The sequence below is a fragment of the Mobula birostris genome, chromosome 1, assembly GCF_030028105.1.
Source record: "Mobula birostris isolate sMobBir1 chromosome 1, sMobBir1.hap1, whole genome shotgun sequence".
Classification (NCBI taxonomy): Eukaryota; Metazoa; Chordata; class Chondrichthyes; order Myliobatiformes; family Myliobatidae; genus Mobula; species Mobula birostris.
The window spans coordinates 39,288,819-39,410,714 of NC_092370.1; the positions used below are offsets into that span (position 1 = coordinate 39,288,819).

At 43.1% G+C, this 121,896-nt stretch overlaps 3 protein-coding genes across 10 annotated transcripts in view; 2 read left to right on the forward strand and 1 right to left on the reverse strand.

Moving 5' to 3' along the window:
* Positions 1 to 387, forward strand: part of LOC140196043 (corticoliberin-like) — a 9,290-nt gene extending 8,903 nt beyond the window's left edge. For all 3 annotated transcript variants that reach the window (XM_072254929.1, XM_072254785.1, XM_072254859.1), the window contains exon 2: positions 1 to 387. This exon is cut by the window's left edge and continues 331 nt beyond it. In XM_072254929.1, coding sequence (XP_072111030.1) covers positions 1 to 179 — 179 coding nt within the window. In that variant the 3' untranslated portion in view covers positions 180 to 387.
* Positions 388 to 29,955: 29,568 nt separating this feature from the next.
* crha (corticotropin releasing hormone a) lies at positions 29,956 to 30,453 on the forward strand. The gene has a single exon (XM_072255060.1). It carries the CDS (start codon positions 29,956 to 29,958, stop codon positions 30,451 to 30,453), a length of 498 nt encoding a protein of 165 aa, XP_072111161.1.
* Positions 30,454 to 31,007: 554 nt separating this feature from the next.
* On the reverse strand, positions 31,008 to 114,687 carry trim55a (tripartite motif containing 55a). Of its 6 annotated transcripts, none has more exons than XM_072255288.1 (11): positions 114,390 to 114,687; positions 92,362 to 92,534; positions 63,160 to 63,325; positions 58,020 to 58,115; positions 56,422 to 56,655; positions 53,373 to 53,395; positions 53,152 to 53,276; positions 48,656 to 48,873; positions 44,194 to 44,478; positions 40,898 to 41,034; positions 31,008 to 31,482 (listed from the first exon to the last, which is right to left on the reverse strand). In XM_072255288.1, the coding sequence occupies exons 1-11, from the start codon at positions 114,555 to 114,557 to the stop codon at positions 31,380 to 31,382; spliced, it is 1,728 nt and encodes a 575-aa protein (XP_072111389.1). In that variant the 5' UTR covers positions 114,558 to 114,687; the 3' UTR covers positions 31,008 to 31,379. The 6 variants fall into 6 exon arrangements, with proteins under 6 accessions (XP_072111389.1, XP_072111298.1, XP_072111568.1 ...); XM_072255197.1 differs by having other exon boundaries at positions 63,160 to 63,337; XM_072255552.1 differs by lacking the exon at positions 40,898 to 41,034 and adding an exon at positions 43,197 to 43,287 and having other exon boundaries at positions 31,390 to 31,482; positions 63,160 to 63,337.
* Between the last annotated feature and the right edge of the window lie 7,209 nt (positions 114,688 to 121,896).

Consider the following 121,896-nt stretch of genomic DNA (forward strand, 5'->3'; position numbering starts at 1 on the left):
GACACCAAGATTTAGCGGATGAGGTGCTAGAACGAGCTAAAAGGCAGGGCACGCATCTCCTTTCCTCCCTTGATGTTCCTTTGCATGTTCTCAGCAAAATAATCGCGATAGCTAGAGTGGAGGAACTGGCCAGGCAAGCAGAGGAAAACAGGGAGATAATGGACGCAGTCGGGAAATAGAATCGCACTGGCCAGAATCCGCTATCTGTCACACAAATATGGCGCTGTTCCTATCGTTCACGTTTAGTTTTTGGGCGTTAAAGTAAAAATGTTGCACACTTTCACTGAATTAACGTGCATTTGACTGTCATTGTAGAATTGTAGATAATAAAACGCATATATACCCAATTATTTATCCTGTGCGAGAGAATGCCTAACTTTTATATTTTTATTAAAGCTGTACCGTGATGGTCTACTTGCTTTATTCCGGAGACAGAATTTATTTAATAAAAATCCAGTTTATATTTTGAGGTATCTGAGGGGATTGTCTATGAAAGCACAATGCACGTAAAGAACTGATTAAAATTCCGCTCCATTGATACTCTGTATTCTTCCGACGAGGGGGAACGCAATATGTGAATGAACTGAGAACGCGAAAGCCCAGCAACCCGCCTGCTGGCCAGATCGTAGTCAGAAAGAAGTCTCGCGGAATTTGAAGCATCAGAGCATACAGAACACTTTTAATTGAAAATACAAGGCAGCACTCACACCTCACGCCTGAACTGAAACCTTTTCCCTCCAGCCACTTCTCCCCATCACCTCACCAAATGCGGGTCCGAGATAAGAGTTAACATGGAAAAGAGTTACCTGCGCCGGCCACAGTGTTGGTTCTCCTGTTACTGGAGCGGGTGGGGCCGGGTTGGGCGAGGAAGCCCCTCAATTATTATGGTAGTGACCCACCCGAGCGGGCTACATTTGTGTCAACAGTCCTATTGGTTTTAAGGAATGCAATTCAACAGTACGGAAAGAATTGGCTATTTATTTATTTATTGAGATTTAGCGCGGAATAGGCCCTTCGAGCCACGCCGCGCAGCAATCCCTGATGTAATCCGAGTTTAATCACGGGACAATTTACAAAGATCAATTAACCTACCAACCGGTACGTCTTTGGACTGTGGGAGGAAACCGGGGTACCCGGAGGAAACCCACGCGGTCACGGGAGAACGTACAGACAGCGGTGGGAAATGAACGGGAATCACTGGTACTGTAAAGCGTTGTGCTAAGCACTGCACTAACGTGTAAGAATGAGATTTCACGGTTGTTTCTTGAAAGTGAATTTAATTATGAATAAAGTTTATTTTGATATAAATAAAACAGTCCCGGCCCCCACAGTACCTCCGGCAACGTTACCGGAAACTCTCTTCAGTCCATCAAACTGTTTCATGTCCTCGAGACCCAGCTCAATAGTCGATAGTGAAATTAGCTCAGTGTGGTTCATGAACAGGCGACTGTAAACAACAAGCATAAACCCAAATTAACTCCCTTAAACAGTGAATGAGTTAATCTAATTGTACAATGACTGCTATTGCTCTGGGTTTGATTTTTCCCTTTTTGCTATTTAGCCAGCGTGATTAACATGGAGAAGGCGAAGACAAGGCGGATGAAGCGTTACCCTTTGCTTCGCCTCCGCCGCCCTCTTCACTTCCAACTGAAACCGAGTTTTCAGAACCGTTCTGAGAGAAGAGGGATAGACAAGCGTTCAGTTTTAAACATGCTAACTAACAGCTTTCCTGGAGCATTGACCTGTTAGGAACTTCCGGCAAATCCACACAGGTGCAGGTTCATTTGACACGAAGCACAGTTTGTATTCCCGATTTCGGATGGCACGAAAAAAAAACAAGACACATCATGCACAGGGTGCTTTTGCATTTTTGACTCCTACCTGCAGGTATCTGCCCGTCAATGAAGAAATACATTGATTACTCTTTCTAAATCAAACTTACTATCGAAATACACATGTCCAATTGTATCTAAAGCAGACATTTCAGCTCCATCAAACCTTACCTGACAGGCTTCGTTAGAAAAAGCTGTAAATATTCCTTATCACGATTTTCACCCTATATCCCAAATGAGCCCAAGTTAGTACTTATAAAGCTTTAGCCTAACTTTCTGACAGTTTTACTCTTATATTCCTTCTTCTAAAATCCACAATCCCCTACGTGCTTTGGTAATCTGCTCTGCCATTTTGAAAAATAATCTGGGCGAACACGCCAATGTTTCACCTTTATTACTGTTTTGCAACACTTGTACCATTTAGCGTCATTATAATGTCACCACCTCACAGCCCTTTTGTAGAATTTCAGGTGCTAATTCCAACAGGCAGTTTTGAAATGTATAACTGCCGCAGTTAAAGTTTTTGTTATCTAAAGGTCTTTGTGGCTGGACTACCCAAGGAAAAGTTATGTTAGCATATGGACATCAGGTGCTATGGTACTGAATCGTGGAAATCTACACTCGCGTCCTACCAAAAAAAAATTCCACTGCGATTGTTCCTACTAGTTGCGTTTACTCTCAATGTTGCTGCTATACTTTTCACCCCCTGGTTTTCAATAACCAACGTCTCTATATAACTATATGAAGCGCATTGTCTTCATCTAACGTATCCGTTTCTGCATTAGAAAACTCCTGCAAGTTTATTAGTGATACTTAACTTTTTTGTCCGTTATGTATTCGTCATTCGCCCAACCCCATCATTGTACCCTGGATTATTAATTCCAAGAACATCCCCTTCACTGGCATTAAACTGCGTAAATACTTCAGCGATTGTGGATTGGAATTAGCAGGATAAGAGTTTATATTCTGATGGTGATTTAAATGGAGAAAATACGCCTCCCTTAAATTATAATTTTAGTTTAACTGAACATTGTTCCAGGTGTTTATTGCACTCTTTAATAAATTCACTTGACCAATATTTACACATTATCTAAATTTCTTCGACACGCAAAACTTTCCCAAGCAAAGTACAACTATTTATTATAGTAATATAATTCCGTTCATTGCAAAACACACAGAATGCTGGAGGAACTCAGCTGGCCAGGCAGCATCTATGATGATGAATAAGGAGTTGATGTTTCTAGCCAAGACCCTTCTTCAGGACTGGAAAGGAAAGGGGAAGACACCAGAGGACAAACGGGGGTGGGGGGAGGAGAAGACAGAAAGCTGGAAAGCGATCGATGAAGCCAGTGGGATGCGAAAGGTAAAGGGCTGGAGAGAAGGAATCAGATAGGACAGGAGAGCGGCAAGGGAAGGGGAGGAGACCCGAGGGAAGTGCTGGGCAGGTGCGGAGAGGTAAGAGTTCAGAGTGCGGAATAGAAGGAGAGGGGAAGGGAAGGGAGTTTTTTTTTACCGGAAGGAGATATCGATATTAACGCCAGCAGGTTGGAGGCTACCTAGATGGAATATAAGCTGTTACTCTTGCATCCCGAGGGTGGCCTCATCATGGCACAAGAGGAGGCTATGGACCGACATGTCAGAACAGGAATGGGAATGGGAATGGGAATTAAAACGTCTGACCACTGGGAAGTTCCGCTTTTGGCGATCGGAGCGCTGGTGCTCGAGGAAGCCGCCCCTGGTGTACGGTGGCTCTCACCAATGTACAGGAGCCCGCATCGGGATCACCTGACGCACTAAACGACCCCAGCATTTTCGCAGGCCAAGTGTTGCCTCAGCTGGAAGGACTATTTGGGTCCCTGCGTGGAGCTGAAGGAGGAAGGGGTAGGTGTAGCATTTAGGCCGCTTGCAGGGAGATTAGTGGGGAGGGACGAATGGACACGGGGCTCGCGGAGGGAACGATCCCTGCGGAAAGTTGGGGGGGGGGGAAGGCAAGTAAAGATATGTTCAGAAGTAGGATCTGTTTGGAGGTGGCGGGAGTATTAAATTAGGATGCGGAGGCTCATGGTGTGGTAGGTAAGGATAAGGGGACTATCACTGTTCAGGCGGCAGGAAGAGGCGGTAGCGCGGATGTTCTGGAAATTGAGATGCGGATGAGGGCAGCATCAATAGTGGAGGAAGGGAAAGCGGTTTCCCGAAGAAGGAGGCATCTCTGATGTCCTGCAAAAGAAAGCCGTATCCTGGGAACAGATGCGACGGGGGCCAAGGAACTGGGAACATGGAATGGCATTTTTACAGGAGACGGGTTGTGAAGAAGTATCGTCATGATAACCGTGAGAATCAGTCGTTTATAAACGATGCCGGTTGACAGTTTGTCTCCAGAGATGGAGGAAAGGAAGGAGGTGTCAGAAATGGACCAAGTGAATTTAAGGGCAGGGTGGAAGTTAGAGACAAATTTGATGAAATTGGCGAGTTCAGCATACGTGCATGAAACGGCACGAATTCAGTCGTCAATGTAACGCAGGAAGAATTGAGTATTACCGGGTAAGGCTTCGAACATGGACGATTCTACGTAAACGAAGCGGCAGGCGTAACCGGGACCCATATGGATGCCCATGGTTACCCCTCGAGTCTGGAGAAAGCGGGAGGGGCCGAAGGAATATTTGTTGAGGGTGAGGACCAGTTCTGGCAGACGGCAAAGGGTGGTGGTGGAGGGGAATTGGTTAGTTCCCGAATATGAGAAAATCAGCGGATGCTGGAAATCCAAAGCAACACACGCAAAATGCTGGAGGAACTCAGCAGGCCAGGCAGCATATATGGAAAAAAGTACACCTTTGAGGTTCGGGACCGAAACCTATCTTCAGAACTGTGAAGAAATTTGAGAAATCCTCTCCTCTTCACTTTTCTCCTTTTCTCCTCTTCCTCTGAAGTCCTGAAGAAGGGTCTCAGCCCGAAACGTCGACTGTCTACTCTTTTCCATAGATGCTGCCTGGCCTACTGCGTTCCTCCAGCATCTTGTGTGTGTTGAATTGGTTGGTTCTTCTGTGAAGAAAGAAGCAGAAAGCTTTGTGGCCTTCTTGATGGGGAATAAAATCTATGGGGAAAATGAGGCGGTTGGAGCCAGGGAATATGATAGTCATTGAGGGGATCGAGAGGATGAGAACTGTTGCGGATGTAGGTGGGAAGGGACTGGACCAATGGGGATAGAATAGAATCGAGGTATGAGAACACAAGTTCAGTGGGGCAGGAGCAGGTGGAGACATTGGACCTACCCGGGCAGACGGGCTTCTGGGTCTTGGGTAGGAGGTAGAAGCAAGCAGTTCGGGATAAGGGTACTATGCGTTCTCCAGAGCTGATGATGTTAGTGATGCTGTTGGAAATAATTTTCTGATAGTCCACAGCGGAGATCTCTTCAAGGGGTAGATATGAGGAGGTGTCTGAGATTTATCGCCAGGCCTCAGCAAGGTGGAGCTCAGCCCACCACACCACACCAACGCCTCCTTTGTCTGCGGGTTTGATGGTAAAGTTGGAATTGATGGCAGTGCGTTCAAAGGGAGTAAGGTTCGAGCAGGAGAGAGGAGTGCTGATGTCTCGTCGGCAACTCGAGATGAAATGATCCAGAGCAGGCAGAGGACCAGACAGGGCTGTTCAAAAAGGAGGGGGGGGGGGTTGAAGGCGGGAAAAGGTATAGTAGTAGTGTAGGGTGTGGATTTTTTTGCCGGAGACAGAGGCGACGGGCTAAGAGCTCGACGTGGTGGCGAGCGCGGATCTCACTGAGGTGCCGGCGAAGGGTACAGAACCTTCTGCCTCAGAGGGGGAAAGGTCGGAGGGAAAGGTGAAGACCCGGCAAGGATTAGAGATGGGATCAAACGAGGGAAGAGAGCTGGTGGTTTCAGAGGGAAGAGGATGGTTGGGAATGTGGGTTGGGGAGATGGAGGCTCTGCGGACCCAGGAGGTGACGGTGGAGCCTGTGAGATACAAGCTTGGAGAGTTGGGGAGGGGGGAGCTTGGGGCCCCAGCGGCAGCGAGTAAATTCTCGGACTGACGGTCAAGTTCCAGTTTGAGCCGGGGCTAAAGGCTCCGTTCATTGTTTCCAGACTTCATCGGCAATGATTTATTTTCTACCTGTGACTCAGTTTTTTTTCTGGGAGTCGCGATCAGGCTTATGATTGTGCTGCCTATTCTGCTTTCAAGCAATGGAGGCAATGAACCACTGGCCGCCGAGGCCTTGAGTTAGAGAAAAATAAAAACCATTTTAAATATTCCCTGGCTCTGTTCGTCTCATTTTCACTGTGAATATCCAGTCCCATACACCTCCATCCCCCATCAGATGTGTCTTAAAGCTCTCCGCTTCTTTCTGGACAACAGACCCAACCAGTTCTCCTGTACCTCCACTTTCTTCCGTCCGGCGGAACTGGTTCTCACGCTCAATAATTTCTCCTTCGGCTCCGCCCACTTTCTTCAAACCAAAGGAACAGCCATGGGCACTCGCATGGGTCCGAGGTATGCCCGCCTTTTTGTCGGCTACATGGAACAGTCGATGTTCCAAGCCTACACTGGTATCGCTCCCAACGCTTCCTGCGCTACATCGACAACTGAATTGGTGCTGCTTCTTGTACCTATGCTGAGCTCGCCACCTTCATCAACTTTGCCTCCAACTTCCACCTTGCCCTCAAATTTACCTGGTCCATTTCCGACACCTCCCTCCCCTTTCTCGATTTCTTAGTCTCCATCTCTGGAGACAGTTTACCTAGTGATATCTTTCATAAACCCACTGATTCTCTCAAGCACCAGGAGTATACCTCTTTCCACCCCGCCTCTTGTAAAAATGCCATCCCTTTCTCTCCGCCGCACCTGCTCTCGGGATGGGACGTTTCATTCCAGAACTACTGAGGTGACCTCCTCCTTCAAAGAAAGGGGCTTGTCTTCACTCACTATCAACGCAGCCTGAACCCGCATCTCTTCCATTTCCCGCAAATCTGCCTTTACCCTATCTTCCCGCCGCCACACTACGGATAGGATTCCACTTGTCCTCTCCTAGCGTCCCATTAGCCTCCGCGTCCATCACATAATTCTCCGTTACTTCCGCCATCTCCGAATGGATCCCACCACCAAGCACGTCTTTCCCTTCTCATTTTCCGCTTTCTGCGGGGATTGTTCCCCACGCCACTCCTTTGTCCTCCCTACTGATCTCTCTCTTGGTACTTATCCTTGCAAGCGGAATAAGTGCCACACCTGCCCCTACACTTCCTCCCTCACTACCATTCAGGGCCCCAAAATATCCTTCCAGCTGAGACGACACTTCACCTGAGAGTCTTTTGGGGTCATAGACGGTGCCCGGTGCTCCCGGTGTGGCCTCCTGTATATATTGGTGAGACCCGGTATGGATTGGAGAACGATTCGTCAAGCACCTACGTTTCGACTGTCAGAAAAAGCTGAATCTCCCCGTAGGAACCTATTTTAATTCTACTTCCCAGTCACATTCCGGCATGTCAGTCCATGGCCTCCTCTACTGTCGCGATGCGGCCACATTGAGGTTGGTGGAGCAACATCTTATATTCCGTCTGGGTAGCCTCCAACCTGATGGCATGAACATGGATTTCTCGAACTCCCGGTAAGGGGGCTTCACCATTCCCCATTTCTGTTTCCCTCTCTCACCTTATCTCCATGCCTGTTCATCACCGCTCTCTGGTGCTCCTCCCCTTCCCTTTCTTTTATAGTCTTCTATCCTTTCCTATCAGATTCTCCCTTTCCACCCTTTTTCACCAGTAACTTCCCAGCTCTTTACTTCACCGCTCCCCTCTCCTGGTTTCGGCTATTACCTACCACCTGGTACTTCCTCTCTTCCTTCTTATATTCAGCTGTCCTCTTTCTTTCCCGTCCTGTTGAAGGGTCTTGGTGCAAAACACCGACTGTTTACTCTTTACCGTAGGTGTTGCTGGCCTGCTGAATTCCTCCAGCATTGTCTGTGTGTTGCTCTAAATAAAATGATTATGTATTTACAACTACATATGTTAGCCAAGGAAGGATAGGCAATAAATGGAATTTTTTTGACACTCCTGGCAACATTTTCAGACGATATGGATAATTTGCCTAAAGTAGCATAATTGAATAAGGTACCTAAACTCAAGTCAAGTCAAGTTATATTGTTATTTAATTATATACAGTGCCTATAAAAAGTATTCACACCCCTTGGAAGTTTACATGGTTTATTGTTTTACAACATTGAATCACAGTAGATTTAATTTGATTTTTTTTAACTCTCATCAACAGAAAAAGACTCTTTCATGTCAAAGTGGAAACAGATCTCTATAAAATTATCCAAATTAATTACAGATATAAAACACAAAATAATTGTTTGCATAAGCATTCACTCTCTTCAAGTCAGTATTTAGTAGACGCACCTTTGGCGGCAATTACAGCCTTGAGTCTGTGTGGATAGGTCTCTATCAGCTTTGGACACCTGCACACAATTTTTCTCCAGTCTTCTTTACAAAACTGCTCAAATCTGTCAGATTGCATGGGGATTGTGAGTGAACAGCCCTTTTCAAGTCCAGCCACAAATTTTCAGTTGGATTGAGGTCTGGACTCTGTCTTGGTCACTCCAGGACATTGACTTTGTTGTTTTTAAGCCATTCCTGCATAGATTTGGCTTTATGCTTGGTGTTATTGTCTTGCTGGAAAACAAATCTTCCAAGTCGCAGTTCTCTTGCAGACTGCATCAGGTTTTCCTCCATATTTTGCTGCATTCATTTTACCCTCTACCTCCACAAGCCTTCCAGGGTTTGCTGCAGTGAAGCATCCCCACAGCATGATGCAGTCACCACCATGCTTTACGGTAGGGATGTTGTGTTTTTGACGATGTGTGGTGTTTAGTCTGATGGACATAAAGCTCAATTTTGGTTTCATCAGTCCATAGAACCTTGTTTCAAATGATTTCAGAGTCTCCCACGTGCCTGCTAGCAAAGTCAGCCGAGATTCCATGTAAGTTTTTCAACAGTGGCTTTCTCTCTGCCACTTTCCCATAAAACTGTGACTGGTGAAGCACCCAGGCAACAGTTGTTGTATGCGCAGTCTCTCCCATCTCAGCCACTGAAGCTTGTAACTCCTCCAGAGTTGTCACAGTTCTCTTGGTGGCTTCTCTCACTAGTCCCCTTCTTGCACGGTCACTCAGTTTTTGAGGACGGCCTGCCCTAGGCACATTTACAGCTGTGCCACATTCTTTCCATTTCTTGATGATTGACTTAACTGTACTCCGAGGGATATTCAGTGACCTGGAACTGTTCTTGTATCCACCTCCTGCCCTGTGCTTTTCAATAGCCTTTTCGCAGAGTTGCTTGGAGTGTTTTTGTGTCTTCATGGTGTAGTTTTTGCCGGGATACTGACTCACCAGCAGTCCGATATTCCAGATTAAAGGGTATTTTTACTGCAATCAATTGAAACACCTTGACTGCACACGGCGATCTCCATTATGAGACTTCTAAAACCAATTGTCGGCACCAGTGATGCTTTATGTGTCATATTAAAGGATGTGAATACTTAGTAAATCAATTATTCTGTGTTTTGTATTTGTAATTAATTTAGATTACTTTGTAGAGCTCTATTTTCATGTTGACAGTGTCAGAAAAGCTAAACTAAACGCACTGTGATTCAATGGTGTAAAACATGAACATTTCCAATGGGGGTGAGGGTGAATACTTTTTATAGGCACTGTAGATGAATATAATGTACATAGGCATATAATGTATATAGAAACGAAACGACGTTTCTCCGAAACAGGGTGTAAAGCACAGTAGTACACATAACACACCGTAACCTATGAAGCTAAGGATAAAATCTACAGATGAATCGCGCTTAAATAGCAAACTAAAGTGCATGAATATTAAATATTGTAAGGTATGGAACAGATTAACCAGCGACAATTCGATTACGATGCGGCCGGGAGTTCAGAAGCCTAATGGCCTGGGGGAAGAAACTGTTTCTCATCCTGACCGTTCCTGTTTTTATGCATCGGAGTCTCCTATCTGATGGTAAAAAGTCAAACAGGATGCTGGATGGACGGTGGGATCTTTAATAATACTAAGGGCCCTACATACACAGCGCTCCTGATAAATGTCCCCGATGGATGGTAGCGAGACCCGTTTGATCACCTCAGCCATTCTCACAGTCCTTTGTCGGGACTTCTGGTCCGATGCTCGACTGCTCCCGTACCAGATGGAGACGTAACTTGTCAGGACGCTCTCAACTGGGCTCCTGATATTGAGAGACCAGGTGAGGTCATCCATGATGTGAACTCCCAGGAACTTGGTTCACTTAAATTTCTCTACGGAGGAGCCATGTATTCGCAGAGGAGGATGGTTTGTCTGCGCCTTCCTGAAGCCCACACTGATTTCCTTGGTTTTCTCCCCGTTCAGAGTTAGGTTCTTCTCACACCAATCCACCAGTGGTCTCACTTCCTCTCTATACTCCGTCTTGATCCGCAAACTTGATGGAACGGTTTGAGCTGGATCCTACGAGACAGCGTGTAGACTATGCGGCTGCTCTCAGAACACTAGCGATCAGTTCACACCGACATCTTGAGCTTTCAGTTGTAGACGAAAGTTGAAGGGGTTTCTACTACACTCGCCATTACCCCACCCACCTGCCCGTCCTCCGCCCTTACCCTTTGCCAGTGTATCACCTTACGCACATGTAACAAACAGTAGCCTGGTATTTGAAATATCACGGAGCCCTTGAAATTAAATGTACTGTGCAGCTCACGCCGACTTGAGTAGTTTATAGTCCAAAGGTGTGATGACTGAACTCCATGGTTAAATGTACCCATTCCCACCAGTGCCTTTAACCATAGAAATTTGTAGTTTTGTTTATCTTCTCCATGCTACCCACCCACCTTTGTCTCTTCATCGTTCCCTTTCTGTTTCCATCTGCCCATCGCCCCCATGCTTGTCTGCATGGATTTCTTCTTTCTTGGCTTTCTTTCCATCCCCATGCCCACTGGGCTCCATCTGCTCATTGTCCTTCTTTCCTCGGGTCCCACCTATCACCACCCTGCCTCTGACCCTCTCCCCATCTGCTTCCATGTGCCGATCACTGCCTCTCACTGGTTCCATTCTCCATCTTAATTCTAAATGCCGGATACATTGGCCATTTCCCTTTGCACTCTACATAAAACTCACACACATAACACATAAAGTAATATTATCACAAATAAATTAACAAACAATAATGTGTATATAAGATACAAATGAAAAAGAAGCCGTATAACGCCAATGGCGCGTCATAGAAACATAGAAACATAGAAAATAGGTGCAGGAGTAGGCCATTCGGCCCTTCGAGCCTGCACCGCCATTTATTATGATCATGGCTGATCATCCAACTCCGAACCCTGCAGCAGCCTTCCCTCCATACCCCCTGATTCCCGTAGCCACAAGGGCTATATCTGACTCCCTCTTAAAAATAGCCAATGAACTGGCCTCAACTGTTTCCTGTGGCAGAGAATTCCACAGATTCACCACTCTCTGTGTGAAGAAGTTTGTCCTAATCTCAGTCCTAAAAGGCTTCTCCCTTATCCTCAAACTGTGACCCCTCGTTCTGGACTTCCCCAACATCGGGAACAATCTTCCTGCATCTAGCCTGTCCAATCCCTTTAGGATTTTATACGTTTCAATCAGATACCCCCTCAATCTTCTAAATTCCAACAAGTACAAGCCTAATTCATCCAGTCTTTCTTCATATGAAAGTCCTGATATCCCAGGAATCAATCTGATGAACCTTCTTTGTACTCCCTCTATGGCAAGGATGTCTTTCCTCAGATTAGGGGACCAAAACTGCACACAATACTCCAGGTGTGGTCTCAGCAAGGCCTTGTACAACTGCAGTAGTACCTCCCTGCTCCTGTACTCGAATCCTCTCGCTATAAATGCCAGCATACCATTCGCCTTTTTCACCGCCTGCTGTACCTGCATGCCCACTTTCAATGACTGGTGTATAATGACACCCAGGTCTCGTTGCACCTCCCCTTTTCCTAATCAGCCACCATTCAGATAATAATCTGTTTTCCTATTTTTGCCACCAAAGTGGATAACTTCACATTTATCCACATTAAATTGCATCTGCCATGAATTTGCCCACTCACCCAACCTATCCAAGTCACCCTGCATCCTCTTAGCATCCTCCTCACAGCTAACACTGCCGCCCAGCTTCGTGTCATCCGCAAACTTGGAGATGCTGCATTTAATTCCCTCATCCAAGTCATTAATATATATTGTAAACAACCTGGGTCCCAACACTGAGCCTTGAGGTACCCCACTAGTCACTGCCTGCCATTCTGAATAGGTCCCGTTTATTCCCACTCTTTGCTTCCTGTCTGCTAACCAATTCTCTATCCACATCAATACCTTACCCCCAATACCGTGTGCTTTAAGTTTGCACACTAATCTCCTGTGTGGGACCTTGTCAAAAGCCTTTTGAAAATCCAAATATACCACATCCACTGGTTCTCCCCTATTCACTCTACTAGTTACATCCTCAAAAAATTCTATGAGATTCGTCAGACATGATTTTCCTTTCACAAATCCATGCTGACTTTGTCCGATGATTTCACCGCTTTCCAAATGTGCTGTTATCACATCTTTGATAACTGACTCCAGCAGTTTCCCCACCACCGACGTTAGGCTAACCGGTCTATAATTCCCCGGTTTCTCTCTCCCTCCTTTTTTAAAAAGAGGGGTTACATTAGCCACCCTCCAATCCTCAGGAACTAGTCCAGAATCTAACGATGACACCTGGGAGGCGGCAGGGAATTCAGTAGCATGGGGGTAGAAGCTGTTCCCGATCCTAACGGCTATTGTCCTAATCCTGCAGTACCTCCTTCCTGATGGTCGAGGGTCAAAGAAATTATTGGACGGATGAGAGGATGCATTGACAACTCCAAGGACCCTGCGTACTCAGCATTCTTGATAAATATCACTAGTGGGTTGAAGAGAGTCCCCAATGCAGTCCTCGCTATCAATTGTAAGGATTTGAGATCATATGCCTTGCAATTTCGGCACCAGACGGTAATACAGCTAGTCAGGGCAATCTTGATGGTGCTTCTGTAAAAATTGTTTACAAATGGAGGTGGGGAGAAGAGGAGTCCCGCTCGCCTCAATCTCCTCAGAAAGTGGAGACGCTGCAATGCTTTCTTAACCGAAAGGATGGTGTTGAGGGATCAGGTGAGATCGTCCGCTCTGTGCTCTACCAGGCCGAGCCGTATATATGCAGTGAGGAGCGGCCAGTTTGCACCTTCCAAAGATCCAGAATCTTCGCTTTGGTGGTCTTGTCCACGCTGAGATTCAAATGGCTGTGCTCCCACAATTCCACCAGCCGCTCAATCTCCTCTCGGTGCTTCGTCTCGTCATCGTTGTTGATGAGGCCTTCTACTGTTGTGTCCTTAGCGAACTTGACTCGGTTTGAACTGCATCTTGCAGCATGAACAGCGGGGAGTTGCGCACACCCCTGCGAAGCGCCGCTTTTAAGCTAATACGGTAGAACGATAGACGGCTAAATTGATACTCCAGGGATTTGCAGGGATACTCCAGCAGGAAGATTCCTGTTGTGGACTACATATATTTTCAAAGAATAAGATACTGAAATGCTTTTTTGTTATCGGATAATGAGTAATGTAACGCTGGAACTTAACTCCTTTGAGTCGGTGGACTGGGCAATACAGGTATTAGGGATTCATCTTCGAATCTGAATGAATACGCCACAGTTGTCACCAACTTCATCAAGGCCTGTGTGGATGAGTGTGTGCCTTCCAGAACATATGCAAATCAAAAGCCGTGGATGAACCAGGAGATTTGTACTCTGTTGAGGATTAGATCTATGACATTCGAGACGGGCGATCTAGAACTATCCTAGAAGTCCAGGTACGACCTACGGAGGGCTATTTTACGGAAGAATGAGGTTAGACAAGGAATCGGATGTACGTCAGCTCTGGCAGGTTTCACAGGCCATTATCTCCTACAAGGCAAAACCTAACTTTATGAATGGCTGTGAAGCTTCGCTCCCGGATGAGCTCAACGCCGTTACGCGTGCTTTGAAAGGGAGAATAAAACTACACCTGTGCGAATCCTTGCTGCATCTAGTGACCCTGTGACCTCTGTCCCGGAGGCCGACGACAGAATATTATTCAAGAGCGCGAACCCTCGCAAGGCGTCAAGCCCTGATGGTATACCTGGTAGGGCTCTGAAAACCTGTGCCAACCAATTGGCGGGAGCACTCCAGGACCTCTTTAAACCCACCTGCTTCAAAAGGGCGACAATCATACCAGTGCCCAACAGCAGAAGGGTTAGTCGCTTTAGCGGCTATCGCTCAGGGTCTCTCACATCTAGAGTGATGAAGTGCTTTGAGAAGTTGGCCATGGCTAGATTCAACTCCTGCCTAGGCAAGGAGCTGGACATGCTGCAATTTGCCTATCGCCATAATAGGTCTATAATGGATGCGATCCTCTTGGCTCCTCACTCGGCCTTGGATCAGCTGGATAGTAGTACATGTAGTATCTACTTCGGTCTGATGTTTATTGATTACAGCTCAGCGTTCAACACAATCATACGCTCAATTCTAATTAACAATCACCAGAACTTGGGCTTTTGGTCCTCTCTCTGCAACGGGAAACAACAGTCTTTGCGGATCGCTAATAACAACTGCTTGCTGACAATCAACACTGGCGCACCTCGAGGATACGCGCTTAGCCCACTGCTCTACTCTCTCCGCACCCACGACTGTGAGGCTCGGCACAGCTCAAACGCCTTCTGAACAATTTGTGACTGCACAACTATTGGTGTCAGAATCTCAGAGGGTGACGACGAGGCGTACAGGAGTGAGATAGATCAGCCGGTCGAGTGGTGTCGCAACAGCCTCGAACTTGACGTCACTAAGATCAAGGAATTGACTGTGGACTTTAGCAAAGGGAAGTCGAGCGAACTCACACCAATCCATATGAAGGGATCAGCAGCGGAAAAGGTGAGCAGTTTCAGGTTCTTCGGTGTCAACATCGCGGAAGATCTATTCTGGACCCAATATATTCATGCCATTACAATGCAGACATGACAGCTGCGATATTTCATTCGGAGTTTGAGGAGAATTGGAATGCCATCAAGGACACCTCGCAATTTTCGGCAGATGTACCATAGCGAGCATCTTATTTGGTTGTGTGACCGTGTGGGGGGGGGGGGGCACTGCACAGGATCGGAAAAAGCTGCAGGAAGTTGTAAACGCAGCCAGCTCCATCATGGTGTGCACTGGCCTCCCCAGCACTGAGATCCCCTTCAAAAGGAGACGCCTCAAAAAGGTGGCTTCCATTATTAAGGATAGCCATCATCTAGGACGCGCACACACACATACAGTATAATGAAAAAGTTTAGTCTTAGGTAAATATGTACTAGGATGTCTAAGAATTTTGCACAGTAGTGAGGCGGAGAGCGAGTTTGTAAATTCGGCGGAAGCAAAGGATTTGGGGAATGGCGAGGGTGGAGCACCGCGGGAGGAGTGTGTGGAACAGGTGGCAGAGAAGGAGCGCCAGAGGCGGGATGTAGCGGTGGTGTAGATACACCCAGCTCTGAGACAACAGACAAGGTCGTTTGGTTCCAAACAATTGGATACACACACACACACACACACACACATATATATATGTATGTATGTATGTGTGTGTGTGTGTGTGTGTGCCCGCGCGCCTAGGTTTTTTGCTCAGTATTACATATATACCTCTTCTTGTAATTTATAGTGTTCTGTTATTAATATGCATTGCGATGTACTTCTGCCGCAAAACAACTAAGTTCACGACGTATGTATGTCATGGTCGCGATTGAAGGCGGCAGGCATTCAAGTTTCGGCGCTCCGGTTCTCTGGAGTGTAGTTAGCTGCCGTCGTCCCTTTAAGACTCAGACTGCCAAGTATTGCCTGCCACATTCCTTCTTGGAAAGTCTGTACTGACAGGTACTCAGTGCTCAGTAGTAAGAGTTCAATTTCTAATACTATTGCTTGTGATTACGTATTTGGATTTCATTTGTGTTGTCTTGTTTATTTCGAGTCTGAATTTGAGTTAATTCTAGGCCTTGCTGTGCAGTTGGATTCACCGCTATCCATAGCTCTCTCTTCACATTGCTAATGATACTAAACCTGATTCTGATTCTGAGCTCGCAGTTCTGAAATATGGTGATCATTGGTGCTTTTCATGATACTGAATCTTCCTAGGCAAAACTTTCTAATTCACAACTTATTGCGTTCACTCCAGCATATCCTCAAGACTGACTATGCCTTATTATCGACATAAGTATGAGTCTTCGCTGTGTGTGTGTGTGTGTGTGTGTGTGTGTGTGTGTGTGTGTGTCTGTGTGTGTGTCTCTGTGTGTGTGTGTGTGTGTGTGTGTGTGTCTCTGTGTGTGTGTCTGTGTGTGTGTGTGTGTGTGTGTGTTGGGGAAGGAAAAGCGGGCTTTGGCCTCCTTCCTCTTACTTTACAGAACACAGCACCAAAGCACATTTCTTTTGAAGTAATATTCAAATAACTTGATTGACACCTTACGTTAATTCTCTTTTAGCGCGTTTGCTGCAGTTTCATTTTTATTTTATAGGTTTTAATTTAATGACATGCCTCATGCGTTTGTTTTACCAAGAAGGAACCTTACCGAACATATACGAGCACTGAGTTATCGATATGGTCGTGTATCTGCAGGCGCGGTGAAATATAGATTGTGTATTTCCAAGTGTAACTGATTAAGATAGATTGTGAAGATGCTACGCTTCAGATGTATAGTCTAACAAATCCCAGTCTATCTGTGTGTATTTGTGTGCGTGCGCGTGTCTGTGTATGTGCGTCCTCTCATGTCTTTTTGTTTTGGTCTCCAGCATATACCTTCAGGCCATCGCCCCTACTGGGGTATTGGCCCCTCGCCAAAGTCCCCTGTCCTGGGCCAGTCTTTCATGTTGTCCCCAGGTGCAGCCCATCTTCAAAGATCCTTCCTCTCCCAGGGATGAGGTCTCTGTCGATAGTTCTGTAGCTCTGGATTTTTACGGGATGAGGTTGTTAGCCCTATGCCCAACCCTCCTCCTTTAGCAGACGGGTTTGGGACCGACCATGGCAGAGTTCAGCATATAACACAACGATGCAGAGTTGTCACTGAAGCGTTAGACTTAAATATGCTTTGATTATCAAATGTTAAACAGCCCAAGAACAACCGACGATGAGTATTTTTCCCCGCTGGGTATCGAAAATTGAAGCGCCGGATTTCATTAACATGCTTCTGATTTACAAACTGTGCCTGTGGGGAGGATGTTTTGCTGGTGTACCTGTTAATTTCTTACGATGCTTTAAAATAACTAAAACACCATTTAATCAGATGTTTTTTATTGATTTTTATTTATAATTTGGCACTGCCATCCTCTTGTAGTGATTCGTACCCGAGGGTGACTGTCGAGCCTTACAGAACTCTGTATCACCTTAACGCGTCAACAATCGGAACTGCAGCTCCAGCACCAATGTGGAAATGTGGTTAATAATTCGCTTAACCATGGGGCAAAGTGTTCAATTATCCTCCTCCACTCGCTTAAAATTTTCTCGAAATGTTTCCCATTGACGGCGCTTTCATAATGCCTCTGACCTAATCGAAGCGCATCCCAAACAATACTCACACAATGTTGTAAAAGCGTCTGCAGAGGAAAATGAGCTGTCTGCATTTCGAGCGGAGACGCTTTATCAGAACTGGCAAGGAAGCGGGCAGAAGCCAGAAAGCAGTTAGCTAGCTGAGGGAGCGGGATCATAAGGTGGCGGGAAATAGGTGTGTCCAGGTGAGGGTGAATGTAGGTGTGTCCAGGTGAGGGTGAATGTAGGTGTGTCCAGGTGAGAGTCTATGTAGGTGTGTCCAGGTGAGGGTGAATGTAGGTGTGTGCAGGTGAGGGTGAATGTAGGTGTGTCCAGGTGAGAGTCTATGTAGGTGTGTCCAGGTGAGGGTGAATATAGGTGTGTTCAGGTGAGGGTGAATGTAGGTGTGTGCAGGTGAGGGTGAATGTAGGTGTGTGGCTGGGGGAGGGGAATGAGAAAGGGAATAACTTGAGAAGCTAGGAGCTAACAGATGGAATAGGAAAAGGGATGAAGACGAAGGAATCGGACAGGAGACGACAATAGAGGAAGCGGGGGGTGGGGGGAGCGCGGTTGTCTCATGACCCTTACTTCACCTCCGCCGTGCTCTTCTATTGGGATTGGCGCCGAGTTTTCGGAACCAGTCAGAGTGAAGGGAAATAAGACATATCCTCCGCTTTCCATAAAACCATAAGATATAGGAGCAGAATTATGCCATTTGGCTCATCGAGTCCGCTCCGCCAATTCATCATGGCTGATTCAAATTTCCTCTCAACCCCAATTTCCTGCATTCTCCTGGAATTTCTTGAAACATTGAATTGTTAGGATGGCTAACGATTCTCCTGTAGCCAATAAAGTGGCCACTGAGTGCATATTCCTAGTTTCTGTTGTTGTAGCAAGGTGCGTTCGGAGATGCTCTTCTGCACACCAGTACTGTACTGGAACATATGCTGCGGGACTGCTTCGATGACGTCGGCTGGAATGTGTCCCTGATGAGGATGTCTCTGAGTTCACGGATGGAGCCCCGTGCTTCGTCCGGAAGTGCATCGACGATGTTGTCCAAAAGTCCGAACCAGAAACCCCGGATCAATAGTTCCGTGCGAGTAGCACTTACCACGCGACGCAGAGCTTCGGCTGCCGGCAATCAGCAGGAATTCAAGAAAAGCAGCTATGATTTGCGCAAAACTATCAAGGCTGCGAAACAACAATACAGGGACAAGATTGAGTCAAGATTCACCAAAAAAATGCACACGTGACCTGGTGAGGGCTGCATACTATCGCAGACCTCAAAGCCAAACGTTGTGGTGCCGTCAACATTGCAGCCTCTCTCCCAGATGAGCTCGATCGCTTTTACGCTCAGTTCGATGTCGCTAATTCTGAGCCTTTGAGGAAAGCCACCGCTACAACCTGCAACCTGGTCATCTCTGAGGCTGAGGTACGCAGATGTTTCCCACAAGTGGACAGTCGCAAGGCTGCGGAACTGGACGGCAATCCAGGGCGAGTACTCAAGATGTGCGCAGCACAACCGGCAGGCGTGCTTACAGAGATTTTAAATCTCTCCCTCTCCCAGTGTAGAGTGCCCTCCTGCTTCAAATTATCCACCATTTGTACCGAAAAAGACCAAGGTAACATACCAGAATGACTGGCGACCTGTCGCACGCACCTCAATCATAAGCAAATGCTTTGAGAGGCTGGTCAGGGATTACATCTGCAGTATGCTACCGCCCAGACTGGACCATTTACAGTTCGCCTACCGACACAACCGAGCGACAGACGACGGAATAGCCACTGCTCTACATACCGTCCTTACATATCTGGAGAAGAAGGATGCTAATGTGAGAACGCTGTTCTTGGAAAGCACTCAACACCATAATTTCATCCAGGTTCGACAGGAACATCAGAACTCGGCCTTGACCCTGCCTTGTGCAGCTGGATCATGGACTTCCTGTCAGATCGCCAGCAGGTGGTAAGAGTGGGCTCCCTCACCTCCAACCCTCTGACTCTCAACACAGGAGCCCCTCAGGGCTGTGCACTGTCCCCTTCTTTACTCCCTGTATACCCATGACTGTGTCTCCACCCACAGCTCCAATCTGCTAATTAAATTTGCTGACGACACTACACTGATTGGCCTTATCTCAAACAATAACGAGGTGGCCTACAGGGAAGAAGTCATCTCTCTGACACGGTGGTGTCAAGAAAACAACCTCTCCCTCAATGTCGCAAAAACAAAGGAGTTGGTTGTGGATTACAGGAGGAATGGAGATGGGCTAACCCCTATTGACCTCAATGGATCTGGGGTTGAGAGGGTAAACAGCTTCAAGTTCCCCGGCATCCACATCACCGAGGATCTCACGTGGTCTGTACACGCCAGTTGTGTGGTGAAAAAGGCACAACAGCGCCTCTTTCACCTCAGACGTTTGAGGAAGTTTGGTATGGGCTCCTAATCCTAAGAACTTTCCACAGGGGCACTACTGAGAGCATCCAGACTGGCTGCATCACTGCCTGGTATGGGAACTGTACCTCTCTTAATCGCAGGACTCTGCAGAGAGTGGTGCGGACAGCCCAGCGCATCTGTAGTTGTGAACATCCCATGATACAGGACATTTACAAAGACAGTTGTGTAACAAGGGCCCGTAGGATCATTGGGGACCCGAGTTATTCCAACCACAACCTATTCCAGCTACTACCATCCAGGAAGCGGTACCACAGCATAAAAGCCAGGACTAACAGGCTCCGGACAGCTTCTTCCATCAGGCCATCGGACTGATTAACTCACGCTGATTTGAGTGTATGTCTGTGTTATATTGACTGTTCTATTTGTTATAAATTACTATAATTGTACATTGCACATTGAGATGAAGACGTAACGTAACGATTTTTACTCCTCATGTATGTGAAGGATGTAAGAAATAAAGTCAATTCAATTCAATATCGTTAGCTGAGATACTATCGCCTTCCTGTAAGCTTGAACCAATCCGTCCATTCTCTTCAGACCTCCGTCATTGACAAGGCATTTCTTTCACAGAATCGCCGCTCGCTGTTTTTTTTTTGTTTGTTTGTGCACCATTCTCTGTAAACCGTTGTGCGTGAAAATCCCAGGAGGACAGCAGTTTCGGAGATAGTCAAACAAATCCTTCTGACAGCAACAATCATTCCGCGGTCAAGGTTATTTAGACCACATTTCATCCCCAATCCGAGCAACCGTGTTTGCATTCTTTTAGGCATTGAGTTGTTGTCGCATGATCAGCTGATTAGATACTTGCATCAACCAGCAATAAAGTATCCAATAAAGTGGCCACTGAGGAGGAGGGTGGGGTGGGGAGAGACCCCGAGCATTCCTCACTATCCGTTGTCGGGACGTTCAGTTTCGACAAACCCAACAAGTGGAAATTTATTCGGGATGAAGCGCAGGTTTTGTATCATAGGGTTCGGGTGCCCGTGCTACAGCAAGGCACATCACATACAGCGTGGTTTTGCATTTTTGACTCATACCTGCATGTGTCCCGCCCGTCAGTGATGATATGAGAAGTACTGTAAAGCGATATGCATACCCAACTGTATCTAAAACAGAGTTTTGCAAATATCCATCCATTTACATCAAACCGTGCCTGGCAGACTTATCCTTCGTTACAAAAAGCCCAAATAATTCCATGCCTCGACATTCAGCATGTGCCCCAAGAGAGCCCTAACTAATGTTTATATACTTTTAACATTTACTATCTGAATTTTTTAATCTTATGCTCCTACTTCTAAAGTTCATGATGGCACGTTTACTTTAGTGTTGCTGTATTAATCTGCCCTGGACCTTGAAGATTAGGAGGCGAAGGTTTCTCCTGTATCACAGAAGAATTGTAACATTAAGCACAGAGTAGCACTCCTCATCCATTCTATTAAAATGATATAGCAATAAGAGCTATAGAACTATATATCTAAGAGAATAACACGCAAAAAGCTGAAGGAACTCAACGGGCCAGGCAGCATCTATGGAAAGCCAACAGTCGAGATGGAGTGTGTACGAATCTGTAAAAAAGAATGTTTTGCAAATGTATTAAAAGTGGAGGAACATGTGGAACTAATGTGCACATTTCTGCGACATCAGAAGAAAGGCACAAGGCTTCTGTTGACATTGGATCTAGTAATAGCGACCAGGTCCCTGGTTGGATCTTGTGCCGTATTAGCTACTTCCATCTCTATACCGGACATCAGGATCAGAATCAGGTTAAATTTTACCGGCATATGTCGTGGCATATGTCTGCAGCAGCAGTACATTGCAATCCATAAAATCCAATAAATTACAATATATGAAAAATTAAATTCGTGTAAAAAGAGAGCAAAATAGAAAAAATGCATTGAGACGGTGTACTGCGGCTCATTGTCCATTCAGAAATCTAATCACTCTAATGAAGGAACTGTTCCTAAAACGTTGAGTCTGCGTCTTCAGGCTTCTGTACCTCTTCTTTAATGGTAGCAATGAGAAGAGGGCATGTCCTTGGTGAGTGAGTGAGTGTGTGTGTGTGTGTGTGTGTGTATGAGAGAGAGAGAGAGAGAGAGAGAGTATGTATGTGTGGGGGGAGGGGGGTCGTTAATGATGGATGCCGCGGTTTTGAGGCATCCCCTTTTGAAGATGCTCTCGATGCTGGGGAGGGTAGAGCTCATGTCAACGCACGCAAAAAAAAAAAATCGATTTTCTTGCTGCTTAGACCATCCAAAGCACGGTTTTGAGGTAATATAAAGATAACAGTGTAAATTGTTTTTCTTTTTTTGCAGTGAATGCACTAAAGTGGGAAGATTCCTGTGGCGGAATAATAATATTTTCGAAGAATGGAACTGCGAAATGTTCTAAACATATCGGAAAGGGGAGAAATTGCAGTTAGATTTTAACTTATTTGCTCGCAATTCTGAAATCAAGTGATTATAGGTGCTTTTCAAGATATAGAAATGTCCTAAACTACTCTTTCTAATTCACACATAGGAGCAGAATTAGGTTGTTGAGCCCATTGACACTGATGAGCCATTCCATCATGGCTGACTTATTATCCCTCTCAAACCATTCTCCTGCCTTTTCATCGTAACTTTTGACGCCCTTACTTATCAAGAACCGAGTAACGTGGCCGCCACAGCAGTCTGTGGTAATGAATTGCACAAATTCTCCTCCCCCCCCCCCCCCCCCGCTGAAGATATTCTCCCTCATCTCTGTTCTAATTGTACGCACCTCTATTCTGGAGGCTGTGTAGGCAGGACTGGCCGAAGGGTCTTGGCCCGAAACGTCAGCTGTATTCTTTTCCATAGATGCTACCTGGCCTGTTGAGTTCCTCCAGCATTTTGTGTGTGTTGCCTGGATTTCCAGCATCTGCAGATTTTCTCTTGTTTTTCATACATTAACCTTTTCATTTCCGGAATCAGTTATGTGAACCTCCTCTGGACTCTCTCCAAAGTCAGAACATCTTAGCTAAGGGGCCCAAAACTGCTCACCGTACCCTTAGTGCATTCTGACCAATGCCTTATAAAGCCCCAGCAGTACAACCTTGCTTTCATGTTCTAGTCTTCTCGAAATGAATCCTAACAATGCACTTGCCTTCCTTACCACTTACTCAACCTGCAAATTGACTTTTAAGGAATCTTGCGCAAGCACAACCAAGTCCTTTTGCACCTCTGATTATTGAATTTTCTCCCCATTTAGAAAATAGGCTACACATTTATTCCTTCTACGAAAGTGCATTACCATACACCACCCTACATCATATTCCATCTGCCACGTCTTGCCCATTCTCCCAATCTGTCTAAGACAAATCCTTCTGCTGACCTCCTTCTTCCTCAACACTCCCTGCCCCTCCACCTCTCTTTGTATTGTCTGCAAACTTGACCGCAAAGCAATCAATTCCATCATCCAAATCTTTGACATATACTGTCCATAGAATCAGTCCCGATACTGACAGCTGCGGAACACCAGGGGTCACTGACAGCCAATCAGAAAGGCTCCCTTTATTCCCACGCTTTGACCACTACCAGTCAGCCAATCTTCTATCCATGCTAGAACCTTGTAATACTATGGGATCTTACCTTGTTAAGCGACCACACGTGTGGCATCTTGCCAGAGGCCTTCTGAACATCCGAGTAAGCAGCATCCATTGACTCTTCATTTTCTATCCTTCCTGTTATTTCCTCAAAGAATTCCAATGGATTTGTCAGGCAGTATTTCTCCCTAAAGAAACCATGCTGACTTTGGCCTACTTTATCAAGTGCTTCCAAGTACCGCAAAACCTCATCCTTAATAATAGACTCCAACATCTTCCCAACCACTGAACTGAGGCTAACTAGCCTATAATTTCCTTTCTTCCACCTTCCTCGCTTCATAAAGAGTGATAATAATCTTACTGTCCATTGGAATCACTCCAGAATCTAGTGATCATTACTAATGCCTCCAGCTAGATATTCAGCTACTTCTATCAGAACCTCGGGTGTGGTCATCTGGTCCGGGTGACCTACCTACCTTCAGACTTTTCAGCTTCCCAAGCACTCTGTCCATAGTAATAGCAACTATGCTCACTTCTGCTCCATGTTACTCTTGAATTTCAGGCATACTGCTAGTATCTTCCACAGTGAAAACTGACATAACATACTTATTAAGTTCATTAGCCATTTCATTCTTCCCCATTACAACCTCGCCAGTGTTATTTTCCAGCTGTCCTCTTGCCTCAACTCTTACCTCTCTTTTAATTCTTCATCTTTGGGATGCATCTATCCTACGCCTCATCACCTGCTCCCAGAAACTTTGTCCGTTACTGTTCTGTCGTCATCCCTGTGTGTGTCCCCTGTCCAACAATTCTGGCCAGCTCCTCTCTCATGCCTCTGCAATTCCCTTTAATTTAGTCTGGCTTTAGCTTCTCCTGAAATAGCAGGATGAATTTTATCATATTATGATCTCTTCTTCTAAGGGTCCCTGTACCTTAAGGTCCATAGACCCATAGAACATTACAGCACAGAAACAGGCCTTTCGGCCCTTCTTGGCTGTACCAAACCATTTTTCTGCCTAGTCCCACTGACCTGCACCTGGACTTTATCCCTCTATACACCTCTCATTCACGTACCTGTCCAAGTTTTTCTTAAATGTTAAAAGTGAGCCCACATTTACCACTTCATATGGCAGCTCATTCCACATCCCACCAATCTCTGTGTGAAGAAGCCCCCCCCCATGTTCCCTTTAAACTTTTCCCTCTTCACCCTTAATCCATGTCCTCTTTTTTTTCTCCCCTTGCCTCAGTAGAAAAAGTCTGCTTGCATTCACTCCATCTATACCCATCATAATTTTATATACCTCTATCAAATCTCCCCTCATTCTTCTACGCTCCAGGGAATAAAGTCCTAACCTATTCAACCTTTCCCTGTAACTCAGTTTCTCAAGTCCCGGCAACATCCTTGTAAACCTTCTCTGCACTCTTTCAACCTTATTTATATCCTTCCTGTAATTTGGTGACCAAAACTGCACACAATACTCCAGATTCGGCCTCACCAATGCCTTATACAACCTTACCATAACGTTCCAACTCTGAAACTCAATACTTTGATTTATAAAGGCCAATGAACCAAAAGGTCTCTTTACGACCCTACCTGTGACACTGCTTTTAGGGAATCTTGTATCTGTATTCCCAGATCCCTCTGTTCTACTGCACTCCTCAGTGCCTTACCATTAACCCTGTATGTTCCACCTTGGTTTGTCCTGCCAACGTGCAATACCTCACACTTGTCTGTATTAAACTCCATCTGCCATTTTTCAGCCCATTTTTCCAGCTGGTCCAAATCCCTCTGCAAGCTTTGAAAACCTTCCTCACTGTCCACTACACCTTCAATCTTTGTATCATCAGCAAATTTGCTGATCCAATTTACCACATTATCATCCAGATCATTGATATAGATGACAAATAACAATGGATCCAGCACTGATCCCTGTGGCACACCACTAGTCACAGACCTCCACTCAGAGAAGCAGTCATCCACTACCATTCTCTGGCTTCTTCCATTGAGCCAATTTACTACCTCTCCATGTATACCTAGTGACTGAAACTTCCTAACTAACCTCCCATGTGGGACTTTGTCAAAGGCCCTACTGAAGTCCATGTAGACCACATCCACTGCCTTCCCTTCATCCACTTTCCTGGTAACCTCCTCGAAAAACTCTAATAGATAGGTTAAACATGACCTACCACACACAAAGCCAGATTAATTCTCCCTAATAAGTCCCTGTCCATCCAAATACTTGTAGATCCTAACTCTTAGTACTCCTTCTAATAATTTACCTACTACCAATGTCAAACTTACCAGCCTATAATTTTCCAGATTACTTTTAGAGCCCTTTTTAAACAAAGGCACAACATGAGCTATTCTCTGATCCTCCGGCACCTCACCCGTAGATACCAACATTTTAAATATATATGCCAGGGCCCCTGCAATTTCAACACTAGTCTCCTTCAAGGTCCAAGGGAATACCCTGTCAGGTCCTGGGGATTTATCTACTCTGATTTGCCACAAGATAGCAAGCACCTCCTCCACTTCAATCTGTATAGGTTCCATGGCCTCACTACTTGTTTGCCTTATCTCCATAGACTCCATGCCAGTTTCCTTAGTAAATACAGATGCAAAAAACCAATTTAAGATCTCCCCCATTTCTTTTGGTTCCATACATAGCCGACCATTCTGATCTTCAAGAGCACCAATTTTATCCCTTACTATCATTTTGCTCTTAATATACCTGTAGAAGCTCTTTGGATTATCCTTCACCTTGACTGCCAAAGCAACCTCATGTCTGCTTTTAGCCCTCCTGATATCTTTCTTAAGTATTTTTTGCACTTTTTATACTCCTAAAGCGCCTTACTTGCTCCCTGTACCCTATACATGTCATACATCTCTCTCTTCTTCTTTATCAGAGTTCCAATATCCCTTGAGAACTAAGGTTCCTTATTCTTATTCACTTTGCCTTTAATCCTGACAGGAACATATAAACTCTGCACTCTCAAAATTTCTCCTTTGAAGGCTTCCCACTTACCGATCACATCCTTGCCAGAGAACAACCTGTCCCAATCCACACTTTTTAGATCCTTTCTCATTTCTTCAAATTTGGCCTTTTTCCAGTTTAGAACCTCAATCCGAGGACCAGATCTATCTTTATCCATGATCAAGTTGAAACTAATGGTGTTATGATTACTGGAACCGAAGTGTTCCCCTATTCTCACATCCGTCACCTGTCCTAAATCATTTCTTAATAGGAGATCTAATATTGCATCCTCTCTAGTTGGTACCTCTACATATTGATCTAGAAAACTTTCCTGAACACATTTTACAAACTCTAACCTGTCTAGACCTTTAACAGTATGGGAGTCCCAATCAATATGTGGAAAATTAAAAACCCCTACTATCACAACTTCATGTTTCTTGTAGTTGTCTGCTATCTCTCTGCAGATTTGCTCCTCCAATTCTTGCTGACTATTGGGTGGTCTAATATACATCCCCATTACTGTGGTCATATATTTCCTGTTTCTCAGCCCACCCATATGGCCTTGGTAGACAAGCCCTCTGCCTGAGCACTGCTGTAACATTTTCCCTGACTAGCAATGCCACCACCCCACCCTTCATTCCTTTGCCTCTATCACATCTGAAACATTGGAACCCTGGAACATTAAGCTGCCAGTCCTGCCCCTCTTGCAGCCAAGTTTCACTAATTTCTATAATGTCGTAATTCCATGTGTCAATCCATGCCCTCAGCTCGTCAGCCTTCCGCACAATACTCCTTGCATTGAAATAGACACACCACAGAAGATTATTACCACCACACACAACCCTTCTATTTGTGACTTTGCATGAACTTTTAACATCATTTATTTTCACTCCCACTCCACTATCTGCTCTGGCACTCTGGTTCCCATCCCACTGCAAATCTAGTTTAAACCCTCCCCAACAGCACTAACAAACCTCCCTGCAAGGATGTTGGTTCCCTTGTAGTTCAAGTGTAACCCGTCTCTCTTGTACAGGTTCCAAATGCCCCAGAAGAGGTCCCAATGATCCTGAAATCTGAAACCCTGCCCCCTACACCAGTTCCTCAGCCACTTGTTCATCTGCCAGAGCAACCTATTCTTACCCTCACTGGCACTAATCACATCTGGTTCATTACAAAACACCTAATCCAGAATTGTTTTTCCCCAAGCCGGCTCAACCACAGACTTCTCTAAAAAGCTATTTGAGGGCATCCTTGGGATTTAGGACTAAGTGATTTTTCCAGTCTACCTGCATATCAAAATCCCCATGACTGTGGTAATATTCATATTTTACATGCCTTTTCTATTTCCTGTTGTAATTCGCATCCCACATCCTAGTTATTGTTCAGAGGTAAGTATATAACTCCCATCAGAGTATTTTTACTTTTGTAGTTTCTTACTTCCACCCTCAAGGATTCTACATCTTCCAGTCTACAGTAATGTTACTTCTTTCTAAGGGTTTGATTTCATTTTTTTTACTGTTCAGGTACATGCATATTTTACCCATCATTTCCCCCCTTCTCCCATATCGTCCTGGTTCTATCTGCTCTTCAACTCTCCCTTATTGGTTTCCACTATTACCTTCCTTACCTCTCTAACACCGTTAGCTTTACGTTCCCCACTGATTAGTCCAGCGGCTGTATCTACCTTCACCCTCCCCGCTCCCTTCGCGGCTCCATCTTTCTCCTTTTCTGTCTGCTTTCATGTATCATGCCTCCCAACTCCACACCTCCCCTTACATGGTCCTATCTGTTCGTCATCCTTCAACTAACCTCTTCCACTAACCCCGCCGCATTTCCTCAGTCCGCCCGTCACCTCAGTCCTCTGTCTCATCATTTGCCTCACCTCTTTATATTGGCTATCCTATTCCCTGCTCTCGGTTTTGAAACAGGGTTTCGACCCGGAGCGTTCCTCCCACTCCCACCCGCCCCCACATACGCTGCTCGGCTCACAGGGTTTCTCCCGCAGATTGACAGCTTGATTGTTGCTCCGGATTCCACCATAGGAGTCGATAAATACGCTGTTAGAGATCTGCTATTGAATTTGAATTAACGTTGACTTCTAATTTTGTGACAAGAAATGTTAAACCTCATAAGCCTCCGTAATGAACTATTCCTGTCATAGGATATATGATTGGTTTTTAATTGACGGATAAAAATTATTGATAGTCTCTGCAAATACTTTCAGGATTTGGCAGTTTGATTACGTTTCTGTGAATCTCTCGGGTATTTTGATGCATTTGGAAAAGTAAGATTGAAAATTTAAAACAACGACATGAATATGCTGTGCTAGAGAATTTACAAAGAACGTCAATGTTGATCGACACTTATGACAAAAACAGTTGTCTCCTGAAATAAGAGCAAAATTCCCTTCCGAGACTTATACCTGAAGTTCTTTATTTCATTATGCTGCTAACATTGTTCTGTACGAGAAAAGACGATGCACTCTTAACAACAACAAAAAAATTCCGTAACAATTGTATTATCCCATTACATCCGCTTTCATTAAACTCTGACAGCATTTTTGTTCATTAATTAAAAACCCTAAATCCCGTTAAATAAGAGACATTCGGACCAGTACAACCTAGGGTTGTTTTAATGCTGTTCGCTAGCCATGAATCAGCCAGTTTATCTTCAAGTTAGTGCTATCATTTTCCATGTATAATTGGCAGGGAAACATCACATTCAACAGAGCTAGGTCCAAATCTTGCGAAGGGACTGGATCAGTGCATTCGTTGCAGAGTAATTCCTCTGAGTCAGGTGGTGTGTGTGTGTGTGTGTGTGTGTGTGTGTGTGTGTGTGTGTGTGTGTGTGTGTGTGTGTGTGTGTGTGTGTGTGTGTGTGTGTCTCCTTCCCCTCACTTTTCATTCATGAATGCTCGGATAATCTTTGCGTCACCAACCAGGACGCAATCGTGACACACGGGTTGCAGATGGAGATATAAAACTGCAAAAGCCAGACTTTACCCCCCAATTAACTCCTCTCCGTCTTGCAATCTCATCCGGACAGAACAAGACCACAGGGTAAATCAGGTCCGTCCGATCTTGTGAAGGTAAATTCATTTTGTTTGACTTATTACGTACAGGTACTGGTAGTTAAAGACATTTTGAAATTGCTCGCGACTGTGAATCTCAACCTCTTTTTATGTTATAATTACCGTAGGAAACAACACCGAAGCACATTTATTACTGAGATAACTTGCTTGACGTCTTATGTTAGTTCTCATTTTAGAGTGTTAGGGGGCAGTTTCTATTTTATTTCAGTTTTCCAATCTGCAGAGAATTTTGATTTAATTCTATGTTCGAGGTGATTGTTTCACCTAAATTGAACCCCATTGACTACCTAATGACTTCTTAAATAATTTTAAAATGAAAGACCTATTCCATAGAATATATTTTATTTATTCTTATTTACAATTCCACACATCGTAGATATGAAGAAGTAACGTATGCTTCTGTCTACTTAAACCCTAGTTCTCTTCCATGAAGATCCCCGTGTGGCTTTGCACCTCTATCCTGCTGGTTGGGTTCGTACCCGATGATGACTGTCGAGCCTTACAGAACTCCGTTTCAGCTAAACTCGGTTCTGGTCAACATTCAGACCTGCAGCACTTAGTTCCACCAGCTGGATTTCGCTTCGACGAGGAATACCTTAAACCACGGGTCAAAGCGTACGATAATCCATCACATCTCGGTCGAAAGCTAATTGAAATCTTTCCTTTCGACGGAGCTTCCAAAATGCCCTTGGCACACTTCCAGCGCATCCTACATGATACAGATGGAGGCTTGGATGACGTTTACGGCAGACACCAAGATTTAGTGGATGAGATGTTAGAGCGAGGAAAAAGACGGGGCACGCCTCTTACTTCCCTTAATGTACCTTTGCATGTTCTAAATAAACTGCTCGCGATAGCTAGAGTGCAGCAAAAGGCCAAGCAAGCAGAGGAAAACAAGAAAGTAATGGATTCAGTCGGGAAATAGACTGGCTTCTGCTGTCTGTCGCACAAATATAGCGCTGCTAACGTTAATATACTGCACATTTCCGTCATATTAGCGTGAATTTGGTGTTTATTGTCGAATTCTAGTTACCTGTAATAAACGTACAGTATATACTTTATCATTTATCCTGCGCGAGAGAATGCCTAATCTTTATATTTCTATTAAAAGCTGAAAGGTGACGACGATCTCCTTGCTTTATGCTTTATCGCGGAGGCGGCATATGTTAGAAAAAAAACATTTCATTTTCCAGGATACCAGAAGGAATTGTCTATGAAAACACAAAACACGCAAAGAAACGAATGAAGTTCATGTTGCTGCGCGAACCCTTTCCTGTGTATTCTACCAAGGCAACGGGAACAGGTTGTGTGAATGAACTGACAACGCGACAAGCCCGCAAACCGCCTAAAGTGAAGGACCGCCCCGCGGTAGTTAAAATGTAAAGGCACACAGAACAGGTTAATTGGAAATACAAGACAGCACTTGTACGTTACGCCTGAACATAACTCCAACCCCCTCCCCCCACCCCACCTCTACCTACTTCTCCCCGTCACCTCGCCAATAGCGGGTCCGAGATAAGGTTAATATGAAACAAGTTACTGTAACAGTTTTGCCCACCACAGTTGCCGTGAAATGATCGGCAACGTTACTAGAAATTCCTTTCAGTCCATCAAACTGTTTCGTGTCTTTGCGGCCCCGCCACCCCTAACTCAGTGGTCAACAGTGAAATTAACCGAGGGGATTTGGTAAAAAGACGATCTGAGGTATCCCATCCTCAAATTCACAAGCATAAATCGAAATCAACAGGCTCAAATGCTGAGTGAACGTTAGGTTATTTTTTTATAATGACTGCTAGGTTAGCGTCTCCGGCTTCATCACGTATGCTTGAGTTTTCTATTTAGCCGGTGAGTTTAACCAAGAGAACGAGAAGACGTGGCGGGGTGTCTCGTCGCCCTTTGCTTCGCTTCCGCCGTGCTCTTCACTTTGGACTGGAGCCGAAATTTCAGAACCAGTCTGAAAGAAGAGGAATAGATAGAAGCTTAGTTTGTTTTATGTACAGACCGTCTTTATGTAAAGGATTTCTTGGAACATTAGGTACTTTCAGGTCCAAAAATTAATTTCAAATATAGACCTTATTCTTGTATATAAATACATGTATATACACACACACACACACACACACACACACACACACACACAATGCAAAACCTGGTCTCAGCCCTCCAAGTGCGGAAGTAATTACACTATACAAGAGGAATTACACTATACAATTGCAGTGTGGTAATCAACGCAACGTTTTACAACGCCGGTGAACACCGACAGGAGTTCAATTTACATCGCTGTCTACAAGGAGTTTGCACGTTCTTGTGTGGCCGCGTGGGTTTCCTCCACCAGTCGAAGGGTTAGTAAATTATGGCCATGCTGTGTTGGCGCCGGAAGCATGAGGATATTTGGGGGCTGACCCCAGCACATCCTCAAACTGTGCCGGTGATTGATGAAAAAGACGCATTTCACTGTGTTTCCATGTACATGTGACAAGTACTTTAAATCTTTAAAATTTTCCCCACAGAGCCTTTTCAGTGGCTGCACCAAGCTTCAGTGCATCTCTCAGCAGGTTCTCCTGCAGTCTGGAATGTGCCAATCGGCATCAAATCTGTTGAAATTCTTTGAAGAAATAACAAGCCAGATAGACAAAAGAGCATCGGTTGATGTTGTGTATTTGTATTTTCAGAAGGCCTTTGACAAAGTGTCACACATGAGGCTGTTAACACATTAAGAGCCTCTGGTATTAAAGAAAAGATTCTAGCATGGATAAAGCAGTGATTGATAGGCAGGAGGCAAAGAGTGGGAATAAAGGGAGCCTTTTCTGGTTGGCTGCTGGTGACGAGTGGTGTTCGGACCACTTAATTTTACTTTATATGTCAACGACTTGGGTGATGGAATTGATGGCTTTGTTGCAAAGTTTGCAGGTGATACGAAGCTAGGTGGAGGGGCAGGTAGTTTTAAGGAAGTAGAGATGCTACAGAAGGACTTTGACAGATTAGGAGAATGGGCAAAGAAGTGGCAGATGGAATACAGTGTCGGGAATTGTATGGTCATGTACTTTGGTAGAAGAAAATAAAGGGTAGCCTGTTTTCTAACTGGAGAGAAAATTCAACATCTGAGGTGCAAAGGGGCCTGGGAGTCCTTGTGCAGGATGCCTTAAAGGTTAATTTGCATGTTGAATCAGTGGTGAAGAGGGCAAATGCAATATTTCTGTTCATTTCAAGGGGACTAGAATATAAAAGCAAGGATGTAATGTAGAGGCTTTATAAATAACTGGCAAAACCTCACATGTAGTACTGTGAGCAGTTTTGGGGCCTTTATGTTAGAGAGGATGTGCTGACACTGGAGAGAGTTCAAAAGAGGTTCACAAAAATGATTCCAGGATGGAACAGCTTGTCATATGAAGACCTTTTGATGGCTCTGTGCCTGTATTCACTAGAATTCAGAAGAACGAGGGGTGACCTAATTGAAACCTACTGAATGTTGAAATGTTTCAGTAGAGTGGATGTAGAGAGAATGTTTCCTATGGTGAGAGGGTCTAGGAACAGAGAACACAGCCTCAGAATAGAGGGGCGTCCTTTTAGAACAGAAATAAGGAGGAATTTCTTTAGGTAGAGAGTGAGGAATTTGTCAAATTCGTTGCCACAGGCAGCAGTGGTGGGCAAGTCTTTACGTATATTTAAGGCAGAGTTTGATAAGTCCTTGATTGGTCAGGGATACAGAGAGAAGGCAGGAGATTGAGGCTGAGAGGAAAATTGGATCAGCCATGATCAAATGGTTGAGCAGACCTGATGGGCCAAATAGCCTAATTCTCAACCTATATTCTATGATCTTATGGTCTTTACATTCCATGTGCTGGAAGACCAATAAGTTCTGGGCAGACCAAAGGGCATCTACATGCAGTTGATTCAGGACTTAATATTGGTCTCTGCATGTGATCCTGGGGCAGCCCATAGATCAGAGTTAAGGAGCTCTGGGAATGAACAAAATCATCCTTGCATCCTCCTCCACCACCTCTGAGAAAATTCACTGTCTTCTAAGAGATGGATGATTGTTCCCTCCTTAACATGTCTACTCTGAGAGTAGATTGCAACTGGGATGAAATCCTATCTGCACAGAAAAGGATTGTGATGGCCCCCTCTCACCACCAGCCAAGTGACGTCCTGGTGCTCCTTGGTGAGTTTTTATAATGAGGCATTCTGCCAAATGAAATTTGTGGATGATACCAAGCTTGGGGCTGTAGTGGACAGGCTATCAAAGGTTGCAGAGGGATCTGGGCCAGCTGGAAAAAAATGAGCTGAAAAATGGCAGATGGAATTTAATGCAAACAAGTGTGAGCTGTTGCACTTTGGGAGGGCAAACCAGGGTGGGATTTACACAATGAACAGGGTGCGGGAGAACTGAGGGACCTAGATATACAGTCCACAATTCCTTGAAAGTGCTGTCATAAATAGATAGTGTTGTAAGAAGTATTTTGACATGTTGGCTTTCATAAATCACAGTACTGAGTACAGAATTTAGGATGTTATGTTGAAGCTTTATAAGACATTGGTGAGGCCTGATTTGGAGTATTGTGCGCAGTTCTGGTCACCTATCTAAGGAAAGATGTAAATAGGATTGAAAGAGTGCAGAGAATATTTAGGAGGATGTTTCTGGGACTTGAAGACCTGAGTTACAGGGAAAGGCTGAGTAGGTGAGGACTTTATTCTCTGGACATAGGAGAATGAGGGGAGATTTGATAGTGGTATACAAAATCATGAAGGGTGTAATTAGGGTAAATGCAAGCCGGCTTTTCCTAATGAGGTTGTGTGAGATTAGAACTGGAGGTCATGGGTTAAGGGTGAAGGGTGAAATGTTTAAGAGGAACATGAGGAGGATCTTCAGTCAGGGCGGTGCAAGTGGGGAACGAGCTGCCAGCGAAAGCGGTGGATACAGGTTCAATTTCAGCTTTTATGAGAAGCTTGGATAAGTACATGGATGGCAGGCTGTGAAGGGCCATGGTCCAGGTGCAGGTCAGTGGGACCTAGGCAGAATAACAGTTCAACATGGACTAGATGGGTCGAATGGCCTGTGTCAGTGCTGTATTGCTCTATGAGTCTATAACTCTATGATTTGGATGGTGTGCTTAGGGTACTACCTCACCGTATCCATAGAGTGCCTCTCCCACAGTCTAGGTAGGATGCTCTGTGCTGACCGCTATCTGATTGATCTGTGGTCGAAGGTGTTTTCTTGGAAGAAAAAGTGATGTCCAGCTGAGAGGAACATTGCATAGCAATGGGGACAGACCTATCCCCTTGAACACCCAAGGACTGGTAGAACCTCAGCACGTAGTGAAAATTGGTGGTTCATTAAGGATGTCATGGCCAGGAGAGGTAGTGGGGATAAGCTCCCACTACCTATTAAATGCTTCCAGTGGTGTGCATCTCAAGTAGCCACTGACAACCAAGTTCAGCTCCTGGCCTTCACGTGTGGCTTAACTACTAAGCCTAGCAGAACAGTTTCTACTGACAGGAGACGGGGCAAAGGCAGGTCCAATCACCTTAGGCATATGGGGTTCATCAGCTGTGGTTGGAAACTCATCTAGGAGAAGGAAAACTCTGATCTCAAATATCTACTGCCTCGTGGCTATACCCTGATGAACTCCCTGATGAAAAATGTGGAGCTGGAGTACCTAAAGCAGTTCAACATTAAGTTCAATGTCGACAGGCAACACCTGCAAAGACACTGATGCCAAACTGTATTGGTCTCCGCTGTTCCTTTCAATTTATCAGCTGCTTGGCAAGGTGGGACCTGCTGCATGGGCAACAGCTTGCTTTCCATATCATAAGACCATGAGACCATAACACATAAGAGCAGAATTAGGCCATTCAGCCCATCGAGTCTGCTCCACCATTCCATCATGGCTAATCCTGGATCCCACTCAACCCCATACACCTGTCTTCTCGCCATATCCTTTGATACCCTGACCGATCAGGAAACTAGCAACTTCCACTTTAAATATACGCAAGGACTTGGCCTCCACCACAGTCTGTGGCAGAGTATTCCACAGATTCACTACTCTCTGGCTAAAAAATATTCCTCCTTAGCTCTGTTCTAAAAGGTTGCCCCTCAATTTTGAGGCCACACTCTCTAGTTCTGAATACCCCCACCATAGGAAACATCCTCTCCACATCCACTCTCTCTAGTCCTTTCAACATTTGGTAGGTTTCAATGGGATCCCCCACATTCTTCTAAATTCCAGTAAGTACAGGCCCAAAGCTGCCAAACGCTCCTCATATGTTAACCCCAGTCATTACCGGAATCATCCTTGTGAACCTCCTCTGGACTCTCTCCAATTTTTTTCAATTTGTCTAAGTCCTACTGCAATCGCATTGCTTCCTCAGAACTACCTACCCCTCCACCTATCTTTGTATCATCTGCAAACTTTGCCACAAGCCATCAATTCCATTATCTAAATGGAATTAGACAAACAACGTGAAAAGCGATGGTCCTAATACTGACCTCTGAGGAACACCACTACTCACTGGCAGCCAATCAGAAAAGGCCCCTTTTATTCCCACTTTTTGCCTCCTGCCTGTCAGCCATTCCACTATCCATGCCAGTATCTTTCCTGTAATGACATGGGATTTTATCGTTTTAAGCAGCCTCATGTGCAATACCTTATCAAATGCCTTCTGCAGGTCCAAGTAAATGACATCCACTGCATTTCCCTTGTCGACCCTGCTTGTAACTTCCTCAAAAGCCTCTAACAGAACTGTCAGGCAAGATTTCCCTTTACAGCAACCATGCAGACTTTGACTTATTTTATCATTAGTCTCCAAGTACTGCTTTGGCTTGTGTACTGGCTTGCATATTACATAGACAGCTAAGATGCTATATCCATGGTCAATCCCAACCAATGGAGGGGTGCCTTGGTGCTTTAGATCCATGCTTAGCCCTGATAAAACCACATACAAAGGTGGTCATCAGGATGTGCTGTACCTGGCAGGAAAATCTCTGATAGCGTTGCTAACACGTTGGACAAAGAGGTGGATACCTGCCTGGTCATCTTGGGCCAGGAGACGGCCTTTGACAGGACCTTACTCATTTACATGATGGCCAAGCTCTCTAGAGTGGACTTTGGGGAGGGATTGATATCCATAGTGCATTCCAGATCAATGGGTGGGAGACAAATCTCTTTCCTATCACATCTGGAGCCTGTCAGTGTTGTCCACTCTCTTGTCTTTTTTGTGTATTGCATAGAACCCATTGCCAAATAGATTAGGAAGGTTGAGAGCATAAGAGTGGTAACATTTTCAGGCAGTGGAGTCACTGACTTCAAAACTTTACTGTACACAGATGATGACACCAGCTTCTTCTCAGATCCATGGCCAGTCTGCAGATTGATCAGCATCTGTGACCATTCTGAGTTGGCAGTGGGAGGCAGGGTCAATCAGAGGAAGAGCGAGGCCATGCTTTCTCAGACACTGGCCCAACAGTTCCAGTATCTGCTACACTGCCATGTCTGGCTACCTTGCTGTGCTGGGAATCTGATTCAGAGGAGCTGAGGCATGTCATGTAACAAGAATTTGCTGGGGCAGATTGACAAGGTCACACCAAAACTGACTGTGTGAAAACAACAGTCTCTGTCATTAGCTGGCAAGAACTTGGTCATCAGTGTGATGTGCTCTCAGGGCTGCTGTACTTGGAGTTCGTGTGGCCTGTTTCCCACTCTTTCTGGTCTGATAAACCCCCAAATGCAAATTTATTCAACGCAAAACATAGTCAATATGGTAGGATTTCACCCTCACAAAACCCTGCTGACTATCTTTACACAGTCTATCTTCCAAATGTACATTGATTTTGTCTTGACAATTATCTTTAATAATTTCCCTACTACAAATGTGAGCTCACTAGCAAGTAGTTACCCGATTATCACTTTTCTTAAATAAAAGAATGTTAGGTATCATTCAGCGTTCTAGTACCTTACTTGCAATTAATGAATTGGCAGAAATCTTGGTTAGGGCTTCAGTAATTTCCCGTTTTGTTTCCCATACCATTTTATATAACCATATAACAATTACAGCGCGGAAGCAGGCCATCTCGGCCCTTCTAGTCCATGCCGAATGCTTACTCTCACCTAGTCCTGCTGACCTGCACTCAGCCCATAACCCTCCATTCCTTTCCTGTCCATATAGTTGTCCAATTTTACTTTAAATGACAATATCGACCCTGCCTCTACCATTTCTACTGGAAACTCGTTCCACCCAACTACCACTCTCTGAGTAAAGAAGTTCCCCCTCGTGTTACCCTTAAACTTTTGCCCCCCTAAGAGTGCAGAGATTTACTAGGATGTTGCCGGGTCTTCAGGAATTGAGCCACAGGGAAAGACCGAACAGGCCAGGACCCCACCCCCCAGAGCATAGAAGAATGAGGGGAGACCGACAGAGATCCACAAAACCATTTTCTGACATGTTCTATTCCCTTGCCGCTTGGAAAATCAGGCGCAGGATTTTAAGACAATATTCAGATAAAAAAAATGAAATTATTTTCTCCCCTAGCAGGGGCTTCTCAGTTCTGGGTACTTTCATAGAAAGAGAAACTGAAACGTTTTCAAGATATTACAAGATATTATGTAAGATGTAACTTGCAAGTGGAAATTAATTTTGATATTTGCTCACAATTCTGAAATCGGATGATCATGGTTTTTCATAATAATACAGACCCTTCCTAGACAAAACTTCCTCAGCCATCTTTTGCTTTCTCTCTAGCATATCCTTATGACTATATCTTAGCAATGGACACGTATATGCAAAATAGTTAATTTATCCAAAAGTCTGATTATTTGTGAGCAGAATCTACGTACTTACAAATGAAACAAATGTTTGGCAGAAACAAAAAGAAGCAATGTAAGGACAAATAATTGGATTAGACCATTAAAGTGGACACAAACGCACAAAGAGAAATTTAAGCTCGTTATGATGAAAGTAGATTTTTTTTTACAGTAATGGGTATTGACCTGGATGTAATACCATTAAATAGGATGAAAAGTCATATATCATAGAATTATGTATTCATGCTAAAGACAGTTAGTGAGCTGTCATTCAATTTGGATTAATGTTGCATTCTATTTTTGTGACTATGCATGCTGTTATCAAATCACACATTCCTGCTGTAATTAACATAATCTCTGTCAAAATATATCTCAGAACAAAGGTTATTATTTCATTGATAGATAATTATTTTGGACAGTCTTTGAAAAATGTTATAGATTTATCAACTTGAAAATGTTGCTGTGAATTTCTCATTATTTTGATACATTTGGAAATGCCAAAATGAAATTTTCACCTTCATCCTGGTTATATTCCCTATGATAGGCAATTGACACAAAATGTCAATATACTTTTGTATATTGATATTCAATATACAAAAGAATGTTAATATACTTTGACAAAAACATTATTATACAAAATAAGGATAAAATGCACCTTCCAACAATTTTGCCAAAGTTTTTCTTTCACGATGTTGTTATAATTGCATGGCAGAAAGCAAAGCACAACAACTTATGAAGCAATCAGTCAGAAACATTGTTATCATAGCTGTATGTCCAAAAATTCCAAAGTCCTAAAGGCTTTATGGATAAGGAAAATGGTTTTCTTTATTAGTATGTTCTCTATTGAAACTAACAACTAAATCTAAAAATTGAAGTAATGGTGTAAGTCACGTATTTGTGACAGGTAGAGTGGCAGGTAGGGTAGAGAAAGAAGGAAGTCTGCAGAAGGACTTGTCTTCGACGGATTAGGAGAATAGGCTGGGTTTAAAGCGGCAGATGGAATATAGTGTAGGGAAGTGTATGGTAATGCACTTTCTTAGAAGGAATAAAGATGTAGACCATTTTCTAAATGAGGTGAACATTCAAAAATCAGAGTTGCAAAGGGACTTGGGAGTCCTTGTGCAGGATTTCCTAAAGGTTAACTTGCAGGTTGAGATGGTTGTAAGGAAGGCAAATGCAATGTTAACATTCATTTTGAGAGAACGAGAACATAAGAGCAAGGGTGTGATGCTGAGGCTTTAAATGGCAAAGGTCAGACCATATTACAGTATTAAAAAGAAAAGACATGCTAACATTGGAGAAAATTCAGAGGAATTTCACGAGAACTATTTTGGAAATGAAAAAGTTAGCTTATGAGGAGTGTTTGATGGCTCTGGGCTTGTACTCACTGGAGTCTGGAGTTTAGAAGGATTGGGGGAATCAGACTGAAACCTATCGAATATTGAAGGGCGTAGATAAAGTGGACGTGGAGAGGATGTTTCCAATAGTGGACATGTCTAAGGCCAGAGGGCACAGAGAGATGTCCATTTAGAACAGAGATGAGGAGGAATTTCTTTAGTCAGAGGGTAGTGAATCTGTGGAATTCACTGCAGCAGATGGCTGTGGAGGCCAAGTTATTGAGTATATTTAAAGTGGAGGCTAATATATTCTTGGTTAATCAGGGCTTTGAAATATACGGAGAGAAGGCAGGAGAATGAGGTTAAGAGGAATAATAAATCAGATGTAAGGGAATGGCAAAGCAGCCTTAATGGGCCGAGTGGCTTAATTCTGTTCCTTGGTCTTTATCTTATGCCAAAATGGTTTGGAAGTAGATATCAGCTTATCTGTGATGTGCATTTCACCAATTTACCCTGCCTTTACCTATAATAATGTGAGGGACTGATCTGGATTGCAATTGGAAATTGGTGCTGGGTTTACAGTGTCGATTAACCTAATTCTGTTCTAGTTGGGCAGGAATTCATTCTGAATGCAGACTAATTTGATTCTTTAACATAGCATCATAGCATCGAGTGTCAGAAGTAGCTCTCACCATTTTGGGTTAGCCAGCTTATACACCTTGAAATGGTGATCTCTGCGCCATAAGGAAAATGGAGGGCAAGGCTAGATTGATAGTAGAGTATGTTAAAAGGTCAGCACATCACTGTGGGCTGAAGGGCCTGTATTGTACTGAACTGTTCTATGTTCTACTGCATCACTCACTTATCTGCATCTGTCACTCAGGATGTGAAGCTCATATTCTATGCTGCATTATACTGTCATTTATTTGCTACTATTCCAGGTACAATTCGTCTAGTCGACTCATTCCAGATGTCTTTGTAGTCTGCTGAAACTAACTGTCAGTGAGAGCAGGCATCCTTACATCCTGCAACAGCACCGCAAGCCATAGGGAGTAGGGAGAGAGGTTCATTGACTATAGGGGACAATGCCAATGTAAGTTAGGGAGGAGAGAACAGTCGAGAAAAAAGGTAGCAGTGCAACCTGAGACATGGATGCAGAATTGCAGGATGTTCAATAATCCAATTTACTATTGCTGCTGCCACACAGCTCCAGTGACCCATTTACAATGCTGACCTCCAATCGTGTCCGAGTGGAGCTTGCCAAGTCCCTTCATGACCCTGCAGAGTTTGCCAAGTCCCTTCACGACTCTGCGGGTTTCTCCCAGGTGCTTTTGTTTCCTCCCATGTCTGAAAGTTGTGCTGGTAGGTTAACTGGCAAATGTAGACAATCTTGGTTTCAGTGAATCAGAGATTGTGACTGAGATGAAGTTAGTGTTATGGGGAATAAGAGAGGGAATGAGATTAATGGGATTGCTCTGCTGGGAATCTGAATGGATCCAATGTGATAGCTTCCTTTTGCGTCATCCAAGGTAAATGATTAAGTTCAGTGTATGGCCCTTCTTTATCAACTGTCCCAATAGCCTCATACATTGCTCAATATACACTCTGCCTATCACTCACCTATCTGTGTCCATTAGAGTAAGTTGCTAATATTCTATGCTTCACTGTACCATCATATATTCCAACTATATCTCTGCTATCCAGTTTAGAGCTTTATTCCCTTGTTATCCCATCACAATGTTTATCTATATTAAAATTAATTTGTAACTAACTCTCCATTTTACATTTATTTATAATCTCTTGTAATTTGAAGCATTTATTTCCCAGTGTTAACTATTATTTCATTTTGTTATCTGTAAACTTTTAAATTGCAATTTAAAATTCTGAGTTTAAATTAATAATGTAGATGTGAGCAACAACAATTCCTGTATCAATTTTCATTAAGCGTCACATCTTTGTTTGCCAGTATGAATGGTTATCATTCATACTATATCCAGCTTTTCGTTTTGTATTGTTGCTGTCTACTTTTTTAAGTGACATAAGTCAGTTATGTGATGCCCTGTCAAAGGCTATTAGAAAATTCAACCACTATACATTTGCTGTTTCAATAAATCACTTAAATTTGGTCAAACATGTTCTTCCTTATAGAAATCTGTGTTTACAATTCTACGTTATATAGTTGATGTCTACATGGTTTCAATTATATTATATTATGTATGGATTTGATTATATTTCATATCACTAACATTACAGCGGCCAAACATGTTCGACCTCTCTGTCTAAACTAACTGGTTGTCAGTCCTCTCTTTTTATTCATTTTTCCAATGTATAATAGTGTCTCTGTTACTCCCGACTACTTTTAAAGTTATTTAAAATAAAAATGGGTCACACTTGTTCTAAACCTGTGATATAAAGCAACACTAAGTAATATTTAGTTTTAAGAGAATTTGGATCAGCTTAAGCAAATAAAATGGGACCCTTATTTCCTTACTCTCTTTGACTCCAGTGAAAAATAGGCAGCAGAGATTAAAGATGGGGAATAAAATAAAGGAAAGGATATTCTAAAATAGTTGCAAAGTGGTTATCTACAGAAAGATTTTAAATTGTAAGGAGCAAGAACGTAGAACCACAGTTAACCTTCACCCTTCTGTGCCCAGTGTGTTTTCCTGATGACCAGCTTATAATTAAGTATGTAACTTTTTAAAAATTGGCATTTATCAACATTAAGACAAATTAACGACTCATACTCATGTGAGAAAATTCCAAAGCCAAGTGAAGTTCACATGACACACTCATTGTAAAAGGATTCATTCCTGAGAAAGAAAACATTTTTCATCCAGGGAAGATCTTTAGGGCGTCAATCCACCACTCACTCAATAATTTCTGGGATTGCTTTTTATGCCACATGAAAGTAGTTTCTCACTCTCTCAAATGCAAATTGATATGATCACTGTGGTATAAAGACAGTAGCAAAATCTGGTTAATTCGCGAGGAAACTAAATTGTCTAAACGTTACCAATTATTCATCAGGATGCACTTTTAAAAGTTTCAAAATGTGTCATAGATTGGCAAATATGGAAATGAAACTGTTTAGCATGAAATTAAAATGCAACAGCTGTCGGCTAATGGTAACATAGACATCATTTTTTTGAAATTACTGTTGCTGTTCATCAATCTTGAAGTGTAAGTGTTGGAGAATTGGGTTTGTAATCCAAACAGGTGCAAATTATTTCTCATCTCATAACTTCAAGAATAAGAAGGAGGAGCTGTTCGGAGCCTATGGTACAAATATACTGTCAGTCTATGGTCAGCCAACATTGAACAATGTTAACATGAACATAACAAAATAGTAGCCAGGATAACCTAATCTCAAAGGCGGAACAAGTGTGCCTCAGGCTGGGTGGTGAAGGAAACTATTTCACTCTAAATATTTATATTAAAGAGCAATTGACATACTTTTCCTTAAGCAGGAGGAGAGTGTGAGTAACTACTTTGTGTTTTAAAGACACCATATTTAAAAATATTCTTCCTACCCAGAAAAGAAAAAATCATGTACTGAATCTGATTCCAAAGGTGGCGAAGTGCGATCATCAGAACCAAAACTGAAATGAAGAACGCTAGACCCTATGGGAAATAAGATACACTGTGTCTGCTCTTTTGTCGATAACTAATTCTTCAAAAACTTTAGTAAATGCAAAACTCTGCAGGGTGGTGAGAAGGCATTCACTAAACAATGCAGTCACTGTTATTCATGGAGAAGCATTTTATTCGGGTACATTAGATTTCATGTAGTAGAGTGCAGTTGTTCTCTTGAGGGGAACAGAATTTCTCCTTACTGATTTATTTTGTTGATATCCTTTTGGGTCGCATTAAGGGAGGATTAGCAAGGGGATTTCACTTTCTGTCTGTGTCCCATCAATTCTTTTCCCTCTTAGCAGTGATTCTTGTTGCTAAGAGGACATCTGAAGCCCTCCAGTTCCCAAGTGTATTTTTCCCTTTGGGAGTTTAGAGGAAATCATCTGGATTTTATCTTAGTTCCTGGCCGGCATTATTTTAATATCTATGTTCATTGCACTTATCAACGCTTGAGACAAAAAAGGGCAGGGCTTCATTTTCAAAAGCTTATTTATCCATGAGGTCTGTCAAAGCCCAATCTGGCCTTGGCCCCCACTGGGCATGTTTTAGACCGAGTCAGTAGGTGGGTTCCAGGACCAGCAACAGCAGCTGGCCTCTAGACTTCCCAGTACTGCAACCTGAATGACATGAGCTAATTCAGGACAAAACAGAAGGTCAACCAGAGGACTTCCTTTTTTGGATTGCTCAGTGCCACACTGTGTTGAGGTTGTCCTTTGAGCCTTTGGGAAACACTAACGAATTCCCTCTTGTTAAAAAGACACAACTGCAGTCTACTTCTTGATGCACGAATCTTATTTAGATACATGAATGAGTATGACAGTAAGGTACATTATGTTAAAACTGCCCCACAACATGTGCAGAACTTATTGTGCAAACAATTAACCCCTCACTGACCTGTGATTGAGCAGCAGCTGAACTAGCTTCATTAGTGTCCTTTTCCTGTGCAGATGAACTGCGATTTACTTCCAGCTTCTTTACATCTTTCTCAACTGGAATTCTTGACCCAATTTGACTGCTATTATCCCCTGAACTCTTGTTCACTGGATTCAAATTAGGGCTGATCTTGTCCAATGAACGAGCTTTATGCCAAGCAGGGTAAAACAAAGGTTCTGCTGTTACTGCTGCGGCTGCTGTTGGCAACTGAGTTCCAGACTCCAATGCAGTCATCTCAGTGACGGCCTTCATTAAACAGGACAATGAAACAAATAGACACTAACTATTATTTTATCTCTGTACACTGATAAAACAAACATTAAAACAATACTGTGTTGTTTTAAAGATATATCAGTGTTAAGTTCTTGCTCCTTGGCGAGATCTGTTTTAACAAGAAAACCTAATATTTCCCATGGGTGAAGTGGATAGTGAGCTGGTCTTCCAAAATTCTGATAGTGTATTAGGATGAGGACTCTCCAAAGTTAACAGAAACAAAATAACAAAAAAGTAATGGCTTGATAACATTAACAACCATCATTATTCACTAGAGTCCCATCATCTTCAAAGTAGCAGGTCAGAACAGTACAGCTATTCTAACCATAACTTTCCAAAGCTCTTTTGATTTGAGTACTGAGGGGAACTTATTTTCATTTGAATCCAGGGTATGTGCTAATGACAGATTGGTATCTTTGAATGTAATGATGACAAAATGGGTCCCTTTCCTCTCCATCCCATCACCAGCACAGACTGTAGTAACAATTCAGTTCTCACACATTGCTGATCTCAGGCTCCACAAGACCACCACCCTTCTGTCTAATGCTGAAGGTGAAAACATCAAGTGTGTTTCGATTGGCTAAAAGGAGGCGTTTGGAGCTGTGTCGCAGCTGAGTTGCCCGTGTCATTTTCCATAGAGTTTATTGTGCAGTAATAGTCCTTACCACTTAAAATCTGAAGCTACATAAAAAGAAATATATATTTGACATGTGTTAATCAAAAAAAAATGTTCCCTGAAGGTTGAACAGATTTATCATCATCCATCCAATTTTGAATGATAGTGGTGGAGTAAAAAGGCACAGGTAACTTATATGGAAATACTCATACAAACTCACTTCTGAATGCTAACTCAACTATTATGTGTCTCCCTCAAAGTTCAAAGTACATTTATTATTGAAGTATGTATACACTATACAACCTTTAGGTTCATCTTCTTGCAGGCAGCCACAAAACAAAGACATAGCACGTAGACATGGGCACATAGTTAAGCCATTCAGCCCATTGATCTGCTCTGCCATCCCATCACAGCTGATTTATTATCCCCCTCAACCCTGTTCTCCTGCCTTCTCCTACTAACCTTTGACACCCTTACTAATCAAGAACCTATCAACCTCCACCTTAAATATTCCCAATGACTTTATTCTACACAGCCATCTGAGACAATGAATTCCACAGATTCATCACCTTCTGGCCTGGTACTCCAATATTCTTCTGAAGTTGGTGAAAAGTTAGAGATTGTGGTCACAATCCATGATTTATTTTTCCCTGAAGCCATGGGCTATGTCCTCTTTAGAGAGCATACGCTATGCTGCCAGTGCATTTGGTAGCAGTTGCTAGGGTGATGGACTGTGGTAATAGGTAAAAGAAACAAGTATTATCTATTAAATGAGGCTTTTGATCATTTCAATTCATAGATGTTTGTGAGAGGACTGCAATATGACCCACATATTAATACCAAGCTGACAGTAGGCAGTAGACTGTTCAGGAGAAGTTCCATTTACCATGGCCTGTTGAAGTAGTCAGGCTCCTTTCTGTTTATATTGACCAAGGTATAAGCAATGTCCTAATTAGTCCCACACTAGGCTCTAAGTCAGATGGTTGTGGGTTCAAGCAAAGAGACTTTTCAAAGATCTATGCTGACACTCCAATGCTGAATCAGTTTCACACAGTCAAGGTGTTGCCTTTTAGATAAAGTTAATTTCAGGACTTTGCTGTTGTCTTAAGTAGATCCCAAGGCAGTATATGTAGGGTGAAGGGTTAGATTGATTTCAGAGTAGGTTAAAAGGTCAGCATATAGGTCAGGGTTCCCAACATTTTTTTTATGTCATGGACCCCTCCCATTAACTGAGGAACTTCAGCATTAGGCAGAGCAATGGAAGTATCCCTGGTATCACAGTCAGCTAGGTCATTATCACATTGCTTTATATGGGTGTTTGCATGCTGCAAAGTGGCTGCATTTCTCACATTATAAAATTAACTACACTTCAAAGCTATTTAATTTGCTCTCAAACACTTTGAGACATCCAGAGTCTAGTAAAATCTGTTCATTAATTTTAAAGCTATTTTTATTTTTCTGCATGGTATAGTGGTTTGATACTTATATTTCCAGAACTATTGAAATTGGGGCATGGGACTTAGCTGGAGCTCTGGATGTTTGATACAACATCGGACTCTACAGCACAGTACAGGTCCCTCAGCCGAATGCTGAAGTTCCTCAGTTATTGGTAGGGGTCCATGACATTAAAAAAGTTGGGAACCGTGACCTGTAGTGTTATGCTGATCTTTTAACCTACTCTAAGAACAATCTAACCCTTCACCCTACATAATCCATGTGCCTATCTACAAGTTTCTTAAATTTCCCTAATTTATTTGCCTCCACCACTAACTCTGGCAGTGTGTTCCATGCATGCACCACTCTCTGGGTTAGCCGCCTCCACCTGGGAAAACGCCTCTGGCTATCCACTCAATCTATGCCTCTTATCATCTTGTACACCTCAATCAAGTTGCATCTCATCCTCTGCTCTAGAGAAAAAAGTCCAAGCTTGCTCAACCTGTCTTCCCTCATAAGACATGATCTCTAATCCAGGCAGTATCCTCTGCACCCTCTCTAAAGCTTTCCCCCCTCCACTCCCAGACTGGGCCTCACCATTCAGCATTATTTGGGTCTAATACACTTCTATAGTCAACCGTGAAAAGCTGAGGGTCAGTGCCTTATCGTAAGTCTCTGATGCACCATGCCAAAGTTTCTTTCACACAAGAAACAATTCTAGTTTTAAGCAGCTGCTGGCATTGAAAAACTGCAGCAACTTCTTTTCTATTCCTGTAATGTTGAGCTCCCAAACAGAACTGATAGAACTAATGGTAACACAGAGACACAATACTTAAATGGTACCAGCAAAGTATCGCCATTGCAGCAGGTAAAAATTCATATCCATCATATTTTCAGCAGTAATTTCATCAGAGAGGCAAATCCAGATTTGTTAAGTGTAATCTGAAACAGGTGGAATAATAGCTTTGGCGATGTTTCAACCAGACCTCAGGCACACTCTCCTTCCAGGCAAGACCTATGTGAGTTAGTGAGTTAATTTGGTACTCTCATCCCCGGGATACTGAGGCCATGTATGATCCCTAACATATGGCTCTGTTGATCTGAGTGGGATTAGCACAGATATGGGATTGGAGAGGCCGGAATTTGAAGCAACAAAATAATCTGCTGGAGGAACGCAAGTGGGTTGAGCAACATCTGTGGGGATAAGGGAACTGGTGGTATTCCAGATTGACGCCCTGCATCAGGGCTGAAAGTGGAGAGGGAAGATAACAATAATAATGAGGAGAAGGAGTGCGAGACAGGGGCCAGTAGGTGATAGGTGGAGTGAGGAGGGTTAAAGAGCCAGGTGAGGGGAGGGGAGGGGAGGGTAGAAGTGAACACATGGACTGCAGGTGTTGGAATCTGCCCCATCCTCCACTTACCCACCATCCCTCAACATTTCTCAATTCACCTATCACCTACCAGTCCACGTATTACCTCCCCACTCCTCCACTCCTCCTTTTCTTGGCTATCTTCCCTTTCCCTTCCAAATGGGCTCGATTTGGCTTGTATGAACTTCTAACAGTTTATGCGCTGAGACGCAAGGAATGGAGAGACTTTTTGATCTTGATGGAATACAAAAGTAGGCAAAGTAATGGATAGAAGCTGAGGGTCACTGGCCTGAAATTCACAGTTTCTGTTTGAAAATTTAAAACTAAAAGCTGTTACATTTATATTAAAATTTGACATGATTGTTAATGAACCAATTAAAAACACAGACACATAATTGAAATACAATATATAGATCCACCTGGGCAAGTGATACAAGTAGGGAAGGAATTTTGAGAAGAAGCCTGATATTATATGCAATTTCACTTTTCAATCATGAATGACTGGGGGCAAGACTTTGAGGTGATCCAGAACATTAGCCTTTTCAGACTGTGTCTCTTGAGAGAATAAAACCAGGACTTTCCACTCCTGATGGCAATTCTGTGACTTTTAACATAATTCTCTTAGAAGGATCTAAAAAAAATCTTTCCCAGCAAAATGAGGCTGCATTTTCTGGAAGTTCTGAAATGCTGCCACTAATTGTTAGCATCAAAGCTTGAACGTCTGGGTTACCTGCTGAACAGCATCTGCTGGCAATGAATCATTCTCCACTTCTGCCGCCAATGCAGCTGTGCTTGTGGGTACTGGCTCTGCTGGAGACGTGGGCAATGGCATAGCTTCAGCAGGTTCTTCCTGTTGCTGGGACTGCTCCACTTCAGTGTGAATCTCCCCAGCTTCTGCTGCTGCTGCCTCTTCCCCTTCTCCTTCCAGTTCCTCAGTTTCCTCTTCAACTGTGGGTTTAAAGTGTACATGTATGAGTGTTCCTTTGGTGCTGTCAGCTTCTGATATATGAGTGTCCAGTAAATGGCGGTAGTATCATCACAAAGTTGTTGCACGTTTGGGAGACGGGTGTGGGCAGAGGGGAGGGAGGAGGGTACGAGCTCAATGAGATCATTGATTTGCGTTGGCCAGGTGCAGGAACACTAATATCACCAGCAACATCAGCACTTAAGAAATAAGTAAAAAATCAACCAAAAGACAAAGATGCTGGAAACTGGAACAAAACCAGAACACTGGAAGAGTTCAGTAGGCTAAGCAGCATCAACGGACGCAAAGAAAGCTTACCAACATCTCTACTTCCTCAGGATGCTAAAGAGATTCGTCATGTCCCCATCTGCCCCCATCAATTTTTATCAATGTGCCATAGAGCACATCCTCTCTGGATAACTGACAACTGGACAACTGACAACTGGCACCTGCTTTGCCCATGACCTCAAGAAAGCATAGATACTGTTGCTGTGGACACAGCTCAGCATGTCATGGAAAATGGCCTCCCCTCCTTCGACTATGTCCATTCTTTTCACTGCCTCAGTGAAGCAGCCAGCATAGTCAAAGACCCCAGCCGCCCCAGGCACTCTCTTTTCACCCCCCTTCCATTAGGCAGAAGATACAAAACCTGAAAGCACATACCTCCAAGCTGAAAGACAGTTTGTACCCTGCTGTTTTAAAATTATTAAATGGTTCCACAGTACATTAAGGTGGATTCATGACATCACAATACAGCTTACCATGACAATGTGCCTTATTGCCTAACTGCACTTGCACTTCCTCTGCAGTTGTTATACTTTGTTTTGCATTACCTTGGCAACCGCACTGCACTGTGTAATGATTTGATCTGTATGAGCAGCAATGTAGACAAGTTGTTCACTGTGCTTTGGTACATGTGACAATGGTAAACCAATTCCAATCCCAGAAGGTACAGATTAGTAAAGGGTCTCTGATGCTTTGTGCCTGTGATAATGCTGCATGTAAATTTTTAAGTGTCAGCTGAGATCCATACATTTGAAGCAGTTCCTTTTTTAACATTTTAGATTTAGACAATAGGCAATAGACAATAGATGCAGGAGTAGGCCATTCAGCCCTTTGAGCCAGCACCACCATTCACTGTGATCATGGCTGATCATCCACAATCAGTACCCTTTTCCTGCCTTCTCCCCATATCCCTTCACTCCGCTATCTTTAAGAGCTCTATCTAACTCTTCTTGAAAGAATCCAGAGAATTGGCCTGCACTGCCTTCTGAGGCAGAGCATTCCACAGAACCACAACCCTCTGTGTGAAAAAGTTTTTCCTCAACTCTGTTCTAAATTCTCTACTCCTTATTCTTAAACTGTGGCCTCTGGTTCTGGACTCCCCCAACATCGGGAACATGTTTCCTGCCTCTAGCTTGTCCAATCCCTTAATAATCTTATATCTTTCAATCAGATCCCCTCTCATCCTTCTAAATTTCAGCATATACAACCCAGTCGCTCCAATCTTTCAACATATGACAGCCTGGCCATCCCGGGAATTAACCTCGTGAACCTGTGCTGCACTCCCTCAATAGCTAGAATGTCTTTCCTCAAATTTGGAGACCAAAACTGCACACAATACTCCATGCCTGGTCTCAGCAGGGCTCTGTACGACTGCAGAACGACCTCTTCGCTCCTATACTCAACTCCCCTGTTATGAAGGCCAACATGCCATTAGCTTCCTTCACAGCCTGCTGTACCTGCATGCTTACTTTCAGTGACTGATGAACAAGGACACCTAGATCTCTAGTTCCTTTTTTAACTTTTTGGATTTCTACCTCTTATTGTTATCTTATTTCTGACAAGTTTCTTTTGGTGACTTCTCTCACTGTATTTATTATTAAAAGAATACGGGGAATATTGGCGACGATTTTTGGTGCCCTCACTGGCCACAGGAGTAGTACCAGAAGATTGGAGGGTGGCAAATGTTATTCCTGTGTTCAATAAAGGTAGTAAGGATAATCCTGCAAATTGTAGAGCAGTAAATATGACATCAGTGCTGAGCAAAACATTGGAGAGGGTTCTTAGAGACAGGATTTACGAGCATTTGGAGACTCACAGGCTGATTAGGGATAGTCCACATGACTTTGTGAGGGGCAGGTTGTCATGCCTCATGAGCCTGATCAAATTCTTCAAGGAAGTTACAAAATAAAGTAATGAAGGTAGAATAGTAGATGTGGTGTACATGGATCTCAGTAGGGTGCTTGATAAGGTTCTCTTTAACAGGCTTATTCAGCAAGTCAGGAGGTAAGTGATCCCTGGAAGCTTGGCTGCGTGGATTCAGAATTTGCTTGCCCACAGAAGTCAGAGGGTGGTAGTCGATGGAGCGTATTCTGCCTGAAGGTCAGTGAACGGTGATGTTCCACAGGGAGAATGGTTTTGGGACCCCTGCTTTTTGTGATTTTTATAAATGACTTGGATGAGGAAATAGAAGGATGGTTTAGTAGGTTTGCAGATGATGTGGGGGCTGGTGGAGGAGCTGTGGATAGTGTGGAGGGTTGTTGTAGGTTGCAAAGGGACACTGACAAAATGTAGGACTGAGCTGCAAAATGGCAGATAGAATTCAACCTAGACAAATGTGAAGTCATACCGTTTGGAAGGTCAAAGCTGAAGGTAGAGTACAGGTTTAATGGCAGAGTTCTTAGCGGAGAGGAGGATCATGGTGATCTTGGGGTCCATGGTCATAGATCCCTCATAATTTCCATGCAAGTTGATAAGGTGGTGAAGAAGGCACATAGTGCGTTGGTCTTCATTAGTCGGGGGATTGAGTTCAAGATTCACAAGGTAATTTTGTACCTCCACAACTCTCTGGTTAGACCATAAATGGAATATTGTGTTCAGTTTTGGTTGTCTCATTATAGGAAGAATGTGGAAGCTTTAGAAAGAGGACAGAAGATATTTACCAGGATGCTGCCTGGATTGGGGAGCATGTCTTTTGAGGACTGCTTGAGCAAGCTGGGGCTTTTCTCTTCGGAGTGAAGGTGAACAAGTGGTGACTTGATCGAGGTGTATAAAATGATAAAAGGCATAGACAGAGTGGACAACTAAAATTCTTCCCTGGGATTGGCACGGCATGTACAAGAGGGCATAATTTTAAGGTGATTGGAGGAAAGAATAGGAGGAGATGTCAGAGGAATGGTGAGTGGTAAGTGCTAGTGGTGGTGGTAAAGGCAGATACAATAGGAAGATTTAAGGCTGGCTCAGATAGGCACCTTGATGATGAAAGAAAGATGGAGGGCTATGTGGAGAAAAGGGTTAGTTTGATCTTGCGGTGGGGTAAAATGCCGACATAACATCACGGCTGAAGGGCCTGTACTGAGCTGTACTGCTGTATGTTCTGTGAAAGATAATGGAGACACAAGAGGCTGCAGATCCTGGAATCTCGTGCAATGAACAATTTTCTGCAGGAACTGAGTGAGCTGCCCAGTGTCCGTGGGAGGAAAGTGGTAGTTGCTGCTCAAGGCTGAGAATCTGACGCAGGACACTTTGCCTCCAGACCCACTGAATCCCTCCAGCATCTCATTGCTTGCATAAGTAACTTAACTTTCCTCATTAAATTTGAGACAATATCACCATTAATTCGCCTCACCCATCAAAAAATATAAAGGGATCAGCATGAGAAATTGAAAATGTGGTTGCATTTTAGCTGGCTGTGTTGGATTTGAAAATCAATTTTAAAATTCACTGTGCCTAAAAAGAGCCCTCTCTGGAAAAGCCATGCCATAAAATTAAAAGAAAATATGTAATTGTAACTAAGAGTTCAGCTGATCTCAACACATAGCTGAAGGTGGGGAATCGAGACCTTATTATCTTTGTGATTGGCTCATCATGTTTGATATGTTTGGCAATTATTTTGAATGAATGAATAAATCAGCATCTGAAAGAAGAGTGAAAATTATTGTATTTGCCTGATATCACTCTAATAACTTCACTAAAGAAGGCATCTGTTTTGCCAGACTAGTGCCATGTGGTGATATAAATATCGTGGGTGCTGCTAAATATTTTGTGACCTGATCAGCCATGCATTTTCTAATTTTATTTCACAGGTGAAATTCTCTAGTTTTAATTTTCCTTCTTGATATTCATAAGTTTCTTGATTATTTCAGGTAGCCACTTTGTAATGAGCACAAAATCCACTTTGGAATTGCTTTCTAACCTTTAGTTTGCTCTTTATTACAAAATGTAAATGATAAAAAAATACTAGTGGAAAATCTGCTTACATTTCTGGAAGTCAATCTCTCTGAGCACCATTTCTTCCTTTGTAAGTACAGCTGAAAAATGATCCATATTCTCAAAGCCACGTTCTATCTTTTCCAGGTGTGATATCTTTGATGCTTCTGAAATCCTAAGAAGTTTTACAATATTTATAAATGGATTGTACGGTGGCACATCATATCCTATGAAATACTAATGAAATAAATCTGTTCTGCTTGGTACTTACTTTTTAATGAGAGGTTTTGTATTCTGTAAGAGAAATACACATCTTTATTAAACATTCAAAACAATCACTGCAATAAATACTGTATTTGATAGATTATTTAAAAGAATGCTACTGAAATTATGTGATTGGTAATTGAATAACATCTGTCTGAAACTCCATCTCTGCTCTTATATTGATTAACATTAACCACTGCCAAAATAATGAAATTAATGGATCCATGCACATCTATTAGAATGCCTAAGGTTCAAGTTCAATATGAATTGCCATTTGTATGTTTTTAAAGAATGATTTATTGGGTGGATCAGATATGTTTGGTTCAAACCATGATATATCATTTGGAGGCCAGATACAGAGAAAAATGTGGATCTTCTCTGTGAATCCATTACTTTCTTTCTCTCCCACAATGTTGTGCAACAAAAGTTAATCCACAACCTATGACTAACTTTCAAGGATTCTCAAACTAATATTCTCCGGGTTATTTGTTATTAATATTATTCTTATTTTTATTGTAGTTATATTTTTTTCTCTGCTCAAACTGGTAAGACCTAAGGTATGGACATAGCCAAGCACACTCATTACTCAATTGCTAGGAGCTTTCAGACTATTCTAGTGATGCTTAGTATTGTGGCTTTCTGAAGATTTACATAGTTATTGCTGTATAGCCCCAACTGTTTAATGTTATTGTGTGGTGATCTGGGATGATATCAGTTGTAGATATTACTCTTGGGACAATATACACACTATTCATGCTCCATAGTCTTTCAATTTCCTCTTTTAGTTCAGTATATTTATTATTATTATTATTATTATTATTCTATTTGCACAGTTTGTCCTCCTTTGCACATTGGTTGCTTGTCAGACTTTGTAGTTTTTGATTGACTGTTATATTTTCTTGGTGCTACTAGTAATGCCTGCAAGAAAATGAATCTCGAGGTAGTATATGGTGACACATATGTAATTTGATAATAAATTTACTTAGAGCTTGCAATGTTTTCTCCCACCCATCATGGAGAGCAGGAAACATTGTCTTCCTCTCTCTACTGTCATTCACCAGGGCTCTCTAATTACTCATTCATTCTCTATTTCATTTGATGGTGTTTCTGTTTCTCACATTTTTTTAAATCTCTCTAGACCTGGTTCAAGGTTAGACACTCATTAACAACATTTAGCACAACCAGTACTGATCTGGGATAGCAAGATATAGCATAAAGCTCAATCTACCCTGTTCAACATCAAGCTTCAGGAGAGTATTCTTTCTTGTGCCATCTGCTTTCCACATGAGCTATCTTTGGCATCTTTATATCAGATTCCCAATTCGTGTTAAGTTAGCAACAGTGATGTAACTTGGAGAATACTAGTAACTGAGCATAGACTTCCCAAGATCAAGTATTACTTACAAGACATTGTATACCACACCCACCAGAGACTTTAATAATTCAGTAAACCGCATCTCAGTTAGATTGCCTTGTGTGCTTAATCTTGCATGCTTCTGTAACAGGTTTCAATTACTTCCTTAATGCTTCTGCATATAAAAACTTTGATCATGAAAACGAATCATGTCATTATTCCAATGATCGTAAGAAGGGTGTTGACGAGGCTGATGTTCCATAGACAATGGTTGCATCTGGACTAAGACCAGGGGAATATTACTTGAAGAGAGGGGGCAGCAGAAGAAATGATTAAGTGAAAAAACAGTGTATTTACTTCTTTTTCAATGCTGAAGGAGTAAATTCTGAGAACGCTAGCCTCGTATGTAGAAGTAGATATGGAATATTTAATAAAGAATGAAAGATTGTTTCACACAACAGTTCAAAATATTGGTGTATACATAATGTGCTAAATTTTACTTGAGGGCCATTTAGTGATTTGAATGTGCAAATGAAACAAGCACTATTAAGGAAGTGAGTTTGGTTATTTCTGTGAAAGAGATCTACTTTCAGATACCATTTGATTGAGGTTTTGGAATAAAATCCATTGAGAGGTCAGGGATATTAAATTCTCCACAGCAACTTGTTCAATGGACTCCACAGAGAGAATCCTACAGGAATGGAGCATTTTGATAAGGTTCCCCACAGCAGGTTCATTCAGAAAGTCTGCTGGTATAGGATCTGGGGAAACTTGGCTGTATGGGTACAAAATTGGCTTGCCCATAGAAGGCAAGAAGGTGGTAGGTGGATGGCCTGGAGGTCAGTGACCACTGATGTTCCATAGGGACCTCTGCTCTTTGTAATTTTTATACATGACTTGGATGTGAAGTGTGGGTTAATAAATTTGCAGATGACACAGAAGCTGGTAGAGTTGTGGATAGTGCGGAGGGTTGTTGCAGTTTGCAATGGGACATTGGCAGGATGCAGAGCTGGGCTGAAGAGTGGTAGGTGGAATTCAACCTGGAGAGCTGTGAATTGATTCATTTCAGAAAGACAACGTTGAAGGCAGAATACAGGGTTAATGGCAACATTCTTGGAAATGTGGAGGAACTGAGGGATTTTGGGGTTCATGTCCTCAGAACATCAAATATGCTGCGCAAGTTGATAGGATGGCTAAAAGGCATATGATGTCTTGGTCTTCATTAGTTGGGGAATTAAGATCAAGAGCTGCGCTGTAATGTTACAGCTCTGTAAGACCCTCATTAGACCACATTGTGAATATTTGAAATATAGAGTTATTACTTACAGATCCCATTCTCCAATCTAATAGTTAAAACCTGACAATGTTTCACAGAAAGCAAGTTTTAGAATCACGTTAAACAACATACAAGGTTGCAAGTGCATCATCACTTTTGCCTGATTATGCTTCATAAATTACATTTTTATATCAGAATCCACTTTTATACTGATATGATTGTCCAAAATATCCACCAAAAGGATGCACAGACATCTTAAGATTGCAATATTTTTGTCAGTAAATAACAACCACAAATCTCACAAACAATAATAAAAAAAAGACACTGAATACGTTTCAGTAAACAGATGAACAGTATTGAATACATTGGACCAAAATCTTGTATTGTAATCCAGAAACTGTTAGCCACAAAAGACCAAGTGAGTACCTGTAGAAAGACCGCTATTTCAGGCTCCTCCATACACTGTAATCCAGTCTCGATAACCTTGGATACTCCCTCCAGATGTTCTCCATATTTCCTCATCAAGGAGCGAACATGCTGTGTTTTTTCTTCCTGTTCTACAGTAATGATTTGCAACATGTCTTTTTTCTTTTCCTCCAACATTGCATACAGACCATCAAATTTTTCACATATCAGTTCCTTTTGACAGGAACCGTTACTCTGTAAAAATTAGGAAATGGTTATTTTCATATAAACTAAATCTCAAATATTTGAATATCAACATTGGCGACTTTAGGGACTAGATTATTTTTTACTATATTAATATACTACATCTGCCACAAAGGGAGTAAAATCATGTACAGAAGTTAATTTCGTGTGACACATAAGATATCTGTTGGTAACTGGATCACTTATACACCTGCCACATTGTGATAGGTGCCAACTTGCTTGCTTGAACACACAAACTTCTTGACATCTTTTGGTCAAATTCTAGGGACTTAGCAAGTTCAGAGCAACATTATCAGAGACCTGGTAGCAGTTGTCAGAGTGAGGTCAAGGCATATTTGAGACGGAATTGGACCGAGCAGGCCTGGCTGGTGGCGCAATGACATCAGCGCCGGACTCTGGAACGGAGGTTCCCGGGTTTGAACCCAGTCGGGTCCGCTCCCGAGTACGCTTTCCATCCGTGCCGGGTTGAGTGTCGAGATCGCAACTCGACCTCGTAAAATAAAGGAAAAAATACTGCAAAATGTCTGTGTGAGGAGTGTCACGCCACACAGTCTCTCTCTCTCTCGCTCCGCGCCTTGTAAAGGCATGAAAAAGACATCGTCCCGCCAACATCGCACATTCACGGACGCATGCACACACCAAAAAAAAGAGTTGGACTGAGCAGAGCGGAGGAGTTTTGGGCCCTGTCCACCTAAACCGAGAGGGAGGTTTGATCAATCTAAGCACCGGGCCAATTTGGAAAACTCGGGTATACACCTGAACATGGAGGAGGGGTCCAGGCCCAGAGCATATTAATGTGACTGGGCCCAGTTTTAGAGCAAGGAATGACCTGATGTTTGGACGATTTAAACGCCAGGCCAGAGAGATTGAAATGGCAGTACGTCAGGACCAAAGGTGAGGATTAGGTCAGTTCTGGTCGCTGTTCTGAGACGTATGCTCCTCTCTCCACTGCACTGAGTCTGAGGCGGGGGGCCGGCTCAGGCTGCTTCTGGCTTCCTGTCTGTGGATCCACTTTAGTTCTGAATGCTCTTGCTTGTTTTTATTGTTTGTATGATTTGTTTTCTCTCTCTCTGCGCATTGGGTGTTTGTAGGATTTTTTAAATTGGTTTCCTGTTTAGGTTTCTTATTTGTGACTACCTATAAGGAGGCGAATTTCAAGGTTGTATAATGTATACATACTTTGATAATAAATGTACTTTGAACTTTGAACAGTTTTTGAGAATGGCTACATTTTAGTCAAGGGTACTGGGACAAAAATAAAATATAAAATTAAATGAATGCAAATTGAAAATACTCCTTCGTAATACTTCTGCAGCAGAGTGAAGGGGGACACTGACACCAAGAATGCAAATTACCTCAATATTTCTGCATGTCTCTTCCATCTGAGTAATTACTGACTGAATTCGGTCATTGCTTGCTACCAGCATTGAAATCCCATCACTGAGTTCAGACTGCATACAAAAGCAAACAAAACATTCTAAATAATCCAAGCAATGATTAGAAGGAACTCTGTTTCATATTATAGAGATTAGAATGAAATTCTTAAGTTCAACACGATCATTCCTCACAAGTTGGTGGGTAAGCTATCTTCGTTGGGGCTCACCACCTCCCTCTGTAACTGGATCTTGGATTTCTTGATGGAGAGACCTCAAGCAGTCCACGTGGGCAGCAACATCTCTAGCTCCATCACGGTGAGCACTGGTGTCCCCCCAGGGCTATGTGCTCAGCCCACTGCTGCTCACATTGGTGATGCACCACTCTACTGCTACATCCATCTCAAACCACAACATTCAGTTCACTGACAACACGACTGTGGTTGGCCTCATCAACAACATAGATGAAGTCAGAGAGGAGGCAGAATGATTTGTGGACTCTTGCGAACGCAGCAACTTGATGCTCAACCTGGGCAAGATTAAAGAGTTGACTGTGGAATTCAGGAAGGCTTGTGCTGACCACTCCCTGCCGCGCATCAATGCCTCCTCCATGGAGAGTCAGGAGCTCCAAGTTTCCTGGAGTGCACATCATGGATGATATCACCTGACCCCTCAACACTTTAGTCCAGAAAGCACAGCAACACCACCACTTCCCAAGGAGATTGGGGTGAGGGGGCTCCCCACCCCCATTCTAAACACATTCTACAGGAGCAACATCGAGAGTGTCCTGATTGGGTGCATCACCAACTGTTTTGAGAATTGAGAGGCATCTGACCGGAAGACCCTGCCACGTATTGTGAAGACTGCTGAGAGAATCACTGGGGTCTCTCTGACAACCCCCCTCACACCCGTCCAGAACATATACCAGACGTGCAGCATTCGCAGAGCCCTCACTACTGCCATCCATCTCACAGTCACATTGATCTCCCACCATCAGGCAGAAGATACCGCAGTGTAAAAACAAGAACTGTTAGGCTTGGAAACAGCTTCTTTCTCCAGGCAGAGAGACTTCTGAATACTCTGCTGCCACATTATTCACAGTAGGATGGCAGCAGTAGCAGCATACTGTTGTATATTAAACCATATGCCTTACATGCATTTTAGGGCAACTTGTACATCTACAGAATATATATTTCATCCATGAATATTATTGTATTAATATTATTTTATGTACTGAGATATCAGAGATGTCATCATTCTTCTAAGAATGGGGTTTCCCTTCCTTCACCATTGATGCTGCTCTCACCTGCATCTCCTCCATTTCCCTGACATCCACCCTTGTCCCATCTTCCCACCACTTTAACAGGGATGGAGTTCCTCTCGTCCTCACCTACCACCCAATGAGCTTCTGCATCCAGTACATCATTCTCGGCAAAGTCCGCCATCTTCAGTGGGGTCCACCACCAAACATGTCTTTACCTTCCTGCCACTCTGCTTTCTGCAGGGATTTCTCCCTCTGTGATTCCCTTGTCCATTTGTCCCTTTCCACTGATCTCACCTCCATTCAGGGCCTTGACAGTCCTTCCAGGTGAGGAACCACTTCGCCTGTGAATCTGTTGGGGATGTCTACTGTATACGGTGCTCCCTACTCAGCCTCCTCTACACTGGCGAGACTGAACGTAGACTGCTTTGGCAAGCACCTTCACTCTATCTGCAAAATGCAGTATTTCCCAGCGGGCAACCATGTTAATTCCAATCCCCATTCCCATTCTGACATGTTGTTTGATAGGTCTCAGATTAGAGGAGCAACACCTCATATTCCATCTGGGCAGCCTCCAACGTGATGGCATGACCATCGATTTCTCCAAATTCTAGTAAATTTTCCTCCTCCCCCTTCCCTCTTTTTCCATTCTCTACTCTGGATCCCTCTTACCTCTTCTCACCTCACCTGACCATCTCTTACCCCTGGTGCCCCTCCTCCTCTCCTTATTCCCTTCAGCCACTCTCCTGTCTTATCAGATTCCTTCCCTATACCTTTTCCACCTATCACCTCCCAGCTTCTTACTTCAACCCCTCCCCCACCTACCTGCCTTTACCTATTACCTTATAGCTTGTACCCCCTCCTCCATCTTCTTTATTCCGGCTTCTTTGCCCTCCATTTCCAGTCCTGAAGAAGGGTCACGGCCCAAATTGTTGACTGTTTATTAATTTCCATAGATGCTGCCTGACTTGCTTCAATCCTCCAGCATTATGTTTGCTTTGTCCTTGATTACCAGTAACTGCAAAATTTCTTGTATTAATATTTTACGTGCTGTATGTGTTATATGGACTGTGATTTGCTCTTTGATCCCTGAGGAATGTTGTTTCATTTAGCTGTATACAAGCGTACAGTTGGATGACAGTAAAGTTGAACTTGATCTTGAAAATTGGTTGGTGCCTTGGCTGAAGTTACCAAACTGAGACGATATCAGCTCAGGATTGACAATATGGTTTGTTTCACACTGCCTCAGGACATTTGGAACGTTAAAGAATAAACTTGTCTTATTTTATTATTTCTACAAATACTGACAATTAAGTTGCCATATAAATAATTATAGGCTGATACCAGAAAATACATTTTAGGGATATAGCCAGTATACATATATAGATATATAAAATATTTAATAGCGATACTAAGGTTCAGAGTTAATGACCAAGAAAAATTTTATTAAGCAAGAGTCTTAATAACAATTATTGTTTAAATTTATCCATTCTGTGCATGAGCGTAACTTATGCATCAAAGTGATGGAAGGGTTTTGGAGTTCCACCTGTCAAATAGGTAGCACATACGTAAGTCTGCACATCGTGCTCACTGGAAGCTGTTCTGTTGGCATAAACACTAAACAAGCTGAATACTTCAGCAGTTTCAAAATTCATTAATCCAGTGATTCATTCATGCAAGCACAAGAAAAAAAATACTGCAGAGTTTATAACTTCTGACCAACTGCTTCCAGTTCGTCACTACACAGAACAAACAAGTGAACCTTCAATGAGTGGATGCTTTGATCCTTTCATTAGCTTAATCTGTTCTGCCCTTTTAATAAAAGCTTACACTATAAGATAAATAGCTCATCATATCCATATTCAACTGTGGAGGAACACAACTTGAGAAATAGGACTGCTGAAAGAAGACTGCATGCCTTAATTTTATAATTAATGTGGCAGCAGCAGCAAATAACAAAGGTAACAAAGTGCATCTTAATCTTTGTTAGTTACAATATTTGATTCTGTTAATTTTTGAAGCTTTTTTTCTGATGATTTGGAAACTTTTTATATATTATTGTCAGATCATATAGAGTAGAGGACCTAATCACTGTTAAAAACCCATTGGTGTTGAAATTAGATATGCACGTTTGTATCTAATCAGTAACTTTGAGCAGAACAGAGCAAAACAGAGCAGGTTGACTCTGTGGTTAAGAAGGCCACAGGTTGACTCTGTGGTTTAGAAGACATATGATGCATTGGCCTTCATCTATCGTGGGATTGAGTTTAAGAGCAGAGAGATAATGTTGCAGCTATATAGGATCCTGGTCAGACCCCACTTGGAGTACTGTGCTCAATTCTGGTCGCCTCACTATAGGAAGGATGTGGAAACCATAGAAAGGGTGCAGTGGAGATTTACAAGGATGTTGCCTGGATTGGGGAGCATGCCTTATGAGAATAGGTTGAGTGAACTTGGCCTTTTCTCCTTGGAGCAACGGAGGATGAGAGGTGACCTGATAGGGGTGTATAAGATGATGAGAGGCATTGATTGTGTGGATAGTCAGAGGCTTTTCCCCAGGGCTGAATTGGCTAGCATGAGAGGGCATAGTTTTAAGGTGCTTGGAAGCAGGTACAGAGGAGATGTCAGGGGTAAGTTTTTTACACACAGAGTGGTGAGTGCGTGGAATGGGCTGCCGGTGGCGGTGGAAGAGGTGGAAACGATAGGGTCTTTTAAGAGACTCCTGATGGCTACAGAGAGCTCAGAAAAATAGAGTGTTATGGGTAAAGCCTAGGTAGTTCCAAGGTAGGGACATGTTCAGCACAGCTTTGTGGGCCGAAGGGCCTGTATTGTGCTGTATATTTTCTATGTTTCCATGGTTCTAAAACAGTGCTTTTAGTAAAGTTGTCGTTGGTCAAGCAAACAATAACTTGCTTGAGGCATTAGTACAGATACATTTCAGTGGCCTGTTCTCAAGTTTTGTATATTTGTTTGTTTCTTGGGTTTCAGGTGAAGCTACTAAATAGGTGAGTAACTACAACTGATTGTGCAGTGGCAATAGAAAATGAGAATCTCAATCCTATCCAGTACTTAATGAAAAGCCTAATATTTAAGAGTGAGTGGGTTATGCCCTTAATATATTAAATGAAAACATTCAAACATTCATCTCATATTGATTATTTCCTTTAAAAAGAATCCAGAAAGTACCAGAGATATCAAGTTCAATTTCAAGTTTATTGTCATTCAACCGTACTCATGTAGACAGCTAAGTGAAACAATGTTCTTCAGGGACCAGGGTGCAAATCGCAATACATATTATCTCATACAGCACATAAAATAATATTAACAGTTATATTGATAGATAATAAATAAGAAGAATTCTATAGATGGACAATTTGACATAAAGTGCAGATACGACATATAGTTAAATATGCAACAGCATAATGCTACTGGCATATTCGTAAATAATTTGTACAGGGCTGTAGCAGGGTGTTCAGAAGCATCACAGCCTGTGTGAAGAAGTTGTTAACCAGCCTAATAATTCTTGTCCTTAAACAGCAGTACCTTCTGCCTAATAGTAGGAGGCAAAAGTAATTGTGGGGTGGAAGGGAAGGTTCCTTGACAATCCTGAGGGCTCTGCAAATAACTTATTATTGACCAAAAGTACAAAGCATGGTCTTGCGACCATCCTTTGAAATACAAGCTTTTGAAAATTTCATGTACGTACAAGGAACGTCAGGCTGCCTTCATACTAATACAAGTATCAATAAAAGAGTCCGGGAACAAATCAGTTTTTTGCCCTTTGAAATGAAATGGTTTTGTGCTGCTCAAATAGGAGGAAGGATAAGCCTTACGATAATTTCGGTGAAAAATAAGACCCACCTTTTGTCTTTTGTAAATATTATTGAGTGGAGCCACCTCGCAGTCTTTATGAGCACCAAATACTTTACACATAGAGCATGTTGGTACTTCACACGTCATGCAATAAATGTTGATTCGCTCATCATCGTGTTCTTCACACATGGGCTGTTCAGTCTTCTTTTCAGGTCTGCGAACAAAACTGAATGAATGCAAATTCATGATACATCATGATATCTGATCAATACAAGGGAATTCCAAGATGACATGAACAGACATTTCATTCCACTTCTAACCTTGTCCTTGCTTTTTTAGGGAACTGCCCCACTTTTCCAATCACAGAAACATAGAGAGAGCATAGCACAGAAACAGAGGAGAAAATAGAATATATCAAAAAAAGTATCTAGCCAACATTTATTAATACGTAACTTTACAAATCCACACTGCAGGAAATCCCCGGGTACACATTGAAGTCAAAAGGTAAAAAATCCCAAGTGATTTACCAATGGCACTCAGCCATAACATAATATCATTTGAAGGATTGAAATGTACTTAATGACACAGTTCCCAGTTTTTTTTTTGGGAGTGCAAGGTGTTAGAGTATATTCTAGAATTAGGGCATATAGTAAATATTAACCAGCAACTGACTTCAGCAATCTTTAGACCTGAATGTGGATTGTAGATTAAATTTAAAATACAACCCTGGGCAATAGATTCCTGAAATTGTGGACAGCATTTAATTGAAAAAAAAACAGACAATGCTGATTAACTGACAATGCTGAGTTCCTCCAGCATTTTGTCTGTGGAAATGCTGATTAACGTTCATTTTGGGTGTCTGAAGTGTGGGTGCGAAGAAGGAGGTGTGAAAATTATACGTAATTGAAAGGAAGTATTGTAGATGCATTGTAAATATACTGCAGAATCTTTCTTGATCTTCAGCATATAAATACCATGAAATATTGTGTTGAGCCAGCTTCTTCTACTGAAAGGATCTCAGTATGATGCCTGTTGCTCGTTTTTGTTGAATAAACACTTCTATATCCACTAGCTTCAGTGTCCCTCCAGTGACTTTGTTCATGTTAAAACAAGGCACAATTTCTAAGTTGGCAGATGAGATGAAACTTGTCATTATTGTGAACTGTGATAAACTGTAGCAGGTGGTAGAATGAGTAGATATGTAGTAAACGATTTTTCCTCATCTCCTTCTACCTTAGGCCACAAACTTATCAATCACCCATCTGTGGACACTTTCTGGAGGTCCAAGATCCGTATGCTTCACGACCGCTGGACTAAGTGTGCAAATGTAGGAGGGGAATATGTTGAAAAATAAATGTGCTCGGTTTTCTAAAATTGACTCCTTCTACCTTAGGCAACTGACTTATCAATCACCCCTCGTAGAACAAAGACTGCTGTTCTAAAAGGAACACTGGGACCTGTGGATACTAATCTACCAAGGCCTGTACTCACTGGAATTTAGAAGAATGCACGGGGATCTCATTGAAACCTACCAAATGTTTAAAGGACTAGATAAGGTGGCTGAGGAGAGGATGTTTCTTCTGGTGGGGGTATCCAGAACAAGAGGGCACAGCCTCAAAATTGAGGGGCAACCTTTTAGAACAGAGGTAACGAGGAATTTTCTTAGCCAAAGAGTGGTGAATCTGTGGAATGCTCTGCCACAGACTGTGGGTACATTCAAAGTGGAAGTTGGTAGATTCCTGATTGGTCGGGGCATCAAGGGATATGATGAGAGGGTCGGTGTATAGGGTTGAATGGGGTCTGGGATCAGCCATGATGAAACGGTGGAGCAGACTCAATGGGCTGAATGGCCTAATTCTGCTCCTGTGTCTTATGGTCTTAATCATAGAAAGTGCCAGGGTAGGTTGAGGTAATGCAATCTCAGTTTTGTACTTTATAAATAAAGGCATAGGCATAAAAACAGTGAATTCAAGCTGAACTTTATAAATCTCTAGCCTAGCTTCAACTGGAGTAGAGCTCATTTCTGATCACCGCATTGAACAAAGTTGCAATGGCATGAGAGAGGATCAAGAAAAGTTTTAATAGAATGATTCCTGAGATGAGAGACTATTGTAATATGTAGATTAGAGAAGCTGGGTCTGTTTACATTAAAGAAAAGACTGAACATAGAACATAGAATAGTACAGCACAGTACAGGCCCTTCGGCCCACAATGTTGTGCCGACCTTCAAACCCTGCCTCCCATATAAGCCCCCACCTTAAATTCCTCCATATACCTGTCTAGTAGCCTCTTAAACTTCACTAGTGTATCTGCCTCCACCACTGACTCAGGCAGTGCATTCCATGCACCAACCACTCTCTGAGTAAAAAACCTTCCTCTAATATCCCCCTTGAACTTCCCACCCCTTACCTTAAAGCCATGAGCAGTGGTGCCCTGGGGAAGAGGCACTGGCTATCCACTCTATCTATTCCTCTTATTATCTTGTACACCTCTATCATGTCTCCTCTCATCCTCCTTCGCTCCAAAGAGTAAAGCCCTAGCTCCCTTAATCTCTGATCATAATGCATACTCTCTAAACCAGGCAGCATCCTGGTAAATCTCCTCTGTACCCTTTCTAATGCTTCCACATCCTTCCTATAGTGAGGCGACCAGAACCGGACACAGTACTCCAAGTATATAAATATACTCTTCAAATATATAAGATAATGAAGGGTCTCAACAGAGTCGATATTAGGAGGCTGCTTCCTTTGCTGAAAGGGTCACGGACTATGTCACGGGTATAAAATAAAGGGAAGGAGGATTAAGAATGAAATAAGGAAACACCTTAACACAGTGTGTGGTTGGAATCTAAAGAGCACTACACGCAGATGTAATGTGGGCAGATTCCCTTGCAGCCTTCTTATCAGATCTGCCCCCTCCATTGACTCTTTTAAGTCCAGGCTCAAAACTTGCCTTTATTCACTAGTGTTTGAGTCTTCCTGATGTGACTGCTTGTGCCTAGGCTCATGTGCTGTTTATTTTGTGCCTATAAGCTGTGTGCCTTGTTGCTTATATCTGTGTTTCTTGTAGTTGTGATTTTAGCTACCTGTTATGGATTGTACAGCACTTTGGTCAACGTGGGTTGCTCTTAAATGTGCTTTATAAATAGATTTGACTTGACTTGACTTGACTTTAAGAAGGAATGGGTAAACATATGGTGAAGGAGCCAGTGGAGAAAGGGCCAGCTAGTAGAGAACAGACAAATAATCTCCTTTTATTCAGTAACCATTCAATCACTGTTAAAGGAGAATATGGTGCTAAACCGGGACTGATAGCAGTATTCTCTCACAGCCATGATATCCTTTCCTCCAGCGGAGAAAATGTTGGCCACAGACAAGGACCAGTGCTTAAACTGTGCTCTGTGAAGATGTGAACTGAAATTGGTGTATGTTTTCACTTGTAATTCCCTCTCTCCCTTCGGCTGATACTCACATCAACCTTTCCTTATTGACAGACATTTCACAGAAAACCTGGGCATATGTGCAGCATTTTAAATGTCGATGTAGTCAAAAGTGAAATGCATGACTATAGACAGTATCAGGAAATCATCCACCACAGAATTTGGGCCTGACGTTCTCTTAAGGAAATCTGACACCAGGGTTATCTCCTGCTGCAAGTTGGGCATGTGTAATGAAATGCTTGGTGTAATAGCAGCCTTGCTGGTATGACTGCAGAGCCAAGAAGTGTGAGGAGTCTAAAACAGGGCTTTGCACAGAACTTGGAGCCTGAACACTTCCAGTATAGAAGTGGTAGCTACAAAATTCTGCTGGAGGAACTCAATGTGTCATGTGGGGGAGGGGGTCGTGGGGAGTAATTATGGATGCTTTGGTGGTTAGCTTCATTTCCGTTAGACTAGGGGTCACCAACCCATCGATCGCGATCGACCGGTCTATCTTTGAGACTTTCCCAGTAGATCCCGAAGAAAAATCAAAAATAAGTACACAAATACTATTGTAATGTGAGCATTATAAAAGTAAGTTATACTAATTAGGCTAATGGTAATATAGCAATATTTTCACTAAAGAGCTGTTTGTAAAGAGGGATTGTCTCTGGGTTGCGGGGGTTTAGTTCCGTTCTTTCTGCCCAGTGCGCATGTGTGTAGTTCCCCCGCCATGCACCGCGTTTTCAGCATAGCCTGTGCTGCATCAAAGTGACCAATCAGATTAGGTAAGAGTACAGACTGTCGCAAACATCAATATACGGTAGTGTCCCCAACCTCCGGGCCGCGAAGCATGCAGGGATGCAGTGGTAGTCGGGATGCACACAGCACATTTTTAAGAAAAAGCCGAAATAAACTAGCTAATTAATTAGGTGCAACCTGGCACGTGAATGTCGGCTCAGATCAGAGGCGACGCAATCGGCAATCGCTCGTGATATCCTGATAGCATAGCGGAGGCTCCATGAAAGAAGGCGAAAACGTACAAATTCCATCCAGAATGGGAAGAGGAATTTCTATTTACCTTGGTGAAAGACAAGTGTGTATGTATGTTGTGCCACCAAACACAAGCACTGACTAAAAGAGGGAATCTGGAGCGGCACCGCAACACCAGCCACCAGGAATTTAAAGACTCCTACCCCCCAAAGAGCGCAATTCGTGCCTGGAAAGTTGAGCTGAAATCGGGGTTGAAGGCCCAGCAATCGTTTTTCACAAAACATGCTGCTCAAAATAAGGCTGCTATTGAAGCATCATTTCGTGTAAGTCACCTTTTCGCTAAACACAAGAAGCCTTTTACAGATGGCGATTTATTCAAGGAAGCAATGGTCATTACTGCAGAGACTTTTTAATGACTTTAAAAACAAAAACGGCATCACAACCGCAATGCATAATATACCGCTTGGCCCTGCAACAGTGACAAGGAGGGTAGAGTCATCATCAGAGGACATGAATATTTTTCACTACAGTTCGATGAATTCCTGGATGTAATGCAAACAGCTCAGCTTATTGTAGTTGTCAGAATGGCTTTCCAGGATTTTACAACAAAGGAGGACTTCCTCACTCTTTTGCAATTAAAGGAAAGAACGAGAGGTGAGGATACTTACAATAAGTTTAAAAAATACGTCCGTGAAAATGACACCCCCATTCATAAACTGGTGGCAATTACTACTAATGGGGCCGAGCAATGCGCGGTGTGTGCATTAGTTTTATAGCACTAAAAGTCAGTGCCTACTTCGGGTCAACTTATCTATGTGAAATTGCATTCTCACAGATGAAAATTATTAAATCTAAGTACAGGAGCTGACATACTGACAGACACCTCACTAGGGTTGCCAACTTTCTCACTCCCAAATAAGGGACAAAAGTAGCAGTCAAATCCCGGGACATTTGCGTTTACCCCGAGAAAAACTACCATGACCATGAAGCCTTGCGCGGGCACCTGTGTGCGCATGCGTGATGTGCTGATTTTTTTTTATCTTACGAATCGGTTTTGGCTTAATCTTCATTATTTCTACTTTACATAGGCTGTGTATCTATCATATCATTCCTGCTTTTACTATACGTTAGTATTATTTTAGGTTTTATGTGTTATTTGGTAGGTTATTTTTTTGGGTCTGGGAACACTCATTTTTTTTTCCATATAAATTAATGGTAAACAACAGGAATTCTGCAGATGCTGGAAATTCAAGCAACACACATCAAAGTTGCTGGTGAACGCAGCAGGCCAGGCAGCATCTGTAGGAAGAGGTGCAGTCGACCTTTCAGGCCGAGACCCTTCGTCAGGACTAACTGAAGGAAGAGTGAGTAAGGGATTTGAAAGTTGGAGGGGGAGGGGGAGATCCAAAATGATAGGAGAAGACAGGAGGGGGAGGGATGGAGCCAAGAGCTGGACAGGTGATAGGCAAAAGGGATACAAGAGGATCATGGGACAGGAGGTCCGGGAAGAAAGACAAGGGGGGGGACCCAGAAGATGGGCAAGAGGTATATTCAGAGGAACAGAGGGAGAAAAAGGAGAGTGAGAGAAAGAATGTGTGCATAAAAATGAGTAACAGATGGGATACGAGGTATGAGATGGGATAATGGTAGTTGCTTCTTCGGCGTAAAACATTTCCGTACGAAAGGTTTCATAGGAACACTCTACCTTAGCGGGGGAAATACGGGACAGTTGGCAACCCTACACCTCACAGACTGTCTCAGACTGGCTATCTGTAGTTATGAGCCAAATTTCAGGGAACTAGCAGAAAGTATTCAGCCCCAGTCATCACACTGAGTGCAACAATCAATTTTTATTCATTTATTTTTTGTGTTGAAATAAAATTAAATAATGAAACTTAGAATTAAAGGTGTGAAGTATGTAATATTCTTAAAGAAAGACAGCTATGGCCTGTTTGATATGCTAGTTACAGTGTTTCCTTGTTTGAATTAATTTGCAAGTTTGACAAAAGTATTTTGTGTAATTCAAATACAATTAGCCCAAATAAAAGGCTTCAAATTGGAAGTACAATCTGAGCTGTTTTTTCTCTAAATGATTTAGTAGGTAAATCTTGCCTTTCACTGACGTTGAGGTAGGGGATCTTGGGCTTAAAAAGGTTGGTGACCATTACATTAGACCATAAGATATAGGAGCAGAATGGGGCTATTTGGCCCATTGAGTGTGCTCTGCCATTTCATCATGGCCAATCCAATTTTCCTCTCAGTCACAATCTCTTGCCTTCTCCCCATATCCATTCATACCCTGACCAATCACCAATCTATCAACTTCTGCTTTAAATATACATAAAGACTTGGCCTCTACAGCTGTCCGTGGCATAGAATTCCACAGATTCACCACCCTCTGGCTAAAGAAATTCCTCCTCATCTCCGTTCTATAGGGACGTCTCTCTATTCTGAGGCTGTGTCCTCTGGACTTAGACTCTCCCACCATAGGAAACATCCTCTCCACACTCACTCTATCAAGGCCTTTCACCATTCGATAGGTTTCAATGAGGTCACCCCTTATTCTTCTGAATTCCAGTGAATACAGGCCCAGAGCCATCTAACACTCTTCAATTGACAAGCTGTTCAATCCTGGAATAATTTTCATGAGCTCTTTTGACCCCTCTCCAATTTCTGCACATCCTTTCTAAAATAAGAGGCCCAAACCTGCTCACAATACTCCAGTGAGGCATCAATAGTGCTTTATAAACTCTCAACATCCTTGCTTTTATATTCTAATCCTCTTGAAATGAATTGTATTTGCCTTCCTCACCACTGACTCAGCCTGCAAATTAATCTTTAGGGAATCCTGCATAAGGACTCCCAAGCCCCTTTGGGCCTCAGTTTTTTGTATTTTCTCTCCATTTAGATAATAGTCAACCCATTCATTTCTTCTACCAAAGTGCATGACCATACACTTCCTGACACTGTATTCCAACTGCCATTTCTTTGCCTATTCCCCTTATCTGCCCAAGTCCTTCTGTAGCCTCTCTACTTCCTCAAAACTAACTGCCCCTCCACCTATCTTCATATTGTTGCAAACTTTGAACAAAGATGTCAATTCCATCATCTGAATCATCGACATATAATGTAAATAGAATTGGTCCCAACACAGACCCCTGTGGAACACCACTATTCACCAGCAGCCAGCCAAAAATCAGCTCCCTTTATTCCCACTCTTTGTCCCCTGCCAACCAGCCACTGCTTTATCCACGCTAGAACCTTTGCTGTAATACTATGGGCTCATAGCTTGTTAAGGTGGTAGTATTCAAGGACATTTTCAACCTCTCACCCCTATGGGTGGAAGTTCCCACTTCCTTCAAAAAGGCAACAATTATACCAGTGCCTAAGAAGAATAATTTGAGTTGCCTTAATGACTATTGCCCGGCAGCACTCACATCAACAGTGATGAGGTGCATTGAGAGGTTGGTTATGACGAGATTGAACTCCTGCCTCAGCAAAGACCTGGACCCATTGCAATTTACCTATCGCCGCAATAGGTCAATGGCAGACACAATCTCAATGGTTCTTCACGTGGCCTTAGACCACCTGGACAATATGAACATTTATGTCAGGATGCTGTTCATCGACCATAGCTCAGCATTTAACACCATAATTCCCACATTCCTGATTGAGAAGTTACAGAACCTGGGCCTCTGTACCTCCCTCTGCAATTGGATCTTTGACTTCCTAACCGGAAGACCACAATCTGTGTGGATTGGTGATAATCCTCGGCTTTGCTTGTTTCAGCGGCCGGGGCGAGGTCAAAGGCTCTCAGCAGAGGATGACGCTTGGGAGGCTGTGTCGGAGAGGCCGGTCGGAGGCTCGAAGTTTTCAGACGGATGGACTCAGTGTCGGCTGCATCGGCAAGTTGACGGTGCCTGGAGGTTTATGGCCGGGAGTTTCTCCCATTTGCCGCCGCTATCGTGGACTCGGGAGTCAATCGACTCGGGGACTTTTAAGACTTTTTTTACAGGGCCCATGGTTTGTTCTTCATAAAATTATGGTATTGCTTTGCACTGCTGTAACTATATGTTATAATGATGTGGTTCTGTCATTGTTAGTTTTAGGTTTGTCCTGTTTTTTGTGATATCACTCTGGAGAAACATTGTATCATTTCTTAATGCATGTATGCATTTCTAAATGACAATAAAAGAGGACTGAGTGTTCTCATAATCTGAAAAAAATCTAATATCACTGGTGCCCCTCAGGAGTGTGTACTTAGCCCACTGCTCTACTCTCTGTATACACATGACTGTGTGGCTAGACATAGCTCAAATACCATCTATAAATTTGCTGATGATACAATCACTGTTGGTAGAATCTCAGATGGAGTAAGAGGGCGTACAGGAGTGAGATATGCCAACTAGTGGAATGGTGCCGCAGCAACAACCTGGCACTCAATGTCAGTAAGACGGAAGAGCTGATTGTGAACTTCAGGAAGGGTAAGATGAAAGAACACATACTAATCCTCACAGAGGGATCAGAACTGGAGAGAGTGAGCAGTTTCAGGTTCTTGGATGTCAAGATCTCTGAGGACCTAACCTGGTCCCAACATATTGATGCAGTTATAAAGAAGGCAAGACAGTGACTATACTTCATTAGGAGTTTGAGGAGATTTGGGATGTCAACAAATACACTCAAAAACTTCTATAGATGTACCATAGAGAACATTTTGACAGGCTGCATCACTGTCTGGTAAGGGGTGGGGGGGGGGAGGGACTACTGCACAGGACCAGAAGAAGCTGCAGAGGGTTATAAACTTAGTTGGCTCCATCTTGGGTACTAGCCTACAAAGTAGCCAGGACATCTTCAAGGAGTGGTGTCTCAGAAAGGTAGCATCCATTATTAAAGACCTCCAGCACCCAGGGCATGCCCTTTTCTCACTTTTACCATCAGGTAGGAGGTACAGAAGCCTGAAGGCACACACTCAGTGATTCAGGAACAGCTTCTTCCCCTCTGCCACCCAATTCCTAAATGGACATTGAATCTGTGAACATTACCTCACTTTTTAAATATATATTATTTCTGTTTTTGCATGAGTTTTAACCTATTTAATATATGTATACCATAATTGATTGATTGATTATTATTTTTTCTCCTTCTTCTTCTATATTGGGTATAGCATTGAACTGCTGGCAGTGATAATAAAACTGATACTGCTTCTGAAGCAGCCTCATGTGTTGCACCTTGTCAAAGGCCTTCTGAAAATCCAAGTAGACAACATCAAGTGATTCTCCTTTGTCTATCCTGCTTGTTTTTTCTTCAAAGAATTCCAACAGATTTGTCAGGCAAGATTTTCCCCTGAGGAAACCATGCTGACTACGGCCCATTTTATCATTTGCCTCCATGTACCCTGAGACCTCATCATCAATAATCGATTCCAGTATCTTCCCAACCACTGAGATCATACTAACTGGCCTATAGTTTCTTTTTTTCTGCCTCTCTCCTTTCTTTAAGCATTTGCAATTTTCCAGTGTTCCGGAACCATTCCAGAATCTAGTGATTCTTGAAGAATCATATTCCATATTCCATATTTCGTATTCCATCTTCACCTTCTTATTGATATTTTAGTTGCCTTCTGGTGGTATTTAAAACCTTCCCAGTCCTCAAACTTCCCACTAATTTTTACTCTGTTATATGCCCTCTCTTTGGCTTTTATGTTGGCTTTGTCAGCCATGGTTGTGTCATTTTCCCTTTAGAATACTTTTTCTTCTTTGGGGTGTATATATCCTGTGCCTTCTGAATTGCTTTCAGAAATTCCTGCCATTGGTGCTCTGCTGTCATCCCTGCCAGTGTTCTTTTCCAATCAATTCTGGCTAACTCCTCTCTCATGCCTCTGTAATTCTATTTCCTCCACTGTAATATTTATACGTCTGACTTTAGGTTCTCAACATTTCAACAATTTTTGACCAAAATTTAAAAAAATATTCGCTGATGCCATCTTCTGATGGAAGCGCCATCTCTAAATTTGCCAACTACACAACTATTGCTGGAAGAATTTCAGATGGTCACAAGAAGGTGTACATGAGTGAGATACTGTAGATTATCTGTTTGAGGGGCGTCATAACAACAACCTTGCAATCAAGACCAAGGAATTGATTGTGAATTTCAGGAAGGGGAAGCAAAGGGAGCACACACGAGTCCTCCTCGAGGGATCAGTAGTGGAAAGGATGAGCAGTTTCAAGTTCCTGGGTGTCAACATCTCAAGAAGATCTGTCCCGTGCCCAACATTGATGCAGTTACAGAGAAGGCACAGCAGCGGGTATATTTCATCAGGAGTTTGAGGGGACACCAAATACTCTCGCAGATGTCTACAGATGTACCATGGACAGCAGTCTAACTGGTTACATCACAGTCTGGTATGGGGGTGGGGTGGGTCACTGCACATGATCAGAAAAAGCTGCAGAAAGTTATAAACCTAGTCAGCTCCACCATGGGCATTAACTGCCCCAGCATCAACGACATTTTCAAAAGGCAATGCCTCAAAAAGGCAGCATCCATCGTTAAGGACCCCTGTCTTCCAGGACATGCCCTCTTCACATTGCTACTATCAAGGAGGAGGGAAGGAGCCTGAAGACCTCATACTCAGTGTTTATGGAACAGCTTCTTCCCCTCCACCATAATTTTGTTATTGTGTATTGCAATGTACTGGTGCAGAAAGACAACAAATTTCACAGCACATGCCAGTGATATTAAACCTGATTGTGATTCAGATTCATCGCAAAACCTCTCAGTGCCAACATTCTATTGAAGTAATCATTTAACAAGAATATAACTGGATTATAAATACACAGTATTTATGGTAGTGTAGTGGTTAGTGTAATGCTTACAGATTGGGGTTTATTTTCGCCACTATGAGGAATTTGTACATTCAACCTATGACTATCTGGGCTTACTTTGAATGCTCTGGTTTCCTCCCGCATTTTATTTAAGATGTATGAGTTAGGGTCAGTAAATTGTGGGCGTACTATGATACTTCTGGAAGGATGACGATAGGACATCTTTCATGTGTCCTGTCCGAGGACATCTCAAACCGCGGTGGACATTGCCACAAAACAACACATTTCACTGCATTTTGCGATGTACGTGTGACAAATAGATCTAGTATTTTGAAAATCTTTACTATTGTTGCAGGAGACAATTAGAGGCAGGGAATCCTGTAATGAGTGAGTGTCCTGCTTAACGTCATTCCATCATGCACAAGGTGTTTGCATGTCTGAACATTGCTCCAAAAGCACTCAAGGCCAACATTATATAGAACAGAACGGTCCAATAACCACCCCTTATCTGGTGCCCTCTTAGTTTCACTGATAGATTGGGGCTGCAGTTTGCACTATCTACAACACAGGCCACTGCAACTATTTTTCAAGGCTTCTTCAGCACCCATGATCACTGTCATCTCGAATCTAAAGTAAACTCTGCAGGTACACAGGAACATCGCGACCTGCAGGTTCCCCTTCAAGTTTCTGCTGAATTTAAATGTGGAAAAATCCTGCGAGAGTTTCTTCATCAAAAGACCGCAGCAGTTCAGAAAGGTTACAGCACCTCTGGCAAGGCAAATAGAGATGGGCTATGAATGTTCTCAACAGTGATATTTAAAACTTCCTGTAACTTGGAACCATTCATACATTAAGAATGGAAAATCTTCCCCCAGCATGCAGCTCATGAGCTCCTTGTTGACAGGCTATTCATAGCTTGCTATTAAAGATGCGCAGGCCCAGAATTTTGTCTGTACATCACTCCAAGCAACTGGCGTTGGAAACCACATTAATATGATGTCAAACAAACTTACATGTTACAGAATGAGTTGGCACCAATTATAAACATAATATCAACAGTTCTATGTGTTACAGCGTCTGGAGTCTCTTGTCTGTCTCCAAGTTACTCCCGACATAAGGAGCAGTCACAGGCCAAGTACTGCACAACTCTGTGCAAAACATAGGCTAACCCAAAATGGAATCACAGTCACCACACTCACAGGCAGTCATAGAATCATAGGTTCACAGACAAATAGAGGAATACAGCACAGAAACAGGCCCTTCAACCCATCTAGTTCATGGTAAAACTGTTTGAATTGCCTGCTCCCATTGACCTGCACGAGGACCATAGCTCTCCATGTTCCTACTATCCATGTATCTATCCAAACTTCTCCTAAACATTGAAGTCGGGTTCGCATACACCACTTGTGCTGACAGCTCATTCCACATACTCACGACCCTCTGAATGAAGAAGTTTCCCCTCATGTTCCCCTTAAACGTCTCACCTTTCACCCTTAACCCATGACCTCTTGATATAGTTCGCCCAACCTCAGTGGAAAAAGCCTGCTTGCATTTACCCTATCTATACCACTCATAATTTTGTATACTTCTATCAAGTCTCACCTCAATATTCTACGTTCCAAGGAATAAAGTGCTAACCTATTCATTCCTTTCTTATAACTCAGGTCCTTCAGACCCAGTAACATCCTTGTGAATTTTCTCTGTACTCGTTCAACCTTGCTTACATCTTTCCTGTAGGTGGGTGACCAAAACTGCACACAATACTCCAAATTAGGCCTCACCAATGTCTTATATAACTTCAAAATAACATCCCATCTCCTGTACTCAAAACATTGATTTATGAAGGCCAACGTACCAAAAGCTTTCTTTATGATGCTATCTACCTATAACACCACTTTCAATGAACGATGGACTGGTATTCCCAGATCCCTTTGTTCTACCACACTCCTCAGTGCCCTACAGATCACTGTGTAAGACATAGGACCTGGATGGTCCTACCGAAGTGAAAAACTTTGCATTTTTCTGCATTATATTCCAACTGCCATTTTTCAGCCCATTTTTCCAACTGATGCAGATCCCTCTGCAAACCATGATGGCTTTCCCCACTGTCCACTATACCCTCAATGTCAGTGTCATCTGCAAACTTACTGATTCAGTTAACCACATTATCATCCAGATCATTGATATAAATGACAAACAATAAAACTCCAACAGAGTCCTCTTCAACAGTAGCTGGCCAGAGGAAACCTTGCAGGGACAACTTTGAAAATACTGTTGTACTTTCCAAGATACCAACATCTGCCCAGTCACTCAGTCTTCTGTGCATCATTGAACAAAACATTTTACTTTCAATAGATTGAGATACTTGGTGAATTGGAAAAATACACCCAACAAAAGGACTCACAGCAGATATTAGACAGAGGGGTAGCCTTTACAAATATCTGCAATGCAGAAAAATGCCCCTTCAGTTGTGAATGCAAAAGCTGAATTGATCAAAAATGGACGGCCCCTCATTTGGCTGATGCATTCTCTTAAATCACGTTAGCAGTGAGCACCACAGTAGAAAGATTCAACAGGGTTTCTGGGATTGAGAACAGTGCAGATACTTGGGTTTGCTTGCTATAGAGGTTGATGCATATATCAGGATCTGTTCATTGACTATAGCTGTACATTCAACAGTATTATTCCCTCAAAACTATTCAATAAGCTCCAAGACCTAGGCCTCCTTGTGCAACTGGATTCTTGATTTCCTCACTTGCAGACCTCTGTCAGTTTGCATTGGCGACGACATTTCCTCCTCAATCTCCATCAGTAATGGTGCACCGCAAGGCTGTGTGCGTAGCCCCCTGCTCTACGCACTTTACACTTATGACCAGGAGGCTAAGCACAGCTCCAATGGCACATTTAAGTTTGCTGACGACACCGTCAGGGAGAGATACAGGAGCTCAAGTCCCACACAATCAGCTTCAGCAATAGTTATTACCCCTTGACCAGGCTTTTGAACCAGAGGGGACAATTTCAATCACTGCAAAATTGAATTAATTCCACAACCCATGGACTCACTTTTAAGGACTCTGCATCTCATTTTCCTAATATTTATTGCTTATTTATTATTATCAATATTATTATTATTTCTTTTTGATTTGCACCATTTGTTGTCTATTGCACATTGGTTGTTTATTCATTTTTATTGTCTGCAGTTTTTCATTGATTCTGTTGTGTTTCTTTTTATTTACTGTGAATGCCTGCAAGAAAATGAATCTCAGGGTAGTATACAGTGGCATTTATGTACCTTGATAATGAATTTACTTTGAACTTTTCTAGCAACTCAACAAAACCGTCTTTAAACTTACTCCCTAAGGTCAGAGTTATGACAAAAATGGTTTCCACTGGTAGGTGAATTTAGAACTAAGGAACATAGCCTTAAGATTTGGGGGAGTAGATTTAGGACAGAGATGAGGAGGAATTGCTCTTCCCAAAGAGTGGTGAATCTGTGGAATACTCTGCCCAATGAAGCAGTGGAGGCTACCTCAGTAAATATATTTAAGACAAAATTGGATAGATTTTTGCATAGTAGGGGAATTAAGAGTTATGGGGAAAGGCAGGTGGGTGGAAATGAGTCCATGACCTTATTGAATGGTGGAGCAGGCTCGACAGGCCAGATGGCCTACTCCTGCTCCTATTTCTTATGCTCTTAAATGGTGCTAGTAATAGAGATTTTATGCAAAGAAGCCTACTAATGCTATCTTGGTGTTGGTGCAAATGAATTTCACCATTTTTTGTGTGTGTTGCTTGAATTTCCAGCATCTGCAGATTTCCTTGTGTCACCATTTATTTAGAGCTTATTGAAGCAGTGATTGCTAATGCTGTTTAAATGTGAAAAAATTACACGGATGAATTTCTGGTCCATGGTGTTTCAGTGAAATCTGCCTAATGGGAAAAATCATCTGCCTTACCCTTCCAAAATACATGAAATGTAAGTGCTTGTTCTGGCAAACTCATCTCTAATACAGGCTGACTGACTGGCAAGTGTTCGTGTCTTGGAAAGTACAGTGGAATAAAACCTCAGTGATAGAGTTACCTTTCCAAATAGATGTGAGGTTGTGCCAGAGACAGATGTAATTAAGAAAATAGGGCCGGGGTAGGGCATCCAGCTACTTAAGGCTGTCCCACCATTCAATATGATGATAGCAGATCCATATTTCCCCAGCCCTCAGCTTCAACTCCTCTTCAGGGCGAAGTAATGGGACTTCACTGAGGCAACAGTGTTTAGCTGAATCATCTGAATGAACTGAACTGAAGAAGGAAGACTTAACATGTCCTGGTAGGTTTATCTTGCATTGAACAACTGAGGACTGGTCAAGGATGAGTGGGTGCTAATAGGCTCAGGTGCAGTCACACCTATTCACCTCCTCTTCACTGAACACTTGCTAACCCACGTGTACCATGGCTCAATCTAAATGAATTCAAACTGTACAGTTTGATTGCTGAATGAAATGGTAATGTTGAGTTAAATTGGTATTAGAATAGTTTGAGGATCAGTGACTTAGCAATTATAAAGCAGATACAGTTAAAACTGTTATATGAATCAGAACAAAATAAGGGGAAGATAACTTCGTAACCATTTCATTTAATTTTGTTATTTATTATCTATACTTCTGTGTGTTTTTGATAAGCAAAAGTTAGTATATTTTTAAAAGCTATATATTTTATAATATCTAGTTACTTCGATAGATTTCAAAATTTCTAAAATAGTCAGAGACATGTTAAAAACTTGTAGAATCAGTGCCAAATTTTACAGCTGCCCTTGGATTTTCTGACTATCATAGGCTACCAGAGGAGTTTTGGAGGTTGGGTTTCCTCATGGCCAGTTGTCACCTGGTACACACCATTGGATCCAGGGTGGTGCGAGCCAACTATCTGGGTCCTGCAGAGATTCAGCAGCCTGTTGCCTGGGGTGGAGTAAGTAATTCAGTTAGATAAGGTGAATGGCAGGAAACTAACACCCATAACAGAGGTAGATAAAACTAGAGGCCATAGATTATGGTAAGGGAAAGAGATTCAGAGGGAATAAAAGGGGACCTTCTTTACCAGAGAGTGGTAAATACTTGAATGCACTGCCCGAGAGAATGGTTGAAGCTGGGTTGCAGTCAGCAGTACGACATGTCCAGGTGAACACTTAAAATTTTAGGCATAGAGAGCTATGGATGAAATGCTGGGAGATGGGGTCATTATGAAAGGTGCCCACTGGTTTGTGTGGATGATTTGGGTTGAATAAACTGATTTCATGCTATACAAATTCTTTGGCTCTAAATCTGACAGTGGGTAGCAAGATGGCCTGTGTTAGGGTGATCTGGCCACTCTGCCCCACATGGCTAACGCTGTCCCATTCAGTTCTGGTCTCTCTCCAGGGTTGTATTTAAGGTTATTCTTCATCCTATCCACCTCCCAACCACATGCATCCTTTCGTTGCTAGGAAGCTCATAGGAACAACGTTCAAGCATTGGAAGTCTCTTTAACAGCTATGGAATCCTGCACAACTTTGCGAATATTTAATAAATTCTGGATTTTGCTGATGTAACAGAAAACATTGATGAGGGCAATTTAGATGATATGGTGTATTGAGCCTCCAACAGGCACTCGAGAAAGTCGTCTTCCATCATGAACTGGATCAGCTGAAGGGAGTAAAATAAAATGAGTGGCCACTGAAACAGAGTGGAGCTAACTTTATTGATTTAATAAAAACTTGGAATAACCGGTTCTTTTCTGTTAACATTCATGTCCAAAAGTGGGCATTTGTGCAGATGTGATAATGCATGTTTGTATGTCTGTGTGTGCATATGTGTCTGTCTGTTGTGTGTGACAATGTATGTGGGTGTGGGCATGTGCTGTGTATATGTGTGGGTGTGTGGTATGTGTGGTATGTGTGAGTGGTGTGTGGTGTTTGAATGTGTGTGTGTGTGTGTGTGTGAGAACCCAGAGGTATAATTATTTGTCCTTCATATCTTTTTTTATGATTGCAAGACACTGCTGTATGTTAAGAACATCAGGTACTACAGGTTTGCCCTGTTAGCTGCTCGATAGCGATGGGGCTGGACCTATTGTGCACCGCTGCTCTGTCGTTGCCTGGACATGTTGTGTACTGTTGTCATGTCGCAGAGGCCCGAGTGATTATCTTGGACTTCTTTTTTTGTGATTGTAAGATCCTGTTGGACATTGGTAATGTAGAATACTGCAAGTTTGGTTCACTGGTTCACTGGTGAGACTGACGGTGGGGGAGCTGTGTTGCCTCGGTTGTTGGTAGACAAGGCCTTCATGCCTCCTTGTCACCTGTTGCAGCTGTCCAGGAAAAGAGAGACCAAGGTGGTGTGGGACAGAGTAGAGGTCTGTTTAGGTCTGCTGGAATCCGTACTGGGTTGGGGGCTAGCCCCTCCTCCCAGAGTTGCTCTCCAGTGTTTGCTTGGTGCTGTCCTCTGGTGTTCACTTGGCAAAAGATCAAGCTGGACCAGGACAACATCCCATGAGCCATCAATCTACAAGCCATTCTGAATGGGGAATTGAAGTATAATTTCTTTCGTGACTGTATTTTTCTGCTATTATAACCATATGTGCTGTTGGGATTGGTTTGAACTAATATGGCAGGGGGATGGGAATCAGTATAATAGAGCTAAGGAAGAGCCAGCAGGGATGTAAGGAAGGACAAGCCAGTGATTGGGTACAACTGCAGACAGAGCAACGAGTTAAGTTGTACCACAGAAGCAAAATTCAAAAGGGTGAAGAATGCAGGACTGGAGATGTTGTATTTAAATGTGCTTAGCATTCAGAATAAGCTGGATGAACTCGTGGCGCAATTAGAGATTGGTTGGTATGATGTTGTGGGCCTCACAGAGTCATGGCAGAAAGAAGGTCATAATTGGGAGCTTAATATCAAAGGATGTTCTTTGTATCAATAGGACGGGCAGGAAGGCATAGGCGGTGGTGTGGCTCTGTGGATAAGAAATGGAATTATATCTTTAGAAAGAGGTGACATGGGGTCAGAGAATGTCAAATCTTTGCGGGTGGAGTTAGGAAACTGCAAGGGTAAAAAAACCATTATGGGAATCATATATAGACCTCCAAATAGTAGCCAAGATGTGGGGTTGAGATTGCAAAGGGAGCTGGAAAGGACAGGTAATAAGGGTCACGTCACAATTGTAATGGGGGACTTTAATGTGCAAGGGGATTGGTAAAATCAGGTCGGTGGCAGTGATAGTAGCATGATTGAATTCATACTGCAATTTGAGAGGGAGAAGCATAAGTCACATGTATCAGTATCGCAATGGAATAAAGGGATTTACAGAGACATGAGAGGGGAGCTTGCCCAGGTGGATTGGAGGGGGATACTGGCGAGGATGACGGCAGAGCAGAGGTGGTTGAAGTCTCAGGGAATAGTACACAAGAAGCAGAGCAGATATGCCCCACAGACAAAGAAGTTCCCAAATAGCGTGGCTGACAAGGGAAGTTAAGGACTGCATAAAAGCCAAGGAAAGGGAATATAATGTAGCAAAAGTGAGTGGGAAGTTGAATGATTGGGAAGTTTTTAAAATCCAACAAAAGGCAACTAAAAAAGTCATAAGAAGGGAAAAGGTGAAATATGAGGGCAAACAAACCAATAATATAAAGCAGAATAGTATAAGCTTTTTCAGTTATATAAAGAGTAAAAAGGTGAGAGTTGATATTGGACCACTGGAAAATGATGCTGGTGCGGTATTAATGGGGGACAGAGAAATGGTGGATGAAGTTATTAAGTTCTTTGCATCAACCTTCACTGTGGAAGACACTAATCAGTGTGCCATATGTCCTTGAGTGTCAGGGTGGAGTGAGTGCCATTGCTATTACAAAGGAAAAAGTGCTTGGCAAACCCAAAGGACTTAAGGTGGATAGGTCACTTGGACCAGATGGACTACATCCCAGAGTCCTGAGAGAGGTTGCTGAAGAGGTAGCACATGCATTGGGCATGATCTTTCAAGTATCACTTGATTCTGGCATGTTTCCAGAAGACTGGGAGGAAGGCAAAAGAAAGGAAATTATAGGCCAGTTAGCCTAACCTCAGTGGTTGGAAAAGTTTTGGAGTCCATTGTTAAGGACAACGCTTCAGGGTACTTGGAGACTGATTATAAAATAACATGGTTTCTGTAAAGGGAAATCTTACCTGACAAATCTGTTGGGGTTTTTCGAGGAAGTAATGAGCAGGGTGGACAAAGGAGAGGCAGTGGATGTCATTTACTTGGATTTTCAGAAGGCACGTGATAAGGTGCCACACATGGGGCTACTTTACAAGATAAAATCCCATGGGATTACAGGGAAGATACTGGCATGGATCGAGGAATAGTTGACAGGCAGGAAGCAGTGAGATGGAATAAAGACGGCCTTTTCTGGTTGGCTGCCAGTGACTGGTGGTGTTCCTTTGGGGTCAGTATTGGGACCACACATTGTTTGTCAATGATTTAGATGGAACTGATGGCTTTGTGGCAAAGTTTGCAGATGATATGAAGATAGTGCTGAGGAAGCAATTGTTTTGAAGAAGGACTTAGACAAATTGGAAGAATAGGCAGATGGAATATAGTGTTGGGAAATGTATGATAATGCATTTTGGTAAAAGGAACAAAAGTGCAGACTATTATCTAAATGAGGAGAAAATTCAAACTTCAGAGGTGCAAAGGGACTTGGGAGTCCTCATGCAAGACTTCCAAAAGTTTAATTCATAGGTTGAGTCTGTGGTAAAGAAGGCAAATGTAATGTTGGCATTTATTTCAAGGGAATAGAATATACAGTAAAAGCAAGGAGATATTGCTGATGCTTCATAAGATACTAGGCTGGCCACACTTGGAGTATTGTCAATAGTTTTGGGCCGTATATCTCAGAAAGGATGTGTTGTCATTGGAGAGAGTCCAGAAGAGGTTCATGAGGATGATTCCGGGAATGAAGGAGTTAACATATGAGGAGTGTTTGGCAGCTTTGGGCTGTACCCACTGGAATTTAGAAGAATGTGTGGGGATCTAATTAAAACCTACCGAATGTTGAAAGGACTAGATAGGGTGGATGTAGAGAGGACGTTTCCTATGGTGGGGAGTCCAGAACTGGAAAGCACAGCCTCAAAATTGAGAGGTGATCCTTTAGAACAGAGGTAAGGAGAAATTTTTTTAGACCGGGAGTAGTGAATCTGTGGAATGCTGTGCCGCAGATAGCTGTGGAAGCTAAGGCAATGAGTATATTTAAAACGAAAATTGATGTTTCCTGATTGGTCAGGGTATCAAAGGATATGGCAAGAAGGCAGGCGTATGGGGTTGAGTGGGATTTAGAATCAGCCATGATGGAATGGTGGAGCAGACTCGATGGGCTGAATGGCCTAATTCTGCTCCTATGAATTATGGTCTTCTATATGCTACGTGATGTTCTGTATGTCGTTGGTAGTGTGTTTTACACCTTGGCCCTGGAGGAATGCTGTTTCATTTGGCTATATTCATGTATGGTTGAATGATAATTAAATATGAACTTGTGTGGCTGTGGGTGCTTGTGTGAGGGTGTGCATGCATTCATTCTGCAATGTGTGGCCTGGCATCACGGCTATATAAACCTAGTTGAAATGAGACAGTGTGTTCAGGGAGCAATGGAAGTTTGAAACACAAGGCTTGAAGGTTTGGAGAGGGTGCCTCAGTAGGACTGAAGCAAAAAGATTGAGAGTGCTCATCCTACACGAGTTAGAAGTAGTGCTATATTTACTGGAACTTCAATGTATATGTAATCAACTCTGGGGTACTCCCTTTATACTCAAAAATATGCCATTCAAACTTAGCTGTGACCATCGTTATATATTACCAAAACTGTTTTAAAAATTATTAAACTTCCTCTATCTGGTCCTTATAAGAGGAAATGGTGATTCTGATATGATGTGCAATGGCTACCGAATGTTGAAAGGACTGGATAGGGTGGAAGAGGAGAGGGTGTTTACTGTGGTGGGGGTATCCAGAACTAGAGGGCATGGCCTCAAAACAGAGGGGCGACCTTTAGAACAGAGTTAAGGAGGAATTTTTTTTTGCCAGAGGATAGTGAATCTGTGGAACGCTCTGCCACAGACTGCGGTGGAGGCCAAGTCTGTGCGTATATTTAAGGCGGAAGTTGATGGTTTCCTGATCGATCAGGTCATCAAAGATGGTGAGAAGGCAGGTGTAGGGTTGAGTGGGATCTGGATCAGCCATGATGGAATAGCAGAGCAGACTCGATGGGCTGAATGGCCTAATTTTACTCCTATGTCTTATGGTCTTCTGGCTGAATTAAGCAGTCTGACAGATTCACAAATAAAAATTTTGATTTACATGTATTTGAATGTCATACACATCCTGCTGATGAAAATGCTAGCTGTAACATATAAAAACAGATCCTAATAGCAAGACAATTATTTTTAGTATATTTCTCACATGATTGATTTGTCAATGTCATAAGCTGAGCTCATGCTAATTTGTGGCATTCATTTCTGAGGTAAGTTAGTTTTAAATAAACTCTGCTTATAATTCTGAAACCATTAGTCAAAGGAATTTGCCTGTGCGGTGCTGGACTCTACTGGAAGTGGAGGAGGAAGAGAAAATCTGTTGTTTTACCTTCTTCTCAAGCAGTTCAATTCAAGAACTTTAAACCAACCAGTCAGATGATGTGATCTGAGAATGATTTTTGTGCTACAGGACCCTATTCACAATCAATATTAAAGCTTCTTTTAAATTTAGAGCTCCAACTGTGATGTCTGAAATTACATTCAAAATGGGCTTGAGTAAAAAAAAATGTAATTGCTGGACATGTGAAATAAAAGCAGAAAATGCTAGAAGCGCACAGCAAATCAGACCACACTTGGATTATTGTGTTCATTTCTGGTTGTCTCGTTATATGAAGGATGTGGAAGCTTTAGAGACGGTGCCAAGGAGAGTTACCAGGATGCTGCCTGGATTAGAGAACATGCCTTATGAGGAAAAGTTGAGCGAGTTAGGATTTTTCTCTTTGGAGCAAAGGGGGATGAGAGGCGACTTGATAGAGGTGTATAAGACTATGAGAGTGCACAGTCATTGCCTTTTATCCAGGGCAGCAATGGCCAATATCATAGGACATGCATTTAAGGTTAAGGAGAGATGTAGGGTTTTTTTTTACAAAGAGAATGGTAGGTGCCTGGAACACAGAGCCTGAGGTGGTGGTAGAGTTGATATAATAGGTATATTTAAGGACGTAAGAAAACTGGAGGGTTATGCACTGTGTAGGAGAGAAGGGTTAGTCTGATTATGGAGCATTCTATTTTTTACGTTCTATGTTCTTTCACATCCTGGACCCTTTGTGAGAACTGGGAGAAAAAAACTTAGTAGGGTATATTTCAGTGCTACCTCTCTTTGAGGAAAAATTTAGCTAATTCACAAATGGTTGTACGGGCAGAAATAAAGCCATAAGACTATAAGAGATGGGAATTAGTTATTCCTCACTGCACTCTGTGGCGCATTGGGCAGCAACTTTACTGTGTCATTAGCTTTCTCAACGCTCAACCTAGTAAAGAGTGCAAGGAGCCAGCCAGATTCGAACCCAGGAGCAGTTGTCTCAAAGTCTGGTGCTGATGCCACTACACCACCAGGCAACCCAGTCATGGGAGCAGAATTAGGCTATTCTGCTCTTCCATTTGATCATGCCCAGTTTATTTTCCTTTTCTACCCCATTCTTCTGCCTTCTCCCCATAACCTTTGACTCCCTTACTAATTAAGTAGCTAAACACAAGAAAGTCTGCAGATGCTGAAATCCAAAGCAATGCACACAAAATGCTGGAGGAACTCAGCAGGTTAGACAGCAACTATGGAAATGAATAAACAGTCGAAGCTTCAGGCTGATACCCTTCTTCAGGACTGAGAAGGAAGGGGGAAGATGTCAGAATAAAAAGGCAGGGGGAGGAGAAAGAGGCTAGTTGTAAGGTGATGTGAAGCTAGGTGGGTAGGAAAGGTCAAGGGCTGGAGAAGAAAGAATCTGATAGGAGAGGAGAGTGGACCATAGGAGAAAGGGAAGGAGGAGGGGACCCAGGGAGAAGTGATAGGCAGATGAGAAGAGGTAAGAGGTCAGTGTGGGGAATAAGGGAAGTGGGGTGGAATTTGTTTACCAGAAGGAGAAATCCATAGGAAGGCAAAGAACTGATGGTTGAAGCCATGGATCTGGCAGAGAATAAAATATCGGAGAGGTCCATGACAGGCAGAGGAGAGAGAGAGGACCAGAGCTGTGGCAGCGACTGAGACAGGGCTCTGCATGGTGGAAAGGGTGGTGTGTCGAATGCGGAGGGAGAAGCAGTTAATTGAACAAGAGTACCTGGGATCCTTGGTGGGTCCAAACCGAGAGACCTGAGAACAGAGCTGGAAGTCATGTGGCATGGGATGGCAGCAAAGACAAGCTCCCAGGAAGAATACGTGGTTCCGGTAGCGGGTCTCAGCGAGCACATGGTCAAAGAGTTGGAGGGCAGCAGATATCACAGAGGGCGAGCAAAGAGAGAGGGCTTCACTGAACTCCCATTGAAGAGACGATTTAAACTTCTTCAGGGTATCTATCAACCTCTGCTTTAAATATACCTAATAATTTGGCCTCCACAGCCACCTGTGGTAATGAATTCCACAGATTCATCACCCTCTGGCTAAAGAAATGCCTCCTCATCTCTGTTCTAAATAGATGCCTTCACTTCCGAGGCTGTGTCGCCTGGTCCTAGACTCTCACACTAGTTGAAGCATTCTCTGCATGCCCACTCCATCTAGCCCTTTCAATATTCAGTAGATTTCAGTAAGATCCCCATTCATTCTTCTAAACTTCAGTATGTAGCGATCCAGAGCAACTTATAGGTTAACCCTTTTATTTCCGGGATAATTTTAGCCAGTTCTTACACAGACAGAAAGGAATAAGACCATAAGACCATAAGACATGGGAGCAGAATTAGGTAATTCGGCCCATTGAGTCTGCTCTGCCACTCCATCATGCGTGATTTATTATCCCTCTCCACCCCATTCTCCCGCCTTCTCCCCATAACCTTTGATGCCCTGATTAATCAAGAACCTATCAAATTCCACCTTAAACATACCCAATCATGTGACCCGCACAGCTGTCTATGGCAATGAATTCCATAGATTCACCACCTTCAGGCTAAAGAATTTTTTTTCCTCATCTCTGTTCTGAACAAATGTTCCTCTCTTCTGAGACTGTGCCCTCTGGTCCTAGACTCCCACATCCTCACATACTTCCATTTTATCTAGGAGTTTTAGTATGTTTTAATGAGATCCCCTCTCATTCTTCTAAATTCCAGTGGTTACAGGTCCACAGCCATCAAATGCTCCTCAGTTGTTATCCGATTCATTCCTGAGATCATTCTTGTGAACCTCCTCTGCACCCTCTCCAATGCCAGCACATCCTTTTAGATAAGGAGCACAAAAAGGCTCATGATACTCCAAGTGTGGTCGAACCAGTACCTTATGAAACCTCAGGATTTCATTCTTGCTTTTGTACTCTAGTTCTCTTAAAATGAATGCTAACATTGCATTTACATTCCTTACCACTGACTCAACCTCAAAGTTCAAAGTTCAAAGTACATATATATCACCATGTACAACCCTGAGATTCATTTTCCTGCGGGTATACTCTGCAAATCTATAGATTAGTAACTATAAACAGGATCAATGGAAGATCAACTCACTGAAGACAACAAACTGTGCAAATGCAAATATAAATAAAGAGAAATGAATAACAAGAACATGAAATAAAAAGATAAAGAGTCCTTAAAGTGAGATCATTGGGTGTGGGAGCATCTCAATGATGGGGTAAGTGAGTGTAGTTATCCAGTTTGTTCAAGAGCCTAACAAGGTAACTTTTGAGGTGGACTCCCAAATCCCTTTGTGTCTCTGATTTTTGAAGTTTCTCCCCCTTTAGAAAAAAGGCCATACCTTTATACCATCTACCAAAGTGCATGACCCTGCATCTAATTGTAGGGACTATTAGATTCTCTCCAAACTAATAGTCAGAGATTCAAAGCTGAAGTCTGGAAGGCTTCTATGTGTCCAGATGGAAGATGAGGTATTGTTCCTCAAACATGCACTGGTGGTATCTGGCTGCATGTGGTGGAAATTCTGAAGGATGATCCATTGTAGAGGTTCCCGAGCATCTTATCTTTGGAGCAAATGGAATGGAGATGGAGGAACTGGGAGAATGAGAAAAAATCTTTACAGGAGGCTGGATGGGAGGAAGTATAGATGAGATAGCCAGGGGAGACAGTGGGCATATAATGAGTAGTTGTTCAATAGACAATAGGTGCAGGAGTAGGCCATTCGGCCCTTTGAGCCAGCACCACCATTTACTGTGATCATGGCTGATCGTCCACTATCAGTATCCAGTTCCTGCCTTATCCCCATAACCTTTGATTCCACTATCTTTAAAAGCTCTATCTATCTCTTTCTTGAAATCATCCAGAGACTTGGACTCCACTGCCTTCTGGGGCAGAGCATTCCACATATCCACCACTCTCTGAGTGAAAAAGTTTTTGCTCAACTCCGTTCTAAATGGCCTACCCTTTATTCTTAAACTGTGGCCTCTGGTTCTGGACTCACCCATCAGCGGGAACATGCTTCCTGCCTCCAGCGTGTCCAATCCCTTAATAATCTTATATGTTTCAATCAAATCCCCTCTCATCCTTCTAAATTCCAGTATATACAAGCCCAGTCGCTCCAATCTTTCAACATATGACAGTCCCACCATCCCAGGAATTAATCTTGTGAACATTTGCTGCACTCCCTCAATAGTAAGAATGTCCTTCCTCAAATTTGGAGACCAAAACTGCACACAATACACCAGGTATGGTCTCACCAGGGCCCTGTACAGCTGCAGAAGGACCTCTTTGCTCCTATACTTAATTCCCCTTGTTATGAAGGCCAACATGCCATTAGCTTTCTTCACTGTCTGCTGTACCTGCATGCTTGCTTTCAGTGACTGATGTACAAGAACACCTAGATCTCGTTGTACTTCCCCTTTTCCTAACTGGACTCCATCTAGATGATAATATGCCTTCCTGTTCTTACCACCAAAGTGGATAACCTCACATTTATCCACATTAAACTGCATCTGCCATGAATCTGCCCACTCACCCAGCCTGTCCAAGTCACCCTGCATTCTCATAACATCCTCCTCACATTTTACACTGCCGCCCAGCTTTGTGTCATCTGCAAATTTGCTAATGTTACTTTTAATCACTTCATCTAAATCATTAATGTATATTGTAAACAGCTGCGGTCCCAGCACTGAACCCTGCGGCACGCCACTGGTCACCGCCTGCCATTCCGAAAGGGACCCGTTAATCGCTACTCTTTGTTTCCTGTCAGCCAGCCAATTTTCAAAGTTCCTCAAAGTGGTATTCATAACTTGAAAGTTTCATCTCTTTTTCTGACATGGAAGGCCAAAGACATTGATAATTAAGATTGTGAGTAAACACCAAAGGAACTAATTAATAGCAGTTCACACACACAAAATGCTGGTGGAATGCAGCAGGCCAGACAGCATCCATAGGAAGAAGCACATTTGACATTTCGGGCCGAGACCCTTCGTCAGGACTAACTAAAAGAAGAGATAGTAAGAGATTTGAAAGTGGGAGGGGGAGGGGGAGATCTGAAATGATAGGAGAAGACAGGAGGGGGAGGGATGGAGATAAGAGCTGGAAAGTTGATTGGCAAAAGGGATACAAGGCTGGAGAAGGGAGAGGATCATGGGACGGGAGGCCTAGGGAGAAAGAAAGGGGGAGGGGAGCACCAGAGGAAGATGCGGGGGGCAGGCAAGGAGTTACTGTGAGAGAGGCAGAGAGAGAAAAAGGAAAAAAAATAAAAAATAAAAAATAATAATAAATAATGGATGGGGTAAGAATGGGAGGAGGGGCATTAACAGAAGTTAAATAACTCAATATTCATACCATCAGGTTGGAGGCTACCTAGACGGAATATAAGGTGTTGTTCCTCCAATCTGAGTGTGGCTTCATCTTGACAGTAGAGGAGGCCGTGGATAGACATATCAGAATGGGAATGGGACATGGAATTAAAATGTGTGGCCACTGAGAGATCCTGTTTTCTCTGGCGGACAGAGCGTAGGTGTTCAGCGAAATGGTCTCCCAGTCTGTGTCTGGTCTCGCCAGTATATAGAAGGCCGCACCGGGAGCACCGGACGCAGTATATGACATCAGCCGACTCACAGGTGAAGTGTTGCCTCACCTGGAAGGACTGACTGGGGCCCTGAATGGTGGTAAGGGAGGAAGTGTAAAGGCATGTGTAGCACTTGTTCTGCTTACAAGGATAAGTGCTGGGAGGGAGATTGGTGGGAAGGGATGGGGGGGACAAATGGACAAGGGAGTCGTGTAGGGAGCGATCCCTGCGGAAAGCAGAAAGGGGGAGGGAGGGAAAGATGTGCTTGGTGGTGGGATCACATTGGAGGTGGCGGAAGTTACGGAGAATTATATGTTGGACCCGGAGGCTGGTGGGGTGGTAGGTGAGGACAAGGGGAACCCTACCCCTAGTGGGGTGGCGGGAGGATGGGGTGAGAGCAGATATGCGTGAAATGGGAGAGATGCATTTGACAGCAGAGTTGATGGTGGAGGAAGGGAAGCCCCTTTCTTTAAAACAGGAAGACATCTCTTTCTTCCTGGAATGAAAGGCCTCATCCTGACAGCAGTTGCGGCAGAGACGGAGGAATTGCGAGAAGGGGATGGCATTTTTGCAAGAGACAGGGTGGGAAGAGGAATAGTCCAGGTAGCTGTGAGAGTCCATAGGTTTATAGTAGAAATCCGTAGATCAAGAAAGGGGAGGGAGGTGTTGGAAATGGACCAGGTAAACTTGAGGGCAGGGTGAAAGTTGGAGGCAAAGTTAATGAAGTCAATGAGCTCAGCATGCGTGCATGAAGCAGTGCCAATGCAGTCGTCGATGTAGCAAAGGAAAAGTGGGGGATGGATTCCAGTATAGGCTTGGAACTTGGATTGTTCCACAAAGCCAACAAAAAGGCAGGCATAGCCGGGACCCATTCAGGTGCCCATGGCTACACCTTTAGTTTGGAAGAAGTGGGAGGAGCCAAAGGAGAAATTATTGAGAATAAGGACTAATTCCACTAGACGGAGCACAGTGGTGGTAGAGGGGAACTGGTTAGGTCTGGAATCCAAAAAGAAACGGAGAGCTTTGAGACCTTCCTGGTGGGGGATAGAGGCATATAGGGACTGGACATCCATGGTGAAAATAAGGCGGTGGGGGCCAGGGAACTTAAAATCATTGAAAAAATCCAGAGCGTGAGAAGTGCCACGAACATAGGTGGAAAGGGATTGAACAAGGGGGGATAAAACAGTGTCGAGGTATGCAGAAATAAGTTCAGTGGGGCAGGAGCAAGCTGAGACAATGGGTCTACCTGGACAGGCAGGTTTGTGGATCTTGGGTAGGAGGTGGAAACGGGAAGTGCGGGATGTGCCAGCTACAAGATAGCAGATGCTTTAGATCCTATGGTAATGAACCAGCTAAGGTTAGTTTCCTTTTAACTCATGCCAAAACAGACTTCAATTCTCCAGTAAAAGTCTGTAGCAGTGAATGACCACAGCTTCGAATGAGCAAAACAAACAATGCTATTATACTGAAATGTGCACTGCATATTGCTTTATGCTACTTCATGTATTCAAAGATTTTAGCGCATATTCATAGTGAACTATTGCAACTATTCATGGGAGCATCATCAACAACATTTTACATTGAATCCTGTAAAATGATTGGATCATAAACCTGATTCAAGGTTGAGAAAGGGAGACGGAGGGGAATGGAGGAAAGAGGGAGGGGAAAAGAATACAGATGGAAAGGGAAAGGGGAAAGAAGGATAGAGAAAGGTAAAAGAGTGTCTAATAACAATGTTGCCTTGTTCAAAGGGCATTAAACCAATTTCCAAATTCAAATATTAAATCTTTATGCTGATTACTAGAGGTACCTGATTGACTCTTGCTTGTATAAGTCAATAATGTTTTCAACAAGTAGGTTTCTTTGAAGACCATAAACTCCATGTCTGTCCAGAACCACTTCATGTCGACAGGAAGGACAACGAAATCGACCCCCTGATCCTACTGTGGAACTACCACGGGTTGACCAGTATGGATTGGATGCCTGATTATAATTGAAAATACATAATTAGTTAATTATATATAGCTTTATAAATATTTTTATTTCATGTTTTTGAATTTGTATTTCACTTTTAATAGATTACTAAAGTAAGAATACCAAACCAAAAGTATTTTGTCTGTCCATTTTTATTAGTAGCTTTAATACTGCAATATGTTCACCTTGACTCTAGTATGTAACCAGAAATGTTCTGTTGTTGCAGAGGCTGCAGTTTTATTGCAAGAATATCACATTTCTTGGTTTTTTTAAACGATCTTTCCCTGCTATATCTGTGCACTTCCAATGCTCTCCTTTTCATCAGACCGGCACTTAATCATCATAACAATAGTAGCTCTGAAATTTCCTCTTTAAGTCTTCTGCTTCACTACGTGTTTTTCTTTCTTAAAGCCCCTCTTGAAAGTCCATCTTTTTAGGCAAGTTTATGTTATCCTCTCAGCTCACGTGGCTGTGATCAAATTTGTCAAAAGTGTGGAACACTTCTGGTTATTTTGAAGTGCCACTTTTCAACATGCCACTTAATACCAAGTCATATGTGCCAAAGCAAAACTGCAGTCAGCTCAAGTGTTTAAAAGCGTGTGTATTATTCTTTATTCAGCCACCTGCCCCTCCCCCGCCATTCAGTCTGTTATAAGGTGGAGAAACGGAGCTGCTGAAAGACACAAGTGATGGTACCAGCCGAAGGATGGGTATGAGGGAATGAAATGTAAACTCTACAGGAGAGGAGAGAGGAAAGAAATAAATGCCTGACAAGGTAAGATACAAGTCTGGAATGACGGGGCTTCTGAAATCAAACTCATTTTTGAGTCTGCAAAGCTGTCAGAATATGAGGTACCGTTCTTTGAGCTTTGTCTAAATGAACACAGGGATTGTCCAGGTATGGTAGGCCACAGACTCTGTGCTGGAAGGTGCGACTAATACAGATGTGTGCTCACCAGTCAGCGTGAATGCCACCTTGGTCAATGTCTCCCATCCACTACATAATGTACTGGGTGGGCACAGGAGTACATTCAGCCAGAGACTCATTCCACCGAGATGCAGCACAGAGCGTCATAGGAAGTCATTCCTGCCTGTGGCCATCAAACTTTACAACTCCTCTCTTGGAGGGTCAGACACCCTGAGCCAATAGGACTTATTTCATAATTCACTGGCATAATTTACAATATACTATTTAACTATTTATGCTTCTATTACTATTTATTATTTATGGTGCAACTGTAACGAAAACCAATTTCCCCCAGGATCAATAAAATATGACTATGATTATGACTATGATACTGGACTGAAAGCCTTGTTTCTATGTTGTAGGAATCTATTATTCAATGATGGTGAAATCAGAGTGGGAGTGGAATGGAGAATGAATCTGTTAGTAAAGTTCTAAAGTTAGAGATAAGTTGTAAGATGGTGATGCTCTCAGAGACAGTGGCCACTCTGGTTCCAATCAAAGGTGTATTTGTTCATTTAGTAAGTCTTTTTTTATGAACAGAGGTCACTGCTGGATATTAAGAACATCAAGAACTGTGGGACTATCCCATCAGCGAGTTACTCATTAGCGATGGAGTTGGACTTACTACGTACCGTTGTGTTGCCTGGACTTGCAGTTTACCATCAGATAGGGCACAGTGTGAGTGATTGTCTTGGATGTTTTTATTATGATTGTTGGACATTGGTTACGTAGAATACTGTAGGTCCAATTCACTGGTTCATTGAAAAGACTGACGGCAGGGAAGCTGCATTGCCCTGGTTGTGGCAAGGCCTAGGCCCAAGTTGTTTCTGTTGAATAGAGGAGGAGTTGCCAAGGTGGTGAGGGACAGTCTCTGTGGGGTGTGCTGGAATCCGTACTTGGGTTACAGTCTATCCCCTCTCGTCAGTGCTGCTCTCCAGAGTTCGATCAGTGAAGAATTCCAGTGCTCGTCTGGTGGAAGAACGAGCTGGATCAGTACAAATTACCATCAGTTCTACAGTCATGCTACCTAGGGATTTGGGCTTATATTCTACTTCTTTGTGACTGTGTGTTTTTATGAAATCATAACCATAAGTGCTATTTGTGCCGTATGCTGTGTGCTGCTGGTAATATGTTTTGCACCTTGGCCCTGGAGGAACAGTTTCATTTGGCTATATTCATGTATGGTTGATTGATAGTTAAAGTTGACCTTGAACTTAACACTGGGTCTGGTGACTTCCATTTGCAGAAGGCTCACATTTCCAGTGTTCAGAGGTCAGGAAAGCACTTTGCTCTTCAGTGATAACAGTCTGTCCTAATCATCCACAAGCGAGGAGCTGGGTTATGGCAAGATGAGAGAGAGAAAAGTTTCAGTGTTCAGAGTTGGTTGTCTCAGGCGAAAGATTATTAGCAGCAAACTACTGTAAAAAACAAAGTTGCTAACATTTATTATCCAACAGGAGGAACTCATCCACCACAGCCAAGTCAAATGATCTCGTTTGCAGAGTTTGACATTAACCCTCACTGAAGTAGCTTTTCCATGAAACTGAAAATTAGGATATAGACAACAGACACCTAACCTTGCGCAAATGAAAGTATTAGGGAATTAAACATTGAAACACAAGGGCTAAAGGAGAGTGATTGCCCCTTGTTTTAAATTCCTTTTTGATCACAGATCTCCTGCATTCTCCATTGGAGTGAAGACAGGAGGTTTGTGCCAACATGTTGCTATGGGGAATGGAGAGGTTATGGTAACACAGTAAGGATGCCTTTAATTAAATGCTTGGTCAATCAATCCTAATCATACCAATAATCCACTAAGTCAGGTATGGTGTTTTGTTTGTTGTCTTTTTCTCTGGAGAAATTAACAAATGGCATGTTAATCTCCTTTTGGATCACATACTAAAAATATGAAAGCTGTTATTTTTATCCATGTCTTTGCTCCTATGGAGATCTAAATGCTTGTGGGTAATAGATGAAAGGACCTCTCCAATTCCTATATTCAATGCCTAGACCAATGAAGACCAGCATGGTAAAAACATTTTTCTCCATCCTGTCTACCTGTGACACCATTTTCAATGAACTATGCACTTCTTATCCATTGCTATCTCTATGCCCTACCATAAATAGTTTGTCCTACGTTGGTTTGACTTTGAAAAATGTATCACCTCACACTTACTTATATTGAAATCCATTTGCCCACTTCCATAACTGTTCAATATCCTCCCTGAAATCTGTAATAACCTTCTTCAGTTTCAACAACACCTCCTAATTTCCTCACTTCTGCAAACTTGCCGATCAAGCCTTGAGCATTCCCATCAAAATTATTTATAAAATAATGAAAAACAAGGGTCCCAACACTGACCTGTGGCACATGACTAATCACTGGTCTCCATTTCAAGAAACAACTTTCAACCACCTACCTCTGAGGCAATTTTCAGTCCATCTAACCAGCTCACTCTAGATTCCATGGAACATAACCTTCCAGACAAACCTGCAATATAGGAATTGTCAAAAGCCTTGCTAAAGTCCAGATGAACAACGTACACTGCCTTACCTTCATCTACCCTTTTGGTTAGGTTTTCAAACAACTCTAAAAGATTCATCATACATATCCTCCCATGCATAATGTCTCTGCAAAGACACAAAGTCATTACAAATTACAAAATAAATAGCTCAAAACAAAGGAATAAGATGGTGTTTTCAGTTTAATGGACCATTCAGAAAACTGAATGTGCAGGGGAAGAAACTGTTTCTGAATTGTTGAGTGTGTGCCAGGAATTGTAGAGGAGGTTTGATACAACCACAGAATAGCAGTAGTTAATAATAATGATTTATCGGTGAGCAATAACTTTAAAAGTAAACTGCAAAATAACAAGACAATAAGGGCCAGAAAACAAGAGGGAACAGATACTAACCACAACAAAGTAACCCCATAAATGAGAGTTAGGAGCAATTGGTTGATGTTGGCTGGTTTGATGGGTGAACAATGACTGTGGATGAGAGCTGGGTTTAAATAGGCTGCAGGTGATGAGTTGGAAATGAGTGGCAGGTGACTCCTATTAGCTGGGTAGAGACTGGGAGGTGCCTGCCTTTGCAGGCCTGTATGGAACTGCCTCCTATGGCTGGAACCCAATGACCCAGGACAATCCAGATGGGTCCAGTAGAACTCCTCCATGAGCGACAGATCCAAGATGAAATTGAACGACACCCAATAACTTTCTTCCGGACGTAATCTTCCCAGCCAACCATGTACTTCACACCCTGTCCACAATGACATGAATCCATCAACTGAAGAACCATGTACGTTAGACTACTTCCCACCATCCTAGGTTCCAGCGGGGCAGACTCAGGTGGGTTGAGTGGTAAATAGAAAATGGGCATGAGGCAGGACACGTGGGAGATAGATGCGATCCTGGGGGACTATGACAGCTGGAGGTGGTAAGTGGCTGGATTGATGTGATGGATAATCTTGAAGGGACCAATGAAGCAGGGCAAAAACTTTCGGGAGTTGGTTTTCAGGGGCAGATTTAGCTGAATAGCCAGACACAGACCCCAAGCGGGAGTTGTCGGGCTGGGTGCTGTTGGTAGTTGGCCTGGCATCAGTAGGTGCAGTTGGCATGCCCTTCTCCAAGCATTCTGGCAGTGGCAAACCAGGGCTCTGGGATTTGGGACCTTTACCATTGGCTCCTCCATGGGGAACAATGGGGGTTGGTAGCCATGAAGCACTTCAAACCGTGGCGTAGCCATAGCAGAAAAGGTGTGTAGATTATGAAAATGTAATTGTGCCCATGTGGAAGAGTCAGAGGCAGTAAAGCATTCCAGAACCTTCTCACCTTCTAGTTGGCTCTTTCTGACTGACCTTTGGTCAGTGGATGATAGCCGGGGGCAAACTCACTGAGGAGTGGAGGATGGAGCAGAAGGTCCACTAGAAGCGGGAGATGGATTGTCTGACACAATATCCTGAGGAAAACCATGGAGGTGAACTACATGTTGGAGAACCAGGTCCACCATCTCAGCAGCTGATGGATGTCTGAGGAGGGCGATGAAGTGGGCCGCCTTGGAGAACCGATCCACCTCTGACATGAGCACCTATAGGAAGGTGGCAAGCCGGTGACGAAATCCATGTCGATGTGGGACGACAGGAGTCAGGGAACCGGTAGAGGCCGCAGGAGCTCAGAGGCCAATGGTTGGAGGAATTGGACTGGACGCATTGAGGGCAAGCAGTGATGAACTGAAATACATCTGTGATCACGGTGAGCCACCAGAACCGGTGCTGCAGAAAATCCAGAGTCTGTCGTGCACCTGGATGGCCAGGGAAGGGTGAGGAGCTTGTACCCTAGGGCCCGGCAGATCTAGTTCTCAAGATACCAGGTGACTGGAGCGAGGATCTGCGGGGATGGAATGTTAAACTGAGGGTTGATCTCCATTTCAGCTGGATCAAACTGTTGTGGCAGGGCATCCTCCTTTATGTTCTCAGAGCTGGGTCGGTAGGAGACGGTGAAGCTGAACTGCTCAAAGAATAGAGCTCAGCGACCCTGAAATGGGTTGAGTTTGTGAGTCAATTGTATGGATATGTGGTTCTGGTGATCAGTCCAGATCTGGAAGGGCTCGGTGTTTCGCCTCAGCCAATGTCTCCATTCCCCCATTTAATGGCAAGTAGCTCCCTGTCTCGAACTCCACAGTGGTGCTGTGTAGAACTTGCGTGAGAAGAAGACGCAAGGGTCCCTGCTGTGAGAGGATGGCACTGGCACCACGTCAGACGTATCCACCTCTACCACAGAAGGTCTGGAGGGGTTTGGATGGCAAAGAATGGGAGCAGTGGTGAAACATCTCTTGAGCTCCCTGAAAGCATGGTCCATATCAGCAGACCAGTTTATCTGTGAGGTAGGTGATTTGGTGAGGGAGGTGAGAGGCGCAGCGATTTGGCTGTAGTTCCTGATGAAATGGTGGTAGAAGTTGGAGAGCCCAAGAAGCACTGAAGCTGCTTGAGAGAATGCAGTCAGGGCCATTTAATGATGGTAAGCATTTTCTCCGGGTCCATGGTTTTGTCCTGGGGGCAAAAGGACGCAACCCAGGAAAGAAACAACTGGGATGTGGCACTGGCATTTCTCTAACTTGCAGTACAGCTGGTTTTCAAGGAGAAGCTGAAAGACTGAATGGACATCACAGACATGGTCTTAGGGGTTCTTGGAGAAGATGAGAATGTTGTCAAGATAGACGAAACATACCTACCTGTGTAGCATGTCTTAGAGGATCTCATGAATGAAGGCTTGGAAAATGGCTGGACTGTTGGAAAGACCAAAAGGCTGCACACACAAAGTATAGTCTAGAAAGCTGCCAGAATCCACCAGAGCGTCCTGTGTGCAAAGCCATTGGGAAGTGGAGGTGTACAGAGAGAGTGGGTCATGCTATGTTGCTGGAATGAGAGGCCAGGTGATGCTTACCAGATAGAGGACCCTCGTCTTTACCTGCTGGTGTCAATTTCCTGGACACAATGGATATCTGATGGGTTGGTGGTCACAAGTTGTTTCTCCATGGACGCTCAAATTCGGGGGGGGGGGGGTGGTATGTGGTTCAGAGAACTCACCCTAACTGCACGGTTCTCAAGGCATTGGTGATGAGATTCTGCAGTCTGAAATGATTCTGTGATTTAAATTGGCTGATGATCTGGGTTGTTTGATAAGATGCTTGTCAATTTGGAGGGTCAGAGTGATGAAGCTTTTGAGGTCAGTGGGCATCTTCCGAGTAGACAACTTGTTTTCCAGCACTCCGAGAGGCATAATGGTAATGGCCCAGCAGTGCTTTTGCATTCCTGCTGCACTCTGCCATGACAGTCCTGACTTCCATGGTATAATCCAGCACCAAGCGTGAGCCTTGACACAGGTGACATATCTGATCTGCTGCCCCCCCCCCCCCGCCACTTCCACTTCCCAGGTGGTTGAAAACCTGGCACTTCTCAGTGGTGGATTCCTCATATTTAATGCAGGTGGTGGTTTCATTGTCCCAGTTAGCAGCAGACCAGCTCAAAGCTCGCTCAGTCAAGGGAGAGATGCTGAAGGCAATCTTGGCTCAGTCCACAAAGTACAGAAATGCCTGGAACTCAAAATGTAAGACACACTGGGAGAGGAATTTGTGGCATCATATGGTTTGGCACTGGATTACCAAGTTCTGAGGGTGGAGGCTGACTGGCGCTGGGTTGCTGTATCGAGATGGAGAGTTGGTTGAGGGTGGCGAGCTGATGGTCAATGGTTTCCTGCTGCTTCTGGATAATGTGTTCATGTCAATAGACAACTTCCTTTCAATCAATCGCTGGTTCACGCATCCTGTCAGGAATTGTAGAGAAGGCATGAGCCAAACCCAGACTAGCGGAGACGACTTAGCGGTGAGTGATAACTTTAACAATAAAGTGCAAAATAACAATCTATGAGGGGCCACAACAAAAGAGAGAACAGATACTAATCACAACAAGGCAACATGGTTACTGAAGGCTAGGAGCAACTGATTGAAGCTTGATAGGTAAACACAGTCGGTGGATGAGAACTGGGTTTAAATAGGCTGTCGGTGATGGGTTGGGAACAAGTGCCAGGTGACTCCTGTTAGCTGGGTGGAGACTGGGAGTTGCCTGCCTGACAGTGTGGGTCTTCAGGCTTCTGTATCTCTTGATGGTATAAATGAGAAGAAGGTATGTCCCAAATTATGAGGGTCCTTGCTGATGGTTGCCATCTTCTGGAGGCACTGGCTCTTGAAGATGTCCTCGATGGTGGGGAGGGTTGTGCCTGTAAACGAGTTGGCTGAGACTGCAACTCTCTGCAGCTTCTTATGATCCTGTGCACTGGATACCCCATCCCAGCTGTGATGCACTGGATATTCCACCCCAGCTGTGATGCACTGGATACTCCATCCCAGCTGCGATGCACTGGATACTCCACCCCAGCTGTGATGCACTGAACACTCCACCCCAGCTGTGATGCACTGGATACGCCACCCCAGCTGTGATGCACTGGACACTCCACCCCAGCTGTGATGCACTGGACACTCCACCCCAGCTGTGATGCACTGGATACTCCACCCCAGCTGTGATGCACTGGATACTCCACCCCAGCTGTGATGCACTGGACACTCCACCCCAGCTGTGATGCACTGGACACTCCACCTCAGCTGTGATGCACTGGATACGCCACCCCAGCTGTGATGCACTGGATACTCCACCCCAGCTGTGATGCACTGGATACTCCACCCCAGCTGTGATGCACTGGACACTCCACCTCAGCTGTGATGCACTGGATACGCCACCCCAGCTGTGATGCACTGGATACTCACTTCCAGCTGCGATGCACTGGATACTCCACCCTAGCTGTGATGCACTGGCTACTCCACCCCAGCTGTGATGCACTGGATACTCCATTCCAGCTGTGATGTAACCAGTCAGAGCACTCTCTACTGTATTTTAAATCCCACATAAAAGAAGTAACTTGAGCAGCATTTCTACACTTAAAAAGTATCGCAAAGGTATGGCCATTTCTGTCATGTAATGATGCTGAAAAATTAGTTCACGCCTTTATTTGGAATAGACTATATTACTGCAATACACTTTCTACTGACCTTCCAAAGCGACCTACTGATGAACTTCAACTGATTCAGAACACTGCTGCTGGACCAAAACCAGGATGAGGGAGCATGCCCCTCCCATACTCGCTACTCTTCATTGTCTTCCTGTATCTTTTAGAATCGGCTTTAAAGTTCTCTTACTTGTTTTTAAGGCTCCTAATGGTCTGGGACCAGAGTACACAGAATCATTTTCATTCTATAACCCAGCTCGAGCTCTCAGGTTTTCTTTTTCCAGTCTCTTCAATTTAAACAATCTCCCTCAAAACATAATTGGCAAATCATCTCTTTTGAACTATGCTCATAAACAGTGGAATTCAATACCTAAATCTATAAGGGATGCAGACTCAGTTGACACTTAGAACTGCCATTTATTTATTTAACTTTGCTTTTAACTAATATCTTAATGTCTTTTATTTTCATATTTATTTTTATTTTTTATTTTATTTTCATGGTTTTACTTTTATCCCATTGTAAAGCACATGAAATTACATCATCTGTATGAAAAGTGCTCTACAAATAGTTATTATGTCTACAGAAAATCTCCTCAAACTCCTAATGAAGAAGAGTCACTGGCCTGCCTTCTTCGTGACTGCATCGATGTGTTAGGCCCTATGCTGACAGATCCAGTCCTTCAGAATACATTCCAGTAACTTTCCTAGCACTGATGTCCAGCTGACTTGTCTGTAGCTCCCAGACTAATACTTTCTACCTTTCTTAAACAGCAGAACAATTTTAACCACGTTCCAGTCTTCAAAAACTTCACCAGTGGTTTACAATGAAGCAAATGCCTCTGCAAGGTCCCCTGTATTTTCTTCTTCAGCCTGACATAGAATGTGAGGATGTACTTGGTCATGCGTTGGGAATTTATCCACCTTAATGCACTGCAAAGCTGCAAACCTCCCTGGTCATATGAATGTTCTCCAAAACATCTGCACTTATTTCCCTTATCACTTGAGCAACCATTATTTCCTCCTCAGTAAACACAGAGAAGAAATATTCATTAAAGATCCCACCCAATTCCTGCAGCTTGAGACATAAGCAGGACTACTGAGCTCTCAGGGGAACCTACCTTCTCCCTCGCCATCCATTTACTCTTAATATAAAACATCTTGGGGTTTTCCTTAACCTTATTTGCTACTTCATCTCATACCCTCTCTTTGCCTGATTTCCCTCTCAATGTATTTTTAATCTTTCTATAGTCATCAAGAAATTCACCTCCCCCCAACCTCGTAAAACCCAATGCATGCTTCCTTCTTTTTCTTGATCACAGCCTCAATATCTCTTGTCATCCAGGTTTCCCTAAACTTATCAAGTTTACTATTTGCCATAACAGGAATATGCTGCCTTGAGGATCTTGATATCTCACTATTAAAAGCCTCCCACTTGCCAGTCATTTCTTTTCCTTCAAGCTGCCTCTTCTAATTGATCACTGCCAGATTCTGCCTAATTCCCTCAAAATTATCCCTGCTCCACTTTAGGAACTTAATTTTGTTCTTTTCCATTACCATCTCAAAACCTATAGAATTATGGTCACTAGAACCAAAGCCTTTCCTGACAGTCACTTCAATAACCTGCCTTAACGCCGCGCCGGTGAACGCCTCGCCATCCCAGCCCGACGATCGCGCCGGTAAGGTCTGCACCTTCACCGCCTAGGTATGCGCGTGGGTGTACCTGCCTTCTCGGGATGGTCGACGGTCGTTCGACCGGCCCCCGTCATTTATGTGCACAGCAGTCCCATCCGCCGGCGGGAGACTCTGTCAATCGGTCATGGTGCAAACGTGTGAATGCCCAACGTCAACTCCGCCCAAAGCATGAAGCCCTCAGTCGGTAATCGGGCCGCCCCGCGGCAGACCCATCTACCTACCTCTGGAGATAGTAACGAGCCGAGCAGTTTGGCGCACGTGTCCAGACCGTCGCTTCACTCGGCCTCTCCCAAAGGTAGGACCGACCAAGCCGGATCGATCAGGAAACAGAGGTTTACGCGGGTGACACTCGCGAGGGCACCCGTGGCAGGCTCGCCCCCTCTCTGTCTTGGTGCACACAATGCCTCTTTACTTCTTGGATCGATATAAAGCTTTTGCCACTGTCGGTCTGCCGGCCGCCGCCCGCGGTCGGCGCTCAGACCCTGTCCGCAACCCCCGGTGCATTCTCGGACTTTGTCATTTTATTTCGGAAATAGGGAAAAAAACAATTTAACCAATTTACCCCCGGGATCAATAAATTATGACTATGACCTGCCTCATTTCCCAAGAGAAGGTCCAGTGGTCCCTCAGGAAATTTCCTGGAAATATTTCACAAATTCCACTTTGTTTAGGCCCTTAACACTCTGTGTGGCCCAATCAATACTGCAGCATTTAAAGTCTCCCACTAATACTAAGAGTAAGTTCTAAGAATAACTATGAGCAATTCCTCTACACATCTGCTCGTCAAGTTTCCACTGGCTATTGGAGATTCAATGATACAGCCCTACCAGAAGTGGTGCTTCCCTTCTTGTCCCAGGTGGTGAGGGTCTTTCGCAATGGATACTGCCTTCTTGAGACATTGCCTCTTGAAGATGGCCTCGAAGATGAGGAAGGTTGTGTCAGCTGATCTATCTCACTCCTGTATGTCTTCTGTATCACCATCTTCAGTTGGTTCTTTAATGACCTTCTCTTTATGATAATCTCACCACTGGGAAAACTTGGCAATGGTTGCACACTGTTTAGTTCTGCTATTCAGGTAATGAAACAGTTTTTGCCCATCTGCAGCAAGACCTGGATGACATTCAACATGCAACCATTTTAGCTGGTGTAGTCAGCCTGCACAGTCGTCAGACAGAGTGAGACACATGGGACTGTATCTCTGCCAACTATCCCCATGGCATGAGCTGTCAGGGAAATACAGGTCAAGCTGCAGGGAGTAGAAATGTGCAGCTGCAGCTTCCTGTGCTGGCTCATGTTAAAAAAAAACTTCTTGTCCTGGTGCAGACTTTGAAGCACATTTCCCAGTTATGGGTACATCTAAACTATAAACTTCTTTTAAAAAAGAAGGTAAAGAGCTTAATTTTCTGTTCATACTATTGACAGGAGAATGAGTATGATACTACTGGAAACAACTACTTTAGGTAGCTTAGTTTCTATGGAGGTTGTACAGAATAAATACAAATCTATCAGATACATTAACAAAAATAGACTATGCACAAAAATGGCTTCAAACAACTTACTTACATAAATACATTTAAAGTCCCCTCCTCTGTAATTTCATCCCTACTTTCTTCTATTTATTTTCGATAATTTGATCCTTCCAGTAAAATAGTGGGAATGAAGCTGTTACAGGAACTTTGGACATTCATTTGACAACATTGTCAACATTAAAGATTGTTACAAGGATTTCAGAGATGATTGGTGGCCCACCATGCTGTTTATTGCCTTATGGCTTCATGGGGCCTGCTTCACGCCTGGCTAGCACTGTCAAGTTGGGTGTGCTAATGGAGTGTTAAGGGCTGAAGTAAAATGCATCCTATCAATCCTTACATTGTGGGAAGTGCTATCAAAACGCAGGTTACTGCAAGCACCTAGATTTGCAAACACAACACAAGGTAGGGAGTCGGGCAGAGGTCCTTTATCTACTGGGTAGATAATAGACATCCATGTATTGGCTCCTCAAAAGGCAACGTTGCGCATGGGCTCTGTTGTTGGAAATTACATACATTTTTGATGTGCCTGTCAAAGCTGATGGACATACATAAGAAACACTTGGTTTATTAACATGTCTGCTGAAAAGGAGCAGAGAGAAATCATAGCCACTTCCATTTATATTTTTGCCAATTGTATCCTCGTGCAGTATCTAATTCTCAACGTATCAGCTTGTTTGGCAAAGCAATCTATTAGAGTCTGAGTGTTGTGGTTTCTACTCAGTTGGTGCATGCAGTCTGCCATACAAGCTCAAATTACTCTTATGGAGGTTAATTGTGAACCATACAAGATCCGACTACTGCCGTAATGGCTGTGGTAACAGAGCCTGAAGGGGCTTTGTGGGTGCATAGAACACCAGCTACCCATCCTTTAAGAGATTACCGGGGGCTGTGAAGTGCAAACCTGGGCTCAGAATGGCTTGGCAAAATGTAAGTACTGACATTCCTTAGGCTGGTCTCTGCACTGTCATTTTTAAGTACTTTTGTGTGTCAGTCATTTGGAGTCACAGGACACAATCCAAAGCCAGGGCAGCACTCCTCGAGGTCATCCTCCAAAGTCATTAACAGTCAGCAACCTGCTACTATCTATGTAGCAGCCATTGACAAACAGCAAAAAGTCCATAAAGGAAGTACACATTGCAAGGAATGCATTATAAAAGCAAAAGCAACAGGAGCAGAGTGGAGCAATTAGCCCACTGAGTCTGTTCATTGATTCATATGTGGCCTGAATACCACTTCCCCATTCCCTCCCCATGTCCCTGTCAACCTCTGCAACTCTCTGGAGTGGAGAATCCAAAGAATCACAAACATTTAGAAGAAATTCCTCCTCACCTCTTCCTTAAATGGGTGATCCCTTATTCTAAAAATTATTCCCCCCTCACCCCCCCCATATTTCCAGACAACACCCACCAGAAGAGATATTTTCTCTGTACCTACCCCGTCAGCTCGCACTCCAAATCAGTAACGTCACTTCACATTCATCCCAAGAATCTGTTTAGTGGACATTCCCTGTGCTGCATCTAATGCTGGTACAGTTTCCCTTAAATATAGACCAAAATTATATGCAATATTCCAGTAGAAATCTCACCAGTACCCTGAAAATTGTACAAAAATCCTCCTTAATGTTATATTTCATACCTCTAATAAACTTCAAACTTCAAAGTTCAAAGTAAACTTATTATTGAAGTACATATTTGTCATCACATGCAACCCTGAGAGTCGTTTTCTTGTAGGCATGCTCAGTAAGTCAAAAAACACAACAGAATCAATGAAGGACCGCACCAACAGGACGGACAAACAACCAATGTGCAAAAGACAACAAACTGAGTAAATACAAAAGAAAAAAAAAGAATATTAATAAATAAATAAGCAATAAATATTGATAACATGAAATGAGGAGTCCTTGAAAGTGAGCGATAGGTTGTGGGAACAGTTTGGTGATGGGGCGAGTGAAGTTATACCCACTGGTTCAAAGGGCTTATGCTTGAGGGATAATAACTGTTCCTGAACCTGATGGTGAAGGCCCTGAGGCTCCTCTACCTTCTTCCTGATGGCAGCAGTGAGAGGTGGTGGAGGTCCTTGAAGTTGGATGCTGCTTTCCTGTGACAGGACGCGTCTCAATGGTGGGGAGGGCTTTACCTGTGATAGACTGCGACATATCCACTACTTTTTGTAGGATTTTCTGTTCAAGGGCATTGCTGTTTCAATACCAGGCCTTGATGCAACCAGTCAATATACTCCTCATCACACACCTACAGAAGTTTGTCAAAGTTTTAGATGTCATGCTGAATCTGTAAACCTCTGAGGAAATAGAGGTGCCACCGTGCTTTCTTTGTAATTGCTCTAGACCCAGGACAGATCCTATGAAATGATAACACAGAGGGATTTAAAGTTTCTGACCCTCTCCACCTCTGATCTCCCGGTAAGGATTGACTCATAGACCTCTGGTTTCCTCCTCCTGAAGTCAATAATCAGCTCCTTGACAACATTCCATTTGCCTTCCTCAATACTTTATGCACCTGAACGCCAACTTTATGTGTTGCACGCATTAGGACCTCCAGGTTGTTTGGTCTGACAACATTTTGCGGTTTTGCTCTGTTTAAATATTAATTTACACAAGGACAATCAGTTGACATTGACATGCTTTGTGTCATAGCTGCATGAGCGAATATACTCTGGGATGTTGATTTGGTGCTCTCTATCGTTCTGTGTCTGTGGTTAAGTGGATGGTCAGAAACAGATGGAAGGTTTAATGGAGATTGCAAACGGAATGAAAGACTGGAATTGTTTGAAAGCAAAATCCGGTTGTTGCTCACTGATTTCCAGATCAAAGACAAATCTTGCTTTATATTCTCTTTTCCTCCACCTCTTCTCCATTCTGATGAGCCGGTGCTGGCAAATACTGAGCCAGGTAGTTCAGCAGGTTGTGGAATAAAACAAACTTGGTGACTTGCTCTGTTGTATGATGCGAGGTTGTTTTACAGTGGCCAGGGTAATGTTTGAGGATACCTCAGTCAGGCTGTAGTTGGTTGCATGACTCACCACGTGTAGTTGCTCCTTGCCAACAACATTGTGTTCTCACATGTGTGGATTTCAAGCAGGGGTTGGGTGCTGACAGGATAGTCCTTACGTTCAAGTTTGCTTTGAGGGAGGTGAAGGGTAGAATATACTGGTACAAAATAAAATCACAAAACAAGAGAAAATCTGCAGATACTGGACATTCAAGCAAAACACAGAATGCTGGAGGAACTCAGCAGGCCAGACAGCATCTATGGAAAAGAGTCCAGTCGACGTTCTGGGTGCGACCTTACAGCAGTCCTGCTGAAGGGTCTCAGTTGGAAACGCCGAATGTACTTTTTTCCATAGATGCTGTCTGACCTGCTGAGTTCCTCCAGCATTTTGTGTGTGGTTCAAAATAAAAGCCCCATTTGCTGCCACCTGGGTCTTCAAAAATGTTCATTGTTATGATTTCAAACCAACTATACATTCAGATGGTCTTGTAATCTCTTTTGCAATGTTGCAGCCTCAATACACGTGTCATTGAAATCCTGCATCGCCACATGCCCACTATCATTCATATCCATCTTCATGAGACTGTACCTCAAAAAGGTGGCATCTATCACTAAGGACCAGGAGTATCTGGGACATGTCTTCTTCTTGTTACTGCCATCCGAACGGAAATGCAGGAGTCAGAAACAGCTGCTTCCCTTCTGCCATCAGATTTCTGAATGGCCCACTGTTTGTTTTGCAATATTTATTTATTTAATATAATTTATGGTAATTTTATGTCTTTGCGTTGTTCTGCTGCTCAAAACAATAAATTTCATGTCCGTAAGGTCATAAGACAGAGGAGCAGAATTAGGCCATTCGGTCCATTGAGTCTGCTCCACCATTTCATTCTGGGTGATTTATTATACCTCTCAATCCCATTCTCCTGCCTTCTCCCTGTAACCTTTGACGCCTAGGTTATTAAAAGAAACTATAAACATCTGACTTAAATATGCTCAACGACTTGGCCTGTACGGCTATCAGTGGCAATGAAATCCACAGATTCACCACCCTCTGGCTAAAGAAATTTTTCGTCATCTCTGTTCTAAATGCATGCCCCTCTGTTCTGAGGCTGTCCCCTTTGGTTCTAGACTCACCACCACAGGAAACATCCACTCTATTCTACACACCTTTATTTCTTCTATCAAAGACGCTTCCCTATACTACCTTCCGCACCCCCCCCCCCATTTCGTTGCCCGTTCTCCCGATCTGTTTAAGTCTTTCTGCAGGCACTGCTTTCTCAACACTACCTGCTCCTTCACCTACCTTTGTGCCATTCACAAATTTGGCCACAAAGCCATCCTTCATCCAAATCACTGACATGTAATGTGAAAAGAAGTGGTCCCAACACTGACTCCTGCGGCACACCATTAGTCAATCGCAGCCAACCAGAAAAGGCCACCTTTATTCCCACTCTTTCTCCTAGTCAGTCAACCAATCTTGTACCCACGCTAGTGACTTTCCTGTATACCGTGGGCTGCTATCTTGTTAAGCAACATCATGTGTGGCACCTTGTCAAAGGCCTTCCAAAATTCCAAATAAACAACATCTACTGACTCTCCTTTGTCTATCCTGCTTGTTAGTTCCTCAGTGTATTCTATCAGTTTCATCAGACAAGATTTCCCCTGAAGGAAACAATGCTGACTTTGGCCTATTTTGTCATGTGCTTCCAAGTACCCCAAAACATCTTCTTTAATAGTAGACTCCAACACCTTTCCAACCACTGAAGTCAAGCTTATAATTTCCTTTCTCCTGCCTCCCTCCTTTCTTAAAGAGTGGAGTGACATTTACTGTTTTCCAGTCCTCCAGTACCATTCCAAAATTTAATGATTCTTGAGAGATCATTATGAATGTTAGAGTGAGTTTTTGGGTAGATGATTCATTTACACTTAAATGACTCTGGCCACCAGTCCTCTGTTTGACTAAGTACTGTGGATTGAGTTCACAACAATGCATTTCCTAAAACCTGTGAGTATCGGAATACTAGCCAGACGCTGCAGATGGAAGTGTGAAGTTTACAGGAAGTTTCAAAGACAGCCTTATCTATACTTTATAAAAATTAATTGTCCTCTATGTTAGCATGTAAAATACCATATAACTGTACTGTGGATTTGACTTGCACTCCTAAAGGCTATGAGTACCAACCCAGAAATGTTGGCGTCGGGAGGAAAGGATGAAGTCAGAAGGTGTGAAGTTTGTATGTAGTTTCAAAAGGAAGCATTGTCTATAACTTTGTAAATAGTGATTGCCCTTTGTGTTTAGCATATAAATATTGAGCCCACATTGGGCTAGCAGACCTTTCCACCAAAAGTGTCTCCGTCTGTATGATGCCTGCTGTACCTTGTTGTGTTGAATAAAGAAGCTGTTTTGTATCTACCAGTGACTCTGTCTGTCCGGTGATTTCATCCATGTCACAACAACTAATGCCTCCACAATCTCTTCAGCTACCTCTTTCAGAACCCTGAGGTGTAGTCCATCCGGTCCAGGTGACTTATCTATCTTCAGACTATTCTGCCTCCCAAGCACCTTCTCCTTAGTAATAGCAACAACACTCACTTCTTCCCCCTGGCACTCTCACATTTCTGGCGTTCTGCTAGTGTCTTCCACAGTAAGTACTAAATAAATACTTATCAAGTTTGTCTGCCATTTCTTTGTCTCCCATTACTATCTCTCCAGCATCATTTTTCAGTAACATGAGATCCACTCTCATTTCTCTTTTACTCTTTATATATCTGAAAATGCTTTCTGTATCTTCTTTTATATTATTAGCTCACTTACTTCATCTTTTCTCTCTTTATGTCTTTTAGTTGCTTTTTAAAAGCTCCTCAATTCTCTATTTACCCACTAATTTTTCTCTATTATATGCCCTCTCTTTTTCTTTTACGCTGTCTTTAACTTCCCTTGTTAGTCACAGTTGCCTCTTCCTCCCTTTAGAATACCTCTTCATCTTTGGGAGGTATCTTTCCTGTGCCTTCTGAATTGCTCCCAGAAACTCCAACTATTGCTGTTCTGCCATCATCCCTGCTAGTGTCTCCTTCCAATCATCCTCTCTCATGCCTCTATAATTCCCTTTCCTCCATGGTAATACTGATACATCTGATTTTAGCTTCTCCTTCTCAAACTGCAATTCTATCATATCATGATCATTGTCTCGTAAGGGTTCCTTTACCCTAAGCTTCCTAATCAAATATGGGTAATTTCATAACACCCAATCCAGAATTGACATTCCCTCAGTGGGCTCAACCACAAGCTGCTCTAAAAAGCCATCTTGTAGATAGTCTACAAATTCTCTCTCTTGGGATCCAGCCCAACCTGATTTGTGTGGCCCTTGTGTTTACTCTACTACACAATAAAGTAATGGCTGGACTATACCTCAGTGCTACTTCCCTGCAGTAACTCTATACTATTCCTGGTAGGTAACAATTTCTGAAGATTCATCACCCTCCAAGAGAAGCTTCCTCAGGAATGGCTAACCTTGAACCCTTAATCTCTATATCTACTCTGTCAACCCCTGGAAGGAATTTTTTAATGTTGCAATGAAATCATGTCTCATTTGTCAGAGCTCAAGAGGCATCAAATCAACATTGTAGAGGGTTGATGCCACAATCTGCCGACTGTTCACAATTTCTGCACAATCTCAAACCATTACATTTCTGTTAACAATGCACATACACATATCTTTCACCATGATGGAACTATTCTCCACCATCACTGTCCATTACCTGGTTATACTTATTCTCCCATTTCACAACTAGCCTTTGACTCCGCTCATTTCCTCCAAAGTCCTTCCTGCGCCCCACCCTGCTACAGATACTTGTTTTATTCTCTCCACTTCTTTCATGTTTGATTTCTAGCTTTTCTCATTTCCGATAAAAAGGTCATCAACCTGAACAGTAAACTGTGTTTCTCTCCGCACAGGTGCTGTTTGACCTGCGGAGTATTTTCCATTTTCTCTGGTTTTATTTAATTATTGCTGGAATATTGGGGCAGGACTCTAGCCTGGCAGTTAGCGCAACTCTATCACAGCACCAGCGACTATTGTCCAATTCCTTCGCTGTCTGTCAGGAGTTTGCATGTGCTCCCTGTGACTGAGTTGGTTTCCTCTGGGTGTTCTGGCTTCTTCCCACATTCTTAAGATGTATGGGTGAGTAGTTTAATTGGTCACATGGGTGCAACTGGGTGGTGGGGTGGAGATACATCTTTACCAAAGGATGAGGAAGGCACTCCTTCCCTCTGCTAGGCTGCAGGTCACCCTTGGGCAAGGTGTAGCGCCTGTAGCAGGTGGTGAATGAGCAGATGGTGCATAACACAAGTCCTAGTTATGTGATCACTGATGCCAGGCAGACAATCTCTCAAGAGTTTTGATAATGGCTGGTTTCACCCATCTTTTCAATACACTGCCCAGAAGAAGGCAATAGCAAACCACTTCTGTAGAAAAGTTTGCCAAGAACAATCATGATCATGGAAAGACCATGATCGCCGACATCATATGACATGGCACATAATGGTGGTGATGATGATGATGGTGATGCCGGCCTTGTAGGACTGGAAGGTCTTGTTACGTGCTGTATTACTAAATAAAATGTGTTTGCTTCATGTTAAACATATAAACTAATATAAAATTGCTAGACTCAGGGGTAGACTCTAGCTCCAGAAATGGATTTACCATAGCACTTAATGAGATGGTGAAGCCCAGGAGATCTCAATGACAGCTCAGTTCCTCCTGGGCTCCATTGTATTTTTATAACAGTTGCAGTGGGAGTCTGCTGGGCAATTTACATTATTCAAGATGGAACCTCTACTGGAAGGCTGAAGAGATATAAAAGGAATCCCTACATTAATATTCCCATTCCTTTGACTGATTTGATATTTTAAAGACAGGTATGCTAAGTATATAAGAAACAGAAGCAGGCATATCTTCATTCTACCATTCAATAAGATCATGGTCAATTCATCACCTCAGTGCCATATTCTAGCATTGGGCCTATATCTCTTGATTCCCCAATTCCTGAGATCTCTGGTTTGAGACGGGCTTCGTATGGGGGTCTAGTGGGCTGAGAGAGAATCCTACAGCAGTGTGGTCTGGATTGTTTCCCTTTCACAAAGGTGGAGTTGAGGTTAACCCGTTTCTTTTAATATTTCAGGCATTGTTGGCATGACCAGATTTTGTTGCCCTTTCTCCACTGTCTCTGAAGAACAGAGCCCATTCCAGAGGGCATACTCAGAGTCAATATCAGGGATGGAGTCACATCGAGTCTAGATCAGGCAAGGAGACACAGAGACTGCAGGTGATGGGATCTGGAGCAGAAAACAAAGTACCATAGGTCAGCGGAGGGAAATGGACTGCCAATGTTTTGGGTTGAGATCCTTCATCTGGATTGAATGATAGAAAGCAGATGGCCAGTAGAAAGAGGTGTGGGGAAGGGATAGAACAGACATTGGAAAGGGATTGATAGATCCAGGGTAGAGGAGTGATGGTGACGGGTGATAAGCGAATGGAGGAGGAAGAGTGGACAGGGCAACAGATGCTGGAAGGCGATAGCTGGAGGGAACAGAGGGCTACAGATGATGGAATTTGATAGGAAAGGAAGGTGGAACAAGGAACCAAATCGGAGGTAGGGTGAGCAGATGTGAACAGTGGGGGCAGGGAGCGCTTAGTGGGAGGAGTGTGGATAGGCAGATGGATTGGATAGCCCAAGGCAAAGAAACAGGGTGAAGGTGGGTGGGGTGAGGAACTACAGGGGTTCAGGGGGTGAAAGGACAAGTGTACAGGGGGAGCAGGTTGAATTGGAGAATTTAGGTAACGATGCCAAATTTCTCTCCCTTCAGGGCATTTTTAATAACACGGTGCTCATCACTTCTCAGACTCTTTTTTATATTCTCAATATGAATTTAATTTTGATAGCTGCTGTGATGGGGTTTGAACAAAATTTTCTGTATTTAGGCTTCTGGATAACTAGTCCAGCAATCTAATCACTGCACCTAGTGGTGGGCAATAGTGGCATTTGGATCCATAGAGGTGGATATACTTGGAAACACAATTGCCCAGGAATAAAGCAGTCTATAAAAAGTGGTGGATAGAGCCCAGTCCATCATTGGCAAAGCCCTCCCCACCATTAAGCACACTTACATGGAGCGCTGCCACAAGAAAATGGCATCCAGCATCAAGGACCCCGTCATCCTGGCCACGCTCTCTTCTCACTATTACCATTGAGCAGGAGATATAGGAGCCTTAGGTCCTACTCCACCAGGTTCAGACACAATTATTATCCTAGAACAATCAGGCTTCTGAGCTGGTGTGGATAACTTCACTCTCCAGAACTCAGAACTGATTCTACAATCTATAGACTCGTTTTTAATCACTCTACAACTCATGTTCTCAGTTTTTTTTATGATTTGCACAATCTGTCTCCTTTTGCATATTGGTTGTCTGTCAGTCTTTACTCATTTATAATTTTTCATCAATATTATTTTATTTCTTTATTTTCCTGCAAAGGCCTGCAAGAAAATGAATCTCAATGCAGTATATGGCAATATGTAAGTACCTACTTCAACTTTTCTGATAGCTCTTATGCTTCCCAGTGAGATATGAAAGCAAGAATACAGATTTAAATTTGAGCTAGTATCTAATGTGAGACAGCATATATAGAGTTAATTTGGAATAATAGGCTTTAGACTGATTGAATATTTTGAAGAACAGGAAAATGGAAATTAGCTAGGAGCATGGTGGAATTATTATCTCTACTCTTAAGGCAGGCTTAATTTCCTGCTTGCACCATTCAACAATTTTATTTCCTTTATGAAACTTTCATTAACCACATGCAGAACAGAGCAGTCTTCCAAAGAGTTCATGGGAAAATGTTCTGAAGTGAAATCTTCACAGAACACCCTGCTCATCCCCACTCCAGTTGGTGCAACGGTACCCCAATGCCCTATTGAACAATCTCAAAATGGATTCACTCCTTTACACCCACAGTAGGAACTCACACTGTGATGTTAGTGTTACAAATTAATTAAGTTGCCACTCTCTCCTTTCAGTGACTACACCTCCCGACCATCAGTAACTTACCTGGAACATGTCATTTGCACACTTCCGACACAGGTTATGCTGACATGGAAGAATAACAACTGGTTTGGAGAATAATTCTAAACAGATTGGGCAGATCAGCTGCTTTTCCAGGTTGTCCATGGTTTGACGATCATTGGATAAAAGGTTATAATCCATGGAAGCTGTCATGTCAGAAAACTTTAGGATTTAGGTCTAACTTGTACAATTACTTTCAGAAATTAAACTGTGTCCAGCTTCTCTTCCTTCCTTCCTTACTTGCCCTGAGGTTGTGGCCTGATTGACTAGAGCACTTCTTGGTGTTTGTGCATTGTCTTTGATTGGGTTGGTGGGGTTGATGTTGTTTTTAGCACCACGACGTCAGCCGTTGCTATGCTTGCTTACTTTGCTGTGTCCTTATATGAAACTGACACTGACTGATGTTGACTTCCAGAGCTGCTGTCTGCCCTCTCCCTGTCCCTCCAATCTTACACCTGTCAGCACTCAGATCCAAAACAGCTGTTTCTCTGAACACTGACATACAAAAAAAAAAGTTCTTTTACCAGAATTAATCAAAACAATCTGTAGGAGAACTGCAAATGACAACTTCCCAAATTCAAAGCCCCCAAAACTGTGTTGTTCTGAGGTGTATATTTTGCTTTATTAAAATATTTTGATGTCAGGACCGTGACCACTGACAATCTTGACAGTTCTGCACAGACTCACTTGATCCTGGAATGAAGCCAGAGTTTTAAATAGCACAGAGATACTGTACACAGTGTGTACTTATTGTACTGAATAAGCAGACTTCACCATTGCAATCTGTTTAACTGTAAAAGGTGAAAGTTTTCAGTCTAATAAAATCTTCATGCATATAGTTTAGCATAGAATGTGGATAAATATGCCAATGAACAACGTTTTCAACATAGAAATATTCTGATAAATGAAATGCAATTTCAAATCATAAACAAGTTTTATTATTATGTTTATAATGTTACTAACTTGAAGATTCCAGTATTAAACATTATCAGTTATTATTCCTTGAATTTATTTCATATTCTCCAATTCAACTTTCTCTCTTATAGGACTCCTTTTGTACTCTTGCCTTGCTGAATTTTGGTTTTCAGGGTCAAAGACAATATAACGCTAATTTAATTAATCCCATCTGATCTTGGGAAAGTCCTATACAATGCCTGTAGCCTTTCGCAATCGGAAACAGTGAGTCCTGTTTTCAAATTATCAGCATTCGTTCATCCCTGTACTTAGAGAGGAGAACTTGGCCCAGCCTGAGTGCCAACAAGCTCACTTTGGCTGATTAGCTGGGATCCCACAGCAAGTGAGTCATCTACTGACATTCAGGATCTTTCTGCTCGCACTCACATGGGTCCCAGCTGTGCCTGCCTTTTTGTTGGGCTACGTAGAAAGTCTATGTTGCAAGCCTACTCTGGTGACTGCTCCCCACTTTTCCTACACTACATCAACGACTGCATTGGTGCTGCTTCCTGCACCCTTGCGGAACTCGTCGACTTCATCAACTTTGCCTCCAACTTCCACCTTGCCCTCAAATTTATCTGGTCCATTTCTGACACCTCCCTCCACTTTCTCAGTCTCTCTATCTCTGTCTGGAGACAGTTTATCTACTGATGTCTATTACAAATCCACGGACTCTACAGCCACCTGGACTATACCTCTTCCCACCCTGTTACTTGTAAAAACATCCCCTTCTCTCAATTCCTCCGTCTCTGCCACATCTGATCTCAGGATGAGGCTTTTCATTTCAGAATGAAGGAGGTGTGCTCATTCTTCAAAGAAAGGGGCTTCCCTTCCTCCACCTCAGTGGTATCTCTTCCACTTCACACACATCTGCTCCACCCCACCCTCCCGCTACCCTACCAGGGATAGGGTTCCTCTTGTATTCACCTACCATCCCACCAGCCTCCGTATCCAGCCTCCCTCCAGCACCCAGGACGTGCCCTTTTCTCACTGTCACCATCAGGTAGGAAGTACAGAGGCCTGAAGGCACACATTCAGCAATTCAGGAACAGCTTCTTCCCCTCTGCCTTCTGATTCCTAAATAGACATTGAACCCTCAAACACTACCTCATTTTTAAAATGTACATTATTTCTGTTTTTGCATGATTTTTAAACTATTCGATATACATACTCTGTAATTGATTGAATGATCTATTGTTATTTTTTTTCTTATTCTATATTATGTATTGCACTGAACTGCTGCTGCTAAGTTAACAAATTTCACGACACATGCCGATGATAATAAACCTGATTCTGATTCTAATTCTCCATAACTTCTGCCATCTTCTACGGGATCCCACCACCAAGCACATTTCCACCCCCCCACCTTCATTTTCTGCTCTTCACAGGGATCGCTCCCTAAAGAACTCCCTTCTCCATTTGCCTCTCCCCACTGATTTACCTCCTGGTACTGATCCTTGCATGTGGAACAAGTGCTACACCTGCCCCTACACTTCCTCCCTCACTACCATTCCGGGTCCTAAAGAGTCCTTGCAGGTGAGGCAACACTTCACCTGTGAGTCTGTTGGGGTTATTTACTGTGTTCAGTGCTCCTGTTGTGGCCTCCTGTATATTGGTGATATTTGACGTAGATTGGGAGACCATTTCGCCGAGCACCTATGCTCTGTCCGCCAGAAAAAGTGGGATCTACCAGTGGGCACCCATTTTAATTCCACTTCTCATTCCCATTCTGATATGTCTGTCCATGGCGTCCTCTACTGTCGCAATGAAGCTACACTCAGATTGGAGGAGCAACACCTTATATTTCCCCTTAGGTAGCCTCCAACCTGATGGCATGAATATCGATTTCTCAAACTTTCGGTAATGTCTTCCCCTCCCCCACCCCCCAGCAGTCCCAATCCCCTTTTCCCTCTCTCACCTTGCCTGCCGATCACCTCCCTCTGGTGCTTATCCCCCCTTTTCTTTCTTCCATGGCTTCCTGCCCTCTCGTATTAGATTCCCCCTTCTCCAGCTCTGTATCTCTTTCATCAACCAACTTCCCAGCTCTTTACTTCACCCCTCCTGGTTTCACCTATCACCTTGTGTTTCTCCCTCCCTCTCCCCACTTTCTTCTCATCTTTTTTTCTCCAGTCCTGATGAAGGGTCTCAGCCCGTAAAATCAACTGTACTCTTTTCCATAGATGCTACCTGGCCTGCTGAGTTCCTCAAATAAGGAATACTCTCCACTTGTCTGGATGAGTCCAGCACCATCAGCTCTCAAGAAGCTCAACATGATCTAACAGTTGGCTGTTTAATTAGTACCCTCTCCACCACGTTAAACATTTATTTCCCCCTTCGTTGGTGGACAGTGGCTGAAATGCATATCATCTGAGATGATACACTCCCTTTAAACTTTTGATTGTGTGGCTAAGAACAACTCCAAAGCAATATTTAAGATTGCAGATGAGACCACTGTTGCTAGCCACAACATAGCTGGTGACAAGTCAGCATATAGGAGGGAGGTTGAAAACCTGGTTGAATGGTGCAAAAATTAGAAACCTCTCACTCAATGTCAGCAAGTGAAAAGAGCCTACAGGAGAAGAAGCTGGAGATCCATGAGCCAGTCTTCATTAGAGGATCAGAGATAGAGAGGGTCAGTAACTTTAAATTCCGTAGTGTTCTCATGACAGAGGATCTGTACTGGGACCAGCATGTAAGTGCCATCACAAAGAAGGTACAACTGTGCCTCTACTCTCTTAGGAGTTTGTGTAGAGTTGGCATGTCATCTAAAATTTGACAAGCTCCTGTAGATGCACAGTGGAGAGTATTCTGACTGACTGCATCACAGCCTGGGATGGGCATACCAATGCTCAGGAATGGAAAAGTCTACAAACTTGGTGGATAGCAGCCAGTCCATCACAGGAAAAGCCCTCGTATTTGTTGAGCACATCTACAAGAAATGCTGCCACAAGACCACAGCATCCATCATCAAAGACCCCCATCATGGTCTCTTCTTGCTACCACCATTGGGTAGGTGGTTCAGGAGCCTTAGGACCCACACCACCACCTTTAGGAACAGTTATTACCTTACAACCATAAGGCTCTTGAAACATCGTGGACAACTTCATCACCTCAACACTGAACTGACTCCACAACCTGTAGCCTCACTCACAAGTACTCTGCAACTCATCTTCTCAGTATTGTATCCTTACCTTTTTATTATTGGCACTATTTGTTTTCTTTATCACATTGGTTGTTTGGCAATCTCTGTTTGATTGTATTTCTTTATTTTCCTGTAAATGGCCTCAAGAAAATGAATCTCAAAGTAGTATATGCTGACATATTTGTACATTGATAATAAGTTGACTTTGAATAAAGAGGTTAGCAGGGGAACAGAGAGAACATGTTCCCCCTCCAAGTCACACTCCATCCTGACTTGAAAATACATACAGTGGGTTCCAGTTAATTGGGTCATCAGTTTACTGGAGCAGCTATTTATTTGGGACAACTCTTAAAGGACAAAAACTAATCAAGAAAGTAGCTGGGATCTCCTTTGTTTATTTGGTACACTATGCTGCTGGGACAGGAGGTTGTTACCAACAGTTTTTAACTAACGTCAGTGCACATGTGACTGTTAGATACTACATAGATCTTAGAGTGAATTGTTTATAAATAGCATCAGTTGCATGTGTTCGTGTTTGAAAAAGTGATTTTTGTCACTGATAATTGGTGAGAAATAAGCAATAAGACAACTCAGAACTGTTTTGCTTAATGAGGTTTCAAGCATTCAGGCTTGAATGGCCTGAAGTGAAAATGAAACTATTTTGCTACTTCAAGAAGTAAGGAACTAGGAAGAATTCAAAGGTATCAACAACCACCCTGAATGTTACAATGAAAATGACGATTTGGAGGATGCAATTGTTGGAAGCATTGTATGAAGGCACTCCATTATCTGCACTAGACATCTGTGCTGAGTTTGTTTATTTACAGTCAATCAAAAGAAAACAGCAGTGTACACTGAATGTACAAGTATTGGTAAACTCCTAATGAACTATAGTCACTGCTATGCATTCTTTGTAATTGCATTAATATGACAGACCCAGGATAGATCTTCAGAGATGTTGACACCCAGGAACTTGAAATTGCTCACCCTTTCCACTGCTGATCCCTCTATGAGGACTGGTGTGTGTTCCCTCAACTTCCCTTCCTGAAGTCCAAAATCAATTCCTTGGTGTTACTGATGTCGAGTGCAACATTGCTATTGTGACACCACTCTACCAGCTGATCTATCTTACTGCTGTACGCCTCCTTGTCACTATCTGAAAATCTGCCAACAATAGTTGTGTCATCAGCAAATTTATAGATGGTGTTTGAGCTGTGCCTAGCCCCACAGTCGTGGGTTTAGAGAGAGTAGAGCAATGGGCTAAGCACACATCCTTGAGGTGCACTAGTGCTGATTGTGAGCAAGAAGATGTTATTTCTGATCTGCACTGACTGTGGTTTCCCTATGAGCCCGTCAAGGATCTAGTTGCAAAGGGAGGTACAGAGGCCCAGGTGTAGGAGCCTGTTAGAACTGAGGACGACATGGTGTTGAACGCTGAGCTTCAATCAATAACCAGCAGCCTGATGTAGGTATTAGTATTGTCCAGGTGATCCAAGGCCAAGTGGAGAGCCAGTAAGATTGCAACTACTGTAGACCTATTGTGACGATAGGCAAATTGCTGTGGGTCCAGGTCCTTGCTTAGGCAAGAATTGATTCTGGCCATGACCAACCTCTCAAAGCGCTTCATCACAGTAGATGTGAGTGCAGCTGGGTGATAGTCATTAAGCTTGCTCACCCTGCTCTTCTTGGGCACCATTATGATCATTGACCTTTTGAAGCGGGTGGGAACCTCTGAGTGCAGCAGTGAGAGATTGAAGATGTCCTTGAACACTCACGCCAGTTGGCTGGCACAGAGCCCTCCAAGATACACCAGCAGGGCCTAACAGTTTGTGAGGGTTCACCCTCAGGAAAGATGTTCTGATGTTGGCCTCTCAGACAGAGATTTCAAGGATTTGCACAGGTGTAGCTTTGTCCTCCTTTCAAAGCACGCATAAAAGGTGTTGAGCTAATCTGGGAATTCATCACAGCCATTCATGATCTTAGGTTTTGCCTTGTAGAAAATAATGGCCTGTAAACCCTGCCATAGCTGGCATGCATCCAATTCCATCTCTAACTTCAATTGGAACTGTTTTTTTCACTCTTAAAATAGCCTTCCGTAGGTTGTACCTGTATAGTTCTGGATCACTGGTCTTGATTGCCACAGATCCAGCTCTCAGCAGACTATGAATCTCCTTGTTCACCTACAGCCTTTGGTTTCGGTATGTCCAGTACGCTCTCAAAGGTACACACTCATCCACAGAGGTCTTGATGAAGTCAATGAAAATTTTTGCAGATTCAAGGACGAGTCCCTGAATATTGTCCAGTCCACTGACTCAAGGCAGTCCTGTAAGTGCTCCTCCTTCTTCCTTGATCACACCTTCCTGACCTTCAACACTGCTTCTGCGGTCTTTAGTCTCTGCCTGTTCACTGGGAGTAGAAGTACAACCAGGTGATCAGACTTCTCCCAAGTATGGGCAAAGGATGGCACTGTAAGCATTATTGATGGTCAAGTGTGTTGTCTCCTCTGTTCCACAGGTGATAGTTTGGTGGTAGTTGTTCAGAGACTTCTTCAAGCTGGCCTGGTTGAAATCCCTGCAATGATAGGGAAGGCATCTGGCTGCACTATTTCATGCCTGCTTAATACAGCGCTAAGCTCCTTCAGTGCCTACCTGACATTGGCCTGAGATGGAATGTACACTGTTGCCAGGATGATGGCTGAAGACTCCCTTAGCATATAAAATGGATGACACTTGACTGCTGGATGTTCCAGGTTGGGTGAGCAGGATTGAGACAGAACCACCACATCTGTGTACCACAGTGAGTTAATCATAAAGCATTCTCCACTTACTAAGGAGAAGGTACTTGGAAAACTGAAAGGTCTGAAGGTAGGTAGGTCACCTGGTCCAGATAGACTACACCCCAGGGTTCTGAAAGAGGTAGCTGAAGAGATTGTGGAGGCATTAGTAATGATCTTTCACGAATCACTATATTCTGGAATAGTTCCAGAGGACTGGAAGTATCATTTCACTCTTCAAGAAGGGAGAGAGGCAGAGGAAAATAAATTGTAGGCCAGTTAGCCTGACCTTAGTGATGGGAAAAATGTTGGAGTTGATTGTTAAAGATGTGGTTTCAGGTGAAGGCACATTACAATATAGGCTAAAATCAGTGTAAGGGAAAATCTTGTCTGACAAATCTGTTGGAACTCTTTGAAGAAATAACAAGCAGGATAGACAAAGGAGAATCAGTGGATGTTGTGTACTTGGATTTGAGAAGGCCTTTAACAAGGTGACAGACATGAGGCTACAAGATAAGAGCCCATGGTATTGTAGGAAAGATACTAGCATGGATAGAGCATTGCTGATTGGCACGAGGCCAAGAGTGGTAATAAAGGGAGCCTTTTCTGATTGGCTGCCTGTG

Bases quoted from the DNA above. Each gene is read 5' to 3' on its own strand.
- crha (XM_072255060.1), top strand. From the start codon at position 29,956: ATGAAGATCCCCGTGTGGCTTTGCACCTCTATCCTGCTGGTTGGGTTC.
- trim55a (XM_072255197.1), bottom strand. From the start codon at position 114,557: ATGACAGCTTCCATGGATTATAACCTTTTATCCAATGATCGTCAAACC. The intron at 44,479-48,655 runs GTAACCCAGACG...TGTTTAATGAAG, and splicing joins CAGCAGATGCTGTTCAGCAG to GCCGTCACTGAGATGACTGC. The intron at 41,035-44,193 runs GTCAGTGAGGGG...TACATTTGCCAG, and splicing joins CAGCTGCTGCTCAATCACAG to TTAACCTACCAGCACAACTT.